Source organism: Natator depressus, chromosome 16 (genome assembly GCF_965152275.1).
Source record: "Natator depressus isolate rNatDep1 chromosome 16, rNatDep2.hap1, whole genome shotgun sequence".
NCBI lineage: Eukaryota > Metazoa > Chordata > Testudines > Cheloniidae > Natator > Natator depressus.
In genome coordinates, this window is record NC_134249.1 from 21,593,563 (window position 1) to 21,715,842 (window position 122,280).

The window sequence follows — 122,280 nt, forward strand, 5'->3', positions numbered from 1 at the left end:
GTGGGTTTGCTTTCCTCTGCAGCATGGGTCACTTGCAGGTTTAAACTAGTGTAAATGGTGGATTCTCTGTAACATGAAGTCTTTAAATCATGATTTGAGGACTTCAGTAATTCAGCAGAGGCATGGGCGGTGGGTATAATAGGGCAGATGAGGCTCTGCTGCGGCACCCCCGGTTGCAGGGTTTGGCGGTGAAGTTTTTGCTTTATTATGCCCCATGCAGGTTCCGGGGCGGCAGAGGAGGCACATGCCGCCTCCTCAGTCACCCTGGAATCTACATGGGGCACATCAAAAAGCGTCTTCTACAGACTTTTCCCCTGGGTAGTGGGGGGGTTGGGTCTGGGGAGGAGAGGTATGGCACCGCTGCAGCCAGCCCCAGGCTCCTCCAGGCGGGGGGAGGCTTGGCCCGGGGCTTTGGCCAGCTTGGCTGGGCTCCTCCAGGGTGGGGAGGAGGATCTCGTGGCTCTGCCTCTGGGGAGGGCGTGGGCAGAAGGGGCAGAGCTGGTGGCTAGCCTCCCCAGAGTGGGGCTCCACACACCAGCCATGGCCAGAGGTTATGGGTCTAAGAGTGGGTGTGCAGGGTTCTGTGGCCTGCAATGTGCAAGAGGTCAGACTAGACAATCGTGATGGTCCCTTCTGGCCTTAAAGTCTATAAGTCTAAGTTCTAAAGGTGACATACATCTAAAGTTTCTAAACTAAGCATGGAGGGAGAAAAATACTTTTTCTAAATGGCTGTGGTGAAGACAGAAGCTTTACTTGCCAGTCCATCTGTGTGCAATACTTGAGCAAACAAGTCTATAAAACAGTCAAACTAGATAAAAGTTGTGCAAGATTTTGCAAGTTTAAACAAATATTGTAGCCAGTATTTACGGGAAAAGATGTTTACAATAGGTATCTCTGATCAGAATAACATGAAATTATAAAAAGTATAACATGCTACAATTACATTTGCCACAACAAGAGAAACTCTAATAATGCTCTTGGGAGGTAACCATTAACTGGAGATAATATTTAGAAGTCATAATGTTTTCAATTATTATACAAAAATAAAGCTCATATTACTTATTATTAAGAACATCAAGCCATGATGTTCCATACAATAAACAATAAAAAACACTGATGAACAAATTTTTACAGGTCTGTCTTGTAAAACTTAAATCTTTCAAGTAACTGTTTTTAAATCTAAGGTAAAATCTAATGATACTCCTTTCCCCTAATTTTTTTCTGATTTTGTACCAATGCTTGCTGTAAACTGAATCAAACACAAGCCTAGCTGATTTTGAAACCAATGTAAAAAAAGTCATGTAGATTATTTTAAATACTGCTATAAACAAGGTAGCAATTTAGGGCCAGATACTGCAATTTGCTCTGCACAGGTAGAACCTTGCATGCACAGCCTCAGTGACTTCAGGACAGAGGTGCAGAACTCCATAAATTGCACAACATACACCCTGGGTTACTTACTTTTCTAAAGTAATTTTAAAAGTCATGGGAATAAAACATTTTTTTATCCAAGTAGCAGGAGATGACAGGGTACTGATGAAGTATAAACACTTATAAAATCTCACTCATCTGATGTACACTTCCCTCATTTTAGTTAACTTGGAGACTAAAGAAAGTGCTCCATTTTTCTCATGATGAATTATGTTGCATATTTCAAAGTGCTATTTCAAATCACCCACACTACAAAAAGCATCCACCTATAACTTTATAATGCTATACTCAAATGTAACATATTAAGTATGTAAAAATTACTTATTACAGAAAGCAACAATTTAAAATCACTTCACTTCAGAGTGATTATTGTCAGCTAGACAACTGTTGTGAATTATTCTGGTAAAACAATTCAAAAACATTTCCCTTTTTAAACACAAAACCTGCACTCACCCTACTCCCATAACTAATGCCACTGATTTACTTCAGTAAGAGTACTCATGCGAGTAAGGTGAGTAGGATTTGACCCTCAAGGCCTAATTTTCAAAGGTGCTGAGCACTTGCATTTCCCATTGACTTCAGCTGGAGCTGCAGATGCTTATCACCTCTAAAAGCCAGGCCCAAGCATTAGGAAAAAAGTTTCTTGCCTCCATTGTTGCAGAGAAAATCTTGAAAACATGAACTGAGTGCACCCTAGAGTCTCAGAAACTAGAAGGCAAAGAATATAAGATTACTCCTGAGGGCATTCTGCGCCAAAAAAGTCAAAATTGTGTACACAATATTTTAAAATTCTGCAATATTCTGCAAATTTCGTCAAATAAATATGGATGCTCCAGCATGGCATTGGGGAGCAAAGGCCACTGGCTGCCCAAAGGTGGGAGATCACTGTGCAGCTCCCCCCAGCCAGGACATGGACTCAGTGGTGAGGCTGCACCCAACCCTGACATAGCGTAAGGACCAGGCCTGCCCCAGAAACAACCTAGGGCCCTGCCCCTCTGTGCCAGGTGCACCAGCTGTGGGCAGGAAGGCTCAGTCAACAGGATCCAAGTGTGGAGAGGCTCATTGTGCGGGGATCCAGGTGTGGGTTGAGAAGGTTCTTTGTGGGGCAATCTGGGTGTGGGCAGCTCAGTGTGGGATATAGGTTTTGGGGGGATATGGATGCACAGGAGCTTGTTGGGGGCATTTCTGGGTGCAACAGTAATGGGACTCTGCAGGGTGTCCAGGTGAAGGTGGTTGGGGCTAAGTGGGGTCTGGGGGGGGGTATAGATCTCAGCAGGGAGGTCTGTGGGGGGGGCATCAGTGGGGCCATCCAGATGCTGGGAGAGTGGGGCTCACTGGGGTGGGAAACCACATGCAGCTGGTTGGGGCTCAGTGGGGTGGGGATCCGTGAGTGAGTGTCTCACCAGGGTGGTCCAGGTACAGGGGGAATGGGGCTCATGGGGAGGGGGTCCTGACTGTCAGGGAGTGAGGCATGACAGGGTCTGGATGCATGGGGGTTGGGTGGATGGAGGAGCCACTCCCTGTACAGGTATCCCTTCCCCTGCAGCTGAGGAGCAATGGGTGCAGGAAGCAAGTGTCAGCAGAGGGAGTTTGCAGAGCTTCCTGCAGCTGGGGGAGAAATGTGGGGTGGGTCTGACCCAGTCCCAGATACCATGCAGGGGAAGAGGAAGTCCCATCCTCCCTTGTTGAGCCAGGACTAGCAGCTTATCCTGGCACAGGGTAGGAACCACCAGCCAAGTCTTCTCCAGTCCCACCCCTTGCCCCAGTGATTTACCTCTCTGCTGGCTGCCCTGGGCACCCAAGAAATACTGCTGTGGAGGATTGCATGACTGCCTTTGTGGCTTCCCTTTTCTCCCCCTTCAGAAAGTCATTTTTCTATGGGGAAGCAAAGAAATCTGCCAGGAGACATAAATTCTTCACACGCGCCGTGCGCCCATAAATTCTTCACATGCGCTGTGGTGCAAAATTCCCCCAGGAGTACCAGGTGTATTATGTTTGAAAGATCTCATGGTCATAGCCTGGTTTTTGAATGATGGGGGCTAGCAATTCCTGCAGTCATGGCCCGCACGCATCCACCTCTGGGGAGGGCCTCAACAACACTGCTCAGGACACGGCTGAGAGGGGAAAGGTTGGCCAAAGCTTGAGTGACACCTGCCATTTCAAAAGGCAACGTGGGAATAACTCAGCCTAAACTGGGGCCCACCGCCGCAGAGAGGCACTGGAGCCACATCGCTGCGTCTGCCCTCAGCTGGCGGGAGACGGTTCCTCACGCCCAGGCCCTGATCTGTGACCCTCGCTCCGCACTCGCGGCTCCCAGCAGCCAAAGCCCCGCGTCTGACACGCCGCCCCCGCCTGAGATCAAACCTCCAGCAACTCCACCACGTTAACGCGGCCGGGCGGCTCCCCTGATCCCCCCCCGCGCCCCGCCACACTCGCCAGCCCGAGCCACGGGCCAAGCGGTGACCCACCCCCGGCCCGGCTCCTCCACAGCGCGCCCGGGCGCCGGAGCGGACAGGGCCTTGGGATCTGCGGCCTCCCTGAGAGATCCAGGCGGGGACCGCTCAGTTCGCCCGCGTCAGGCCAGGCAGGGTGACAGGCCGGGCCGGACACCGGGGTCCGGGCCGGACACCGGGGTCCGACACGGAGCCCTGCGGGGAGCCGCCTCAGTCAGAGCCCCGGAGGGGGGGGGGGGGGGAATAAGCACCGCCCCCTCCCTGAAGAGCCCGCCCCCCTGAGGCAGGGCCCGGGCCCGGCTCCGGCTCCGGCTCCCCCTGCGCCGGGAGGGGCCCGTGATGGCAGGGGAAGGCTGTGGCCGTTAGGAAGGGGCGCGGCCACGACGGGCACCGCCCCTTTCCCGTCAGCACCAAACCGAAATGGCGATGGCTCGGCTGCCAGCGCCGGGCTCTTAAAGGAGCCGCTGCGCCGTGAGTCTCGCGCCAGCGGGGCGGTAGCCGTCGTAGCGCCCGGCTGGAAGCCGGTTTGGCCACAAGAGGGCTCCAGGCTTGCCCAGGCCCAGAACGCCGGGGAAATAGGCGGCGGCGGCGAGGCGTTACCATGTCAACCCAGGTAATCAACGCGGAGCCGTGGGGAACTCCTTGGGGCGGGGACCAGGATCCCCAATCTCCGAGACGAGACCGACCCCCTCGCGCCTCCGTCGAGAGGGGCCCGACCCCCATCCCTCCCCCCCCACCAGCGCCTCAGGTGAGAGGGGCCCGACCCCCATCCCTCCCCCCCCCACCAGCGCCTCAGGTGAGAGGGGCCCGACCCCCCATCCTCATGTCCCCAGCGCCTCAGGTAATTGGGGACTGCCCCCCCCCATGTCCTGGCTGGGTCTCAGAGCCACAGGAAGGGGTGCTGGTGCATGAAGTGCATCAGTCAGAGGGTAGCAGAATTGATGTGCAGTTGTCATGTCAAAGTGCCCTGTGAAGTGCCACTTCTGGGAATTGTTGTTTACTGTGAAGTTGTCTTGTATAGAACTGATGGCTGCCAGGGTGCAGCAGTGTGCTGATTATGAAGTCCTGGTGATGGGGTGTGGAGTTACATTGATGTTGTTTTAGTGTGGCGACATGTGGATGTGCAGTGTAAAATCACATGTGCATGTTGTGTTAGTTCATAAAATAAAACAAATAAACCTCTTAATTCCTATCGTCTATGAAGAACAAGCTTCTGGCTGTTTTGGAGCCTTGAGGTGGACCAGAAGAGTGACTGTTATACAATCATGGCAGTTATCATCCCCTTTTGAATGAAGAAGTCTCCAAAGCTTTGTGCCACATGAGTGATTACATTGTGTCTAGCAAGAAAACCCCACGATAAAGACCATTAATCTTCAAAAGGCAGATGCTCTCATCTTGGCTTTATAAAGAGTGGACCAAAATGTGCTTTTGCCTCCTGGTTTGATTTTGTAAAAATCATTCCACAGTGAGGATGTGGGTTTATGGGCTTCCACAAACAGAAAGAATACATTGAACCTCTAGTTGATGAGTAGAATTAACCTAGAGTAAGTATATTTTATTATGTAAGGCATTTTATTTAGGTACCAGCTAACAAATGCCCTCAGACTATCATGAATATTAACTGCATTGGCTTGCAATCTACTTCCAGATGAATTAAAGTCAGTGGAAGTAGAAGTATCATAAAATATCAGGATTGGAAGGGACCTCAGGAGGTCGTCTAGTCCAACCCCCTGCTCAAAGCAGGACCAATCCCCAATTTTTGCCCCAAATCCCTAAATGACCCCCTCAAGGATTGAACTCAGAACCCTGGGTTTTGCAGGCCAATGCTCAAACCACTGAGATATCCCTCCCCCCAACGGAAGTAGTGTGTGTTTAGTGGAGGGTCTCCATTTGAGGAATTTCCTCTTCCTGCATTGTGGTTCATCAGGACACAACTTTACTAACTATTAGAGAATGGGGTAAGATACATCTTTTTGTCAAGGATTGTTGCTGAAGAGCTTTTTCTTAGGGTAGGATGGCAGAGAGGGGATTTGATTTTTTTTTTTTACTCTTTATTGTGTGCCATCTAAATATGGCATTTTGGGAATTTATATCAAACACAGATACCAAGACAATGTGTGCATAAACATCATTAAATAAAACAAATATACAGTATTTCAGTTTACATCTAAACAGTTTCAGTAAGATTTATATACATGTACAGTCTATGACAATCTTGAATATATATATATATATATATATATATATATTTTTAGTTTTACAGATTTTTGCCAGATGACTGACTGCGTTCTGTGCAATGAAGAAAGGGTCATTACAAAGAACATCACCCAGAAAAAGACAGATATCACCCTCTCGTACGCCTAGTCCAATGTCGACTGTCACTTCAAGTAGCAGGTCACCATCTCCTCTTAGCAGGCAGGGCACACCTGCAACTTCCAAAAAAAGGGGACAGAGGTATCAACAGCTTGATGTTACAGTAGAAAGTGATGTAGGAGCTTCTTTTGAATATCAGATTGACAAAGGTATTGTGTAAATAATAAGAATCAACCCTGAATGCATTTAATATTGGCAGAATAAAATTAGCTACATGTCCATCTATTATAAGGTGTATTAAAGGGTCATTGTCACATATTTTAGACCCCATATTTAGCCTACCCTATAATAAATTGTCTTAAATTGCTTAGGCATCATCCAGATTCCAAATATCGACATTATATATTTCTGATTTTAAACCCCTAAGAACTGTTTTATACAGAGCATACCCCCTCAGGCAGCAGAGGGGGCATAAATTAACCAATTGCCCCTAATCCTAGACCTGTAAATTATCATCAGTGAAAGGTGATGTACAAATATAACCGTAAACAAGACATCTTTGTTTCAAGTTCAATTGGAAATCAAACAGCTGGAGAAAGTCAGTATTTACTACATAGACAAGATTAAATTAAAGGGACACTGATATATTAAAAATACATATGTAATAAGTCAGTGAAAACATTTTCACATATTATATGTAATATTAATATTTCAGCTGAAAGACTAGATGAAAAAAGATTTGGATTAATATTTATTTTGCTCCATAAATTTGCATGGTGCTTTATTATGATTTGTATTAAAGTAGCAAGGGCTACCAATATATAACAAAGAGACAATCCTTGCCCTGAAGAGCTACAGGAATAAAAGTCACATGATCCATGCCCCCAGATTTTATAATCCAAACAGGAATTGATGATGATGGGAAAGGTGAGGGAAGCTAGAAATCTCACTTAATCAAGCTCTTGGCACACAAGGACCAGGGCACTCTGATAGCAATAGTGGCACTAGAAACTGTACAGGGGTAGCAAAATGAGGCCCTGACTCCTTTCATCCTCCTGCACTAGACAGTGGAGGTGGACTGGCACAGGGATAATGCACACTGCATCTTGTTAAAGGATTTACCAGATGCCCCTCCTCAACACTCCCAGAGGCATTGTATTTTCCTCAGGCACAACGCTTCTTGGAGCTGCTGTCAATGTGTATCTCCTTCTCAGCCTCTATGCAGGTTTCCCTTGTTTTGTTGTACTAACTAAGCAAAAGTATTACACTTTTTTTCTTTCAGTGCTAGTTGAATCACACTTTTTCTATAATTTGCAGATGAAGACTGTATTAGTCCAGGAGTTAAATACATTACAGAATCTCTTATTAAAAACCTGTCCAAACAGGAAAATTTGACATACGTAAAATCACTGAATCTTTCTCTTGCTAAGGATGGGGGCAAGAAATTTAAGGTGGGTTACTGCATGCAATTTCTTATTAACTATAATTCACAATAGTATTAAAGTTCAATAATATTTTAAAACATTGGAAATAATGATTAGGAAAACACTTTAAGTAGATGAGACGAGCCAGTCTACCTCTCTGGGCCCAATTCTGCAACCGCTACTTATGAAAGTAGGAATTACAGAATCAAGCCTCATCATTGTACAAATTACCATTGATACCAATGAGAGTTTCATATGTGGAACAAAGCTAAAATATGGCTACATGTTTGTGTAATTTCTCAACTTCTGGGTAGTGGTGCCACTTATGGATTTTTTTTATTTTATTTTAATTTTTTTTGTGGAAAGTAGTCCTTTCTGTAGATGAGGTTGGTCTACTGCAGAGCTAGTAGCATCTGTAGTTTTCTACTCTTTTGCAGTATGGAAAGCTGCAGGTGTGTTCAGCTGCAGGTGTGTCCCGATGCAAAATTTCAGAGCTCAGATTTGCAATTCTATGGTAAAGGGGATAATAATGATTTGTAGTGGCTTTTATGAAGACGTGATTCTTAAAAACATAAACCTGCTGTTCTGAATGCAAATATAGGTACCATCTTGTATTAACAAACTACTACATATAATTTGTTTTTTAGTACATAGAAAAATTGGAAAAGTGCTCTAAACTAGAGGTATTAAATCTCAGTAATAATCAAATAGAGAAGATTGAGAAGTTGGATAAACAGTTAAACCTACACGAACTCAATTTGTCCTACAATAAAATCAGGTAAGCCGACACTCTGTTTTTGGTGTGGGTGGAGAATGTTACTTATTTTTAAAAATTTAAGTTGTTCAGATTCTATGGTCAGGAGTGTGGTATAAAAGTTAGATATATTTAAAATATTTCATGCATTAATATTACAAACTGTTCTTGCTGTTTGTTATATGAGAATGGAAAAGATTCACCTTCAGAAAAGAGAACTGAAAGATTAAACTGAAAGGGCCTGCTCATGCAGTCAGTGCACTCATTAAACTCTTATTTTATTTGCCACAAAAGGGCAGCTTTTAGTGTTTTGGGAGGAAGTTACTTGATTTAAAAAATGCTGAGGGGACAGTGGATGGGATGAAAGAGCAACTTCTCCGTGCTCCCCTTAGTTTTACCACTGATAAAGTAGGCTTATTAATTCTTTCTATAGGAGGTTTTCTTTGCAAGTGCAGTAACCACAATAGCAGTAAAGAGGTTAATAAAGGAAGTGTGCAGAAGACTGACTAAATAATATTTCTACATGCTGCAGTGATGCAACTTCCTCTTTCAAGAGGGTTAGAAAACAAAATGAAATAATACCATACTAGTAAAGTGATATATACCTATAAGATTACTTTCCATTTTTGCTTGATTATAATATACATAGCTTAAATGACACCTTGGTTATGACTTGTTTTGTACTGTTACTGTGTATTTGAAACATATATTGCAGAATTAAGGTTAATTACAAAAATGATTGTTTGGGCTATTGAGGCACTTCTCTATTGGTGGCCATTCCTAACATATGGTAGCCAAAAGAATAGGCACTGCAATAGTAACCAGTGTAAGTAGTCAACAGCAGTGATGTGACGGCATACATTTTTCTTTTATGTCTATGACACTATAAAAAACAAAATCTCTTGTATGGTCTCCCTATTTGAAGTTGTTCAGTAGCTTCATAAAAATGTGTTCTTCACACCATAATGTCTTCAGGTAGTGCAGACAGCCAACTTGCTGTGTTCTAAAATACGTATGGAAGATATTTGTATTTACACTATTAAAAACCAGGTGAAAGGTACATTAGTGTCAACTCATCTCACACATTTCTTTGCTTTCAATGGTTTGACAAACTACTGTGCTCACTGACAGACCTTTGAGTATGCCATATGATCACTTAAACACCAAATATTACACAAATTATACAAAGAGTCTAAATATAAAATTTACCAGAAATGAATGTGTATTACAAACCATTCCACCCCTTGTGCAGCATGATTGGTTAATGTAAAGGGATAATAGCATTGTCTGTAAAGCTCCACTATGTATGGGAGGTACTGTTGGGCCTCTTCTTACTCTCTTACTTTTGTTGATAAGAAAAGCCTTTTTTAGTGTCTTTTTACATCACATACATACTTGGATTTGCAAAATATAGAAATGCTTTCTGACCACGATTCTGACAAGAAAGTGAAACTCCACTGTGGAAAAAATGGCAGTTATGTGTATTGAGGTCAATTGAAAAGTACTTGCAAACAAAGGTCATTTAGTAATATATTTTCTGAAGCTGATTTCTTTCCAAAAGAGAAACATTCTATTGATTTTTTTTCTTTATACTGTACATATTCCACATTTGAGAGGCTACAGACTAGCCACACCTTTATAATCAAAATTATGGTGTCTGGTTTTTTGCCTCTGCTTGATTCATGTTTCCTAGGGCTGATTCTAAAATGTGAGAGAGGGGAAAGTGAATTTATTAAAATGAAACTCTGAAGGTATTTTCGTCATTTTAATTATCGTGTTAAAATAAGGAGATGTAAGATACTTAATGCATATTACAGAGAAATCTGCAATAAAGTCCAGCTACAATAGGCAACGTCTGTCTTATCTAACCACTTTAAAATATCTCCAGGTTTTCAGTATAGTTTTGTTTGATCACCTTCACTGTGCATCCATTTTTACTGTTTTTTTCGGTGACCAGTTAAGACAGGTTTCACTGTACAGTATCCCTGAGGCCATAGCTACACTGTATATATGATTTGCTTCATGATGTCTAAATTCTATTTCTCTTCTTGTTTCCAGTAAAATTGAAGGTCTAGAGCATATGCAGAATCTACAAAAGTTGAACCTTGCAGGAAATGAGATTGAGCACATTCCTGTGTGGGTAGGCAAGAAATTAAGGTCCCTGCGCATCCTTATTTTGAGGCAAAATAAAATATCATCAGTAAGTGACTTTAACTAGGAGAAATAATTGTTAGAAATATTTTATTTTTAAAAAACTTTCATATTTAACTTCTCAATTAATCAGCAACATGAAAATTACAGGCTCTCTGGGGAAAAGATATAATAATATAGATTTGCTCTCTACATAGCAAGGCTACTCACTGTTTATCAGGAAAACTCTCCCTCTGTCACAAAGCACTCACATCATACAAACTATTATTAGTCAGGGCAATGTAAGGCTTTGCAAGCTCAGGAAAGACTTCATGGAAGTTGACAAGCTTCTCCCAAATTGTGGGTTCCATTTCAATTCTTCATGCTGTGTGCCCAACTCTAATTAGCATAAGTTAGTTACATATGTGCTTTGTGCAAAGAATAGAAGTGATTGGCATTTCAAAAAAACTTCTTAACTGAGACATGATTAGATTAATGTTTGTGGTCCCCTTTGTGTACTCTGCAAGAATATGGCTGTGAGTAGGGCTCATTTTAGTGGTAGTAAAGCTCCTGAAGGAACCATGCTGTAGGAGCCAAGATGGTCCAGCCCTCTTTGAAGACAACTTCACAGGGTTGGTGTTCCATTTCCTCATGAACCCCAAGGGTGTCTGGGATTGGAAAGCTGGTATTTCTCCCCCTCCCCCAAAGTGCCCCTCCACCTGAGGTGACATCTACTTGGAATTTCCAAGGTCAAGATTCCATAACTTTCTGTCCACTTCCCATGGGTTTCTCCCACAGAGAACACTTTAACTCCATAAATTTAGTTCACAATTTGAGCTCTGATATTGCTATATAATTTTGGTGGGGGCATCAGTTTTAGAAATTACATTGTTATATAAACAATGAAATGTAGCCTTCACTTACATTAACAATGTATTTTATTTAAAAAGTAGAAAATGGATGTTAGGGGAGTGATTGTCTTTGGAAAGATGTCTAATCATTGTACCTTTCTCTTTGATTTAGCTCCATGACATAGCTAAGCTGAAGCCCTTAAAAGACTTGACTTCTTTGTTCCTGGCAGACAATCCAGTTGTAAATCTGCCTCATTACCGCCTATATACCATATTCCACCTACGCTCACTGGAAAACCTTGACGGACAGCCAGTGACAAATCATGACAGGAAGGAGGCTCTTGAGAGGTTTAATTTAGGTAATCATGATGATATGTTAGAGCTACTGTGAACTATACCAAATTTAGAAGGTTATATTTAAAAGCTTTGTAATTCCTGATGTCATGATTTGATATGGATTATTAAAATTAAGATTTAAGTACACTGTTAAAGTTTACTGCCAACTTATGATGTGACCAGCTATGTCCTCTTAAAAACCATTCAAAGGTCCTCCAAGAAAAAAAGGAGGATTTTAGCCTACTCAATGTCCAATTCTATTGTAGACACAAGAAGAATTATCTTTTATTTAAATTCATATTTAAGAAGGCTGACTTTATGTATCATAAGGTCACAAGCTATGTTTTACTTCTCATCTCACTTTAAATTATGTCACGTATGGAAAATCACAGCATAGTGGGCTTGATTCTTAGTAACTCCGTTCCTGTGCTTGGGACAGGGATTGGGTGGGCAAGACTGGTATAACTTAAGCTTTGCTTCCCTTAAAAACTGAAGTGCAGTGCACTCTAGCTACACCCCTGCCGTGCTCCTAACTTTGGAGGTTGTGAGAAGGCCAGCATATAGCCCTTATACCAGCTCTTCCCTGGCTAAAGATTCCCTGCATAAAGGATATTTTCAGGGCACCATTTCCAACCACATTGTGATCCTCTTACACTGCCAGAGTGGTATAAAGGAGCCTTAGTATAACTTCTCATTCTCTGTATGTGCACATAGAGATAGCTGACCAAAAAAAGAAGCTAGAAAGGTTTGAAATTTTGGTCTAATTGAAGATGCCTGTTTAAAAACAAAAGATTTCAAACGTTGTAGATCAGACATAATTCTGATTTACATCTAAAAACAAGACTTACATGTAAAGCACAATATAAGTAAAACAAGAATTATTTCAGGAAGTTCTCTTAAGTATTTATTTCAGTATAGATTTTAAAAAATTGTGTAAATATACTAATTGCCTTAAAGTGGAGAAGCACCATTGCTTCCAAGTTTCAGATTGAAGAAGCAAGTGGAAAAATGTTTGAGTGTTTGGATTATTTTGTTTTGCAGAAGAAATAGAAAAATTAGAAAAAGATTTAGAGAAAACAATAAAAGAGATGGAGGACCTTAAAATTAAACAGTTTGAAGTGCTTGAACAACTTCAGCATCAAGATGAGGTGAATAGATCATTAAAACAAAAAACCCTTCAAGAGAAACAAATCTACAAAGAACTTGAGAGGGACCTGGACACCAAAAATGAATTGGTAAATTAATCATTTGGGTTAAAAATAAATACTGAAGAAATATTTTTGAGAATCATTTTGTTTCACTAACAATAAATGCAATATAATATATGTTTAAATGCTTGGGGATTTATGTTTAAATTTGTATTTAGATGGCTCAGTGGATTGTAAGTGGGATATGAAGCTTTTCTGGTACCGGGCGATGCTTCAACTCCAGGCAGACTGGTAGTGACCAATCCACATTCAGCAGGTCTCTGGTATTTTGTGTGTAGTGAGTTAATGTTCTTGGACCAGTTCCTTGTGGGAAAGATCCACATTACCAGTTGTGAGAGTGGTGGCTTTGGTAATCTTGGGGTGGAGGCCAAAGATGGAGTGGGGCAGAGAGAATTAACTCACTGTAATTAATTTCACTCTACCTGGATGAGGCACAATGGTGAAGTTGCCAGGAAAAGTTTACACTTCCACTGCCTGTGCTATATCTATATTGTGGATAAAACCAGGACTTTAGTCTCCAGGGTTGTTAAATCTGGCACCTTTCACAAGCACTACATTCATAAAGTCAACCGTCTGCTCAGATTGCTTAAGACTTCTGCTAGACCGAGAACCTAGAGCAATTTACATATTTAGAGGTGGCTGACTAGGAGTTACTATAGTGGTTTCTCTGAGGAGAAATTGCCATCTAAATTTTAAAGCACCTCCAGCTGGGGAAGAAGCCGGAATAATAACTGAAACTGATGCAATCCAGCACAATATACTTGTGGCCTTCCGAGTCAAACAAGCCCTAGAAAAGCCTTATACTGCAGAAGGACAGTCAATGCAGCATAAACAAAACTTGTTTAAATGGCCAATAGTTACAGATGCCTGCAGATGAAAATTTGATGAGTTATAACTTGAATGCACCATGTGTATATCTTCCCTTGCTGACACAGCAGGGGGTTCTGCCTTTTCACCATTATCTATCTCTCCATTTCCCAGAAAATCCTCCCTGGGATTGAAGATTTTGTGGCTTGGGAGTGGGCAAGCAGAGTAATATATGCTGTATCCTTACCAACTTCACAAAGAATAAGAACAAAACTTAATACATCCTGTGGCTTTATTACACTTTTGTATGCATTCCTTCTGTGTTATAGAACCATTGGTAAGCACAGGATGGTTGTGGTTTGAGGATTTTGTCCATGGACAGCAGAAGTTTCTCTGGCGACATGACTATATTGGCATTGTAATGCTAGGAAGCTGGAGAAGAAACATGGCCTTTGCACAGACTGCTCTGGCCCCTGGCAGATCTCACCTCTGTAGGTTTTGGGCACTGAACTTTCACTGACTTCACTGGAAGCTGTGGGTGCTCATCTCATCTGAAAATTGGGCCCAAGGTATCTAATATTGGAAACACAAATTGAGGCATCCAAAATGAGTAGCCACTTTTGAAAATTTTAGCTCTAAATTCTCTAAAAATATTACCTCTGTAATTCTATCCAGCATCTGCATGGATTCCTCCCACATGCCCAAGTAAATTTGCTAAACAGCTTTAATTTGTACACCCACATTTCAAAATGTACAGATTTTTCATTAAAGAACCACATTCTATATCTCTTTCCCTCCTCACTTACATTCTTTGCCCCATTTTCTGCTCCTGTAACTTTTTATCCTGTGTGCAAGTTGAGTGGCCCATTGAATACCAAGAATCACATGGACATTTGCTTAGTTGTCTTTTCATTTAGTTTGCCTGGAAATAGGCAGTGTGTAATATACACATTTCTCCTGAATTAAGGCTTTCAAGTTATAAAATTGTATGTTTCCTATCACTTTAGTATTTTAAAAAAGCTAATGTCTGTTTGCCTCTAGTCACTTTTTGTTTAAAACTTTGTGTATTAGTAAGAGGTTAAGTTATTCATGGCTGCTAAATTTCTAGTGTACTGATGATTCTTCATTGTTTAATTTTTAAATTGCTGCTGTAGTGAAGAAAAATAATCCACACTTACCTTGTGATAGTAAAAGGTGTTTGCCACTGGGTTCTTCTTCATTACTGTTATTGTAGGTCATGTCCATTATTTGCTTCTATTTTGCTCATATCATCCTCAGAGCCTGTATTTGAAGATTATCTTATCTTTCATTGCTGGGTGTAAAATGTAAAATTATAAATAATTAAACTTATCATTTGATTTATATACTTTCATTAGGTATGTCTGTGAAATCTTATTATTTAATATTTCCTTTCAGCTAAGAGATGAGTAGAGCTATACATTTGTATAAGTATACCCAGTATATTTTCTACCAAACAGCAGCATATTTCTAAAATGTAGTTCTCAGTATAGTGAGAGTTTAGCAGCATATATTTTACAACTTAACCCACTGTTATCCTTTGGATGACAAACTTTGCTTGCTTCTTTCTTCCTTTAGCTGGTATCTTGGTTTGTCACAGTTCCCTTTCCACTGAGCCTTTATTCCTCACTAAAGGTAGTCCCCATGTACAGCTGGATTGCACAATTTTGTATTTTTGCATAGGATATGCTTGCATGATGTCATAGTGTCAAAACATCTTAAATAAAAAAGTTACGAGACTAGTCATTTGCTTAATCTGCTATAATTATTCTTCCTCAAATATTTTCTATTCTGAATGTGATTAAAGTTTTGCATGATACCAACTATTTAGATCTCTAAACCTTTCATTAAGCCTTTCCCTTATTCCAGTCTATTCTATATTTCTCTTCTTTTCCTCCATTAGTCCTACATTCTGCTGTCTATTGGAGCCTTGCTGCATGCTCTTCCTCAGGTATTCAGCATGAAAAGCTGACCAAAAAATAAATAAAAATCACATGATGGACCTTTGCTAAAAGTTTAAGTAACATCATAGCGTTGATACACAATGTATTACATTAAAGTTGGCTTTAACAATACTGTAAATATCTTCATAACTAAGTCAGTTTAACGTTAGGAAACTATGGGTGGTGTATTTCTTGCTAAATGTATCACCATTTGATAGCACAATTTAAGTTCCTCTCAGCACAAAAACATAAAAAGAAAAATGTCAGAAGAGTGGTGTATTGTATTAGTAGCCTTATCGTTGTTCACTAGTTAGCATTCTCTAAAACCTAAAGTAGTTTAACAAGATGCACCTGAAACAAAGTTTCTTATTCTGGCTTGTTAAACCGTTACTTACAGAAAATTTACATCGTTGATTGATTAGATGTTTGACTAAGTTAGTTATTGACATGCCTGTTTCTTGAGACCTTTAGTACATTGAGTAGCTATATTTGGGTTGTCTTTTTTGTGAGGAATATGAAATATAGATTCAAAGGACCTTCATGTGATCATTTGTGTTACAGCAGTTGTTTGTTTTTTGTCTGAGTCTTGTTTATAGTAATTTAACGTTATATCCTTTGTTACCAAACCTTCTCATAACTGTTTTCTTGTATAGAGGCTTTGGATCACTATACAGTTAATGCATACAGTGATAAGTGCTAATGTATGTAGTAATTCAATATGGTAATTTGCTGGTGAAAGTGACTCGTGTTTTATACTGGCATTAGCTAAAGCAGAAGACAATGGAGTTAACCCGAGCATGCCAGAAGCAATACGAATTGGAGCAGGAACTGGCTTTTTATAAGATTGATGCCAAATTTGAGCCATTAAGTTATTTTCCACCGGAGGTAATTATTTAAAAAATAATGATTTTTTTGTGTTTGTCCCCTCTATTGCTTTGCATTCTAATAAAACTAAAAATGAGGCAGGGCATGTTATTTACTGTAATTTTAAATAGATTTTGCTTTCTAAATAGTTACTGCTTGTCATTTGTGCAAATTAAACTTTGTTTGAAATTGGAAGTTATATACTTTTCTCTGCATGGTTTCTTGAAAGGCTTAAAGTCAATATTTTGTAATGTTACTATTAAGTGGCATTTAATATTTAAATATTAATGTTAATAGCTATAAATTTGTTTTGGCTGAGTAAAGCTAGTGAATAGATCATTCATTCTTACTGATAATTATGCAATGGATTTTCCCCACTTTGGGCCTGATTCTGTAGCCTGTACTCACTCTGGGTGAAAATCTGACCCTACTGAAGTCAATAGTAAAACTCCCATTGACTTCAATGGGAGCAGGATTTCTATTCACTATTTTACTTACAGGAATAACCCCTTTTTGGATTGTAGAGTTTGGACCTTCTCCTTTAGAGTGGAAGGAGACATCACAACAGAAGTATAAAAAGATCAATGAGAATGTTAAATACTCTTGGTGAACTACTAATATATAGTTTTTGAAATATTCGAAAGGGTACAGTATGAGTAAAGTTAAAGGGCACCATCAATTAAAATCACACTTCTGCCTGAATTTACATTTTTAGTGTTACAAGTATAATCTAAATTACTATAACTATAAAAGAGATTAGCAGTAAACAATTCCTTCAGTTCATTTGACAGAAGTTTTTATATGGTCAGTTTCACCAATGTGTCTGCAGGACTGTAGCCATAATCATTTTTTTTCCATGTTGTTTGTGTGGGTGTCAATGAAGAACTCTTCATATATTTTTAAACTGTCTGGATTTCAAGTTGGTGGCCCTTTACATGTAGGTTAAATTCAAGTTTAAATGTACAAAATCATGAATTACTTTTGAAGCCTCATAAAACATTTACTGTGTATGAAAATAATATAAGATATTTGTTCTTGTCATGTTTCAGGATGTTGAACTTGATGATGTACCTGGTGAAAGCCCTTACATTGGTAAAGCCAGGTACAAGAGAAATATGTATACCAAAAAAGGTTACATAGCTAATAAAGCTCAACAAATACAAGTTGGAAAAATTGAACTAGATGAAGATCTACAGAGGAACCAGCAGCTTAAATTGAAACTTCATCAAACTCTAGATGTTCAGCTAGAAGATAAAGAAAAAAAGATTCAAGCTGGTAAAGTTTTAAATTTTCTCAAGCAAAAATATGAAACCAGTTCCCTTTATCTGATGTCAGTGGAACATTTTGATTTATGCTGAACTTCCCAACAAACTGCTCAAACTTTAGAATTAATGTGATATCTACATTTAGCATTTGATTGTGTATTTTTAGTCAATGTAGCTACATTTCAAAATTACCATCAAATGACAAACAAAAAATGAGGACTGCAATAGATTGCTTTGAGAATTTAGCATGAAGGGACTTGATAATAAAATATTATTCTTTGATGTTTAACTTACAAAAATGTAGTGTTAAGGGCAAGATTCATATGCAGATTTCAAATGCACTAGAGAGCAGATTTCTCCCTCTCTTATCCCCCCATCTCAACTAAGTAATGTAAGGTGAGTAAAATTGAAGTTGGAAATAGGTTAATGCCTGTGTATTGCAGATAAAATGCTGGATTGTCTCCTTCCATGGGCAACCCATTGGCTGAGAGCAGGGGTGGGCAGAGAAGCTACAACACTTAGTGAGTTTCACATTTGTGAGTTACCTCACAACTGTTCAATCACAACAGGTTTTGGGGGATTAGTAGAAGTCCGCCCAACCACATGAAACCTCCAGATTTGCAGGGGCTACAAGAGTTTACATCTTTGCACTGTTGCTTTTCCTTTTACCAGTATCAGCATGGTTTCAGCAAGGGTGTTGCTGCCACTGCCTAAGCTCCTCACAGCTGTGCAGTAACAGCTGTGGGGACGGCAGAGAAACAGACACTGCTTGATGTAGCATTGGTTCCCAATGGTACAGCTGGAATACCAGCCAGGAATGATGCCAAGTTAAATAGGCAGTCCCGAGTTCAACTCCCATCCTTATCCTGAAAACACATTGGAGTCAAATTTTCCCCACAGGGCACTCTGAGTAGTTTCTCTAGGGTGAAGAGATAATGCCAGGAGGTGACTTTTTTTTTCTTTTTTTTTCTTTCCCACTTCCACGTCCTCGAGGAGTTCTGCCTGAGTTGGTTGAGCCAATCTGAGTCCGTTGTAGAGTTAATTAGGATAATCAAGTAAAGCAATATATTGTATATTTATCAAACATACTAGGGAGAAATCAAATTAAGAAAATTGTTACGATTAAGTATATGGCAAAAAGTAATTGTGAAAGATCTTATTTATGTGATGCTTTGTGATATAGCAACTTTGTTCATCAGGGTCTCACTTAGAGTATGTCTACCTAGCAGCTCGGAGAGGGCTTCCCACTACAGTAGACTGACATGCACTAGCTCTACTTGAGCTAGCACACTTAAAATAGCAGTGCGGCTGTGACAGCATGGGTGGTGGCTCAGGCTAGTCTCCCAAGCACTGTACATACCCATGGGGTCAGGCAGGATAGTACTCAGGGGGCATTCATATCCTCAGGGGGACATAGTCTAGAGAGGATATGGAGGAAACAGATAATATATTATCAATGTTATACAGAAATCATTAAAGTGTGTTTTGATTTTTTTAATTATTTATTAATTTTGCAGCTGAAGGAAGATTAGCAGAACTACAAAATGAAATAGTAAGTGCAGAGCAACACGTTTTTAAAGCAAAGGAGGAACTTAAACAACTGCAAGACACTGTGGCTCAGAAAAAAGTATGTAAAAGCTAACAACAATGTGAAGATAAAGAATAAAAATGTTTTGAAGCAATGTAGACATAGAAAATGTAGTAATATGCTCCTCCCAGTTTTGTCAAGAAGTCCGATTAAGACAAGATTTTTTTTTTCCCCTTTTTTTACTTTCCCTTGGAATTTTTAAAATACACTTAAATGAGGCTTTTAAAATTATTCAGACACCAGGTCTCGGTGGTTTCCTGGCTCATTGGGCCAACGTTACACAATTTTGAGATTCTAAACTGTTTGTTGTCAAAGAGCGAACAACATATTCCTATTTTCATAGCTAATTTGTGAGCACTTGTCACCTGAGCAAAATAACCAGAAACAAGATGTCAGCAAGCTGGAGTTCCTAGTTTGTATCTAATTTAGGTTAATGCAGACTATAATAACTCCATGTTTATCAACTATATCTTTCAAAAAGATTCTGAATCAGCTATATATTTCCAAGCTTAATGAGCTGTTTTTCCATGCCTCAACTCCAGATTTCAGAAGCAGAAAAGGAAAGTCTTCAACAGCAACTGAGTGGCAAGATACTTCTCCTAAATCAACTACGAGAGGAAGCTTTGGAACTAGAAAAACACATGGGAAAACAGAAGCGAGAAATAGGGAATAAGCAAAAGGAGATTGAAGACTTGCAGAGTTTTATAGATTCCGTAGATCCAAAAGATCCAAGATACGTAAGTAAAGTACTAAAAAGTAAATATGGAAACCTAGTTTTTCTATGTCAGGTTTTGGATTAAGGTATACTTTTTGTTAGTTAAAATTCTGAATAAATATTTAACTAGAATCTCGTTACACCTAATTTTATAAAACAATCTGCTTTTCATACTATTTTAGCAATATTTTTAGCTCATGAGCTACTTATAAGATAATTGTTTCCTTTAGTTGCTTGGTATTAAAGATGTGTTATTACCACAGAATTTAAAATTGGCTTCCACCTTTATCAAATATATTTATGGAAGTAGAGTCCAGATTCTGAAAGGTATTTAGGCACCTAACTCCCAGTGAAATTAATGGAAACTAGGCATCTTTTGAGGATCTAGGCCTAACTATTCAACTAAAAATGTTTACTTTGTTGAGATAAATCACATAAACATTAAGTTTATAAGATGTAACTGTTTGCATTTGTGAAAATTTAAGTATTCAAGACAAGTTACTAAAAAGTCATAGAAGTTATGGCATTGTGTTCATTTTTACTATGTGCTACATTGTATCTAGATCCTAAAGCCCCAGTTCGGCAAACAGATGTATTCAGGGAGACCCTTGAAGGCAAAGAGGTTCCATGCAGGTGTAAGGGTCTACCTGCGTGCATCTCTTTGCAGGATCAGGGCCCAAGTGGTTAAGCCACTGAACTAATATATGTTAAATAGGAGATAACTGTTGCAGCTCCATAGTTAAGGCCCGGACCCTGCAATGAGCTTTGCACATTGGCATGGTGGGGTCTGCCTTTGCGGAACATCTTGCAGGACTGGGGACCAAAGCTGGAACCAGGCTTCTGTTAAAAGCTGTAATTTTGACAAGAGTGAGATTTGTCCAATTCGTCTTCGGGAGGACTATATTTCTCTCCCCCCTTCTACCCTCCCTTAAATGAAAATATTCTCAACATGTTACCACAACGGTCAGGTGTTGTCATAAATATAAAGGGAAGGGTAACCACCTTTCTGTATACAGCTATAAAATCCCTCCTGGCCAGAGGCAACATCCTGTTACCTGTGAAGGGTTAAGAAGCTCAGCTAACCTGGCTGGCACCTGACCCAAAGGACCAATAAGGGAACAAGATACTTTCAAATCTTGGGGGGGAGGGAGGGAAAGGCTTTTGTTTGTGCTCTTTGTTTACGGGTTTGTTCTCTCTTGGGACTGAGAGAGGCCAGACAGAAATCCATCTTCTCCACCCCATCCTAATCCAAGTCTCCAATATTGTAACCAGTATAGGTAAGCCAGGCAAGGCGGATTAGTTTTATCTTTTGTTTTATGTGAATTTTCCCTGTGTTAAGAGGGAGATTTATTCCCGTTTTCTGTAACTTTAAGATTTTGCCCAGAGGGGGATCCTCTGTCTTTTGAATCTGATTACTCTGTAAAGTATTTTCCATCCTGATTTTACAGAGGTGATTCTTTTACCTTTTCTTTAATTAAAATTCTTCTAAGAACCTGATTGATTTTTCATTGTTCTTAAGATCCAAGGGTTTGGGTCTGTGTTCACCTGTACAAATTGGTGAGGATTATTATTAAGCCTTCCCCAGGAAAGGGGGTGTAGGGCTTGGGGGGGATATTTTGGGGAAAGACATCTCCAAGTGGTCTCTTTCCCTGTTCTTTGTTTAAAACGCTTGGTGGTGGCAGCATACTGTTCAAGGCCAAGGCAAAGTTTGTACCTTGGGGAAGTTTTTAACCTAAGGTGGTAAGAATAAGCTTAGGGGGTCTTTTATGTGGGTCCCCACATCTGTACCCTAGAGTTCAGAGTGGGGAAGGAACCCTGACAGGTGTCATTAAGGGTTTTGTGATAAGGGAGGGAGACAGACTAAAAATAAAAAACAGTGCAACTAACTATCAGACACTTGTATTCGATTATTGTTCTGAAATATTTGAAGAACTTTAGGCCTGAATATTTTTAAACTAAGAGCGTATTCCTTCACTAGCATGGTCAGAAAAAACAACCATTGACTTCAGTGGGCACTGGATCAGACCCTTACAGTTGGGACAGACTCCAGACCTGTCTAAGGCTCCTTTAATGCTGTTCCAGAAGGGCAGAATCAGGACCTTTTCCCCCATTTGCAGGGATAGTACAACTGACAAATGTCCTTTGCTACAGCTGGCTGGAGAGGGAAACAAGATGAGTAGAAACAAAGTGTCTTGACTTTTTTCCTCTCTGCCCTTTATTTATGCATGCTTCTGCTTTCCTACAGCAATGCTTGTGGTGGCTGTACAATAGGAACATTATGCAACAGAGAGGTTAATGCACAATTGCCTTTCCATTTCCTATACCCCTGCGTGGACCATGTCTGTGCAAGATTGCTGTTCTTTAGCTTCCGTCCTTCAGCAAGGAGAGCATAGGGATCTGCATTATTGTAAAAGAAATTTCAGTTCCTGAATGCCTAGGATGCAAACACTGACATTCCAAGGAAACTATGTGAATGGGCCTGTTTCTTTTATCTATACAAGCAGTATTTAAAAGTTGATCTTTAACATACTTGTGGTGTATAACTTACGTGAATATTATGTACAGCAGGTTTAAATTAGACTACAGTGAGTTTTTTAAAATGTGTCCTAAAATCAAATCTATTATAAAATAAAAGCTTTTCAGATGTGCATTCCATATCTATTGTCCATTTATATGAATACACAGGAAAAGTATTCCCATGCCTGGCCTCTGCTTTCATCTGAGACCCAGACTCCTTTTTATTTTTTTAAAATAGATTTCAAATCTGCAGTTAAGAAAATAAAATAGGAGGATTGTAACAGTCTGTGTGTTTCAGGGAGGAAACTGCTTTCTCAAGAGGACAAGCCCAGCCTCTTGGGGAGTAGACTGACTGTTACTAACTCCGTAGTCGATTGGCTACATACACAGCTTCCTGTGTTGTGATTTAAAGCAAACAGGGCAGAGTACAGCTTGTGGAGACAAGTAGAGATCGGAGAGCATGACATGTCAAAAGCTCTCAGCCTCTGCAACTTCCCATAGTTTCAAACCACATGCTTACCAAAGTGTAATCGTCAAATAGAAAAGTTTGGAGGAAAGAGAAGACAGAAGAGAAACCATGTTTCATTTTAAGCTGCTGCTTTCCATCATTTAGACTTCAGTTCATCATTTAAAATGGATTCTAAATTAGGGGTGGAGCTGTTTGCACATGACTTCAAAGGAAGAAAAGACAAAGCTGTAAGTGTTTATTTTTAACAATCCTCTTGTGACATTCAACAGTTGTAGCAAAATGATCATTCAAGAACAGCAGCTGTGCTTAATCTTATTAATTGGAACTGTACTTTGGAAGTTAGAAATTAACTTAGACTGGATTTTTTAAATGGGTGACAATGTTTAGTTTCAGTAATATGAATACTGAGAATCGTAACTTTTTATTTGCATACTTTTAAAAATATATTGAGTGACATATTCCTTACAGACTGCAATTTTGTTTAAAAGTAAAACAGATATGTGTTAAATCTTATATTGCTTTAATTATAAATTAAAATGACTTGCAGTAAAACAGCTTTCAAAAAATTATTCTGAAATGTTAGCAAAATTTTAAGACTTTCATACAATAGCTAGATAAAAGTGAAATGTGTATGTTTGGGGCAACGGCATAAGAGAAATTTTTTTTAATAATAAAACAAACTATGTATTATTGGAGGCTTTTGACATTGTAAGAATTGTGTTTTGTAAATGTTTCAGTACCAATGAACAGTGTAGCATTGGTATTGAAACATAAGAATTGTTATGGTCTTTTGTTTGTCACTATGCTGCCAAGAAGTGTTTCATTAGTACATTATGACCAAATTCTAAGAGATACTGAACAGATGAAACTTTGGTTGAAGTCAATGGAGACTGCAGGTGCTGAATACTCCTCAGGATTTGGCCCTATGTTTGTAAATCAGACTGTCAGATATAAACTTACTATTTGAACAGAGGCCAGCATTCGAACAACTACAGTAAAGTATCCTATTGTAACTGACTGCATTCAACTCTGCAAATAGTTTACACTGCTCAAGTTAGAGAGAGACTTCTGTCAGTGTTCTTAGTTGATATTGGGCCACAACAACTTAAGTGAACGTATCGTGTAGATTTAGAAAAAATATTAAGAGCTCTATTGAGCTTGAAAGCTTGTCTCTTTTAATTAACAGAAGTTTGTCTAATAAAAGATATTACCTCACCCACCTTATCTCTTAAAAAAAAAAAAATAAAGCTATTCAGGGGTGAAGCCAAAATTATTAGACTATGTAAAGCTTGGCTGGCTTGCTCGTTGTTTTCTGCACTGTTATGTAGAATATCTTGGTGCATTAGCTGATTTCTTCCCAGGCCATAGACAGATAGGGCTGTGTGGGTAGCTGCTCAGCCCTAGGGGAGATAGAGAATGTATGAATGAATGAATTCCTTGTGTTCCTCAATTACTGAAGAGCAGTGTTCATAGGTTTTGAAGGGGGTCTTGTTTGTACTTTCTTGGCTGAAAGGGGTAATGAAGTGTTGAGAGTTAAAGTTGGGAAAAGGGCAGTTTTTGGAGCTGTAAGGGATACATAGGACCTTCCCACTCAGGGCAGGAATGTGGTGTTTGAGGGTAGTTTGGGTTTTTTGTTTTTTTTTTTTTGTTTTTTTTTTAAACTGTTTGCTATAGAGACTTCATCTATCTGAGACGAGTGTCCAAAGACTGTGCCTTTTGGGGCAATAAACAGGAAATAATAAAAGTAGGTAAATAATAAATGGAAGGTACAAATTGTTGGTGCAGCTCATTTCCAGTAATGGGATATTTCAGGAGCAATGAGCCAGATATATTGTTAAACTAAAGAAGTTATTTTTTAAATTCTTACTGATAAATATGCAAAATGTATCCATTTATCTGTAATCCACAGGCTCACATGACGGCTCAGAAAGCAAGTAAAGAACAGCAGCTTGTCATGATGAACAAACATTACGAACAACTTGAAAGTCGCCTGGATGAGATGCTTTCTAGGATTGCTAGGGAAACAGAGGAAATTAAGGATCTGGAGCAACAGCTTACAGATGGTAAAGAGCACTGTTGTTGTTGTTGTTAAAAACTTTGTTTCCTTGGAGCATTGAATCTGTATTTTAACATAACTGAGACACAAGAGATGTAGGAAAAAATAGGGCTGTCAAGCGATTAAAAAAAAAAATTAATCGCGATTAATCGCACTGTTAAACAATAATAGAATACCATGTATTTAAATATTTGGATGTTTTCTACATTTTCAAATATATTGATTTCAATTACAACACAGAATACAAAGTGTACAGTGCTCACTATATATTTATTTTTATTACAAATATTTGCACTGTGAAAAACAAAAGAAATAGTATATTTCAATTCACCTAATATAAGTACTGTAGTGCAATCTCTTTATCATGAAAGCTGAACTTACAAATGTAGAATTATATACAAAAAAAACTTCATTCAAAAACAAAACGTAAAACTTTAGAGCCTACAAGTCCACTCAGTCCTACTTCAGCCAGTCGCTCAGACAAACAAGTTCGGTTACATTTGCAGGAGATAATGCTGCCTGCTTCTTGTTTACGTCACCTGAAAGTGAGAACAGGCGTTCGCATGGCACTGTGGTAACCGGCATCACAAGATATTTACGTGCCAGATGCACTAAAGATTCATATGTCCCTTCATGCTTCAGCCACCATTCCAGAGGACATGCATCCATGCTGATGATGGGTTCTGCTCGATAACGATCCAAAGCAGAGCAGACCGATGCATGTTCATTTTCATCTGAGTCAGATGCCACCAGCAGAAGGATGATTTTCTTTTTTGGTGGTTCAGGTTCTGTAGTTTCTGCATCGAAATGTCGCTCTTTTAAGACTTCTGAAAGCATGCTACACACCTCGTCCCTCTCAGATTTTGGAAGGCACTTCAGATTCTTAAACCTTGGATTGAGTACTGTAGCTATTTTTTAGAAATCTCACATTGGTACCTTCTTCGCGTTTTGTCAAATCTGCAGTGACAGTGTTCGTAAATCAAACAACATGTGCTGGGTTATCATCCGAGACTGCTATAACATGAAATATATGGCAGAATGCAGGTAAAACAGAACAGGAGACATACAATTCTCCACCAAGGAGTTCAGTCACAAATTTAATTAACACACTTTTTTTTTTTAAACGAACATCACCAGCATGGAAGCATGTCCTCTGGACTGGTGGCTGAAGCATGAAGGGGCATATGATTGTTTAACATATCTGTACGTAAATACTTGCAATGCCAGCTACAGAAGTGCCATGTAAAATGCCTATTCTCACTTTCAGGTGACCTTGTAAATAAGAAGCAGGCAGCAGTATCTCCTGTAAATGTAAATAAATTTGTTTGTCTTTAGTGATTGGCTGAACAAGAAGTAGGACTGAGTAGACTTGTAAGCTGTAAAGTTTTACATTGTTTTGTTTTTGAGTTCAGTTATGTAACAACAAAAAAATCTACGTTTGTAAGTTACACTTTCACAATAAAGAGATTGCACTAGAGTACTTGTATGAGGTGAATTGAAAAATACTATTATTTTTACAGGCAAATATTTATAATAAAAACTAACAAAGTGAGTACTGCACACTTAGTATTTGGTGTTGTAATAGAAATCAATATATTTGAAACTATAGAAAACATCCAAAAATATTTAATAAATTTCAATTGGTAGTCTATTGTTTAACTCAAAAAACGTAACGGTGATTAACAGTGTGATTAATCGCGATTAAATTTTTAATCAGATGAATTAACTGCGATTAATCAACAGCTCTAGTAGGAAAGGATTGAAAATTATTCCTAACTGATCTGAAAGGAACAAATGGGATAATTCTCAAGTGTGTCCACCTTAGAGGAAAAGAGCTGGAAAACACAGGTCACCAAAACATTATGTATTTCCCACCAAGGCTTTCATTGGTAAAGGAATATTGCATTGATAAGGAGGTGTTGCAGACACAATATGTAAGACCTCAATGATCAGATCTTGATGGGGAGAGCCAGAAGCAACATTCTTCCGTGTTGCATGGAAGATTCAGATCTCTTGCTTAACAAGGTGAGTGTATTTTATCACTTGACAGCATCTTTTGCAGCCAATAAAGGAGCATCATGGATATGCCATAAATTAGTGGCCTTCAGCCGTAAAAATGAGGTGATCCGTCTTCTCCTTATATGAATAAGTGACATCTTGATAGTCCAAGTGGTATTATGCAGTCTTCTAGTTACTGTTACTACATGTTGATTGAAACTGTTGTCGGAGTCAGAACTTCTAGAAAACTATTACATGGTAGAAAAGCTACAGTCTCTGCTGACTTTTAAGGGATCCTCTAATATCACCATCTGCGTGGAAAGGCTCTATCGTATGCATTGATTTGATCACTTCAGTTTTGAAAACAGATTTAAGAAATCCCATTCTTTGGTATTCCTATGCACAAGATACTATAAATCACTGTTGTGTGAAAGCAAATGCCTCGCTCTAAATATTTTCAAATCCTTAATAAATCTTATAATCATCATTACGGTTTAAGTGAATTGAAAGGTGAGGTTGTGCAGCCACATAATGCATAGTGAGCTAAAGTACTTATCCTCTGGAGTTGTACACGCATAATATCTTGAAGGCAATGTCCTTTGTCCCTGGAGAATATTGCATCCTAAACATCTCTCAGAATTCCTTGTTGGCTATTACTGAACAGCAGTAGTAATTCATTCTAGTGGGATGTTTTCTTCCCTAAAAGAAAAAGGGAAAATCTAACTCCAATAAAAGGAAAAAGGAGAGCTTCAATAAAGGTGGGAAATATTATATGAAATAGTGTTTAGTTTTACTTATGTGTTGGACAGTTAAAATATAGTAAATACTATGTACAGGAGCCTCATATAACTGGGGGCTTTTTGCTTTTAGACAGTGTGATTTCAAGCTGCTAGAACAAAAAGAAACATTGCATACTAACATGATATTAATTTTGCAGAAAGACTTATACTCCGTGAATATAAACATGACCTTTCCATTTTGTCTTTATAAATTAAAATATTTAAAAAATTAAATAGTTTAATCCTTGTTGCAGTAAACTAGAAAGTGTACACTTCCTATTTTAAGCTGTTCCAAATCAGGAAAATATTTAGTGCACAAAGTTGAAGGAGGTCAAAGAGGGAACAATATAGAACAGAAGTATGTGTCTTAAATGGCTGCATATTAACCTAGTATAATGTCACATCTAAAAGGACACATTTTAGAGAAGAAATTTTTTGAAACCTTAATTGTTGTTTCTCTAGAATTAGCTCTATTTCAAGTGCATGAGAAGTTACTCTAAACTAGGTAACACACACAAGTTGGTTCAAGTAGTAAGTACAATTGAGTCACTAAGTAATAATGGCTTGAGTTGTACCAAAAATCTAACACTGTAAAATGTGGGTGACTTTTTTTTGAGAGAGAGAAAACTAGTTTAAAAAAAATAAAGTGGAAAAAACTTAGATTCAGCTAAATTAACTATGTTCCGATCTTCAAAACTTGACAGTTTGTGATTGAACATCTCCTTTGTGACATTTTTGATGTCTTGTATTCAGAAGAGTAACAATATTGAGAAACTGCATTGGAAGATTAGGAATGTCTATTTTGTTCATCTTGTATTCCTGGCCCGATATATTTGAAATAAAGAGTTCTCTTGCATACTCTAATTCCATTTTGTATCTTTGTGCAGGTCAAATAGCAGCAAATGAAGCACTGAAGAGGGATTTAGAAGGTATTATCATTGGATTACAGGAATACCTTGAGAGTGTTAAGGATCAGGCCAAGCAGGCCAATGATGAATGTAGGGAGTTGCGGAAGGATAAGGAGGCTTTGCTGCAAAGATTGGCTGAACTGGAGGAGGAAAGAAATCAGCTGGAAATAGTTGCCATGGATGCCGAAAACATGAGAAAAGTAAGATTTAGGAATACCTATGTCTTCCCAAAGCCAGATCCCTGGGAATAAAAATAGAAACTGAATTCTGAACTGCAAAACAAAATTTCCCTGGGACAAATTCTGCTCTCTTTTATGGTAACTTCAGTGGGAGTTGAAACTGTAAACTGAGAACAGAATTTGGCCTGTAATTATTAAAACATAAATAGCATACAGCAAATGGAGATTTTAAGGGGAAGTCAATGTATATTTTTCTTATGGTGGAACTCTCCCAGAAATCCAGACTTAGACTTTTTTGCTCCTTGGACCAAAGGCTGATTTATACTACACTAGCACAAGTTGCTCCAACACCAGTGTGGCACATCTACACTAGGGTTTGCATCTATGTGGCTACACTGTTGCAAAACAAACAAAGAAGTGTAGACAAAGTCTTAGATTGAGAATACTCTACTGATTTATTCTAGCAACCACCTTTCCTGCTCGTGCTCTCTCTCTTTCCACCTAAGGAACCCTCCCCTTTTTAAATTGCACTTTGCACTACTCTCTCTCTCTCCCAGTGGAGTGTGCAATTAAGTACCTCTGAGGCAGGTATCAAAGCTCCTCAGTGAAACCACCCCACAGGAGTTGCTCTTGGAACAATAAGTGCTAAACCATCATTCTCAAAACCAAAGATAAATGACCACCACAGCTGAGCTTCCTCAGCCCAGAACCTGAACTAACTGATAATTCCCATACTCAGGTTTTCCACACCAAATAGTTACCACCAAGCTAATGGGTATGTCATACAGTTGTTAAAGACCAATGTTATTGTCCTGCTAGGAGTAAAGTTAAACTTAAGAGAAACAAATGGCTGTGGCTCTAACCTGGAAGCTCCCTTATTTGTATTGTGTGGGCTTTGTACAGTGCTTAGCACAACAGCACCCTAGACTCTACTCTTATATATTTGTATCTATAGTTATATTTGAATGTCAGCTACAACTAGCTTTAACTGTCCCTGACTATAGTGGTCATGAATGGTACCCTTAATCTGCTCTTCTAGATGTGGTAATAATTGTTAATCCCTGGAAGCCAGGAGAAAGTTTACTGGAGCACATTGCCTGTCTGACAGTTGAATATTCTGCATTTGCTAGCATCAAGAAATTAACTAGAAATATGAACAGAATCATAAATAATATGTATATTTCTAAGTTGAATGTGCAATTTCAGGAAATTGCAGAGCTTGAATGTGCACTCCAAGAGCAACGAGAAGTAAATGAATCTCTTAGAGAGGCACAAGGGGATCTCAGTGCATATGAGGCTGAACTGGAGGCCCAACTTAAAGTCAAAGACGTTGAAGCCGATCAACAGAAGGAAGAATTGGAGAGACTAAAACAACTTAGTCAGGTGAGAATAGAATTACTGTGACATCAAATGAAAATAGTTCTCCTTTTTAAAAAAAAAAAGGGGTAATCTACCTTGAAAAACATAAATGGACTTCACTTAGTTTATGTTTTGTTTTTAGATCTAGAAATACTTTTTTCCCTTCTGAGTCTGGGAAGAATGAAAGTTCCAGGAAAGCTGTTCTTATCAGGTGTTTTTTTAAAGGCCTGTGAGTTCATGATGAAAATTCTAATATCCATATTTTTGATGAAGACATTTTTGGCTATTTATAAACACACATTTCAAAATCCAGTTAATCCTGCTTTCAGATATCCATTTTAAGAGTTCTGTTAGTATATTACACAAATTAGAAAACTTTTCCATCTCCTTCTTTGTTACTATGATGGAAGTTTCCTTTGTAATAGTCAGAAATCCCTTTCTTTTAAGGAGATCCCCTTTTAATGGTTTAAAGTAATGTATGTAGCAAGGAACTTAAACAAATATGAATAATTCCTTTGTTAATGATGGGTCTTATTTTTGCATTCAGTAACTTCAGGTTTAGTAAGGAAATGTTCCTTATGCTAAAGTAGCAATTATGTTTCATAAGGCAATGTAACCAGTATGGTTGGTAGTTGCCATTTTGATATGATTTATACTTTATCCGGAAAGCAAGATACAGAATATTTTTGGGCTCTCCATGGAGAATATACTCTGAATAAAAACAGACTAGCAATTGTGGCTTTCCAGAAATACAGTTGGAAGAATATTGGTTACCCAAATATAAAAAAAAAAAAAAAAAGTGTCATTACCACAGTCTTCTGAAGTTTAGCATAGGGCTTGTCTGAAAATTGGCTTTTCAAAAATTTCCCTAGCTGGGCATCCTGGCCCATAGAGAATGGGGACACAAGAAGCCAAATACAGTTCCTATTTTTAGACAAAAATTTTGAGTTTTTGCTAAAAACTGTAAAACTCCCTTGGAAAATGTTGATTTATTTTTAAAATTTCATTAGAAATTTCAACAAGGAGGCGGAGTGGGATTTTGGACCAGATCTAGTTTAGCACCTTTTTATAATTCAGTTAATTTTATTGTTTCGAAAAGTACAATTTTTCTGGGTTTTAAATCTGAAAACTTTGTTATTATAGATGGAACACTCAGCCCTGCAAGCTGAACTTGAAAAAGAAAGGCAGGCATTAGAAAATGCTCTTACCAAAGCACAAATATCAGAAGAGAAGGAACAGGAAAACAATAAGCTACTCTCCCAGCTCAAACAATTGCAGGTTAAATACTTATTCATTTTTTGTCTCAGAATTCACCTGATATCTGGGATGGGTCGTCCCCCCCAAAGGAAAATTAATATGGATTTTCCTCCTCTATGTACTCTGTATCTGTTTGGGAATCTTAAGTAGCATCTCTGACTCTTCTTTTCTCCCTAATGCTAATACTCCTAACCCAAAAGCACCATGTTGCAGTCATCATCCTTCTGTTGCTGAGGTCTGAATTGGGCCATCAAGACTGCTCCATGATATTCCAGAGGGATTGGTTATTGTTTTATGTTAACATGTCCTTCCTTACAGTTCAGTGCATGTGAATGAGAAAGAGGCTTAGTTATTCCAGGTTTCAGAACTGCTGAGCACACTTGGTTCCCATTAAAGTTGAAGAGAAATATCCTGCAAGAGAGAAACTGAATATCAAGAGTCTGTTGGAGTAGGTTCTAGTCAAAGCAGAAATTAAATTAAATTGGAAGTTGTCTTACTACCTTACACTTCTTGTTTCCTGCCTTAGGGATAATGTGGATATGTGTATTTGTCCTTCTGTTGTCTGAACAGGTATTCCTTAGGGGCAGCACCACAGATACAAAAAGAAGTCTCTGCTCTCCAAAGTAAATAGTCAGCAACTCAGAGCTTCAGACAGACAACAGGGATACAAAAGGAAAGGTCCGGTTTTGTAAAGTGCAGACTGCTCCTGAGTCTTGCTGAAAATTAGTTATGTTGGCTTAACTGAGTAATTTTGCTCTGTGTATTATCTTTGTACAGTTCTAATTGTTGAAATTTGTGGCTGTTTGTTTTTTCTGAGAAGTTTCTCAATGTTAAGTCCTTGAATGAAATGAGAATTCTATAGTTTGCTTGTGTTATCAGCTCCTTTATGGCGATAGGGTTAACTTACACAAAGATGTGTTTATTACTTCATTAGACTGCTAAGAAGGAGATGCAATACAAACAAGCCCATTCTTGAACTGGCATCAGAATATTTTCAACATTTAGGAGTAATTGCAAGGAAAGATGCATTTTATATTGGGGAAATATTTGTCAGATTCTAAAGTACTGGAATTTGACCCTTACATTTGGTTTTACAGGGAGACCATAACCTTTTGAAACAACAGCTTAAAGATCTTCAAAATCAGTTAAACCATGCAGTTGACAACACAATTGATCCTGAAGAAGTCACAGCTCGTGTAAGTGAGCTCAAGAGAAAACTGCAGACGGGAATTGGAGAAATTAGGTGGGTAAAATAAACTCAATAGTAACGTCATTAAGTGAGTTAGTATGCACAGATCTAAGTATATAAGAGTAACAAGATAAGCACTCTTTCTCCACCTTTGCTTCAGAGTGCAGCTCTGACACTGGCCCATACATAACCCTGTTGCCATGTCCTGCATTCCATCCTCAAGTTACATACCCTACATCAGTTCTGTTAAATATAATAGGTGGGGTATCCTGCCACAGAGCAGGAAGTGAGAGAGCAATCCTTTGCTCCACATCTGCTTAAATATCCTGTGTTGGCTCAGGAACCATGGGACCAATCAAAAAGGCACCACCAGTTGAGTGCGCCAGTTGGACCACTTGCCCCTAGATCTAGTGAGACCCAGCTGGGTGGAGTGTAGGTGAGCAAGACCTGCTGCTTTGCCTCTAGCCACACAGAATGGGAAGGGGAGAGATGGAGATAGGGGGACACCTCTCCATACCATCTCAGCCATAGGGCAGGGCGCTATTGAACTGTACCCACTTGTGTCAGTCACCTTAAAGTCTTGCACTAGCATATTAGGTTGGAAAAATCCCAGCATCTAACACCAAGAACTAAAATGATTGCTTGCTTTCTTATGATTTGCATTGTCTTTCTTTCAGATGCCATAATTCAACTGATATTGTAGGGAAAAGCCTTGCAGACCTGCAGAAACAATTTAATGAAATCCTTGCTCATTCACAGCAAGAAAAAGAGGAGGCATGGGCTAGACAGAGACAGTTACAAGAAGAGATGGCATCTCAACAAGAGAAACTGGGAGATGCACAGGAAAAATATAGACAGGCCTGTAACAAAGCTGCAGAAGCAAGAGTAAGAGAATTACAAGTTAGAAAATGGAGAAAATTGAACTGTCAGCACAAGGATCAAATTTCACTCCCTACATAGCACTATAGCACTTTTTAAAAGTTCTTGGTTATATAGGTGAAATATTAGTTTGTCTGGAGCAGGTTTGGGACAACTGAAATGTAGAGCGAGACATTACTATTCCATTTCAGATCTGATCAGATGGATTTGTTTTTTTCCTTTTTAATGTGTAGAATGGTTCTGGTTTTCACCTGGTTGCAGCAGTGCATATTTCTCTTAAGTGGTAACTATCCATTAAAGGGAAATGACAAAAACAGTTGAGAATAAAAAATTTTCAGAAGTAATTTGACAGTTTCACACTCTTTAAATAGATTCTGGCTACTGTAGGGAAAAATGGATGCATATGAACACTCCTTTTGTTCTCATGTCTTACAGTAGACTTACCTTACTCACAGACTCCTTATTAATTTTGTTTGCATCAAAAATGTGATGCAAATGTATGGAGATGCTGTATCTAGAGACAATGGCTTAATATAGGCATCTGCACTGATATGCTGTGTGCCCCATTGTACTCTTCTGAGATCCTTTATTGCATAGAGTGTGCAGAAGGTTTTCATTTTTGCATAAATGTCTCAGAAGAATTTTTTCATGCTTCCAAAAATTAATAGGGATAGCCATCTTCTGGTGTGTGCGTGCAACAGCTGTGGAGTCGGTTGTGTGCTGTCTTTATGAAGTGTACTTGATTATATGCCTAGCCAATGTTCAGACTATAGAATATATGGGGAACAAAGAAAAATAAATATAGGTAGAAAAAGTAAAGATTATGGGTAAGAATTTCAAAAGCTCTGAAGTCCCATTTTCAAAAGTCACTTAAGTTCTTTTAAAATTTTACTCTATTGAAACTATGATATGTTAGTTGTCAATCTCTCTCTTTGAGAAATAGCATTCTACTAATTGCATGTTTTGCAAAACAGATATTTTTAAACTTCAGCAAGATTATGAATCAAAACATGCACTGTATATGCTTCTCTTTCATGTTGTTTATTATAATTTTATTTAAACTGCAGATTAAATCTGAGAAGAGGCAGAATGAGACTAGAGTTCATCAGCTAGAGAATGAAATCCAGCACTTGCATGCAAAAATAAAGAGTATGGAAGAAATACAGGGCCTTGCAGATCAACAACTTCAAGAAGCTGATGAGGAGAAGGAGAAAATTCTTGCCCAACTGGAAGATTTAGAGAATAAGGTGGGAGGTAGATAAGCAAGAATAAGCACACACACACTGAACTCAGTTGCCTGAAGAAGAAAAAAAAAAACTTTAATTGTTTTGGCAGTTTTGATTTCTAGGACTTACAGTATGTTACCTGGGACCTCAAGTGTAGATGTTGATTGTTACCAGTGATGTTAGTTTGATTCTGGCTTTAATTAAAAAATATTATATATATATATATATATATATATATATATATATATATATATATATATATATATATATATATATATATATATATATATCAATTGATGCAAAGCATCTCAAAAATACTTTTAAATGAAAAATAATATGAGAACACTATACAAAATGTGGCATAGTGACTCCTAAAGGCTGTAAGATAAAATGTCCTAAAGCGACACCAGAAGAAAGCTATAAAATATTAACAATGTAAAAACCGTACAAGATAAAAACTCTTATAACAATATACGTATATTTCCCCTATTTCAGAAAAACTTAGACGATGCCAGGGCACAAAAGCAAATTCTTGGCCTAGATAAAGAACTGAAGGAATTAAAAAGAGCAATAGCCACTTCGGATAAACTGGCAACCACAGAGCTCTCCATCGCCAAAGACCAGCTAAAGTCTCTCCATGGAACTGTTCTCAAAATTAACCAAGAGCGAGCCGAGGTGATTCAACATAGAAATAATACATTTATGTAATGTTTACTAATGCTGTTATAATTGGAGGATTCTTGGTGTTTCCTTTAGCATGTGGAGTTTAAGGCTCAACCACAAATCCTCACACTGGACTGAAACTTGGCACATAAGGTCTCAGTCTGGGGGCAAGTCTTATTTATTGTAAAATATATAAATAGTTGATGTAGCCTGGGAAGGCAGTGTAGGTAATTTCCGGGTTGGACAACTTGTCTCATTATATTCTGAAAGCTTTTGCATACGTAATTTTTACAAAGATTTGAATAATAACCACTTAACAAATGAAAAACAGATTGCAGTAATACTATTGTGACTTAAGGTCAAAATAAATTAACAGGAACAGATACAATGTAAGTAAATTCTTAAGACTTCAAGTTATTCAGGTCAGGAACCTTGTCTCCATATTTATAAAGTACCTACAGGTGTGGGTATTTATATAATGTGTAAAAAAAAAAACCAACCTGTTTTTTCATGCAGATATTAGGAATGAAGAAAAAGGTGAAAAAGGAAATACAGAAAGCAGACCAGCATGATTGTTTATTACTATACTTTTCTCAATGCTGTATGAGGCATCAGCTGCTCTGTAAAATAAGGTTTTAAAATTAAAGGTTTACTCTGTTTATTGTTGTAGGAATTTCAGGAAGCAGAGAAGTTCTGTATGCAGGCAGCTCGTGCAGCTCAGGATCTTGCCCAAGCAGAAGCAGAAATAGAATTGTTGCAGAGACTTTTAAAAGAAAAAGAAGGACAGGTAAATTGTAGTAGGTTTTGCTGTACATCAAGATATGAATGCTAAAGGGGAAAGAGTGAAATATGCAGAGATCAATTTGAACATAGGCGCATGGTTAAATGAGTACCTGAAACAGCCTAACATAATTAATTAGTCCTGCCACGTCTGCAGGGGACTGAACTGGATGACCTTTCGAGATCCCTTCCAGTTCTATGATTAAATGGTAACTTTTTAAATTACTGACTTCCTAATTACAGTTTTAGGTTTTTAGGGCTGGGTTTTTTTTTTTAAAAAATTTAGTACTGGACTTTTCCCACATACTCATTTCTGTTAGTCCAGCTGATTTTCTCTTATGACTATCATTTGGTAAAATGTCTTTATGTAGGTAATTGCATAGTCACAATCATTTGGGAGGAGAAGGGGAAATCTTTCTTACAGCAAATTCACAGGCTGAGTTTGTGAATTTTTTATTTAATGAGGTTTTTAGAATAGGCTTTATAAATTAGACAGTTTTGATTTTAAACTTTTTTTTTTTATATAAATAGTTTCAGTATGAAATGGAAAAACCTGATGCCGGAGCTGTTGCATCAAGTTTTCAGAAGTTTGAGATTGATAAATTAAACCAGACTCTGAAACATCAGAGAGCAGAAATTGACCGACTGAAAAGCTTATTAGACATTGCCAGAGCAGGTAATACTTTCTTCTTTTGTCTCTGCACCTTGCATTCCAGCACAGGCTTAGAGGAAATAAATTTCTACCCCATGTTTCTCACCACCTGCTTGCTTCATATACCTGGGGGTGTATTCAAAACTCTAATAGTCCATTCTGTGAGGCTTCTGAACACAGGTTTCTAAGATGCACACTTTGTTCCTAGATAGGTTTTTGTTTGTTTGTTTTTTACTTCCGAGGGGTGGGGGCAAAGGGTATGGGTGTATGGAAATGAAGTGAGCAGGATGTAGTAAGTTTACACTTCCATAATGTGCTTATCATGCATATAATGCAGTTATGTAGCTTCTTTCATCCAGGATGAAGGATCTTGGTTCTTACGGTATTTTGCAAATATTATTGAATTAAACCACACACGCTGCGTGTGATATAGGTGCATATTATCACACCCACAGATGAGGAAGCGTTACTTAACCTCTCCAACCTTGACTAAGGTCTCACAGCACATAAGTGGCAGACCTAAAAAACAGTCTAGGAATACTGGTGCCCAACTTTAATGACCAAACCACATTATCGGTGTTACACATTCAGTAGATATTTCAGAAACCTACCTTGTAGCTGGGTGGGGGAGGGGGGAGCGTGGAAAACTCATTTCACAACTGATTTCAGAGGTCTATTCATGACCAAGTTTAATAAAAAAGAATGAATGAATTTAGAAGCATTTTAAGTAATTTCAGAAGTCTTAAAGTTTCCTCTGTACTTAAGTACTAAATTTCCTTCATCTAAAGATGAATTTATTGTGTCTGGTGTTTATCTGAAGTGCTGGGTAATAACTTCAGTATATTGTGCTATTGGTACGAAAAAATGCAGAAAGAAAATGTATTGGGGTGTGGCGGACTTTAAATTAGCATTTTAATTATCTTAAATATATAGACCTCTGGGTACCTCCATAACTATAATAGAGCATTCAGCTTTACTGAAGTACATTCTATGGTTATGTAACCATGTTATTCTTTTACAGGTAACAAGGATGAAATAGACAATTTACTGGATGAAATTGCAGCACTCAGACATGCCCTTTCTTACCAGAATGATTACATCACCGGTATAGCAGATCCATTCAAAAGAAGGGGATATTGGTATTATATGCCATCATTATCACAAGTATGAAAACTAACATGGGATTTTGTGGAAAGTAGTTTGATATGGAAAAATTCTATTATGAACCTCATTAATATTTGGAGGAGGAACTAGAGGGAAAGTTGATGAGTGTAAAATAGACAAATGTTGGAATACCAACATTAACTTTTCATACCTCATATTCTGTACAAAATATATGTTCCATAATACAGCTTCTTAGAACTTTAATTTGGATTTTTAGCTTTTCAGCACGATAGTCGATGTTTGCATATTTATGTTGGCATGTTCTCTCCACACCACACATGTGGACTAGTCCTTACACTACACTGAAGTATGTACAGTCATGCACAGTCTTGTCTCTTAAAAGTCAGCTCTTTGCAAAATTTAGTACTTTGCAAAGGGCTTCCCACTTAGTCATACAAATTAGCAGCATTCCAGTGCATGTTATAGTGTTTCAGGGTTTAATTTAAGCCACACCTGAGACAACAAGGAACATGTAACTTTAAAGGTCAACTGTCAAGATTTTATTTGAAACAAAATTTTGAAGAATCTCAGATTAGCACAGAATCTAAACTATACACTTATTTAAAGCTAGGACAGTTCTCAAAATAGCTTGTCTACTGACTGCGTCCTTTTCAATTATTTAACTAACTGTTTTGAAAGCTACTGAACATTCCAAGCAGAGCACACCTCCTTTATTGCTAACCTGATAGCCCATTTAAATCCCCATCTACTCAATGTCAACTTCACTAACTGGAGTAGTGGAGAAACATCAACAAAAAGCTTAAAACACAAAAATAAGTTGTGTGGGGATTTATTTTTTAAAAAAAATTGCAGACCTCCAAATCTAGTTTTTAAATTACTGTTCCTGCCCTAACTATTGATGATAGGAATGCTATTGTAATAGTCCAAAAGGAGCCATATCTAATAAGTTCTCAGACTTTTTCATAGTGCAGATAATTTTTGTACAAAGATTGTCTTGTTTGTCATCTGCCTTCTAACTTGTGATCTCATAACAACCCTATGGCAGCCACACCAGTTGCTTACATGGACATAACAACTAAATATGCCTTAAATATGTTCCTATCTTTTACTGCAGTGTAGCAGCTGGAACCAGTAAAAAGCACCATGTGATCAACCAGTTCTCTGAAGACCAGTTTGCAAACATTTGTAATCAGATGTTTATTTTTCCATATTTGTTACTTCTAGAATTTAAACTTGCATTGCTTTTTGGGTTTTTAGGTCTCAACTCCTGGTTCTCCCAGCACAAAAGACTCTGGAGTTGGCTTACAGTATCCTGTCTCATCCTGGCATTGCCAGGGCAGGCAAATCAGGAAGGAAGACTGTGTCTCACCCACTGCAAGAGGATGCTGGGTTTATTCCCCAGTCAGGAGTGGGTTGTCCAAATCACATTCCAATAAAGGTATGTTGGTTTGATCATACTAAGATGTTTAGGGAAATACAAACTGCTTATTTATTTAAAGTTCAGAGTGAATTTTCTGAGCATCAGTGACTGAATTTTTCAAAAATATTTTATTAGTGTTGAGCTTTTAAGTATTCAGACTGAACAAACATAACTGCTCATTTAGGGCCTTTCTTTTGGAGATGCATAATAAATAATATTGTTAACTAAAAAAGAAATTACAATTTTGATTTTTTTCTCTCTAAAGATGGTGAACATGGAGAAGGTAATGGAGGCGATGGTGAAATGAATGCTCCCAGTGACTCTCCCTTTATAGCACCTCCTGGTTCAGTTATTTATACTGTCCTTCCAGATGGTGCCCCTGTACCTCAGGGGACTGTAGTTTATGGACCTCCTCCTATACCAACCAATGGTAGACCAGTTGCTCCTGGAACAGTTATCTTTGGACCACCTCCTACTGGAGCTCAGATTGTTTATGGCCCTGTACCTGCTAACTTTTCTGTCCCTCTCATTCCTATTGGAGTGCTTCACTGCAATGTGCCTGAACATCATGACTTGGTACGTGTATAGCGCAGGCCCAGCTGTATACACTTGACTCAATATAGGTGGTGGTATTTTTTTAGTATCATCTCCTGTTTGGTTTGAAAATAAATTTGTAAAACTAAAAACTACACAAATATTACTGACTCTACTTATAAACATCTCTAACTTTCCCCCTCAATGTTTTTTCTCTAGCTAACGTAGTATTCATTATTCCATCTAATCATTTCATGGATTACAGATTTGATGAACATAAAAAGGCTTCACTAAATCCATATACTCCTGCAGAGTATCATCTGACTTTAAGAGTTTACTGGAAGACAGTTCCTAGGGATATGTTTTTCAAAGGGATATGTTGTCTGGTGTCTGTTGAACAGAAGATATACAGTTGGAGTTATACAGGTGGAGACTATATGGCGCCGCAGATAAAGGCACAGGCCTGGAAGTAATAAGATGTGACTTTTATTCATAACCCTGCAGCTAGATCACTGTTATATCTTGGGTAAATCTCTTGATCCTCAGTGCCTCCATTTTTCCATGTGTTCTGAGATCTTCAGATTAAAAGTTTTATATAGTCCCACAGCATAGGAATACAGCAGATCCTCTAGTTTCAAATAACATTAGCTTTGCCTTGGAACATATTTGTTATGGAGGATTGTTGTGGAGAGTCAGTCTTGTCTTAACTTTGTATTTGCATGCATTAGGAAAAGGAAATCTCAAGACTAGAAGATACTGTGTATCGTTTAAGGTCTCAGAGATGTGAATATAAGTGGACAGGAGTATCTGAGCATAAACATAATAAAGAGATGGGAAAATTGCATCAAAACATTGAAGATCTCTTGCATGAAAGAGAAGAGCTGGAGCATGAAGTAGCAGAGCTACGTAAGACAGCCCAGAAACGGAGTAAACGCAAGTAAGAGTAGTATGTTATATGGATTTAAAAGTATGCCTGTTAAAAGATTAATAGACTTTTCAAAATCTATTAGTGAAGATGGTTCCACTGTATTACTATGCACAACTTCTGTTTCTGTAGTCTTTCTGTAAGAGAGTATACCTTTTGAAAGATTGGTCAGATCTTTTGCATTTGACTTTTGAATTAATTGGTTGGTTTGTTTGTTTCCTCCCTCCCTTTCTTTTAGGGACTTCATTGAAGGACATGTTGACAGTCTTATTATGGAGCTAGAATTGGAAAAATCTCTCAAACATCACGAAGACATTGTAGATGAAATTGAATGTATAGAAAAGACTCTTCGAAAACGACGGGCAGAGCTCCGGGAGGCAGATCGACTTCTTGCGGAAGCTGAAACTGAACTTGAAAGTACCCGGGGAAAAGTAAATTGTTCTGTATTTTATCTGTTTGGTTTAAGGAAGATATTTGTGTTAAAGTGGGTAGAATATTCATTTTCATGGTGCAAGGCAGATGCAGCTAAGGATGGTTAGATCTGAATCTAAATTTGTTCATTTGCTTTGATGAGAGGGAGATGTGAAGGCAAGTTCTTATTCATTATTTTAAGTATAAATGGCAGCTGTCTGGGTTTCTGTGACTAACTTTAAAAAGCCAGGGGAAATTTTTCATTTTATGACTTCATTTTTGCATATCAATCAATCACCCCTCCCTCCTCATTACTAATAAACTTCCTTCAAACCAAGTGTGCCAATTTGCCATACTCAGATAATAAGCCTTTTTATTTAAGTAGGGTGGGCATATGTCCTGATTTTATAGGGACAGTCCTGATATTCAAGGCTTTGTCTTATATAGGCGTCTATTCCCCACCCCCGGCCGCCCGCCGCCCCAATCCTGATTTTTTCACACTTGCTATCTGGTCACCCTATATTTAAGTGACACCACCAAATGGAATTGCTGTGAATCTCGTTTCAGTAACTTAAAAAAAAAAAATCCATTTCTTTTCTAGACCAAAGAAACTATTCAGAAGTACAATCATGCCAAGCAACACTTGTCTCGTACCGAGACTGATGCGGAGGAGCTAGAGCGAAGAGCTCAGGAGATGGCTGTTAAGCTTGTGAAAGCAGATCAGCAGTTAAGGTACATTTGGTTTATGTTTCATATTTTTGGTGCTATGTAATGTAGATTCATGAAATGGAAGGAACAAAAGAAGGTGTGTTTCATGTTGCTTTCGGAGACCTAATGCTGTGATATTATGAGAAATAATGAATGTATTTCAGGTTACTTCAGGCAGATACGAGGGATTTAGAACAGCACAAGACTAAACAAGAAGGTATCTTGAAAGAAATCAATAAAGTTGTATCAGCAAGAGATTCTGAGTTCCAGTCCTTAAGCCAGAAGATAGAAATATTGACTGAAAGGTAAGTATTTAATTTAATTTAATTTATTTTAAACATATGTTTAGTTCATCTAATGGCAAAGTGAAGGGACTACTTAAGTGTTCTTCTTGAACATATTAACCCTCAATTTAATCATTAGTCTTCAGAAGCTGCAGGAAGATATTCAGGTTGCAGAAGGTAATGAAGATCATCATCTTCAAATTCTTAAAGAAGCAGAAAATATTCTTCAAGGCAAAAAAACTGAGCTGGAAAGATTGAAAGATCAGGTAACTTTAAAGAAAAAAAAATATACCCACTCCATGCACTGGAAGTAGAATCCATTATGTTCTGATTTTTTTGCGGTCAGAATCACCTAATTTTGTAGGTTTATTTTAGTGTCAGTATCTTCTCAACATGAAGTTTATACTATTTTTAAATAGCTAGTCCATACATATTACAAATTAAATACTATATACACCAGTGCATTGATAAATGCATTTTCACACCAGTCAAAACCTTCTTGACGTGTAGATGACATGCCCATTTATTCTGCACTCTTTGTTGTCACTTGTTGTCAAGTACTTGTCAAGAAATCAGGGCTGAACAGTATATAAAACTTACCAGTAGAAATAATGTTATAGTCCAAGTTTCCTTTAATCTCAAATTTGAATACATTAAAATTGAAGAGCTGTTCCATTTTTGTACCAAAAAATCCACAAAGATGTGGTGTTACTGTAATACTTAGTAGGTAGGCCTTCCACATTACTGTATGGAGTTTTTGCAGAAATTATGCTGTAAAGACAACAAGTTTAATTTGATAGTTGAATATATTACTACTTCCTTCTCTTCCACCTGTTGCTTCTAGTAATAACTAAGGCCCATCCCACAAACACTTGTGCACATAAGTAATCTTGGTGAACTCCATGGGACAACTCATATGCATAAAAGTTACTCATGGGCATAAACATTTGCTGGATTGGGGCTGTAGATTGTAAGCTTCTTGGGTCAGAGACTTTTTTTTTTTTAAACTGTGTGTCTATACGGTGCCTAGCACAATGAGGATCAGGGCTTCAACAGGTTCTGCTAGATCATAGAATATCAGGGTTGGAAGGGACCGCAGGAGGTCATCTAGTCCAACCCCCTGCTCAAAGCAGGACCAATCCCCAACTAAATCATCCCAGCCAGGGCTTTGTCAAGCCTGACCTTAAAAACTTCTAAGGAAGGAGATTCCACCACCTCTCTAAGTAACCCATTCCAGTGTTTCACCACCCTCCTAGTGAAAAAGTTTTTCCTAATATCCAACCTAAACCTCCCCCACTGCAACTTGAGACCATTACTCCTCGTTCTGTCATCTGCTACCACTGAGGACAGTCTAGATCCATCCTTTTTGGAACCCCCCTTTCAGGTAGTTGAAAGCAGCTATCAAATCCCCCCGTCATTCTTCTCTTCCGCAGACTAAACAATCCCAGTTCCCTCAGCCTCTCCTCATAAGTCATGTGTTCCAGTCCCCTAATCATTTTTGTTGCCCTCCGCTGGACGTTTTCCAATTTTTCCACATCCTTCTTGTAGTGTGGGGCCCAAAACTGGACACAGTACTCCAGATGAGGCCTCACCAATGTCAAATAGAGGGGAACGATCACGTCCCTCGATCTGCTGGCAATGCCCCTACTTATACACCCCAAAATGCCATTGGCCTTCTTGGCAACAAGGGCACATTGTTGACTCATATCCAGCTTCTCGTCCACTGTAACCCCAGGTCCTTTTCTGCAGAACTGCTGCCTAGCCATTCGGTCCCTAGTCTGTAGCGGTGCATGGGATTCTTCCGTCCTAAGTGCAGGACTCTGCACTTATCCTTGTTGAACCTCATCAGATTTCTTTTGGCCCAATCCTCTAATTTGTCTAGGGCCCTCTGTATCCTATCCCTACCCTCCAGCGTATCTTCCTCTCCTCCCAGTTTAGTGTCATCTGCAAACTTGCCGAGAGTGCAATCCACACCATCCTCCAGATCATTAATGAAGATATTGAACAAAACCAGCCCGAGGACCGACCCTTGGGGCACTCCACTTGATACCGGCTGCCAACTAGACGTGGAGCCATTGATCACTACCCGTTGAGCCCGACAGTCTAGCAAGCTTTCTAGCCACCTTATAGTCCATTCATCCAGCCCATACTTCTTTAACTTGCTGGCAAGTATACTGTGGGAGACTGTGTCAAAAGCTTTGCTAAAGTCAAGGAACAACGTCTACTGCTTTCCCCTCATCCACAGAGCCAGTTATCTCATTATAGAAAGCAATTAGATTAGTCAGGCATGACTTGCCCTTGGTGAATCCATGCTGACTGTTCCTGATCACTTTCCTCTCCTCTAAGTGCTTCAGAATTGATTCCTTGAGGACCTGCTCCATGATTTTTCCAGGGACGGAGGTGAGCCTGACTGGCCTGTAGTTCCCAGGATCCTCCTCCTTCCCTTTTTTAAAGATGGGCACTACATTAGCCCTTTTCCAGTCGTCCGGGACCTCTCCCAATCGCCATGAGTTTTCAAAGATAATGGCCAATGGCTCTGCAATCACATCCGCCTACTCCTTTAGCACTCTCGGATGCAGCACATGCGGCCCCATGGACTTGTGCTCGTCCAGCTTTTCTAAATAGTCCCAAACCACTTCTTTCTCCACAGAGGACTGGTCACCTCCTCCCCATGCTGTGCTGCCCAGTGCTGTCACAAAAATATTTTGAAAACTTTCCAAGGAAGACACTTTCTTTAGCAATAATTTGACACCCTGACATATTTTAATGTAGATATGAAAGTGGTTTAGGCAGAAGATTGTTAATTTATTTTTGTACTGTAGATAGCCACTAACCAGCAAGAGCTGCTGCTCTTGGACCGACTATTGGGTCAAAAAAAAGAAGAGCTGCACCTCCTTCAAGACGACATTGCTCAGAAGAAAGCAAACCTCAAAGAAGCTCTTCGAGAAGGAGAGATTGAAGTTACTGATAAACGACGACAAATAAAAGTAAATTTTCAAACTTCTTAAACAGTTAAGAACTGTTAATCTGTGTAGTTTAGTTCAGTGAAAGGAAAAAAGTTAAAATATTTCGTGAAGTTTTCAAAAAATTTCCCCACCCCCTAAAAAAAAAAAATTTGCAGTTTTGATAATACTAATGCATAAAGGGCCTGATCCGGATCAGTTAAAGTACAGAATCAGTCCCTTGGTTACTTTTTGGTAGTGGGTGTGTTTGTTATCAAACAGAAATGTCAGGATCAGTGGTTCTCAATCTATTTACCATTGTGGGCTGCATCCACACAATATATACACTACCAGTATGGCCCTGAGGATATCACATGGGCTGCAGCTGTGTGCTGATTGGGCTGCACGTGGCCCACAGCCACTGGTTGAGAACCATTGGTTTGGATAAATGTAGCTAGAATTTCTGTTAGGACAAATGGTTGGTGAAGAAAAACGAATCTGGCCAGTCTGTGTAATATATCCCGTACACAACAACAACAACCAAATCAGTCTTCTGTCCTCAGTTTTCTGGAAGAAAATTGGTGATACTGGATATATACATTTCTGGTAGAAAGAAAGAAATCTTAGTGGCCCAGGCTGTCAGTTCTGCCCTGGTATTGTGAAATTAAAATTCAGCACCAAGACTGATATTGTAAAGCTTTTTCTTTAAGTTTATTTAAGAGATATTGTTAGATTCATGTAGGTCTGTGAAATCAAAAGTTTACAGACTTCAAGAGCAATAGAAATGTTTTCAGTTAAAATATTTCTTCAAAAAAGATCTGCAATTACAACGTTCTTTCGTGTTTGCAACCCAAACACTGCAGCATTGTGCTAAAACATGTGCTAAAGTGAAACTGACTAGTCTATTTTTATTATCCAAACTAAATTAAATGCAAAAAGTAAACACAGCAAGAATGGTGATTTTAAAAAAATAATTCAAAGTGAATTAATCTCTTGTTAGCAATACAGCTAAGGATTTTTTTAAAACATGATTTTAACCCTGGCATATTGATATAGGAAATAAGGTCATTTCTGGAACAGCTGAATGCTCAGAGAGGAGAGCTGAATGCCCAGACAAATGAAAAAAGAACACACCTTTCCCTCATAAAGCAGGACATTGGAAAAGAAGAAGAAAATCTGCAGGGAGTACTAGGGCAAATAACTAAACATAAGACAGGTATGTCTCTGATGCCATGATACATTATTTGTACAGGCTTGGAATGTACATAGATTTTTTTTAAGAACACTTAAAGTTCTGCTTTTTTCTTTGGCAGCTCCTAATGATTTTTAAACTGTTTCAAGTTATTAGCATTATCAGACACTTGTCAAAGAAGTTGCTTAAAACATACTGCTTTACATTTCTTTTCTGGAATGAAGTCAAAATTTGAATGAAAGTTTTATTGAAAACCTGTCATGGGTTAAATATCTTTAGAAGTTTCAGAAGTGAAAGTCCTTCTTTTCCCCCCTTCAATTAAGAATGGGTTTTCACTAAACATGTGTGTGATGGGGCACTGCCCTCAAGCACACCTCCTCCCCTTGTGGCCCTACACTTACACAGCCCACAGCACCCTCTTAGCAGTTGGAATCATTTACTCAGACATGGGTTCTGAGACCAAGATTCACCATGTTCAGGGTCTCATTAACTCCTTTTATAGTGCACAAAACCCCCTCCTCAAGTCCAACACTTCTTTTGACCCTGGTGCTAATAATGACAAGCATACTCTCCCAAGTTCAAAAGTCCCCAGCTCTCCTCCCAGAGCTGGCTTATCATTCAAAGAGTCTCACTGGCCCAGATCCACAAAGGGACTTAGGCGTTAGAGCACTGAGCGTTGCAGCACCTAGAAAAATCACAGGAACCACACTGATCCACAAAGCGTGAGTAAGGCACTTAGGCTCAGTGTACAGTGATTGGGGAGAAATAGGCACCTTAGAACACAATCCACAAAAACCAACATGCTAGGCTTGGAGCTGCCTTAAGCTAGCCAATGGAAGATGCCAACAAGAGGGATGTATCATAGGCCTCACCCTTCTCACAGAAGGGCCTAAGTCTGGGCTTCAGAGAGGTGCCTTTCTCTGCTTAGTGATCCCTGAACTGGAACCTCAGGCAGCTTAGGCACCTAAATAGTTCCTTGCAGGAATGAGTTAAGTACCTGCCTCATGCCACACAAAATGGAGGAGGGGCAGTGAGATGAAGTGGTGGTGGTGCCTAGTTCATAACTATTAGCCCTGTGGTCAGAGCACTTGATTAGAATATGGGAGACTCATGTTCAATTCCCCCTTCTCTGTCAGAGGGGGAGAAAGTATTTGAACAGGGGTCTCCCACCTCTCAGGTCTGTGCTCTAACCACTCAGCTATGAAATATTTTGATGTGGGGCTCCTTCAGTGTCTCCTGTTGAAGCTGTGCCACTGTGGATAAATAATGAAAGACTGACTGGAGCAGGGAGACTTGAACCCTGGGTCTCCCATCTCCCTAACCACCAGGCTACAGACTTATTCCCTCCCCCTCCCACTGTCTGGCCCTTTGACTAGTCTATGAGTACACCTGCTGGATCAGACCCTGCACACAAGGTTCATCCACCTATCTTCTCCAGTTTGTAAGCCACTGTGCAGCTTAGGTGGGAGACAGACATCCAGACACCAGCCTGAGGCACAAATATAGGCTCCAAGGGCACGTCTACTCCAAAAACTTACATGCCAAGTCAGTTTAGGCACCTACAGAGTTTGCAAGAGTTTTTTGGTTCACAGCAGAACCTAAACATGTATTTAGGCACTTAAGTACCTTTTGCGGATTAGGGCTTCTCTCCTTAAATCAGGAGTCCTCAGCTCTCCTGAAGCTGAGTTATACTTCAGACCAGTTGTAGCCCTCAGTCAGCTTTTCCGCAGGTATTCTCTTTTTACTCATTCCTTTCACCTGGCAGCTTGGAGAGATTAAGAAGGAAGTCATCATCGTACGTCATCATCCCACTAGCATCTCTAAAACCTTGTCTCCTTTGGAGACCCTTATTCAACTGACTCTGATAGCCTTTTATCAGGCTTGGGTGCTCATTAGTCAGCTAGCTGGCAGTCAGCCAGGTGGACCAAGATGGGCTCGTTCTCCATAATGTATTCCATCATAGGTAGACTAGGCCCTGACTCCCCTTAAAGGGCCAGCCACTGTTACAATGAGGATGTGGTACAATATATTTGAAATTACATATAAAAATCTCCATTTAAAGAACACTAATTGCAAAATTAAGCACTCAAAAATTAGAAAACTCTTGTGCATATACATTGTAATACAGTCTTTCATTACATTGTCAAATATTGTATTTTCTCTACTTCACTCAGTGCAGAGGAAGTGTGGCCATTGATGTTTTTAGAAGTCATTAACACTGTGAATTTTTAAGAATTCTAAAGTGGATCCTTTAGTGAATGGGACACTCTTGGCAACAAAGTTCATTTTGGTGAATCCTGTTTTTAATGCATTTTTGCAACCATCATGTTTTGGTTTTCCTATAACTGACTTGATTTTATTTCTTTCAATTAGAACTGAAGCACATTCTAGAAATGTTACAACTTGAAAATAATGAACTACAAGGTCTAAAACTACAACATAGCCAAAAAGTTAATGAATTAGAAAAGACTCAAGTTGCAGTATTAAAGGTAGGTGTGTGGTGGAGTAGGTAACTAAACTCTAGTCTCCCAAGTCCCAGGTTCATGCCCTAACCACTGCACTATTCTTCCTCTCAAAGAACCTCAATTAAATCTGACACAATGCAGGAGAAGATTCCAGTGTGCAGTTTATATTTCATGATAACTTGTAAAATCACAGGCTGTTTGCCTTTGTGTATAGTTTAGTGAAAGGAGTAGTAAGTGCTGTATATGCAGGCTGCAATGAACTCTGGGAACTTTGTGGATAAAAGGTCCTGTGCAGATGTACAGAAAGGTGGTGTTAGCTTGGTTTTATTTTCTTTAATATCTGCATCTGTTACACACATACTATATTTGTGTCGTATTTCACAGGAGAAACTAGAGTTAGAGAATCTCCAGCAACTGTCCCAGCGTCAGAGAGGGGAAATGGAGTGGCAGAGACAGCTCCTTGAGAAAGACCAGCAAGAAAAGGAGATGCTGGCTTCTCAAATGCGCACTCTGCAAAACAACACTGAATCTTTGAGAAAAGAAAAGCAACAACTTGAAGAAAACTGTCAGAGTTTGGAGAGAAAATTGTCACACACTAAAAAGTGGGTGAAATAAACTTTTTTTCAAAGATCAGTGATTGGAAAGCTTTTGTTCTCTAGAATTACTTTTTGCATTTATTGTCATGAACAATTTGTTCCTTTAAAAAAAAAAGGATAAATGACTCTACTATCCATTACTGTGGAGCTGTCTTTTAATCATTCCTACTTTGGCTTGTGTCTGTGTTTAAAACTGCAGTTGAACACTTGCTACATCTGCGATACTGTGGCAGTGTAGTAAGAGACCATTTGAAAGCAACATGTTCAGTCTTGAAATGGGACAGGAGATGTTACTTCCCATAAAACTGCCTGTAGTAGTATAGCTGTTTGTTTTTTTTTAAATCCTTGCCAAATATTTTAAACAGACCAAGAATGTGTTGTTTTTTCTTCACATTTTACAGAAATTTAACTGCTACTGAAGATAGTAGCAAAGCTGCACTGTCTAATGTAGAGAAAATGGACTTAAATGTCAGAAAACTGAAACAGGAAATTGACCAACTAAACAGACACAAAAAATCACTAAATGGAGACATTGCAGTAATACAGCAGCATCTTCAAGGTAAAGAAAAGTTGTGAATTTTAAGTGACAATGTATAGCTTCGTATTTTTACTTAAAGCCACAGTGTATGTCCATCAGTTATACAATGTAGCATGCTGAGCGATGTATCATGGGTTAAATTACAGTTTTCTATTAGACTCATTCTTCAAATATTATAGAAAGTTCCTTCTGTGTGTGCATCACACACACACACACACACACACACACACACACACACACACACACACACAGTTAATTCATGGATTGTCAGTTCAGATTATTTTCTTTTCTTTTACCAAACATATTTTGTTTTCTGTAGAGAAAAAGGAAGAGCTAGATACATTGACGGGTGAACTGAGTGACTCCAGGCAACAACTTCAGCTGGTAGAACAGGTTAGCTTTGCTTAAAGATTAAATATATGCTTAATCAAAAACTAAAAACTATGTTACAACAATGCAAACACCAAAGCATAAACCAAAGGATGATTTTTCGTTATCCCCCCAGGTTCATATTTTTTCATGTATGTATTGTAATACAGCCATTTTCTGGATCTGTGCATATTAGCTCAAGGGTGTGGGCCTTACAGATTGTTTAGATATTTTAGACTTCCATCAAGAGGAAAAAATCCTAAATGAGCTCGAGTCACTTGGAGCACAATACCATTTTAACTAGGATCCAAGATGTTGTGGTGGTGTTGTTAAAACATGGAAGGAAGGTTGATCTGTGACAATGTTCATGTCCAAAGTATAAGTTTCACAGTTTAAGATATGTCCTCTTGCAACTCTGTAGTAATTTTCCCAATCCTGCAATCCTCAATAGCTAAGTTTGGACATCAGCAATAAGGTAACATAAGGTTGGCAGAATATGGCCCAATGAGAGGATTGTTTTGTGTAGGATGCTTAGAGAATTTATTTTGAGCCACTATTCACTTGATTTTGTATTTGATCTATAATGCAGGATCTGAAAAATACCACAAGGCATCAGGATGAGTTGCTTAGAGAGCAGGCAACCCTAAAAGAAGACATCAGTGAATGTTTAAACAAGTATAAGGATTGCCAGGAGAGACAGAAAAGGAAGGAGAACCAACTGCAGCAGCTTCAGAGAGAAATCGAAGAGAGGAAACTAGAACTAGCCAAACAAGAAATGGTAATGAGACTCAGATTATCTCTTTCTTGTCTTTGCATAACTGGTGGAGACACAGCTTCTGTGCTTCTAAAATTATTTTGGCAAAAAGGGTATAGGTGTGAGTTTGCAATTTAATATAATATTTCTATCTAATTTTTTTTAATTTCATTTGGAGAGAAATAGCAATAAAGCATGAGATTTCACATTCTGGAACAGAAACTTTAACACTACAAAACAATGGCAATCCATTATTAATAACAAAGAGCCAGATTCTCCCCTGTGGTGTGACCACTTTGTGCTGAAATGCAGCACAAAGCTTTCTTAAAACAATGGGAAGATCATCCCAGTGTAAGGAGATCTTTTTGCAGAAGAAAGTTGGCACATGATATCTATTCCACCTACCCTTCTGGCTGCAGGTGTAGATGGTATCTCAAGGGAAAATGGATCATTGATGAAGTTTCTCTGCACCCTTTTATCCTCGGCTGTTGAGAGCTAGCATAAAGCAGCTCTTAAGCTGTTCTGACCTTCACCAGGGAATTGAGCAAGCATATTGCTGATTTAGGATCGTGGGAGCATAAAGGTGGGATAAATTGAGACATGATCAGAATTTTGAGTTTTAACATAAATTTAAAAATTTTAAAAATAAACCAGGACAAATGTTAATGAAATTGAAGGAAAAAAAAAAAAGCTAATGCGGTCTTGGGATGCATCAGGTGAGGTATTTCCAGTAGAGATAAGGAGGTGTTAGTACCGTTATACAAGGCACTGGTGAGACCTCATCTGGAATATTGTGTGCAGTTCTGGTCTTCCATGTTTAAGAAGGATGAATTCAAACTGGAACAGGTACAGAAAAGGGCTACTATGATGACCCGAGGAATGGAAAACCTGTCTTATGAAAGGAGACTCAAAGAGCTTGGCTTGTTTAGCCTAACCAAAAGAAGGCTGAGAGGAGATATGATTGCTATCTATAAATATATCAGAGGGATAAATACCACGGTGAGAGAAGAATTATTTGAGCTCAGTACCAATGTGGATACAAGAACAAAAGGATATAAACTGGCCATCAGGAAGTTTAGACTTGAAATTAGACAAAGGTTTCTAACCATCAGAGGAGTGAAGTTCTGGAACAGCCTTCCAAGGGAAGCAGTGGGGGCAAAAGACCTATCTGGCTTCATAGAATCATAGACTATCAGGATTGGAAGGGACCTCAGGAGGTCATCTCGTCCAACCCCCTGCTCAAAGCAGGACCAATCCCCAATTTTTGCCCCAGATCCCTAAGTGGCCCCTTCAAGGATTGAACTCACAACCCTGGGTTTAGCAGGCCAATGCTCAAACCACTGAGCTATAGTTTATGGAGACGATGATATGATGGGATAGCCTAATTTTGGCAATTAATTGATCTTCGACTATTAGAGGTAGATATGCCCAATGGCCTGTGATGGGATGTTAGGTGGGCTGGGATCTGAGTTACTACAGAGAATTATTTCCTGGGTGTCTGGCTGGTGAGTCTTGCCCACATTCTCAGGGTTTAGCTGATTGCCATATTTGGGGTCGGGAAGGAATTTTCCCCCAGGGCAGATTGGCAGAGGCCCTGGGGGGTTTTCGCCTTCCTCTGCAGCGTGGGGCATGGGTCACTTGCTGGAAGATTCTCTGCACCTTGAAGTCTTTAAACCACGATTTGAGGACTTCAGTAGCACAGACATAGGTGAGAGGTTTGTTACAGGAGTTGGTGGGTGAGATTCCGTTGCCTGCGTTGTGCAGGAGGTCAGACTAGACGATCATAATGGTCCCTTCTGACCTTAAAGTCTGTGATTCCCTTTCATGTTTTGACTGGCTATAAAGCTACTTGGAATTTGATACATGTTGAAAAATCAGTTTTTTTTAATTGTGAATTTTTCTTTTGACATCAGTTCTATTCAATGCCATATTTTACACCCCTCTCCCACACCACAGTGTTGTGTGTGCTCATCAGCTGCAGATGAAGATCTGGGCCTCTGTGTGTTACAATAATAGTAGATAACTAAAACCAATTTCTCATATTAGTTATTTTTTTCCATGTGTAGGAGCCACAATCTTACTGAAATAAACCATCATACTTATAACAGTTTTGTGTTTCATGGACAGCAGTTTTGTATCTGGGAGAATGCTATTAGTGTTGGTCTGATGAGTCAACAGCTTATTGCAGTGCTATGTCACACATTGATAATGGGAGTGGCCGGATGCATCTGAGAGACTCAACAACTGTAGAAGAGAACTCTGAACACTAGTATCATGTACAAACATCCAGCTTTGTAATATCTAGCCTAATGAACAGTAGTACAGTTTGGGGGGAAACTGAACTCTTGTTGAAGATTTTATGTAAAGAGAAAACTAAAACAAACCATTTCTTGGGAAATTTTAAAATAAAAAAAATAGAAAAAAGGGGATTACCCATTTTCTTAATAATTAGAAGTTACTTTTGCACCATAATTAAAAGCAGGATTAAAGGATGGAGAAATGTGTTTGTCTAAATATCCTTTAAATGTTAGGAACAAGAAAAAGAAAAGCTAAGACACTAGCTCATATTCATAAAGAAAATCATTTTCTGTGTTTCTCATGTTGATTGCTAGTGTGAAGATAATGGAATTGAATTGACATCAGTTCTGACTTTGCCCCCCTGTATTATTTTTCTAATATAATCTGTGGTGATGGTATTTGCTATTATTGAGCTGATACTACCCAACTGTCTCAACAAAAGTTAACACTTGACATCCTCTCTTTGTAGATTCTTCAGCACCTCAAGGCAGACACTGAATGTGAAGAAAAAAAATTAGAGTATACAGCTAAATTGAAAGATCAGAAACAACTCTTGGAACAGGAGCTGACAGACCAACAAAGTAAATTTGAGCAGGCAATTGCTAAAGTAAGATTGGCAGAAGAAAGGGTTGAGAAACTGGAAAAGGAGGAGACCTGGTATACAGCACTGGAAGAAACAGTGAGAAAAACCAGTAAGATACTACTTATGTTCATAAAACTATGATATATGAGGGCTGATCCAAACCCTGTTGAAGTCAATGGGAGTCTTTCTATTGACTTTGCTAGGCTTTGGATCGGGCCACTGAAGCAGATTCTTAATAAATATTGATTGAGCTTCCCTACTTGGGGATGGAGAGTTCCCAGGTTGATTTCGCTAGACCCAGTTGTTTTACTATTTGTTTAGAAGACCAGTGTTCATGAAAATGAGAAAAATTGCATGGTAGTAATTTTCATAGGATTTGATCTTGACAGCATGACTATAACAGAAGGAAAAAGCAATTCCTGCTCTACTCTGTTAACCAGCAAGACAAGTGTGAAGAACTGTAAAATTAAATAGGATTGAAAAAGGAATTTCATGATCTCGTAAAGGGACTTGGTGATAACTGGAGAATAATCTATCTGAATACGATTTCAACCATAAAGACCAATGGAATTTCATTTCAGTGCCCTCTTGCAGTTTTTTATTGGCAAGTGTGTAATATGAGGGTTTGTTGTTTTTGTTTTTTGTTTTTTTTTAAGATAAAACAGAAGTTAGTATCATCCGTTTCAGTCTTGCTCGTTTCTCTACCATAAAAGAACCAGTTAGCACAGCAGTATGGAGAAGTTGTGGGTCCCTGAAAACTGAAGAAACTATGGGTTTTGTGTATAGAAACTTTTAATTAAGGGCTTCTAGAGCTTTTGTTGCATGTTCCCCCCCCCACACACACACACACACACTATGATTTTGCAATGAGTGCCATACACCCAATGTGAGTGGATACATTGACTTTCTGCTGATTAAAGTGTTTTTTTAAATTTAATTCCAGGACATCAGCTCTCAGAAAAAGAAACACAGTTACAAGAAAAAAACCAAGAGTTTTTATCCCTCCAGAAAGAACTGGAACTCTCAAAGGCTGAGTTAAACCACCTCCAAGATCAGATCCTGTTAGAGAGGAAGAAAGCAGAAAAGCAAATCACAAGTCTGAAGGAAGCAATCAAAACCCAAAGGACCCAGCTTGAGAGAGCACTTAATGTATGTTTTCATTATGTTGCTGTAAAAAGATCAATTTTAATTACTTTGCATTTTTCTTTAGAGAGAAAAATCCTGTATGTCCTTTTGAGCCTACAGGATACAATTCAGGCAATCAGCTCACAAGTCACCCACCCACACTCTGCTGTTCCTATGATGCCTTGCAAACACTCTCTCTTACTTGATCCTATTTAGAGTGTACTAACTGTTCACAACAATACTATTTTAAGTCAGAGAAATGGTTTTATATTTACATGTATGTATGTTTGTTTGTTTTATTCTGAAATGAGTTTGTCCATAGGGGAAACAAGTAAAGTTTCAGCAATTTTCACATTTATATCTTAGGAAAAAGAGCATGAAAATAGTTTTTTGCAGAAAGAAATGGCATCAGTAGAACGAGTGGCACACGATAATCATGAACGAGCAAAACGCCTGATTAAGGAGCTGGGCGAGATCCAACAGGATTATTTGGATCTCAAGTCACAGGTATGGTCTAGTACCTAACCATAATTCCATTTTTTCAATGGGAAGTTTTTGCCTGGAAATTTATGTATTTTCTAAACAAATTCATTTTCATTTTTAATCTGCCTGTGTTCACTTCTGTTATTAGCATAAATAAATGCATTTAAAACTTCCAAACAACACACAATCTATTGAGGGCCTAATACTGCAGTCCTTACTTATGCAAAACTTGCACTGAAATCATGGCCTACAGGATTAGGCACTAATTGCCCTCAAGAATAATCAGTGTTTTTGGAAATTAAATTGATGGGATTTGTGAACCTGCTTTTATTTATTACGTACACATTAGTGCAAATCCTAGTATCTCTGTCTTTCAGTCAAGCAAGCACTAGTAACATTATCAAGCACACTTTTTGACTGGTTTGGTTAAAAACTCTAACACATTAAAGATTAAATAGAGCCATCTGTTGAAAGTAAACTATTCAGTGAAATGCTTATAGCATACCTGAAATGGAGTGTGCTCTTGATGCCCAGCTTCAATTACTGATGCATGGCTAGGTTTTAGAGTATATTTTGAGTATAACCATGAAATTACTTTACAACTCTGGAAAAACTGAAGCCTCATTAACTGTCAGTCACGTCACATATTTTAGTAATTCCCATTAAATACATGCATGTGACTTTTTATTTTTAGATATAATTTTCACAATCTCTATAGAACTTTTTGTCAGTTTCTAAAGAACGATTGCAGTTTTCAGGTCATAGATATACTGTCTTTTTTGTACTTCACAGATTTGAAGTGTGCAGTAATCCCACAAAAATGCAGTCTCCCTCTTAGTTTAGATTAAACTGTAATGTTCAGCCAATAAAATTGCTGTATTGGTTGAACTGTCCTAGTCCACTAATTTTGACTTGAGAGTGCCTGAGAGAGGAATGCTATCAGTACCTATACAGCAATCCAGGAGGACTGAGAGAAGATAGGAAATGGAATGTTCCTGTTTTAATATTGCCAGTCTGACCTCAAGGGACCTTCAAAATTAGTTTACAGCTATGACAGAAGTTCCCTTCTGTTTGAATTACAGACGCCTCATACATACATCAGGATAAAACTTCTTAGCTTGGTTTTGCGGGCCAAATTCTGAAATGTTTAGAAAGCTACTACTGTTCATTTTTAACAGCAGTAATGAGAGCAGTCTACAACCATGCATAACTGTTCAATTAGAATGTTTGTTTGTTTTTAGAAGTAGGCGTGGGTTGTAAATGCAAAAAGACCATAGGTTGATGCTTTAACTTTTAACAATAATTTGATGGCAACATTGAGTTGTCATCCCTCTTTAGGGCATAAATCTGTCTTTGTACTGCTATTTAGATTAAAACTCAGGAAGATTTGGAAAAGAGACAAAAGGAGATAAAAGATGCAGTGAAGATGCTAAAATTGGAGGTGAAAGATGAAATTAGAACTGGCCTTAAAGACGTAAGCCAGTCTCCTCCAGAGCTGTTGGATGATCTGGAAGCTGTTTTTGAAGCAAAAGAATGTCTGGAGTGTGAACTAGAAAACTTAAAAGAGAACTTTCCATTTGCAGCTAATGAGGAAAGACCACTGTCATTTGAAGAGAAGAGGGATTTGTCCAAAGTCCACTTAATGGTAAAATTACTTTAAAAAACACTTTATATATACAATCAAAACACTGCATCTGTCTACACGAGGGTTAAATTTGGCCCTATTTGTCTAAATTGGCTACTTGATTGTGTATTCTGTGTACTTCATTTCACCATTCTCAATCTCCCATACATAACTGGATACTCCTAGTAACCTCTCTCTCTCATTAAAACTGGATTACTTAGTTGAGCTAAACTACATTTTTCTGGTAGATCTTTTTGGTTACTAATAATCAACTCAATCCCTCATTCCTTTTACACACACACACACACACCCCCCTTCCCCAAACTCCACTGATTTTAATGGAAGATGTGTATGTGAAAGGAATGGAAGATTGGTCCCAGTACATATTTAAGTTTGTGGTTTATATGGCAGGGTAAAGATTTGATTTTTTTTTTAAACCAATTTAAAACCTTGGATTTTGGCCATTGAATAGGATTCTCTTTTTCTAAAGGATGAACAGTGGCGTGGAGAAGCACTCAGAGAAAAGCTGCGTCACCATGAAGATCGGCTCAAGGTTCAATCTCACACACTATATAACGCATTTATTTATTTATTTGCCTAGCAGGGCGCCGTTGAAGAATTCTTTTTTCCTTTGGTTCTTGAACCATAACTTTATACATTTGAAATAAACATACAATATGTCTTGCAACATCGTAGCTCTTTCCATTGGGATGAAAAGGAAGGAGAGGAAGGCACTGTATATTTTCAATGTAAATTAATAATTTATTGCTCAAAGTTCATGTTGTTTAAACATGCTTCCCTTAACACTACTTTTCCAGAAAGGCTTTTATGTGTGAATGTTGTCATAATTCTTTGGTAATGCAGTGCATTGTGTAAGTTAACAATGTGATAGCCTCTAATACAAGTCTAGCCACAATCACAAATGGAACCAGGCTTTGGTTAGCGCACATCTGCTGCTGCTCTTTAAGTAATGTTTTATGATGTTAGAAGATACCATACAAATATTGCTTTTCTGAATGGTCAGAACAGGCAGATTATTAGAACTGATAGGCAAAACAACTTCCATCATATTGTGTTAATTTGTTTTTTTTTTTAAATAGTCTGACCTTCACTTTCAATTAAAAAACACCTGGAACTGAAGCAGAAATTGGATATAAGGAAATAATTTAGTTCTGTTTTATTAAGGCTCAACTTCGACAATGCATGTCCCAGCAAGTGGAAGTATTGATTAGAGGGAAACGGCAAACAGAGGGCACCCTGCACAGCTTGAAGAGACAAGTCGACGCACTAGATGAACTGGTTAGCAGCACCACTGCAGATTCACTCCTTCTGTCCCAGAGCTCATCCAGGCTAATGTCCTCCCTTCATGATGATCTTAATGTTACGCAGAACCAGGTAACACTTCAGAGCATTTTGCAATACCACATTTTCAAATCATTGTGGTCTGTTAATTCTGATGGCCACCCTGCTGTAGCCAAACATACACTAATGCACTTTGTTTTCATAATCTTATGCTGCTGTAGAATTCTCCTGGAAAGTTTAATACAAATATGACAGTGTTTTGAAACACATGCATACAAAAATGGTAGTCTCTCCAGGTACTCTCTCAACTCCTTTTGATTTTATCCCAACTCTGAAATGGCTGGTCCTGAAACTGAATTAGTTTTAAATCACTTTACTGTTTCTTGGACTTAATATTAAAAGCAATTTGTGTAGAACAGGAACTAGGGAGTTCTTAAAGGAATACCATCTTAAAAGTTTCTGCCTGAACATTTCCTACCTAAATTGGTTACAAGTAAACTCTTAAGATAATTGTAGCCAAAACACTAGAGAGGGAGGGGTCCGTTTTTTTCCATTTGTGCACTTTGTGCATTATCAGTTTTTCCCTTTTCCCTGTATAGTAGAAAACAGGAAAGTGACTCTAAATCCACAAATTGGCAATAGTAACTGAATAGCTTTAACTTTTTTTAAAAAGTTACTAGATAAAGGGACATGGTTAGCTTAAACTGTGTATACCAGTTTTACAGAGTTCAGGAAGTTTGTACTATTGCAATACAAGATTCCAAAGCTACATGGCAAACAATGACTTAACCAACTGTACCCCCTGTAAAATAGGTAAATATCCAGGCTTCCATTTTACAGATGAGGAAGCAAAGAGACAGTTTACATTATCTACTCAAGGTCAAATTAAGTCCTGTCTGAATCAGTAGTAAAAACTACATCTCCCCCATTTCTCTCTTTTACCTAAGTCTACTACATCAGAGTACCCCATCAGGAAAGTTACATCCATTTCTTCTGTAAATAGGGGCTACCTACCTTTTATATACTCACTTCCTGGTTCTTAGCCTTAATGCAAAGATGGCCCTCTAAACTGACAAATGAGAATAGCAACATAAGATGAATAGTCTGTGGGAAAGAATTTGCCTGTCAAGAGATGTGGATCTATTTTCTGACTATTGACTGAATCAGTGTGCTATTATGAGGAGGATGTGGGGGGTGGCAGCTTAAACTTTATGTATTTATAAACTTCATGCTAAATTCTGCAATAACAAACCGATTTGTATGTATGGGACTCTTTTGTGTAAGTGTTTTTCCACAAGTAAGTCTGACATTTCATTTAAAACAAACCAACCTTTGGAGGTGGAAGGTTACCATAATCTTGAAGTTTAAATCCCAGAGTAAATGAGTTTCGGAGATTAATTTGAATTTGCTCATTACGTGCATTAGCTGTCACACTATTTCTCAAACCGTTTTACTCTTTCTAGGTTGCTCTGACAGGAGGCCAGCAGGCATTTCATCTCGCTCTCAACGATTCCACCAATATCATACACAAGAAATAATCCCACTAAACCATGGAGGTAAGAGATTTGAGCCAGCTGTTACATTAAATCACATAGATCCATACAGACAAGGTTAAGCAGAACTTCTCCTTGAAGACTTGTGTGTAGTAGGGCACAGCATATACTGCATCTTCTCAGAAACATAGTAGGTAGCTAATAGAGCTTTCTTCTGTACTGAGACATGCTACCTCTTCTTGGTTCCACATAATAGGTGCTTTATGGACCTAAAACAGGCTCCCCAAGGAAATCTCCACCGTTGTTTTAAATTCATCTCCAATTTAAAATAGTTTTGGGTCATATGTTTGGTGAAAATACTCTTGCCTTCTGTGTGGGAGTACCCCTTAACCCTCCAGTTTAACAGGTTGTACATTTTTATAGGAAGCAGAGGGGGTTGTACTTTGCACAGGGGCATTTTATCTTTAAGCTTGCCAACAGTTCAATCTGGCAGGGGCTAAGGTCTAGCTGTAAACCTGTGTGCTATGTTTTTCAAGACAACTTCAGTGGTAGGTTCTACGCTGTCAAAAATTCTGGCTTATATTGAATGCAGATCCTTCATCACGTTAATGGTGCTATTTTAATGAGGTACTTTGATTTGAGCCAACCATTCTTACTCAGGTAGGAGCTATCACTTCATGCAGTAGTCTCTAATAGACTGCTGTAAAGGAGTTCTTTGTATATCTCCACTGGAACAAATTCATGCTGGCCAGTTTTCATCTGCCAAGAGGTAGCCAGTTTTTCTATACAGTGAAGCTGGAAATATGCACATCAAGAAGAACAACACACAAGGGCATTTTAAAAAAGAACTGGCAGGATGTGATCCTATGGCTGCCCTGGCTTTCTTCACTCTTAGAGCAAAAGAGAACATCATCTTGCATCCAGAACAAAATAGCTTGCTGGTGTTCTAACAGAATCACTAACTTTCTCCAAAAACTTTTTTTTTTTGTAGTAGAAGAATGCTGACATTTAACAACGCTAACAGCTGTATGGCTAGGAATGACACTTTCTAGCCTGGTCCAAATATACAACCTGAAGAGTGCTACCTCATTAGCTTGGAAGTCTGGATAACCAGACACACCATATAGGCACCTGTCAAGGCAGCATGGTCTACCATTCCTGAATATTTTTTCCATGTAAATACTGGCTGTAAGCCTCTGTCAGTACTGTAAAGTTTTGTATGGCACTGTAACTTAAGTTACTTAAGCAAGAGATAATGGTAATATTTATGTTAAAGCCTGGTGTTAATGTAAGAGGAACTTTTATTCTGGGGCACAAAGGTTGCAACAATTATCTCAAGTCTTTAACAAATTTAATTTAAAGAAACACCACCACAAATTTGAACTTCTGTGGTATTGACACACATCTGGTAATAGTTCCTTCATCTGCTGTCAAACAAATGCCATTATTCCTCTGCCTTGATGCACATTACTTTGAATGGAATATTTCTTACACAAAATAAAATTTGTACTGATTCTAAGATGTTACATGTATCATTACATGAAAATTACCATTTTCCATGAATTTGGTATTTAACTTTTCATAGATATATCAAAGCTGTACTAAGAGTTCCTAGCGCCACGTTTGTCACACTTAAATGCCAGCAGTGTGAGAGGTTGCTATTAAGGCAGTGTCTAGAGCTACAGGCCCCAAACTCCTTTCACCTCAGATTTGGTACAGAAAGAAAAGCACAAAACACTCTGGTTGTGCAGCTCTCTGGTCTATTTAAAATTCCCAGGGTACCGTGCAATACACTGACACAAACAGAATATGGATACTGGCCATTAAATAGGCTATGCTAGCGGGGTGGTCTGGGCCCCCCACTGATGCGGGGGCAGGTAGCAGCACATGGCCCAGGACTCCCTGCTAGGCTGGGGGAGAGCCTGGGACCCCTGCTGGTGCTGGGGGAGGACGGGGGGATGCGGTGTGCAGTGGGACCCCTAGTGGGGGGAGGGTGGGTTGGAGTTGGCAAGCTTCCTATGCAGCTTCCTGGAAGCAGCTGGCATGTCCCTGCAGCTCCTAGGGGGAGGGCCCGCAGCCAATGGGTGGTGCCTGCAGGCAGGGAAACTGCGCAGAGCACCCTGGGCCCTCAGTCTAGGAGCTGCAGGCACCTCAAAACTGCTGCTGGCCCAGTGACTGCCTGGCTTGGGCAGCCCATGAGCCAGCCACACCGGCTGCTGCAAAAGTCATGGAGTCCATGACTTACCTCTAGTTACATTCAAAAATGTCTGCCACTGTTCCATCTAGAAAGTATGCCAGAATATGTCTGACCAATTCACATCACCCAAATTGACTGAAATCCAAACTTTTATTTATGCAGTTCAGTAAGCGTGCAACAAGTATTCAACAGGTAGCTGCAGGTCATACAGGCCTCGAGTGAATTCAGAGGTGGTATGGAGACCACATCTCTCTAAAGGTTGGGTTTTCTACTTAAAACTGGCTTTCAGGATTTTCTCTCCAACAAAAGCACTTGATAATGTGCATTCTCAATTCTGTACTCACTAATTAGATGAGCTAGGATTTAACATGGAGTTCTTTAAAAAACAAAAACCACACACCACCACACATCACTTGTGGTCAGTCCTGAATGATTAGATGCCAAAACAGTTTAAGTTAATCTTGCATACAGGCTACATTTGAAGAAATTAAATTGCAATTGAATTGCATCTTGTTTAGTCTAACTAGGATTGGGTCAATAGTTTAAGTAACTCAGGCAGTCGCAACCCTTCCTTTACAGGGAATTTGCATGTTCAAGCTCTGTTGGTTGTAAATAGTAGGAAGAGAGACCAGACAGATGTTAAGTTTAATGGGAAGAGAAGTCTTGAGAAGTGCACTGAGATAGCACTGCTAGGAGAGTCTTTAAAACAGAAACATTGGGAGTGATCTCTAACACAGCCCTTCTTTCAGGCCCCCCACCCAAATCCTTGACCTCTCTGGAAAGGTCTTCCCTGTTATCCCTTCATGATACCTGCACAACCCTGTTCTCATACCTCATAGCTTTGAGATATATTTATGTCAGCTGGAAGATTCCACTTTCAGATGCTGGAAGTTTAATTTGTAACTTATATTTATTCATACACAATGGTCAGATTCACCACTGCACAGCAGCTGCTTTGCATTGCTCAGGCAATGATTAGAAGTGACACACAGTATCCTTTAAGTTTTTTCTATGACAAGGAGATTCCTAGATTAATTATGTAAACCAGCATTACAGGGGCAGGAAATGCAGATGTAATAAATCCAAATGTGTTATGGAAATAATTGGGCACCCAGGCAACCTCAAGTCTGCTCTATAGAGATAAGAAATAATAAAAAAATAAATATTTAATGAGAGGATCCAAACATTAAAGTATCTTGATCTTAACTCAGTTTCCTGAGTTTGTAATGCTCATTTCTGTATTCAGATGGAGAGGAAACCCTGACAAAGTATAGTACAATAGCAAGGGGCCTACCCTACAGCTGTCTTAGATTATAACTCAATATACACAAAGTTTTCTAGGAATCTCTTCCTCATATTAAATGAATATAGAAGTATACACCTAACTTTCCCCAAGCAAGATTCTAGAGGCTTTGTGCACTAGTTAATCTTCACCTACTTGCATGGTCCAGGCTGTTAAACTTGTGATAAGTGGAAGTGCCACTTGAGTAATTCAGCCAAGTCTCCTTTCGGGTCATTGTACAATTTTAAATCCACACTATGACTCTTAAGTCCTCAGACAGTAGGTGTCCCACTTAGCAAGGCAAGTGCTGGCAAATGTATTTATGTACAGGTTGTGTAAGCGAGGTAGATGAACATTTCTAGCACATATATACACACAATGTTTTAGACTGAATGTGGCTTGAAGCATAAAAATTAAGACAAGATATTTATCTGTTGAAAGCATTTCATGAAAGCCATGTTGCATTTGAACTCTGCTTAGACTAATACTGCTTTTGTGAAATTAAAGGCTTGGGGGTCAACCCTTCCATTTCCAGTTGACTAGCTAACGAATGGTCATTAACCTAAAGGCCCTTTCTGCAACCTTAACACTAAGTAGTTAAAGAATCTTCACCCAGGTTACATCACTTTCCAAAACAAAGTATTATATCTGATTAGAAGTACATACATAACAGCAAAATTCTGCTTATTTGGCCATACAATGATGTTTTTGAAGGCAGAGGGACACTTTAGTACTCTTATCAGAGCTTTAAGAGTTGTGGGAGATTCCAGTAATAACTGGAGGAGTGCACACATGGATAAGACATACCTTGTTCTAACTAAGCAGCAAGGGAAGTGGAAGCAGCAAGTACTACTTTAAAAAAACAAAACATTGTATTATATAGAAAGCTTTCCACCAACACAATTGCTTTTATAGGAACTGTTTTAGGAGCATAACCTAGAACTAGTTTATAGAGCAAGTCACCAACATGACTAAATCCACTAGGTGTTCAAGACCTGCTTTCAAGCTTTATAGTGCAGCTGGACAGTATATGTAGTTGACATAAATCCCACTCAATGCACTAGAGTTAGGACTTTTTTTTTTTTTAACACAGCTGTACAATCAGCAGCTGTTAAGTGTTACTGCCCAGATTCATTTCACCTTCAAGCACATTTTGTCACTTCAATGACTTATTACAGAGGTGAGTGTTCTCTACTCCCAGTATTTGGATCTAGTTAGAGGTTGGAAGATTGTTTGCCTTCATGTTTAACTTAAAGGGAACCATCAATCAAGTGGTTTAAGGCTTCAAGAGGTTCTTGCACTTCCAAGCAGTTGAAAATTAGCTGGTGCCCAGCAATAACCTGTGGCATACCCCACCATTGCACAACAGCTAAAGGCAGAGGGCCCTTCTTTGCTAGCAGAGTTATAGGTACTGAGAAATTCAAGTTTTGGTAATTCTGAACAAATCAAGTTCTGAGATGAGATCCATGTGTAATCAGTTTCTGTCTGGCTACTGAGATAAGAGTGCGAAGCAAGAAATGGAGTGAAGCATTACTTACATAAACCAAGTCTTGTCAGAAGCAGCAAGACAGATAGGCAGAGTATTTTAGATTCTAAAAGTCCATGGGATGACTAAACCAAACTCATGAAAGTCTCAAATAAGGCAACCCACTATAATTTATCTAGATACAGGTACTTTATTTACAAATATTTAGATTAATAGCATTGTTACACCAAATGAAGAGTACAGCAGTCCAAACAAGTCCTTTCTGTCACAGAAACAAGACCTACTGTAACTTACTTTGAGAATAAGGGCATTGCACCTCAACTAGCTGTAGTCATTAGAATGCTGTTTACTTCACCCACATTTTGTTTCATCAGCAGGTCATGGTCCCTGGGCAACCCCTATGCGGTGCAACTTTGTTTTAGCAAAATGCATCAGCCATAAATTTTTAACATTATACCAATCTACTTTAATAATCTTAGGTTTAAAAAAGACTAACCAGACAAAAAACAAGGGACAGTGCACAAGTTACCCAAATCCTATTGTCTGCACATTTCAGTTTTGGCTTTTATTTAACATTGACTGTACAATACTCCGGTACCACTCTTTGCTTAGAAGTCTGAACATTGGATAGTTTCTCTTAGTGTCTGTAGAGAGGGATTTTAAGACTACTTTGTATTTTAAATACTGCAGTTTGACTGGTGTCAATGAATGAATAGTAGGTATAACAAAAGCATGTTCTCTCTTTCTTAGCCACTTATTCTTTCCCCCGCCACCTCTAAATCAAATTTGAAGTTTCAGAAATGAAAATTCGATTTTATGTGAAGCATGGTACTGTGTATAGAGATTTAAATACACCGGTCTAACCAAACAGAAAATACCACATGTACTTTAACAAAGTCTGCATATGCCCGGATAGTATTTGAACTCTCCCATTTTACAAAGAGTACTTTCAACATGTGTAATTTTATGAAGGCAGTGTTCTAAATGCTTTTAGTAAGAGGGGACCCTAATTGTTTAAAAAAAGTTTCACTGTAGTGTAAATAAAAATGCAAAAGTAGTTAAAAATCCCTAGAGAGTTCTGACTGTCCAGTTCAGAATCTGACCACTCCCAAAAAGGTATAAAAGCATAAAATGTGTAATAGAACCATTCTATACAATGCAAGGCAGGAAATTAAGCCCAATGCAAAATGCTTACAAAAAGAGAGAAGCAGGTTAGCACACTGTTGATTGCACACAAACAGGGTTAATAAAGAGGCCTAGATATACCACAGTGCAAAGATGGAACAAAGACAGATATTCCACTAGTGTTAATATTGTTGCATTGGGAGTAGAGTTCCCCAGCACAATGCCCACTGTTGACACCAAGGGGTTAAGCCTATGTTAGTGAACTGCAGTTACATCTATCTTTGTACTAAATGGGGAAACGTGGTCACATAGATCATACTGTACAAACTGATATTTTCTTATATACTGTTCTAATGCCAGTAATCAATTTATTTTCTTCATTAAAATCATATACACAGAATGTATTTAACTGTTAGCTCAGTTCCTTCAAATTTTATACATATTTACGCTCTGTTAACAAATGTAAAGGATAAAATGGCAAAAAATGATGTAAAGCTACTGAGCACAAGAAGAAAGAGTGGACTGTTTTCCCTGTGCTAGGCTAAGACAGAAGTAAGTTGTATACTCCTGCAACAAGCTAGCCCACCAACACACACACCCGCCACAGGGAATTCCTCCAACAAAAGCACATTGTTATAGAGCCCCTTTTCTACCATCAAGTCATTTCACAGCAAATAAACATCAGTTACTATGGACAGATTTAGAACAGTTATAGATGGGGAAGGAAGGCTGAAGAACCATAAAATTAAACCGTACAAGAAAAGGCCCTGCAAAAGTGTAAAATCATGAGTCCAGCATCAGTGCTCAATTTAAACCATGTATTGGTGACACTATCACACAGACAACTGGAAAAAAACTTCTAGATTTACCATGCAGGAGAGGTTATTACTCTACTTGCCTTTGATAACCTGATTACATCTAAAGTTGTTTAGCAGTTTAGTATTGTGTTAAACTGTTGTCTCGGAGTTTAATTAAACCCAGTAAGATGTACAGAAGACAGTGAAGCAGTCAAAAGTACTGCTTCCAACAGAGGTGAAAGGTCAAAAATGGAGCCATGGAATAGAGATCACTAGCAACCACAGCCTTCTCTCTGAGGCTGGGGTTCACTGGTTAGTCGACCCCCCTGCGGAGCTGAAGGTTTGTGTTGTACACCTGACTCTGCAGCATTCAGATCCAGGCTTCCATCTTGGATATTCTGATAGATTTTCTTGGCAGCCTCCAGGAATGCATCTTCAACATTCTCTCCTCTTAAAAAGAAGCAGCAAAAATTAATTTGAGTTGTGCACTACATTACGTTCTAGATTGAAGGAGAAGTCATGAATGTGCTTTGCCTACCATCCACCTCTTTCATTCACTAGCTGAGATTTTCTAATAGTAGCAATTATGCATTGATTTTATGTTCTGTAAGAACAGCTAAGACAACAGAAAAAGCTGGGTACAGTGCAATGTTCCCAACCTGAAGCAGCTATCCCCTCAGAAGATTCTGAAAAAGTAAACTGTCTAATGAAGTCTTTTACAGATTACCAGGCAATGGGGACAGTTTTCAGATGCTATCTCCAGCTTTAGGGGGAAAGAATCAAATCTGTCAGTTCACCCTTGAAGTACATTAGCCATTAGTACTGTTGGACTCCAAAATACATCAGTTTTAAAATAGGCTGCACAACAGAGATGGGCTTTTTCACCCCTGCCCTCCCAAGCATTTTCATATAATGATTTTGACAGTTATAATAAAAGGTACAATCTGTGGTGGTGACTTGCATCAACTGTTCTATTAATTTCTGTAAATCTTTTTAAGTTAGGGTTTACTTGCTTTTAGAGTTTGCATCATCTACCATAGCACCTGTTGCATAGCACTGATCAGCTGTGATATCCTCTCCAAGGGATCACTACTAGCTCAGTACTAGCAGCTACACATGGGCAAAGAACTGTAGTTCTGGTTTGGAGGATTTTGAGATTTCAGAATTTGGTTTCATTCTAATTTGAAAGAAAAAAGTTTTAAAATTCTCAGCAAAAAAGAGAATTATTGTTCTCTGCCCAGTTCTACCAGCAGACCTGGCACTGGAGCAGCATGCCTGATGGCCTACACTGGAGCGGGGCACCCTGGTAGCCCAGGTTGCCAAGCTGTGAGCCTGAAGCTGTTCTCCCCAGCAGGCAGGATTCCCAGCTGAATTCTGTCAAAACAGACAAGATCCACAAAACGTTACAGTTCTGACAAATCAGCAAGTTGCAATGAATTTTTTTTAAGTTTTCCAACCAGCTCCATTAGCAACTGCTAGAGAAGTTTTACCAGTGTGAACACAGTATAGCATGAAGCCCTTATAATCTGTACAGTGACGTGCTATTAGTGAAGCCCCTGAATTAAAAAAAAACAAAACAAAACAAAAAAAAAACACAAAAACAAAACACTGTACTTGTTAGTTCTGCAAGGTGCTATGGTAGGCCTGGTTTCTATTAAGAGTGTTGCTAGACTTGCCAAGCCATATAGGCTTACCGCACTGTGAGAACACAAATATATAGGTCAACTGGATCTCATAATGCCTATAAAAATAAATTATAGAAATCCCAGATATGTAGAACTGGACCTGGCTAAGTTATCTAGTTCAGTCCCCTGCACTGAGGCAAGGTTAAGTGTTATCTTCTAGACCATCTCTGACAGGTGTTTGACTAACCTTTTCTTAAAAGCCTTCAATAAGGGAGATTCCACAACCTCTCTAGGTAATTTGTTCCAGAGCTTAACTACCCTGACAGGAAGTTTTTCCTAACATTTAACCTAAATCTCCCTGGCTGTAATTTAAGCCCATTGCTTCTTGTCCTGTCCTCGGTGGTTAAGGGGAACAATTTGTCACCCTCTTCTTTTGGGGAGGTCAAAAGGAAACTCCCTATAGCAGCTTCTGGCATCGCATCACCCTAATCCAGCAATAGCACGTCATGCAGCTGCATAGCCTTGTACAGATGCAAGTGCACTGCACACTCCATACAGGAGAAGTTTCACACTTCAAGTCTGAACTCTGACCACTACAGAACTGGCAGGGTCATTAAAATGAGGAAGCTGCACAATTAGACCAGTGTAATTTAATCAGTTAAAGTCAGCTTGCAGCTTAAAGCACACACAATAAAGTGCACCATTTTATCAGTGCAACTCTGATGGAGGAAGGTTGCGTGAGGTCTTAAGTGAAATTAGTTTAGTAGTTTCAGTTTCCAATTGGACATTGTTTTTTGTTTTTTAAATGCCAGCCCATCACAATTCAGCAACTGTTTGCTTGGAAGATGGCCCAAAAGCAGAGTAACAAGATGGTTATTGCAAGTTAAGGTTAAGATGAAGCTAGGCATGCTCTATTCCCCCATCTCCTGATGATATTTTTACTGCAATCTAACCTGAGAAATCAAGTTCACTTTCACCCACAAAACCACAGTCTAAGTCCCTCTATGAAAATGTATACTAAACTTAAGAATGTCTCTCTGGGAAGTGTGGTCTTTTTGCTCAAAGAGATGAAGTCCAGGGAACCTAAACATTTTAGTATCAGATAGTAGGGCTATCACTTACGTTTTTGCACTTGCTTCAAGGAACAACAACCCTATTTAGAAACAAAATTGAAATTGTTAGGGTACATGAAATACCTCAAGAGAGCCATACTGTCGTCACTGAAGTTTGAATCCTGAGATAAACACGAGGGCCCACTGAAGTTTCATGCTAAATAATACTTTAAGTACAACATCAATACGCAAACTGCATTCCTAGTACTAAGCTAAGCCAAGTTAGCAGACTATTTGAGGCAAAGTAGAAGTTCTATATACAACTAAGTTACTTTGAAAAGTGTGCTTTAAACAGCTTCCAGTTACGAATGCAGAAGGTTCACTTTAAAACCTCTAACCTCATTGAAACGTAACAGCACAAAAGAACAAACAAACACACCATTTTCTTCTGCAAATTGTTTGGCTTCTTCATATGTAACGTCTCTCTGTGCTTCCAGATCCGCTTTATTCCCTATGAGGATTATCACCTGGTTCAGAACAGAAAAATATTAGCCTGGAAAACAGTTCAATTGCCTTTTAACCCCACAAGGCACGACATTAGAATAATGGCAGCTCTCTCATGCACCCCCTGTCCATGATAAATGGGAGAGGTGCTATGGCACTCACAGGGTCTCTCCCAGCGCTCTAAAAAAACCCACCCCCATGAGGGGAATAGCGCTCAGTGCTAGGAGTGCGGCTCCCAGTGCTGGTGCTCAGTCTACACTGGCACTTTGCAGTGCTGAAACTTGCAGCACTTGGGGGGTGTTTCACACCCCTGAGCGAGAAAGCTGCAGCACTGTAAAGTGCCAGCGTAGACAAGCCCTAAGATAGCCAGCTAAGCAGTAGGAAGTGCACCTCCTCCCCCGCCCAGGAAGAGGAAGTTGATACAAACTGTCCCAGATCAGAGGGTCTGCAGATGTCCAGGACCTCGGCAAGCTTTCATACAGCATTGCTACCGCTGTCTGTCCCTAAACTATGAGCATTCCCTCCCCCCAAAAACAGGCAGACCCATTTATTTGATTAGGGTGACTAGACAGCAAATGTGAAAAATCGGGACGGGGGTTGGGGGAGAGGGTTAATAGGCGCCTATATACAAGAAAAAGACCCAAAAATTGGGACTGTCCCTATAAAAATCAGGACATCTGGTCACCCTACGTTTGATAGGCAAGATTCAGTAAAACTGAAGACACTGCCCAAAAGTTTAAATGACAGGTCACCCACGCACAGTCCCTTACTCTAGCAAGTAGGGCAGACTAGTGATAGTATCTTGTTTCTCTAGCGACATCTCCACCATAAAGACAGGAATGATAGGAACTCCAGATGCCACATTCAACCCTTCTCCACTATAGGATTCCCATGGCCTGAGGGCTTGTGAAAAATACAGTTTTATTCTAAAACATGACTATGTTGAAGCAGTCCTATCTCATAACTACCTCGTGTGTATTCAGAGTCATCTGCTGATTTGATCTGAATGCACATTAAAAACAAAACAACCCACAAATATTGCAGAGGCAACACAAGAGTAGGAAAGGGATAGTTCTGCAATCAGAAATGCACTAACTGAAAGAATACGGCTTGACTTTCAGAGTCAAACAAATATGAAGTCTTAGGTCTTGTCTACACTACCAGCTGGATCGACGGGCAGCGATCGATCCAGCGGGGGTCGATTTATCATGTCTAGTATAAACATGATAATCAACCGCCGATCGCTCTAGCATCGACTCCAGTAGTCCACCTCAATGAGAAGCGCAAGATGCTCTCCCGTTGACACACCGTAGTGAAGACACCACGTTAAGTAGATCTAAGTACGTCTACTTCAGCTACGTTATTCACGCAGCTGAAGTTGCGTAACTTAGATCGATTCCCCTCCCCGTAGTGTAGGCCAACCCTTACAAAGCATTTTAATTAGAGAGACATAAGATTAGAACCACACTACAGGAGCTGGAAAGTCTTTTGGCCTCCAAGAGGGGAAAAGAGAACCCTGGAAGAAAGATACTGGGTAGTTCCTCTGGATAAGATTTAAACCCACAATCAAATTGAGAAGAACAAAATAAGTTATTACTAAGTAAAGGACAAGTTAAACTTTCAGTTTAAAAGCAACAAGTTGTGGAGAGAAGAGGGGCAGAAGAAAGTCAAATGTATGTTCAACATTAAGATCTAAAGCTAGGAGTAGAAAACCTGGAATAAACTCAGCCTACCATATATCAAGGACAGCACACTGTAAGCTTATTTAAAAGATTACCACCATGTATCAAGGAAATCCAAGGTTGAAACAAACGTATTTCTTGCTTTGGGATAACAAGTTTTTAAAAAACATAAAAAGCAGTCCAACTTACAGTATTTGGATTGGTGAGGTTCCTTGCATCTGTCAACCAGCTGCTTAAATGGTTATATGTGCTTCTTCTGTGAAGAGCCAAGTGAGGAGAATTTAACTATAGTATGTAGTTACTCCCAATAGTACACTTTTCAGAATTTTAGTGTTTAAGATAGGTTTGTCCCAGAGATGAAGTGATAAGTTCTGTTCTGAATTCAGAACAGAACTTAAGCAACTCATGAAGCAGCACGAACTCTGGAGCATAGGCCAGCTACATCAGATGCAGTATTACTGCTTTCCATGAGGGCAACATGTTAAGACACAGTGTTGTATTAAACTCATTAAAGGATTTCCTATCTAATACTCAAAGAATACTGCACTGTAGAATACTGCTTAGGTAACACTGCATAAGATTGTGTTCTTTAAGTAAGACCTAATTCACTGGAAATAAGATGCATGAAATGGAGAGAAAGTATAAGGCGGCAGAAAAACTGGACATGAAACCACGCACTTAAGGACAAGGATGTGCCTTCAACTGTGCCCCAAAACGTATGAGGATTTATCTTGTGCAATGCCCATTAAGTTTGTTCTTTGCTTAGAAGACAGGCAATACCTTCAGGTTGCTTTTTTCCCTAAACCATTAAGTCTCATTGATCATTCTGTATTAACTATTCCTTTAAAAACTGATAATTAAAATATTTACTCTTATCTGACTGTATATTCTTCAGCAGATCAATAGCTGAGCTTCCTCAAATGAAGGGAATTTGGACTGACAAGATGGGTGAGGGAATCTCTTTAATTGGACCAACTTCTGTTGGTGAGAGAGAAGCTTTAAACTTTAAGGCCACAGAGAGCTCTTCTTCAGGTCTGGCAAAGGTACTCCCAGGAGCACCACTAAACCCAAGGTGCAACAGATTGTTTAGCATAAGTAGTTAGCACATATTCTATTTCCCCATGTTTATCCCCCACCCCCCACTGTTCTTCACACGTTCTTGTCAACTGCTGGAAATGGCCCACCTTGATAATCACTACAAAAAGCTTCTCCCTCCCCCTCCTCCCCCACTCTCCTGCTGATAATAGCTCACCCTAAGCGATCACTCTCTTTACAGTGTGTATGGTAACACCCATTGTTTCATGGTCTGTGTATATAAATCTCCCCACTGTATTTTCCACCGAATGCATCCAATGAAGTGAGCTGTAGCTCACGAAAGCTTATGCTCAAATACATTTGTTAGTCTCTAAGGTGCCACAAGTCTTCCTTTTCTTTTTGCAGATACAGACTAACACGGCTGCTACTCTGAAACATATTCTAAGCGGCCGTTCAAGGTGAAGTGGCTTGTTAACACCTCTGCATAGGACAAGGGGGGCGGCATGCTAAATGGGTTACAGATTGTTGTAGTAAGCCATAAATTCAGTGTCTGAGACACTAAAAATCATGGACTGAACAGTTATGAATTTAAGCTCCCAGGCTCATCTTTTGAAAGTGTTGTGCAGGCTTCCTTTGAGGATGAGGACTGATAGGTCAGAGTGACTGCTTTGTGAACAAAGTGTTCGTCCACAGGTGATATGGTGTTTTTGTGTTCTTTTCCTGTGAGAGTTAATTCAAGAGCATAGTGATTGTCTATTTTCACCCACATAGTTATTGGGGCATTTAGTGCACTGAATGTAGTACACCACATGTTGTGATAGGCAGGCATAGGATCTATGGATCTTGAAAAGTGTGGGGGGGGGGGGCGGGGGGTGATCATTGCAGCAGTAGAGATATGTCTGCAAGTTTTGCATCTTTTCTGGCAGGGTCTGGTGCTGCTTTGAGTTGGTATGCCCTGGTCTGTGAGGCATTTGGATTGCACGTGGAATCAAAGCCATGAAACGACAATGACCACCTCTGAGGGAGCCTAATTGGTGTATGCCTGCATCCCTGCAGGGAATAAGATTTGTGTATGCTTTGCTCCTTATTTTGGAAAGAACTCACAACGTTCTTACCCTGCGAACAGCCTATTAACCATTTCCTAAAAGAAACACCTTGCATTCCCAGCCTCTAAACGGAGCTATATCAGACACGTGGCGAGTACCCTCTAATCATTTCTACATGGCAATGCAACTTAAGTTTCAAAACACAGCTTCTCCACGCATTGCATCATTTTATTCATTGTTCTAAATTTTTAACCCACCATTCATTTCTTCATGGATAACAAAAAAATTTTAGTTCTCTAAATACACACAAATAAGGGATGTGTAACAAGGTATTAAATAGGTGACTCTAAAACCACCACCACTTAGAGAAGCATGTAGAGTACAAGACATTCATTCATCTGCAACCTGACCATGAATATTCAGTAGTTTTTCCTTTTACTGAATATAACATGCTGATAAAATGTATATCGTTGGTATACCTACATGCAAGTCAATTACAGATTATACACCAAAAAGAAAGGTAGTTGCAGCTGGGAATGTAATTTATGACTATTAGTTAAGACCCTGAAGATATTTAGTTTTACTCTGAAACTGTTTCAGTGACAGGGAAGTTACTACATCTTCAAAATACCAAGTCTTTGCTATAAAAAAAATGACTACACTGAGTTTGAGTGTGTACAAGCAGCTAGCTACTCACTATTTATTGTATTCCTTCCCATTTAGGGAAAGCTAGGCCACCTCTGTTTGAAAGACTACAGATAAATGGGAGAGTTCAAGAACAGGCCAGAACAGGGGTGGGCAAACTACGGCCCGGATCCAGCCCTCGGGACTTTGGATCCGGCCCGCGGGGATTACCCCCTGTGGTGCCGCAGGCCCTGCGCCACTCTCAGAAGCAGCTGGCACCATGCGGGGGGGGAGGGAGGTGGGGAGACGACTATGGCAGAGGGCTCCATGCATAGCCCTTGCCTCCAGGGACCGCCCCCCTGCAGCTCCCATTGGCCCGGGAACCTGGAGGCATGGCAAGGGCAGTGCAGTCATGGTGCTGGCTGCTTCCCAGAGCGGAGTGGCGCGGCATGGGGCCAGAGCAGGCACGCAGGGAGCCTGCCTTGTCCCCAGGGCGCACCGCTGCCACCCCAAAGCCGCTTTAAGTAAGCGGCACCGGGCAGGAGCCCAAACCCCTCCTATACCCTGCACCCCAACCCCCTGCCCTGAGCCACATCCTGCACCCCAACCCTGAGCCCCCAGCTGCACCCTACCTCCCTGCCCACTGCACCCCTCCTGGACCCCAACCCCCTTCCCTAAGCCCCCTCATATATTCCGCATCCCTCCTCTGCCCCAATCCCTTGCCCTGAGCCTGTTCCTGCACACTGCAGCCCCTCCTGCACCCCAAACCCCTGCCCCGCATACAATTTCCCCACCCTGATGTGGCCCTCGGCCCAAAAAGTTTGCACACCCCTGGGCCAGAAGCTTTTTAATAGATCTGTGTAACAGAATGCCATATCCCAAAATTCCACTACATACTATCTCCAGGGTAGACAACTTGAGTCTGGGAATATTCCCATATCCCCATCATGAAAAATAAAATAAAAACTAACTTCCATACCCTGAAATCTTGAGACACAGAACCACCTTTCAGGTAAGATAGTTTAAATAAGTTGGCAGAATGCAGTAACACCACAATGCCTGAAGGGGGAGAGTCAATAACAGACATTTCCAAGGAGAAGCTTGTTTATGCAGAACTTTGAGATTCTGAAGTCTCACATTTATTAACCAAAGTCAATTTGAAAGTAAACTACCAGTGCTTTACTTTTTAAACAGCCGTTTGTAGAAGGGAGGGAAATAAAGGAGAGGCTGCATAAGAAAGGGTGAAAATCCACTATCCAGATACCTGACTAGTTTAGAAAACCGAGAGGACTGAGACCCAGAGAAAGTAGTCATATACAATGTAGTGACATTGTAAAGCAGTGTCCCAAATAGGCTTGGAAATAAATTGGTAGTCATACCACATGTTCTATTTTAGCTATAACTAGAATTGACAAAACTCAGACAATCTTACCTAGTAATATCATAGACCATGAGCGCTCCTGCTGCTCCTCTGTAGTAGCTTCGTGTTACAGCCCTAAATCGCTCTTGTCCTGCTGTGTCCCAGATCTGCAGTTTAATTTTTTGGCCACTAACTTCAATTATTCTTGTACCAAATTCGACCCCAATTGTGTGGGGACAGTCAGCCATAACTGTTACAGAAAGATAAATCAGAGGTTCACATCTTTCTACTAGAAGTCTTCTCCCTCTTACAGAGAAAGATTTAGTAACGCCATCTTTCATACTGGGGTGGGGGGGGGGAGAAGAGGAGAGAACACTAATCTAAATCAACCCACTTTACAACAGTAAATTGTTTTTAATTTAAACAGCATTGAACGATTGTGTTCAGGAAATAACCAATGATCGTTTTAATGCACTGCCAAACATTTAAGAATGGTCAATTCATAAATCAGAAAATTCCTAATGGAAGTTGCAAAAGTATGCAACATTTAGGTGTTTGGCACTACAAGTTGAGTAACTGAGTCAGTTTAGACGGCTGCAGAACCAACCCTTGTGGAAACAACTTTAACTTGAAGGCTGAGAGAGACTAGCCATGACTTGAAATAATTCAATGAAGTTTATAAATTTCCAACAGATGGTTAAAAACTCTGCACATGACTATAGGAGTGATCATGCTGGATCACACCAGAGATCCATCCAGTTTAGTGTCACATTTTGAAGACTTGCCTGTAACTGTTGTTTGAGGAAGGTTTAAGAAACATGTCAGAAGACAGTTCTAGGATAACCTGTCAAAAGGAAAATCATCTTCCTAATCCCCGCTAGAGATCAGTTTATGCCCTGTCTTTGTGCTCAAAATTTAAGTTCTATTGCTTCAAGTTTATAGAACTTTTGAGGAATTAAAAATACTTAGAGCATTCTCTCAGAAATCTGATGTCTCTTCAAAAGTCAGGCCACGTGCAAGAGATTGCTTGGTATCACCTTTGATTAACCTATTCACACTGGAAAGTCACTTTCAGAGCCCTAGTTCTCACCACACAAGCACACTTTAAAGCTGTGTAACTACTTTGCAAGCCCAAGGACATGAAAACTAAGCTACATTATCCACGATAAGAAAACTGCATGGAAAGGATAAGACAGTATTAAGAGCCACAACAAAAACTTTCACCACCACTGAAGAAACAAAACTAGCAAAACTTCAGAACTGGGAAGCAACACTTGAGTCAATGCTTATGTACCACATCTCTAACACAAGAGAAAAAGGACATTGCAGTTATAAAACAGATATATATACACTCCTTAAGGAGCATGTATCATGCAGATGCAGCAGCTGTGACTCATGACAATCAAGCTATAAAATTAACTCCAGTGTTACTTAAACCTGTAAGAGGCTGCCTTTGATTTTTAGCAGTTATATCCCACTTTGAATGCCAAAAGTATAACTGCCCTCAAAGTGAGCTTTTGCATTCCAACAGAGGCTCTACTCTCACCAAATACCAATGCAAAGAAGTGTAGGAATATTTTTCAAGTGGAGTTTGTGATTGAAGTTTAGTAGCACACTTTCAGAAGCCATCATATAGCACAACCTTTCCCATCACCACGCCTGTTACAGATACCAGTCTATGTTTTGGGAATGCTATAGCCTTTACTTCACAGAAGTCACCCTCCAGACATGTGGACAGACAAATGACCTGACAGGCAGCAGACTATGCTAAATAACTATTTGCTTCTATCTTCATCATTCTGACTATGATTAGTCTACCTATTTGTAATGGGTGAAGCACCTGAAGGAACTCATGCATCCTGGAAAATAGCTTTCAGAACTAGGGAAGCAGGAAAAAGAGGGAGGAAGCATACTATCAGTTCAAACAGAGGCTCCAAATGAAGATACTCACATTTCTTTTCTGTGAATTGGTGAAGTAAGCAGGACTTTCCTACACCCATGTCCCCTGTTACAGAAAACACAGTTACTGTACTGGTAACAATGGCTTCAATTTAAAAACATCTGACAAACTTTACATTGAACATGCAAGTGCCTTGCTGGACCATGCTTTGCTATGCCTGTATGCACAAGATGATTCACAGTGCACCTGGTAACAGTACTTTTCCCTATAGCTTTGTTCACAGGCATAGGGTAGTAGAGGCGTCCAAGGAATAAACAAAAGGAAAGGAATTCAGGTTACAGCCTCATGCGATATCACTATTTGAGGTTTGCAAAGTCATACAGAAAGCTGACCCGTTAGACACCAAGTGGGAGAGATACCAAGGTTATTTGCAACTTTCAGAAGGGCAACAGAAATTTTAAATTCCATACTGACAGACAGAGCAGAGACCTTTAATTATAAACATTTTACACCAGAAGTTAGGCATCTTCCAGTAGCTGAGCAAGTGTGAGGCAGCTGCTGCACTGTCATGTTAGTCCTGTATTAGGCTTCAGCCCAATCATGGCAGTGTGCTTCACATACAGAACTAAATGATCAATTGTTTTAAAGAGAACAAAGAAACAAACAATCAAGGATCTCATAGCAACCTTGATTTGCACACCTTTAAGGCAAAACTGCCCCCAGAGTCATCTACACAAAACCCTTTAGAGTTGTATAAGCAACACAGCGAGCCCAATCCTACTGTGATAATCATAAAAAGACAAAACAGGTCAGGAAGAAGCATCAGGAGATCTAGTCCAGTGGTTCTCAAACTTTTGTATTGGTGACCCATTTCACACAGCTAGCCTCTGAGTGAGGCCGCCCCCCTTATGAATTTTTTTTTTTAAAAAAAAAACCTCTCTAATATTTAAAAGTATTATAAATGCTGGAGCGAAGCATGTTTTGGGTGGAGGCTGACAGCTCATGACCATCCTCTGTAAACCTCGTGACCCTCTGAGAGGTCACGACCCCCAGTTTGAGAACCCCTGATCTCATCCATTCTCCTGCACTGAGGCAGGATTAAGTAAACCTCGCCATCCCCAATAAGCGTTTGTCTCTAACCTGTTTTTAAACACCTCTAATAATGGATTCCACAGCCTCCCTTGATAACCTGTTCCAGCATTTACCTATCCTCACAGTTAGAAAGTTTTTTCTAATATCCAACCTAAATCTCCCTTGCTGCAAATTGAGAGGATTACCTCTTGTTCCCCACGTCTACCGAGGGTAGAACAATGGATAACTTAAAAGTTGCTAGAGGACAGTTATTTGAAGAATTCAGTCCCTGCTCAGCCTTTTCTCTTCTAGACTAAACATACACAACTCTTTCAACTTTTCTCTGAAGGTCATCTTTTCCAAGCCTCGTATTTTCATTGCTCTCTTCTAGACTATCTTTCTTAAAAGTGTGATGCCCAAAAACTGGACACAGTATGCAAGCTGAGGCCTCACAGTCCAGAGTAAAGCAGAACAATTACATTCTGTGTCTCACAACACTCCTATTAACAAGCTCCAGCATGAGATTTGCCTTTTTCACAACTACGTCATGTTGCTGATTCATATTTATGTTCCACTGTAATTCCCAGATCCTCTTATACAGTACTGCTGCCTACAATGGGGAAAACTGGTTGTTTGTGTGTGTTTGACTTTTTTCTTCCTAAGTGTAGTGCTTTGCAATTGTCATTACTGAATTTCATCTCTAGTTCAGACCAAATTCTCCAATTTATCAAGATCATTCTGAATTCTAATTCTGTCCTCCAAGGTGCTTGCAACCCCTCCCAGTGTGGTGTTGTCTACAACTTTTATAAGCCTACTCTCCATCATCCAAGTTGTTAATGAAACTGAATAGTACTGGATCAGAGACACCCTTGCAGGACCCCATGGATGTGTCCTTCCAGTCTGGCAGTAAACCATTGGTAACTATTCTGAATATGGTCTTTCATCCAGCTGTGCACCTGCCTCATTGTCATTTCATTTAGCTATTTCCCTAGTTTGCTTATAATTTTAAATGCAACAATATAGATAACCCACAATACTCCACACATCTCTTGTGGTCAAGATAAGGTGCTCGTAGTAAACTTAATTTTGTCACTCTGCAGTCAAAAGACACCCTAGGAGTGTACGGGCCTAGTACCTGCAATCATATGTCCTCAAGCAGCTGGCCCCAGTGACTATGCAGCTTAATCTCTCAGTTACGTTTTTTTATAAATGAAAAGAAACAAAATTTGTTTTTTGATGCTGTGGGTTCCAAGTTCAACTGGAAAACATGAAGGATTTTCCTCCCCACCATACCCCACACATACACCCTAACTGTGCCCCTTTTATGCTGCTGCAGCAGCATAAAGTATTGGAAGAGCCACTTAGCCAAGGGAGGATTTCCCCAGCATAGGCAGAATGTTGCAGGTTTTGGCATAAGGGGTATAATTAGGGTGAGCAGAACCTCCAGAGCTGCCCGAATTGCACCAAGGACTAAACCAGGTCACTAGCATTTGAGAGAATGAAGGAGACTTAAAGCCACTGTAGCCTCTCCCCCATAAGTTGCACTGCAGGCATTGGTACCCAGGGTAATCTGTTCACATTGTATTTAAAAAAAAAAAAAAAAAAAAAAAAAGCTAAGTTGCAGTTTTAAGACAGGGACATTTAAGAGAGGGTTATAGAAATCATTACTCTGATTTAACCATGCACTTGCATAAGTTTGCCTGTGCAATCCTGGAACTATGCCACTCCGTGAAACTCAGCAGTACAACGTACCTCACATGTATTTGTTACAAAAAAAGTTTCATAGGTCGTATTGTACATGTGAACAGGAAGTCTCCCACTGCAGGTACATACGGGTTTACTTCAGTTATTTCTTAGTCAGACTGTGACTGTGGACTAGTTTTTAGTTTTGTTTTTTAATTGAAACTCAAAGTACAGAGTACACAAAAGCTTTCTCCCAGGCTGAGATGAACACCAATTTCCCAATAAAGACAAGCTACATCAGAATAAAAGACAATGGCCCAAATTCTGAAATTTTCATCTAAAAGTGGAGATACACCTTTGTGCCTCCCAAATTCTGGGCTGTCTGTAGATTTGTTGTCTGCAGTACAAGTTAGAGCAGTTGTGGGAGCTGATTTCCAGCATCTTTCCGCATCCACCCAGGATGGCTTTTAAAAAAAAAAAAGTATTTTTCAGAAGACCCAACATTTTAATTTTATTTAAATTAAACACTTTTAAAAATGGGGGGGGGATTTTTAAATGACAACCTAGATTAAGTCCTAAGCTTACTATGATCTATTAAAATCATTTAAATAAAAACCAATGTTAAAGCAGTACCCAATTGCTACAAAGCTTTAAAGAAAGTCAAACCACTGAACTGGTAGAAGTCACTGGCCAAGAATCTGGAGCCAGAATTTGCTGAAGTGCTAAACCAACTTTTGACAGCATTAGCCTCTTCTGCAGGTGCAGAGAGAATGTTTTCTTCGTTTCTGTCTATTCAACTAGTTCAGTTTTACGTTGAGAAACCAATTGTAGTTGAGAAAGCAGGAAAGCTTGTTTTCTCTCTTCCCATCTATGAATAAAAATGAGGTGTGAGGATAAGATTTACTAGTTATAAAATCTTGAAGGCCATAGTTACCAGAAACATTCAATTCACTATTTTTGTTTAATAAAAGCAGCTTTAAAATGTAAAATGCGTTGACAAGAAAAAAAAGTTAGGTAACCAGCATATGTAAGGTAATTTAATAAAAACAGTTTTAAAATGTCTGTATTTAATTGAATTCCAATTTTCACCAAATGCAGCAACACTAGATTAAAAATTAAAAAAATTTATCTACTGAATAAAAATGTATCATTCAAGTTTCTAAAATAGTAAACTAAGCATCTGAGAAGCATGTTATACTACATCTGTATACTTATCACACGATTATAGTTTATCCTTCTGGTCAACAAGAGTACCACCAAATTATGCCAACCAATGAGAATCAACCTCTCTCTAGGAAAACTGACAGTAGAGATGCAAAACAAGATTAAAATCAATTTAAATCAACAAGGAAGAAACACTGATTTAATTCATGATTAAAATTGGTGATTTAAGTCATTCTACCCTTCAGCCACCTACACATGATGAGAGGGGGAAAAAAAAGCAAAGAATCTGGCTACCTTCAAGCCCTTTACACTGTGAAAGTGTATACTGGAGACCAAGAATAGCCAAAAATGGGGGCTACAGTCACTAACCCTTTGGGATTGACAAACATTTCTGTATTGTAAGATTGCACCAGAATACAGCCCCACCCTGCTAAGGGAACGAATACTGAACTTGCACTCACTACCAGCTCATAAACGGGTCTTCGCTGGGAAGAGTGTGTCTTCAGTGTAGTGCTTTCTGCTGAGACAACTACACTCTACCGAGTATGCTTTTGTTTCAATGGCCTTGTTTGGACTGTTCTCTTTTCTAGCCTTAGAAAGCAACCACTGTGCATATCAACAAACAGTAGCAGGATAATCCAGCTACAAAAAATAAAGCAGATAACTACAATACTACTACAGTACTGGTATAATTATCTTCATTAATTTTAAAGCAGAGCAAGCAGCAGACTGGCTGAATGTTCTCTATAGAAATGAGTTTGCATTTTTCCCAGATTCCCCCCCTCCATCCCATAAGTAGTTAAACTTCATGTGATTTGCAGCACAACTTTTAACAAGCACCAGAAAACCAGGTATACACAGAGCTAAGTGTTGTGGCCTTAGAAATAAGAATTTTGGGGGGAGGTACAATGAAATCCAATTAGAACTACGCCTGGTAAGCGGTGCTCAGAAAGCAAAGGAAGGTGGATTTCAGTAAATAGCGCATATTTACCACTTTAACTTTAAAACACAATATTCCACAGATGAAGTTTTGTGCGGCTGGAGAAAGAGTAGAAACAATAGGAGATGCAAGGTGAAGTGTACATAATGAAAAACATTGCTCTAGATGCACACTTAACAGAAAGATTTCCTTTCAGTAGGAACTCACCCAAAGTTCAGATACACTTTAGAATGTCTGTAAGCAAGTATTTATCCCAACATGTGTTTTTAAAGTAAAAACATTTTCAATTTCATACTTACCAATAATGATGTACTTAAATATGTAAGAGTAGTTGTAAGGTGCAGTTGCCATTGTGGCACTATAAAAAAAAAAAAAAAGAAATAGATCAGTGGTTTTAAATGGTTAATCTGTATTGCTGATTTAGATACATCCCTTCTCCCTGAAGAGTATAAAATGAGTGCATGTTTTTTCTTGAGCTATCCTTTTATTCCAATCTCAGACTTCTACTGCATTTCCATGCAGCCAATGGATGAAGATATGCAAATACTCAGAACACAAGACATCCAGTAACAGGCCCTTCCATGTCATGTATTATGAAGCACTGTCTGCACCAGGGACTTCCATGAACAAATTCTAACTAGTGCAAGTACTAGTCTAGCCGCTCCATAGAGAAAGCTCAAGCAGCTTCCGGCACTAGTGGGAGTGTATAATATACACCTCTACCCCAATATAACGCTGTCCTTGGGAGCCAAAAAAAAAAAAAAAAATCTTACTGTGTTATAGCGAACTTGCTTTGATCCACCAGCATGCGCAGCCCCCCTCCCCCGCAGCACTGCTTTACCACGTTATATCCAAATTCATGTTATATCAGGTTGCATTATATCGGGGTAGAGGTGTAATCAGATTCTTTAGTGCAGATGGTTTGACAGAAAATAGGACATTCCAACTTCCACATTTGTGGAGAAGTCTCAGTTTGACAATACAGTGCTAGTTACAATTTAGAACACCTCTTTTGAAGTCCCAAAAGCTCTTCTAAAAAAAGTGCACTTTAAGATTTGAACCAAAGCCATAACCACCATTTTGCCATTACAAATAACTTAAAATATGCAAATCTGTAGTGTTTATCTTTGGAAAACATTCTGTGGTATACTGTAATTTAAGTCAGCTAACCTGCTCACTCTAGTTTATAGAGAAGGCTACTTCAGGCCCCATGCTCTGTTGAGTAAGAAGTCTAGATTTCCTACACCCAGGCATTGAGAGAGCTTAAGCCACAGGTCAGATGTTCAGGAAATCGGACAATAATTGTTGCTTTGTCAGCCAGACAGCAGTGAACAAGCCTCAGTAATTTGACTACTTTTACATGAACTGATCATTTTATATCATATCAACCTATTAACTTTTACTTAAACGTTACTATAACTGGTATACTAAGTAAGATAAGGTGAATTATTCTGGGAAGTTTAAATACATAGGAATAAGGAATGCTTAGTTCTGTCTAGATTGACAAACCAAGTCATTGCCATTATTTACCTTTAATATATGCAATTTTTGGATCTAAACGATTTCAGATACCTGCTTAAAAACTGGAACTATAGTTCTTGTGAGTTTAACATTTATGAATGACTCCTCTGCCTTACTGAAGGCTCGTTTTACTACTTCAAAGTACAGCTATGTCGGAGTTCTAGTCCTGCTCAGATGTTTCCTTAGCAGCCTTGTCCCTTCATTAATTCCCTTAGTGGCACTTCTCATGCATCTTATTTCCTCATTTTAAACAGGTGGCTGGGGTGGGTAGGATAGTGCTGCTCACCCATATGACTAAATGTTAAGTATTCATTGGTTCAACATCTTCTGTACTCACTCATTCTTTTCCTACCCCCTGCATGTCAGATATCCCTCTATGTAACTGGTGGTTTTGGATCTCTAGCCCACTTAAGTCATATTACAATTAGTGCAACTTCAACTCGTGAGATAGGACAAGTGTGTTTATATATTAAAAGAATCAGTCAAGTAAAATCAGTGGGGAACACTATAGAAATGCTGACAGTTCAACGGCATTTTGATATATACCATAGTAAACACTTCTTCTTACTCACCTAAAAAGGAAACTAATCCAAACCAATGACGACACAAGGTAAGGAAAAAGCCTGAGTTGACTGACTAACAGGAACTGCATACAGCGTGAATCCAAAAAGATGGTGTGGACAATAGTTTAGAGCACAGCAGGAAGGACAGAAGGAAGAGACTCCAGCAGGGACTTTTGGGGGGAAGGGGTGGGGTAAGAATAGCTTAAAGATCTTAATGTGTGCCAGGCAAGATATGGCAGTACCAGTGACTTTCCCCTTCCCCAGCTGTTTTATTCAGAGGAAGTTCCCCTTTCCCCTCTGTCCAACCAGACAGCACTTCTCTACCTTTCTCAGGTCTCTTGAATTAGGCAACTTCCACTCCATGTACCCCAAGCAGCTAAGTAAACCACCTAAAACATCATAAGTTAAATTCTATTAGGCCTAAACTAAGCCTAGATAGCCCAAAGGAGTTTTTGCACAAAGTTATTCTGGTAATGTAATAGCAAGGCAAGTTTCCATCATGAGATGCTCTGCAGTAGCTCAGAGCACCTTTGGCACTATTTTGGTTGGAGAGGGAAAAAGGGGAGAGAAGAGAGAGAGAGAGAGAGAACTGGAGAGGACAATAGTTTTCTTCCCCTTCCACCCCAGACTATAGTTCTCAGAACAAGACTTTAGTTCCCCCTCCAGAGACTGTCTGAAAGCAGTGCAAGGCAGTAGTTTTGCAAGGACAGTACTTCTTGCTGTTGTACTCGGTAGAAGAGCAATTGTGGGAGTCAAACAACCCACTGATATAGGGCTATAACTTCAGCACCAAGCTTTGTCGTTTCACATAAAAGGCTCAAGTTCTTTCAAGCTTACACCACCAGTTGCTGGATGTGCAGTGGTATTTGCTATATTCCTGAAGATCATCATATTTAGAAAAAGATTACTTCAGTGTCAGATGAATGTTAATGCTCCAAGTACATAAAGAGTTCAATGTCAGTGCAGCTTTTCCAGTGTGGACACACCCTGATGCTGCAGAGATTTTCTGACTGCATCTTCCAGGTTTTATATGCTGGAAAGGAAGCAGAATGAGTCCCAAGAGCAATACCATTCAGTGTCAGAAAAATCTTAACAAGATCAGAATAAACTTAAGTTTGGCTACTGTTTTTTCTCCCAGTATAATATATAGGGACAATATAAAGAATTCTCTATCAACCTAGACGTGTCTATATTGGGTGTTAGGGCACGAAATTTTACAGCTCTGAGCAACTTCACTAGGTTGATCTAATTTAAGTGTAGATCAGGCATCAGGCTTTTGCCAGCATAGTGATATCAATTTGGGGTGCAATTCTCCCCCACACTTCTAACCATGCCACCAAAACCATTAAATGTAGACTAGACCAGAGATAAAGTTTAACTCCTTCTAATTTTTAAATCTTTAAATATTTGGAGCATTCATCAAGAATGAATATTTCAGAAACAAAGCCTAAAGTCAAATATTTCTTGATCAAAATATACCTTAAGATTTAAAACGCACATAAAAGCATTTCTCAATTTACATTTGTGCTATAAGATCACTTCAAAAAAGTCTATCACAGAATATCAGGGTTGGAAGGGACCTCAGGAGGTCATCTAGTCCAACCCCCTGCTCAAAGCAGGACCAATTCCCAAATACATCAATGGATAAATTATGAAGCCACAAAACTTTCAGATGCATACTGGGAATCACCATGTTACACATCAGTAACACTACAAGTGTCTAATCAATACTGAAATAGTACACTACATAAAGTAACTAAAGCATTGCCATTCCAATTAATACTTCTGAATGTACAATTGAGATACTAAGTTAAAGATCTTAATGACCACTCAAGAGCTATCAGATCAAATTTAAGATCAAGCCAGGTTCAGTTAACCATTTCCAGATGCCTGAAAGTGTTTTGGTCCAATACAGGTAACTCCAATTTGAAATTAGCATCTAATTTGTTGATGAGTTATATAGTCACTTTTATACAACTAAAAGTTAGATCACTACTTAGAACACAAAAGAGTGCCCTACTAGGCCACTATCTTATCTCCAACAGTGGACTATCAGATACTTCAAAAGCTGTAAAAATCCCTATAATGAATGTGGATAAAACATGGGCGAGGGGAAATCTTAACCCCAAGCAATTAAGCTATTTTAAGTATACCTAAAGATTTGTCAGGCCATAAGTTTTTTATCCTAAGATTAACTACTAATATCGATCATAATGTCTAATCCTTTATGTTGGTTGGCAAAGAGTGTAGTAGGAATGAAGACAGCATTCCATAGATTAGTTTTCTTTTATCAGCTTTATCATGTGTTATGCCTCATGTCCACTGTTTAGTTAGTATTAGTCTTTTTAATGCCATTCAAAAAGATTTTCATTGCCATTCCCAGGACCTTTTCTATTTCTACTATGTTCTTTGGGAAGGTGTAAACTAGACTTCAGACTACCAAAGGACTAAGCGTACCAGCAGTTTTATAGAATAGCAGCATGATTTCAATATTCTCTTCCAGCTTAGAAAACAACCCACTGGAGGCTAAGGGGAGGAGGGCAGATATTCATGATTTTATAAACCTCTGTCATGGTATGGAGAAAGTGAGTAAGGAATTGTTATTTACCCCTAAACATAACAAGAACGGGGGGGGGGGGGGTCTCAATTAAATTAATAGGCAACAGATTTAAAACTAACATAAGTACTTCTTAACAACATACAGTTAACTTGTGGAACTCATTTCCATGGGATGATACAAAGGCAGAAGTGCAACTGTGTTCAAAAAGAATTAGATAAGTTCAGAGAGGATATGTCCATCAATGGCTATTAGCCAAGATGCTCAGGAATGTGGCCCTAAAGTTCTGACTGCCAGAAGCTGGGAGGGAAAGGCGGTGGGGGGGGGGAATGAATTTTTCCAACTGCCCTGTTTTGTATGATCCCCCTGAAGCGCTAGTAATGACCACTGTACAAGACAGGATATTGGGATAGAGAGACCAATGGTCTGACCCAGTATGGCAGTTCTTGACATTTCCAAACAAAATTGCTTCAGTGTTAACAATGAAAAGTTGTTCAACACAAAATTGATGCAACAGCCAGGATATCAGTAAGGCCCTAAACTTTCTTCAGCATAGATGAGAATTTTATGTGAAACTTGTTTTCGTAAAGAATCTATTAAATCTGAAACTTTACTAACAATTAAGGAATTAAACAAACAAGTACAAAACATCCATTTTACTTCCTTCCCATTTTATTGTCTTAAATCTCTAAAGAATGAGCAACATGCAAGTCAGACTCTACATTTAATTGGGTATCTCTTTAAAGTTTGCATTGTGTAAGGCAGTGGTTTTTAACCTGGGGGTTCAAAGACTATGTCTGAAGAACCTGTGAAAGTTGACTATGAAAATGAAGTTTCAGATCCCAAAAGAGGCACTCTGTTTTTCTGATCAAGAGTATGTGAATACCCCCACTTAGAGGTCAAAACACGGAATTGTCGTCATCACCATAGAAGTCCACAGTTCAGCACCCTTTTCCACGCTACACCAAATGCCATGCCAAGCACATGCAACATTTATAGCTGAATTCTGTTCAGTCAGTTTTCTGTCTAAGATTCTTGTGTTAGGGGTCCGCACACCACAGGTTGAATTTCCAAAGAGGTCTGCACCTCCATTTGAAATTTTAGGGGTCTGCAAATGAAAAAAGGTTGAAAACCACTAGTTTAAGGCAGAATTTTTTTTTTTTTTTTTAAAGGAACAAATTTATATAATTAGGTTGCCTCATCAAGACTAGCTGATTGTCATACTTGACTGCACTGTAAGTAGTCTGAAGATATCACAGTGTACACTGGAAAGAACAGTGTGAACTAATTATACACAGAGACCTAGATGTCATTTGCCATTATTATGCACAAAGAGCAAGATATTAAGGGGAACATAAAAACAGATATATTGGGTTAGACCAATTGACTATCCAGCCCAGCATCCTTTCTTTTGACTTTGGCCAGTGCCAGATGCTTCAGAGGTAATGAACAGAACAGGGCAATTTTGAGTGATCCATGTACTGTCATCCAGTCCCACCCTCTTGCAGCTGGAGGTTTAGGGATACTCTGAGCATAGTGTAGTGTCCTTGACAATAGCCACTAATGGACCTATTCTCCATGAACTTTTCTGGCCATCACAACTTCCAATGGCAATATATTCCACAAGTTAACTGTGGATTGTGTGAAAGTAGCTCCTCTTGTATTAAACCTGATGTACATTAGGGTCACCAGGTGACCCCTGGATTTTGTATTGTGGGAATATCTGTTAACCAATTCAGGCATCTCTCTTTCCATTTCAGGCAGGATCCTTGTTCCTAGGATGCTGCATCTCCTCTCCCTCATTGCCCCAGATAGATGGGGAAGAGCAGCTGAGCTCGGGGGGCGGGTGACACAACAGGCCTAGCCAGGAGAGCCTGGGGCAGTTGAGAGGGTCCAGTACCCCCTTTGCATCCTCAGTACCCAGGAAAAGGGAGAGGGGCCCCAGGTACCTAGTTTGTTACAGTGCAGCCTCCACAAACACTCCATGCCACCCCAGCAGCAGCTTCCCTTCCCTGACCAGCAAGCTGTCCGCCTCCACAGCCGAACCCCTTTCAGTGGCATGGAGGAGGCTGGAGATGACTTTACCCCCTGACGGGGCCCCGCAGCTCCTGTCCACCCCACAGATCTAAACACACTCCCCCGGCCTGGTTAGCTGCCCCCCGCAGCTGGGCTAGAGCATTATCATTGACCTGGCCCCTGTAAGAAGAGGCAGGGCTCCCAGTGACCTCTCATGATGCCCGCTCCTTCCTGGTTGCCAGTCACCTCTTACCAGCATCCCAAAATAGCCTCTCTGCTGCAGGAGAACCTGTTCGAGACCCATGAGCAGGGAGTTAACTGTTAGAGTGGGTTAATGGTAAGAGTAATACTTACCAGTTAACTGCTTAATATTTTACATTCCTAGATATAACTTCTCTATTCACTTTTTCCACATCATGATTTTATAGACCTCTATCATATTCCCCGAGTTGTCTTTTCTAAGCTGAGCAACCCTAATCTTTTTAGTCTCTCCTCAGATCAAAGCCATTCCGTACCCTTGATCATCTTTGTTGTACTCCTCTGAACCTTTTCCAGTTCTACTATATCCTTTTTGAGATGGGGTGATCAGAACTTGACAGTATTCAAGGTGTGACTGCACCATGGATTTATATAGAGGCATTATAATACTTTCTATCCCTTTCCCAATTGTTCCTGAAAGCCCAATTCAGTTGACATGGGCCAGCTGCAGGTGTACTTACTCCATTTGTACTTATTAAAAAAAACCACATTAAGAATTTTTCTTTAGCAAGTTGCTTCTCAAGTTCTTGTGCACCTTCCAATTAACCTCACTAGGATCTGACTTTCAATTTTTAAAGGATGCCTTTTTGCCTATAATGGTCTCCATTACTCTGTTGTTTAGCCATGGTGGTACTCTTGATCCTTTTACTGTACTTTCTGATTTGGGGTATCCATTTAGTCTGAGCCTCTGTTATGGTGTTTTTAAGTTGTCCCCATGCTGCCTGCAGGCATTTAACCCTTCTGATAGCTCCTTTTACTTTCCACGTAACAAACATCCTCATTTTTATGTAGTTCCCCTTTTTAAAAGCTAAATATTTCCGTGGTGGATTTTTTTTTGTATTATTTTGGATGCTAAGATTAATTATATTATAGTCACTGTTACCAAGGGGTTCAGCTATAGTTATGCCCTAAGACAAAAAAAAAAAAAAAAAACCCCAATTTTAGCCTTGATCCTGCAATCACTTATGCATGTGCTGATCTATAAACACAAGATTAGTTCCACTGAAGTCAAGTTATGTACCTGCTTAAATGTTTACTGGATCAGTGCCTTAATTTCAGTATTTTGTTTTTTGCATATAGCAGTACTGTATGATTCAAATAAGATAGCCCACTAAGTAATGGCATTTAAAAATGTTTATAATTCATAATTGAAAAAGCATAATCAATATTTTTAAAAGGTGACATGATTTAGATCTTTGGCCCTTATCTAAAAAAGATTTAGTTTATTTAACCTACATTTTGTTAGTAGCAGTGTTCCATCACCATATACACGGCATTAGTAACTACAGGCCATAAGCAGGTCAGGACTTCACTGTACAGATATAGGGCTTAGCTACATTTACATTTTATAGCGCTCTAGCTTGCTGGCTCAGGGGTGTGAAAAATCACCCCCCTGAGCGCAGCAAGTCAGAGCACTTTAGAGTGCTAGTGTAAACAGGCTCTCAGCGCACCAGGAGCTGGGAGCCCTCCAATTACCAGGAGCACTGGGAGAGCTCTCTCCCAGAGCTCACACGTGACCGCACTCGTACTTCAAAGCACTGCTGCAGGAGCAGTAACATGGTTAAAAAAAAAAATTAAAAATCCAAGACTAAGTACCCATAAAGGCTTTTTCTTACAATCCTGTTGAGAAGTTTAATTTGAGAGTTGTAAAGTGTTTACTAAGTCTTAAGATAGAAGTGAACAGTAATGTATTTAATGACTTATCTGAGTACTGTCTTCTATATTAAATCCTCAAAGAAAAAGTGGTCTACAGGTGATTTACACTCTCCACCACCTCAATCTATCAACAGTAGTTTTACATGGACACAGTTCAGCGTAAAGTCTGTTTCTCCTGCTCCCACAAAACTACTCTAAAGCAACATCAAATATGCCTTCCTGTCTTCGTGCAACTTAGTGCTACTCCAACCCCTTTTACCTACATAAGTGTAGCAACATGTAGTTACTACTTACATCTCCTACACTCTGAAAGTGGCCTAGTCGTTACTCATGTTAGGACTTGTCTACACTGGCACCTTACAGTGCTACAACTTTCTCGCTTAGGGGTGTGAAAAAACACACCCCTGAGTGCAGCAAATTTCAGCGCTGTAAAGCACCAGTGTAGACAGTGCACCAGCGCTTGGAACCGGGCTCCCAGCACTGGTAGCTATGCCCCTTGTGAAAATGAGTTTAAGAGCGCTGAGAGAGCCCTCCCGCAGCACTGTGCCATGCCTACACAAGCCATGTTAAAGCACTGCTGCAGCAGCGCTTTAGCATTGCCAGTGTAGAGTAGAACTTAGATAAAATCAGGTTATGGCAAGCTATAATTGAAGCAGTATATCTGAATACTAGTTATAACTGATGTGCTTTAGACAATGTCGTCTCAGTAATTATGTGCCTACTAGTGATACAGGTTCCCCATCAGAGTCACACAAACACACCTGCTTCAAACACCCATATAAGCTCCAGAAAGAAACTATACCCTCCAACTATGACCATAGCACAATAATGCACTTCTACTCTGAAAAGTGACATAAAATGGCATCATGGGTTTCCATGCGTGTTTCTTGATCTCCAAGCAGAGTCTGCTCTGTTTAAAACAAAACAAGAAACTAAACTGGCAGTCATGGAAACTCATCCTGAGCTCAAAGTGTCAAGATTATTTTCCCACTGTGTGTACTACCATTAGTAATACTTTCTGCAGGCCAAACTAGGCCCTTATTTATAACTGCACAACTCCACTGTCCTGAATGGGTTTGCATGGGAGTAACTGGTACATTGTGAACAATTCTGCCTATGTGCATGATTGAACAAAAGAACACTTGCTCTCAGTATTGAAAGCCAAAACAGCCAACAAGAGTAAAATGCAAGCAGTAACTTTGTCACTGGAGTCAGCAAGTGTGAGACTACAAGAGGAACATATATGATGAACAAGGTACCAATTTTTAACCTAGTCCCTGGGTAGAGTCAGTGCGAGTAGTAGTCCGAGGTTTCTAAAGCACTTTTTATTCTCGTCCCCCTCATCCTTACAGGAGGTGGTACTGGAACAGCCAGGTGCAAAAAGATAACAGCTTTAAATACATTGCCTCTGCAATCTTACTAGTCCTACTCAGAGCAAAGAGGAAGTATCAAGGTCACACCACATTATTACACAGTGGCATATGAATAGTGCCTAGAGCCATCAGAATCAACTCCCAAGTTCTTCATTTTATCAGAAAACATCTCATTGCCCTTAATTTTCCAGCAACATCACTGTTGGTTTTTCTATTGACGGGAATGTCTCACTACTACTAAGGATTTTATATTTCTGCTGTCAGACATTCCTCCATAAAGAGAAAGCGAGTCTTATACTTAAACAGCAGAAAGTATGTCAGATCACCTGATCTGCATTCATCAAATCCCCATTAAATAGTCAGCAGGATGCGCTAAAGCAGGAGTGACTGTTTAAAGCAAAAATTAAAAAAAAAAAAAAAAAAAAAATACAGAATGACAGCTTAGTCTACATTACTAATGATCAGGTGCCATTTATGGTTGGAGTAGCACTAAGTTGCCCAAAGACAGGAAGGCATATTTGAGGTTGCTTTAGAGTAGTTTTGTGGGAGCAGGAGAAACAGACTTTACATAAATGGCGCCTGATCATTACTAAACAAAAACTAAGTTTTGTTTCATGCTAGTTTTCTTTAAATTCTTAACTAGAAGAGGAAATGTACTTATGAGACTATTCTTTAAGGTTGTTCCCCCACCAGCCAACTAGTTATATACGTGCCTCCACCCACCATCCCCCTCCTACTCCATCTAATGATAGTGGGACTCGAACTGCAAGCACTTATGAACTATTTGATATAGCAGTAGTTTAAGGTTTGTTCTCTCTTCCCAGTGACAAACTGGTTTCATCTGGTAGAATTGTACATGAGTACTGAACTGATGGCACTTATGTGTTCCTTAATAAAGAAAGTTTGAGGCTTTTTGGGAAAGCAGCATATAAAGAAATAAGTCTGGTAGGCACGTAACTTGACCTACCACAAGAAGCTGCTTTTTGGTAAGATTTAAGCAGTGTCTAAGTTTCACAGTTAACCCTGTTGATTAAGAGTGCAGTTCTTCTGTGACCATACGATAGCACTCTTGAAACAGCAGTTTTTCCTTTTCTGATTTCAATCTGTTTATTTTATTGACAAATAATTCAATTATGTTTACCCCTTTAACACTGCAGAGCCATAGCAACTAATGTTCTTCCTTCCTGGTATCAGTTATACCTTTGCAACTAACCCAAAGACTATGACTTGCATACACAGGTGTCACTGAAGACAATGTATGGATATGCATTATATAGCAAGAACCCAGGCCGAGACTGTAGAGTTAGGAAAAATGTTTCTAACATTTACATTGTATCAAAATTGTTCAGATTCACCAACAATTAATAAACTCTGCAATCCCTTTAACTAAAAGCTGTGTTGGACACAACAACCAAGCCTTTATTGCCCATTGTGCTGAAATAATGGAACAGAATATTACTCTACAGATGCGGAGGGGGTTGGGGGTGGCTGGGGGAAGAGGAAAGAGAGAAGGTGCACTGGATGTCCTCTCTGTGTACAGAAGTCTCAATAGCTAGGAGAATTAATCTTGTGCTTATGAGTATGACCACTCAATCAAAACCAGAGATAATGCCCAAGGTAAAACACAAGTCACTTAAAAACACTCCATACCACCTTCAGAAAGCTACATTTTTAGCAACTACCTTGAAGCAAAAGAAAATTTTATATTCATTCAACTGTATATGAGGCGTTTCCTTTCAATGCTTGTTTAGCAGCAAAGCCACATTCTCCCACAGATATCTACTGCAAGGTAAGCCTGAACAGGCAAATTACATACTACACCAAAAGTTTTGGTAACAACTAGACAGATAACAGAAAACTACCTAGGATTCTCTAGCAATTAGTTACTGGGCTGTTTAAGTCACCAGCTTGATACACTCTTTATCAGTAGGGAAAGTGCCTATTTCATTGGTTCAGAAAGATGGGGGGGGGGGGGACATCTTGAGAGCCCACTGGATATACTGACATATGGAAATAAAAAAAAACTTATAACTAGGTTTCTAAACAATTTCAAAACTTCTAATTTTAATATGTTAAACAATTCCATCTTTTTTCCTTTAATGATGGCTTCATTCAGGACAAACGTATCCAATACACTTGTAAATACCATGTTTCCCCAATCTCAAGATCACCAACAAGTCATAAAAACATGAGATTGGAGTTTCTTACCACAGCTCTGGTTTAAGTGGTTTCCCCAATCCTTCACAGGAGTTAGTAACTTTCCTTTTAAGTCATATGCAGTTAGTTACACTTTTAGATGTTAACTCCCCCACGCAGAAACTCTCTCACTTATGTTTGTAAATTGCTCAGCATAACATAGACCAAATCCCAACCCAGGACTTTAAGTAATACTATAATTTAAATGTTTACTTTTTTTTGTGGCTAGAAAGTCTCTAGCAGTTTTATGCAAGATATTTCAGTTAACATTTATAATAATACACAAAAGACACATCCACTACAGAATCAGTTTCTAGTTCAAAACCCAATACTAAGAGAATTTTTTAGATTACCTGTCAATTTTTAGTGTAGACAAATGCCATTTTCATGTTGTCAGCATAGTCACAATTAAAAATCTTTCTAAGATCTTGTATCTATATTTGTGTGTCCTCCACCCCTCATGTGGGCACTCAATTTAAGACTATTAGAAAGAAACTGAGTAGCAAGAAAGGCCATACAGTATGGACGTGAAAGCAAAATAACTGTAGACAGAGCCTAACACACACCTTTCCTTGCTTCACAGAATTGATGAAGCCAGTGTTTTTGTTGTCACAAACTTGTTCCCAAAATAAGCCATCCACCCACTCCAGAATATCATCGTTAAAAGACAATTCAGAAATGTGATGGAGACAGAAAACAACGATGAGTCTTTTAATCCATTTTCCTGTGCAGCATCTAGAATAGTTTTGCCTAAAAGAGTGAACTACAGAATGTTTTGGGGGACTCTCAGACAAAGATTTGGAGGATTTGTTATTATTTCTACATGAAAGATTCTTTATCATAGTTTCATGCAACATAAATTTTAAATATTGAAGTTAGGGACAGCAGAAACAAACAGCCTACATCGCAAACACATACCCTACTGTATACAAACCCTGAGTGCACATAACGATACACACACACGTGCAGTCACACGTACTATGCAGGGGCACATACTGCACGCATACATAAGGGGAATGCGAGTGTGCAGCAGCGCAGAGGAGGCGGAGGCCAGAGAACCAGCGCAGCAGAGGCCTAGCTCCTGCCCAGCCAGCCTCACCCTACCTGGCAGGCCCAGCCCCCAGGGCTCTGGCTCTGTCCCCTTCCATTGTGCCTCATCGTTACAGATGGGCAGGCGGCTGGTGGCAGGGCAGCAGGCGGGGTCAGGGGGCTTCGGGCCCACTGATGCGGGGTGCAGGCTGCATCCGCCTCGGACCTCCCAGCAAGGGGAGCGGCGCAAGGGAAGGCCGAGGAGCCGGAGCAGACGTCCCAGCGAGGCCTGGGCCCGGAGTGATCACCAGGCTAGGCCGCGGGTGGCTGTGGGGCGGGGAAGGAGGGCACCGCTGCGGGGGCTGAAAGGCTCCCAGGGCAAGGGGGCCAGGAGATGGGTTCCGAGTGCAGTCCTGGGATGACTCGCCAGGCAAGGAGGGGTTCCGGCCGGGTTCACGAGGAGGCCGGCCGGGCTGAGACCGGGCGGGGGCTGGCTCTCTGGGCCCGGCGTTGTGGAGGAGGTGCCGCCGCTTCCTTATTACCTGGGCTCGGGGAGCTGGTGGCTGTGCAGCTTGGCTCTCTCGGTGGCGGCGGCGGCGGCAGCCCGGTCCCCTCTGGGCGCTGTACGGCTCTGCTTCGGGCTGGGCAGCGGCGGCCGGGCTGGGTCTCCGGGGCTCCCACAAGCTCAGCTCTGACGGCTCTACTGCGCCCCCATCCCTCCCTTATCCAAGATGGCGGTGTCTTGTGCACGGGGTTTCCCCGCCCACTCTCAACGGGGCCCGGCCGCACAAAGCGGCGCGCGGGATTCAGAGCTCGGGCCAATCACGGGGCACTCCTAACCGCACGCGGCGGGCCGTGCCCAAAGCAGGCGACGGCGCGCGCGCGCTCGTGCTGGGCAGGGGTGCGCGCGGCGGGTCACGCGCTCCCTCTTGCCCCCGGGCGCGTCCTGAGTCGCGCGCGCCGCCTGGGGCGCGCGCCGAGTGGGCGGGCGGGAAAAGTCTCAGCCTGGGTCAGTGAGCCGCCAATCATCCCCGCCCGCCCCACAGGCGCGGCTGCTCCTCCTTCGTGCCACACCCCCCATCCCGGTGCCCCTCCTCAGCCAGTGGCCACCGGCCCCTAGCGGGGACCCATCTAAACACCAACGGAGGGTGTCCCTGACGCAGCTGCTCGTCACCCAAACAGAGGTGGCGGTGCAGCCTCAAGCAGCGCAGTGCCGGTTCCCTGTCTACTGTGGAGACCCTGAGGTACCCGGGCAAGAAATGGCTGAGGGCACATACGTGGCACACACAGACACAATGCCCTCACACTAGGGTGATCAGATGTCCCGATTTTATAGGGACAGTCCAGATTTTGGGGTCTTTTTCTTATATAGGCTCCTATTACCCCCCACCCCCTCCCGATTTTTCATATTTGCTGTCTGGTCACCCTACCTGGCACCATAGCGAGGGGATCTGGTATAAACCACCTCAGCCTGCCCCGACCCAGCCTCACAATGTCATGGCAATTTGTTGACTGCCTCAGGGGTGTGACACAAAGTGACCCTGACAAATTAACAAGGGGTCAGGAGGCAAACACTAGCACAGACACAAGGGGCCACATGGCAATGAGGACAGGTGCTGTGTTTTATGACCATTTGTTGGCACCTGCACAATAATGAAAGGACACAAGGAAACCCACACTAACAGCTCATGGAAAGACACCAGCCTCTCACAATAGGAGGTAGCAACAATACAGCCTGCCAGATGGCAGTGGGCCATAATGCTACAATGATAGTTTGCTGATGGCTTCCAGGGTCTTAAAGTGTGAACTTCTCACCCTTCTCCCCCTGCCCCTCCCCTACACACACAAATTAATCAGAGGACACAAGAAAAACACACAAATACATTGTTTCATAGAGACACTAGTACATCCGATGAAGTGAGCTGTAGCTCATGAAAGCTCATGCTCAAATAAACTGGTTAGTCTCTAAGGTGCCACAAGTACTCCTTTTCTTTTTTCTTTTTACGAATACAGACTAACACGGCTGTTACTCTGAAACTAGTACATCAAGAAGTTTCACAAAGGGACTATGATTTGCTGTTGTGCCCTAAAAGTGACCCATGAGTAACACTCATAAACATGGTGTCCCATAAAGATGCCAGCAATATGATGAGACTAAATTATGATACTATGTCTAAAAAAATCAGCATGTCATAATGCAGCATCACAACATAGCATTTTGCTGGTCCCAATGGGTGACACTCAGACCTCAGCTTTTGCGGCAGATTTCTCAGGCCATCAGTGCTGGCTGGAAAATCTCTGGAATTTTGGCAGCACCAAGGATGTGGGTGCTACACGGAGTAAAAAGAAACTGAATAAAATAGAGACTGAGTGGAGAGATAGACTATCCATGCAGACTACAATAAAAATAATGGTCAAGTTCAAATAGTACAGAGGGGATGAGTGAGGAGGTGTTAGCCAAGAGGAAAATCTTAGACTTTTCATTTTTCCATTGTAGGCAGGTATGGTGATGCTGCTGGAATCCCCCAGTGAAAAGGGAACTATATTTGCATTCACAGTGCCCTCCTGGTTACAGAAATTATGGGATTTTCCCCTTCAGAAAACAATTACTGCAACCAGACGTTAAATTAAAATTATTCTTCTGAGTGAGCCTACAAAGATAAACCAAGTGGACTTTCTCCCTAAGAAAACAGGCTGTGCACATAGCTTGAAGATTTCCAAATCCACTATATCTGTAACCTCCAGTCCTTCAATCACACAGGACCAAGAACAGCATTTGTTATGTGCCTAGAAATAAAGCAAAGAGAAAGTGTTTGTAATATGCACACACCCAAAATCCAGCTGATAGTTGAAATTTTGAGTCTAATAAACCTTAATGGTGTCATTTTATTGTAACAATAATGTAAAGCATAAACAAACAAAACTGTAAAGAAAATTACCTATGGCATTCAAAATAGCCATGACCTAGAAGGCCATTAATGAGTTAGAAACACATCATGTTTCCCACCTTCCTTCAGAATTCCAATAGTGCTGTTATATGAATGCAACACATTATCGGTATTATTACTTCAGTAAAAAGTATAATTTGAATCAGAGTAATGTTTACCATCATCAGGCATTCATCCGTCCTAAGTAGAGTTAGTATATGAGTTCTGAAAGATGAGGGAGATGTTTCCACATGCACTGGGTTGTCTTCTGATTGCTTTGTTACCCACCACACTCTATGCCTGTTGTAGGGTGGGGGAAATGGAAGTTTTCTAATTTATTAATATTTTTGCTGCTATTCCCAAGCTTTTTTGTCTTTTAAGAGGAAATTGTACATATATTTAGTCCTTAGTAAGGGTTTTGGTTATTTAAAGCTTTTTTAAATGGCTGAATAATACATTTTTAAAACTTATTACAAATATGTGCACACTGAAAAAGTACTTAAGAATTTGAGAACTTAAGAATGGACATACTGAGTCAGACCAATGGTCCATCTAGCCCAGTATCCTGTCTTTCAACAGTAGCCAGTGCCAGATGCTTCAGAATGAATACACAGAACAGGGAAATGTATTGTGTGATTCATCCCCTGTTGTCCAGTCCCAGCTTCTGGCAATCAGAGGTTTAGGGACATTAGGAGTGTGGTGTTGTGTCCCTGATCATCTTGGCTATTAGCCATTGATGGACCTATCCTCCATGAATTTAATATTTTTTTGAACACTGTTATACTTTTGGCCTTCACAATAACCCCTGGCAATGAGTTCCACAGGTTGACTGTGCATTGTGTGAAGAAGTACTTTCTCTTGTTTGTTTTAAACCTGTTGCCTATTAATTTAATTGGGTGACCCCTGGTCCTTGTATTATGGGAAGGGGTAAAATATGTGTATTCACACCTCAAGAGTTAATAATATGATTTCAGATTGCTCTAAATGCTATGGATACACAAGTTAGACTAGTGTGTTGGGTCTATATGTTGGGTCAATAATACCCCCTATAGTTTAACGGTCTGAGTGCAGATTATACAATATAAAAGATTCTACATGCAGATTTACACAATGTAACATTTACATCTACGTTAATATAATGAGCTGTCATTTTCCTAACCAATTGTGCCAACTGTAACAGGTATGGCAACACTCAGTTTTTCATGTTCTCTGTGTATATATATCTTCCTACTGTATTTTCCACTGCATGCATCCGATTAAGCGGGTTTTAGCCCACGAAAGCTTATGCTCAAATAATTTTGTTAGTCTCTAAGGTGCCACAAGTACTCCTTGGTTTTTTGTTGTTTTTTTTTTTGCTGATACAGACTAACACGGCTGCCACTCTGAAACCTGTTAAGAATAGTGACATCTCTACTGAGAGAGAGAGAGATTCTTACAATAAAAAGAAAAAAGAAAAGGAGTACTTGTGGCACCTTAGAGACTAACCAGTTTATTTGAGCATGAGCTTTCGTGAGCTACAGCTCACTTCATCGGATGCATAGCATATCGTGGAAACTGCAGAAGACATTATATACACACAGAGACCATGAAACAAAACTTCCTCCCACCCCACTGTCCTGCTGGTAACAGCTTATCTAAAGTGATCATCAAGGAGGGCCATTTCCAGCACAAATCCAGGTTTTCTCACCCTTCCCCCCCCCGCCCCACAGACACACATACAAACTCACTCTCCTGCTGGTAATAGCCCATCCCTCTTTGAAACCTCTCTTTATAATGTGCATGATAATCAAGGTGGGTCATTTCCAGCACTAATCCAGGTTTTCTCACCACCACCCCCCACACACACACACACACCCCTCCAAAAACCACACACACAAACTCACTCTCCTGCTGGCAATAGCTCATCTTACAATGTGCACAGCAATAATCCAAGTTTAACCAGAACGTCTTGGGGGGGGGGGGTTGTAGGAAAAAAACAAGGGGAGATAGGCTACCTTGCATAATGACTTAGCCACTCCCAGTCTCTATTCAAGCCCAAATTAATAGTATCCAATTTGCAAATGAATTCCAATTCAGCAGTTTCTTGTTGGAGTCTGGATTTGAAGTTTTTTTGCTTTAAGATAGCGACCCTCATGTCTGTGATTGCGTGACCAGAGAGATTGAAGTGTTCTCCGACTGGTTTATGAATGTTATAATTCTTAACATCTGATTTGTGTCCATTTATTCTTTTACGTAGAGACTGTCCAGTTTGACCAATGTACATGGCAGAGGGGCATTGCTGGCACATGATGGCATATATCACATTGGTGGATGTGCAGGTGAACGAGCCTCTGATAGTGTGGCTGATGTTGTTAGGCCCTGTGATGGTGTTCCCTGAATAGATATGTGGGCACAGTTGGCAACGGGCTTTGTTGCAAGGATAGGTTCCTGGGTTAGTGGTTCTGTTGTGTGGTATGCGGTTGTTGGTGAGTATTCGCTTCAGGTTGGGGGGCTGTCTGTAGGCAAGGACTGGCCTTTCTCCCAAGATTTGTGAGAGTGTTGGGTCATCCTTCAGGATAGGTTGTAGACCCTTAATAATGCGTTGGAGGGGTTTTAGTTGGGGGCTGAAGGTGACGGCTAGTGGCGTTCTGTTATTTTCTTTGTTAGGCCTGTCCTGTAGTAGGTGACTTCTGGGAACTCTTCTGGCTCTATCAATCTGTTTCTTCACTTCCGCAGGTGGGTATTGTAGTTGTAAGAATGCTTGATAGAGATCTTGTAGGTGTTTGTCTCTGTCTGAGGGGTTGGAGCAAATGCGGTTGTATCGCAGAGCTTGGCTGTAGACGATGGATCGTGTGGTGTGGTCAGGGTGAAAGCTGGAGGCATGTAGGTAGGAATAGCGGTCAGTAGGTTTCCGGTATAGGGTGGTGTTGATGTGACCATCGTTTATTAGCACTGTAGTGTCCAGGAAGTGGATCTCATGTGTGGACTGGACCAGGCTGAGGTTGATGGTGGGATGGAAATTGTTGAAATCATGGTGAAATTCCTCAAGGGCTTCTTTTCCATGGGTCCAGATGATGAAGATGTCATCAATATAGCGCAAGTAAAGTAGGGGCGTTAGGGGACGAGAGCTGAGGAAGCGTTGTTCTAAATCAGCCATAAAAATGTTGGCATACTGTGGGGCCATGCAGGTACCCATAGCAGTGCCGCTGATCTGAAGGTATACATTGTCCCCAAATGTAAAATAGTTATGGGTAAGGACAAAGTCACAAAGTTCAGCCACCAGGTGTCTCTACGTAAAAGAATAAATGGACACAAATCAGATGTTAAGAATTATAACATTCATAAACCAGTCGGAGAACACTTCAATCTCTCTGGTCACGCAATCACAGACATGAGGGTCGCTATCTTAAAGCAAAAAAACTTCAAATCCAGACTCCAGCGAGAAACTGCTGAATTGGAATTCATTTGCAAATTGGATACTATTAATTTGGGCTTGAATAGAGACTGGGAGTGGCTAAGTCATTATGCAAGGTAGCCTATCTCCCCTTGTTTTTTTCCTACAAACCCCCCCCCAAGACGTTCTGGTTAAACTTGGATTATTGCTGTGCACATTGTAAGATGAGCTATTGCCAGCAGGAGAGTGAGTTTGTGTGTGTGGTTTTTGGAGGGGGGTGTGGGGGGGTGGTGGTGAGAAAACCTGGATTAGTGCTGGAAATGACCCACCTTGATTATCATGCACATTATAAAGAGAGGTTTCAAAGAGGGATGGGCTATTACCAGCAGGAGAGTGAGTTTGTATGTGTGTCTGGGGGGGGGGGGAAGGGTGAGAAAACCTGGATTTGTGCTGGAAATGGCCCTTCCTGATGATCACTTTAGATAAGCTGTTACCAGCAGGACAGTGGGGTGGGAGGAAGTTTTGTTTCATGGTCTCTGTGTGTATATAATGTCTTCTGCAGTTTCCACGATATGCTATGCATCCGATGAAGTGAGCTGTAGCTCACGAAAGCTCATGCTCAAATAAACTGGTTAGTCTCTAAGGTGCCACAAATACTCCTTTTCTTTTTTCTTTTTACGAATACAGACTAACACGGCTGTTACTCTGAAACCTATTCTTACAATAGCTGCTAGAGGGCAGCCATGTGGCAAGGTTTCAGTGCATGATTTATGATTCTAAGAATGAACAGACTGCTTTGTCAGCTTCATTGCAACAAAAGCAAAAGCCTCAATTAAGGCAGGCGAAGAGATTTCATTTACTAGTTTTAGGATTAAAAGTTCACTAGGTTTTAAGTGAGTTTGGAAAGAGCTAATGGTTCTGCATGTTAGTACATATATTTGATACTAAATCTAGATTCTGTAATTTTTATTCCTACCAAATTATTGAAGCATAATAAGGGCTTAATTCTGATCTCAGACATACAGAACCACACCAACGTGTATTCTTATAAATCAACACACTGTGATGATGGTTCCTGTACAGTAGCATATTTTTAAGATATGATGGTGCACACCATAAATAAGATACAAATCCAGCTTTCCCATAAAACATTAATTTGAGATCCTGGCTGCCCATCCAGATTAATAGTAAAGATCCCATGGCAATATCTTATCCTTCCAGGAGATCTATTGAGTATTTTCCATTTTTAACTACTTTGACCCTATGAATTCCTTTTCCTCAGTGTACAGCTGTGTAGAAAATCCTCCCCAAAATGAACTGACCTCTATCAGCTGTGAAACAGTGAGTCCCTGCTCCCAATTCAGCCTCTCATTGTGCAGGCACTGGAATTCCACTGCCAAGAATATGTGGGCAGAGGTTATGGCATGAGTCTGAAAATAACTACATGAGAAATAATAAGTTTATTTGTTTTTTACATCTATAGCAAAAATAAATACAAAATATGTATGAACAATAAAAACCAGATACCACTGTGATAAGCACATTAGAAAAGGATAGATAGGTAGTCTATTAAATTTGTATTACTGACGTCCATCAGTTTGTTTTCTTCACAGCTGTTACAGTCAAAGCCCTAACTATGGTACTTCAAATACTATGGTGATGAGTACAGTATAAAAACATACATAAAGAATAACTTTAAACAGATAACACAGATGCAATAGAAAAAAATTCCAATGTTGCAGTACTGTATATGGAATCAGTTTTACTAGAAATATAATTGAAAACAAAACACGAGGAAGAATTTCCACAAGAGGGAGTTTCTCAGAGAAAATGACTCAAAGCTCTTAAAGAGATACAGTGGATGAGGTAATATATTTTATTAGAACAACTTCTGTTGGTGAGAGAGACAAGCTTTCAAATTTAGGGCTTGTCTTCACCTATAGTGCTGCAGCTGCACCAGTGCAACTGTGCCATTGTAGCGCTTTAGTGAAGATGCTGCTACGCCAACGGGAGAGCATCTCCCGTCGGCGTAGTTAATCCACCTGTGCGAGAGGCCGTAGCTATGTCAATGGGAGAAGCTCTCCTGCCAACATAGCACTGTCTACACCACAGGTTAGGTCATTATAGCTACATCGCTTGGGAGTGTGGATTTTTCACAGGTTGGCTTAAAAGGGGTAGCACTGGAAAGCCCATGCTTATTTGGGGCACCCTGGGAACATGAAAACGAGGGACCGCACGTTCTTGTCAACATCATTAATAATGATTTGAAAAATCAGTATTAATCATCAAACAAATCATTAATGAAAAATTACAACTAGGCCACAGAACCAGCTGCGGCCCATTGGTATTCTGGGGTTGAAAAAGCAATTGTTATTGCAAACACTGACAGTAATGTCTTGGTAAAAAATGCATTTTCAAGTAACTGGGTACGCAGTAAAGCTACCGGACTTCAAACATGATTTTATTTGCTCGTGTACATATTAACATATCAGCCTGTGAGTCAGGGTTGCCAAGAATATATTTTCTTTTTAAACTGAAAAAAATAGTTTCCACTTTTATGAATTAATTGAGATGAAAGGCAAGTTTCAGTTGTATGTCATCCTGATAAGAGAATAAGACCTGCTTTGTCTAAGAGATTGAAGTGTGGGTAACAAATATTGTTCCTGTTTGCATCAGGAATTTGCTCCTATCTAGTCTTTGTCCTTCTGTTTCATTTTTACAATGCACAAAGATATATATGTTTTTTCTTTTTAAAATGAATCACCGGTGGTATAAGTAAAGACAGGTTTCAGAGTAACAGCCGTGTTAGTCTGTATTCGCAAAAAGAAAAGGAGTACTTGTGGCACCTTAGAGACTAACCAATTTATTTGAGCATGAGCTTTCGTGAGCTACAGCTCACTTCATCGGATGCATACTGTGGAAACTGCAGAAGACATTATATACACAGAGACCATGAAACAATACCTCCTTCCACCCCACTCTCCTGCTGGTAATAGCTTATCTAAAGTGATCATCAAGTTGGGCCATTTCCAGCACAAATCCAGGTTTTCTTTGTGCTGGAAATGGCCCAATTTGATGATCACTTTAGATAAGCTATTACCAGCAGGAGAGTGGGGTGGGAGGAGGTATTGTTTCATGGTCTCTGTGTATATAATGTCTTCTGCAGTTTCCACAGTATGCATCAGATGAAGTGAGCTGTAGCTCACGAAAGCTCATGCTCAAATAAATTGGTTAGTCTCTAAGGTGCCACAAGTACTCCTTTTCTTTTTAAGTAAAGACAGTGCTTGAGCAGACAAGGCTAATTTAAAAGCAACATTAGGTCACTAAGAATCATAACTTCAAAAAATGACGAAGTCTTATGCTCCAACTGTTCACTCAGGCACAGAACAATAATACTTTGCACTTATATAGGACATTTAGATGTGTGTGTCTATGAGAGAGAGACCATACTGCTTGCTAGTGATTGGACCCACAGATATGTTAAAGGGCCTTTTACAAGTTTAATTAACCTCCTTTAGTTCAAGCAGTAGCAGACTGTGCTTTTAGATTTGAAGTTTCAAGGGTCTAATCCTAACTTCTGAGGCATATGTGTGTGATTTATTTAACAATTTTGTGTGTTGAATTCAGCACAAGTCTTGATTACACCTTCAACCATTACATCACAACTGAGGGGGGGGAACAAACAAACAAAAAACAGGACTGCCAGAATATTTCTATTTTATACAGTTTGGTTATCCTTCCCAGAACAGCTGATTCCTCCTGATCTTTGCTGGTCTTGGTCAGGAACATCAGCTAATGAAGAATAAAGGAAAAAACTTTCTAACTGACCCCACTCTGCCACATTGCTTGGTAGGGAAAGCAGGTATGTAGCATTATTAATTATTCATTCTTTGTTAAATATTCATTATTAAGTTTACACATAACATAAAAATGAAGGTTCAGGTGCATGACACTGGCTGAAAAGAATAAAGGAAAAAAACCCTCCCAGGAGAGCCTGAGATCTCTTAGGGCAGAGGGAACTGCCCTTGACTGATTCCTCCTAAACAGAGGCCAAATTCTTGAAGATGAAGGGGATATTGCTTGAATAAAGAGTAGAAGATTTGGTCTTAGGAAATTCAGAGAAGAAAGAAGTTCTGATGAAGACTAAAATCTCTAAATTGTGGGGTCCGGCTACTCAGTTGGCCTGACAGGCAAACTTTCAGTGACTCAAGCAAATACGATAAGGTCAGGCTCAGACTGTAAATATTTGAGCATAAAATTCTAGCTCTGAAGCAACATCCTTGTCTGTCTTCTGTGGAAAAAAGAGTTAATTATAATTTAAAACTAAATATGAGTTTTGCAAAGTGCATGAGCACTTTGTATTGTCATGCTCAGCAAGTTAGAAATAATAACCAAAGAATACGAATACAATGTTGCCTATATTTACAGATAAAGTGAATGAAAAGTTCAGCCTCTGACACAGAACTAAAAGACAGAAATCACAGTTAATAGTTCACAGCTGCTTGCTTTGTAAATTGTATTATGTTTTGTTGACTCTGTACTTTAAATGATTAATCATTCATTTAAGTAATACTACAGCACTTGAGATGCAAGATATAGGGCATCCAGATTTTTGCCCTTCTGAAGGCTGCAATGGCAATACATATACCTAAGGGCGACATGTGTTGTGTATAAAAGGGGCCTCACCGGTAGCTGTCCTCATTTTAGGCATAGCCTGTGAAGAGTCCAGATTCCATGGATATACTATGGGAGAAAGAAAAGGAGTATTTGTGGCACCTTAGAGACTAACCAATTTATTTGAGCATAAGCTTTCGTGAGCTACAGCTCACTTCATCGGATGCATAAGTGAGCTGTAGCTCACGAAAGCTTATGCTCAAATAAATTGGTTAGTCTCTAAGGTGCCACAAGTACTCCTTTTCTTTTTGCGAATACAGACTAACATGGCTGTTACTCTGAAACCTGATACTATGGGAGAGAGAATCTAAATAGTCTAGATGATTTGCCTTATCTTGTGCCGCAGTGCAGAGGCCAAACGCAACCCCAGTTCTTAATTCTGGCAGAACAAGGCCTGCTTGAGAATAGTGCACAGGGTGATACTGGCTGTCCAAAAGGAAGAAAACAAGGCCTTTGCATAGAGCAGAAGAGTTGGTGCACCACTGAGACAGCACATCTTTTCATCCATGCAATGGCTGTAGCAGTGACCTTGTTTCCCCTGCTCAGGCACATTAACTTCAGGAGCACTCACTAGGCCAATGTGTCTCCAACACCCGCTAACCCATGGGCTTGTGTCTGAAAGGCATATTCTAATCCTGAGTATGGAAACTATTTCTAGGATAAAATTATTAGTTACTCTTTTTCAGCAAAGGGGAAAATCAGAACCATTTCTTTCAGTGGGAGCAAGATCAGGTATTTTATTTGTAACTCAAATCTTTGTGACAGGTTTCAGAGTGGTAGCTGTGTTAGAGTACTCCTCAGTCTTCAAACCTTTGTGATTACTTCCCATCCAATCCCCACATGCACCTTAGGCTTGGTCTGCACTGCAAAGTTATGTTAACTGTTGATGTACATCACCTTGCATCAACCTATTTAGGCATGTGTCTACAGTCAAATTTGTCTCTGGCTGATGTAAGCACCCCATTACAGAGACACAGTAAAACAACTTCCCTGAACAGCATAGAACCACAGTCAACTACTTTGGTACACGGTGTGAGTATAAACACTGCATGACTTGTGTCGACACTAACAGTTCTCCAGCCACTGTCTCAGTCCCTGCAGCAGTAACTGCTTTGCTCACAATTTTTAAACTCCACTGCCAAGGGGCTTCAGAGACAGGAAGCTCCCCCTGCCTTTAAAAAACCCTGTGTGTTTTTTAAATGCCCTTTCCTGGTTCCCCACCTTGACGAGCACACCTAGCAGCTCACCTTTGTTGCTTGCTTTGAGCCAGCCATGGCTCCATGCACACAGAGGTACTAGACATGCTCCTGCCCAGAGCAGGCAAGAAGTATTGGATCTCCTGGGCCTGTGGGGAGAAGAGGCTTTACAAGCATAGCTATGGAACAGCCAAGAAATGTGGACATCTATGAGCAGACGGAGGCATGCAGGACACAGGCAAGGGGCATGACAGAGATCAGCAGCAGTGCAGCATGAAAGTGAAGGAACTTCTCCAGGGTTACTATCTGGTGAGGGAGGGCAACGAAACATCTGTTGTTACCCTGCAGACCAGCTTCTTTTACAATTAACTGCACGTTATACTTGCTGAGACTGAAAAGTGCTGCACAGTGTTGTGGGATATTTAAAAAACTGAAAATTATGGGTTGTGGAGGGTAGTATGGGATGGAAAAAATTGCATTCTGGGAACTTGATTCCTAGCTCCCAGAAATCCCTGGGTGAATCATTACTGTCCCATAAAACAAAGGACATTGTACTGGACCACGGCATGCAGCACACTGGGATAGCTACCCATGGTGCACCACGCTTTACATCGACTCAAGCACTCCTGGTGAGTACTGTCACAGTTTCAAAGCAACTGCACCTGTATTCCCTCTCTGTATTCCCAGTTAAGCTTCCAGCTCCAAGCCATTCTGTCTTTTGGACAGAGACCTGCATCTCACTCCCTTCTGATCGAGGATTTTAAGGCTATATAGCTTTCTGCCTTACACTGTGATATCCCCAGCAAACCAGACTGCCTAATAAGCCAGTGCCTGCACTTTGCTTTCTCTCTGAGGGCTATGACCCCTGTGTTGCTCACAGTTATAAGTTACCAGCCAGCTCCTTGTAAGCAAGCACATTTATTTGTAAGGTGAAAGTGTTACAGAGAAAACATTAAAACAAAAAGTACCTAGACTCATACTAAAAAGGTCACCAGAGGCCATCCGCAGCTCCAACCTAGAACTCTGGTAGATTTGAGTCCTTCAAAACCTACAAGTTGGTTTTTCCCTTGGTTACAAATTCATCTGTCTTAGATCCCAAACCAGCACCCAGACTGTGCATATCAGCTGTTTCTTTATACAGCTCAAGCCTTTGATCATATCAGCTGTTTCTTTATACAGCTCAAGCCTTTGATCTTGGCTTTCTGTAACAGGTAATAAGCAGACAATGACCCTTTCCCCTTTCCAGAGTTAGGAAATTTGCATTAACCTCTCCCTAGGGATTCCCCAGGAAATCCACTTAACACTTATTCTCCTAGAAGTCCATACTTGTCTGGCACATTTTTGATTAGTCTTTTGAACTCCCAGGTCTTACATCTGTCACAAGTACACACAGGGCCAATGCAAGCAACCAAGTCTGCATGCATCTGGGTGATATACACTACAGTACAAGCTTCAGCAGCTGTATGCTGACATGATGTGCGTCAGCTGAAGTTTATAGTAAAAAGAAAAGGAGTACTTGTGGCACCTTAGAAACTAACAAATTTATTTGAGCATAAGCTTTCATGAGCTAGAGCTCACTTCATCGAATGCATTCAGTGGAAAATACAGTGGGGAGATTTATATACATAGAGAACTTGAAATAATGGGTGTTACCATACACACTGTAATGAGAGTGATCACTTAAGGTGAGATATTACCAGCAGGAGAGCGGGGGGGAGAAAGGGGGCAGGAACCTTTTGTAGTGATAATCAAGGTGGGCCATTTCTAGCAGTTGACAAGAATGTCTGAGGAACAGTGGGGGGTGGAATAAACATGGGGAAATAGTTTTACTTTGTGTAATGACCCATCCACTCCCAGTCTCTATTCAAGCCTAAATTAATTGTATCCAGTTTGCAAATTAATTCCAATTCAGCAGTCTCTCGTTGGAGTCTGTTTTTGAAGTTTTTTTGTTGAAGAATTGCAACTTTTAGGTCTGTAATCGAGTGACCAAAGAGATTGAAGTGTTCTCCAACTGGTTTTTGAATGTTATAATTCTTGACGTCTGATTTGTGTCCATTTATTCTTTTATGTAGAGACTGTCCAGTTTGACCAATGTACATGGCAGAGGGGCATTGCTGGCACATGATGGCATATATCACATTGGTAGATATGCAGGTGAACGAGCCTCTGATAGTGTGGCTGATGTGATTAGGCCCTATGATGGTGTCCCCTGAATAGATATGTGGACACAGTTGGCAACGGGCTTTGTTGCGAGGATAGGTTCCTGGGTTAGTGGTTCTGTTGTGTGCTGTGTGGTTGCTGGTGAGTATTTGCTTCAGGCTGGGGGGCTGTCTGTAAACAAGGACTGGCCTGTCTCCAAAGATCTGTGAGAGTGATGGGTCGTCCTTCAGGATAGGTTGTAGATCCTTGATGATGCGTTGGAGAGGTTTTAGTTGGGGGCTGAAGGTGATGGCTAGTGGTGTTCTGTTATTTTCTTTGTTGGGCCTGTCCTGTAGTAGGTGACTTCTGGGTACTCTTCTGGCTCTGTCAATCTGTTTCTTTACTTCAGCAGGTGGGTACTGTAGTTGTAAGAATGCTTGATAGAGATCTTGTAGGTGTTTCTCTGTCTGAGGGGTTGGAGCAAATGTGGTTGTATCGTAGAGCTTGGCTGTAGCCAATGGGTCGTGTGGTGTGGTCTGGATGAAAGCTGGAGGCATGCAGGTAGGAATAGCGGTCAGTAGGTTTCCGGTATAGGGTGGTGTTTATGTGACCATCGCTTATTAGCACTGTAGTGTCCAGGAAGTGGAGCTCTTGTGTGGACTGGTCCAGGCTGAGGTTGATGGTGGGGTGGAAATTGTTGAAATCATGGTGGAATTCCTCAAGGGCTTCTTTTCCGTGGGTCCAGATGATGAAGATGTCATCAATGTAGCACAAGTAGAGTAGGGGCATTAGGGGACGAGAGCTGAGGAAGCGTTGTTCTAAGTCAGCCATAAAAATGTTGGCATACTGTGGGGCCATGCAGGTACCCATAGCAGTGCCGCTGATTTGAAGGTATACATTGTCCCCAAATGTGAAATGGCCCACCTTGATTATCACTACAAAAGGTTTTTCCTCACCATCCCCCCGCTCTCCTGCTGGTAATATCTCACTTTAAGTGATTACTGTCATTACAGTGTGTATGGTAACATCCATTGTTTCATGTTCTCTATGTATATAAATCTCCCCACTGTATTTTCCACTGAATGCATCCGATGAAGTGAGCTGTAACTCACGAAAGCTCATGCTCAAATAAATGTGTTAGTCTCTAAGGTGCCACAAGTACTCCTTTTCTTTTTGCGAATACAGACTAACATAGCTGCTCCTCTGAAACCTGAAGTTTATAGTGTAGACATGACCTTATTTACAACATATTGTCAAATGAGATGAGGAACAGTATAGATTAGCTTTACATTTCGCTTTCCTTGTGTTTGTGGATTTGAATTAGACATTATTTTTGTGAACTTTTATCCAGTATTTAAAGCACACAAAACACATTTAAAACACCCCAAAGATTGAAAAATGGTATGTATTATTTTTCTTTTGACCTGTTTATTCTAGTATATTCTTGAAAGCCTGTACAAGTCTTGTTAACTGAAGTTTTCAGAAAAGGCTGACTTCAGCCTACCCATTCTGGACATCTGGGACAAACCTAACAACAATAATTAAAACCCACCCACAGAGTATGTTGCTCTACCCTTCTCTGTGGATTGCATATTGCAACAGGAAACTTGTAATTTGACTATCCAGAAGGAAATGCTATATACTACAACAGAACAGCTAAAAGTGGAAATGTAACAAAGTCTTGTCTTAAGTGTTTCATCACTTTCAAGTTACAAAGAGGGCAAAAGGCAGAATTTAGTGGCTTGTATGGTGCAAACTATTTTAACAGGCAGTGCAAGGAATTCAACATATCAGAAACAGAGTTCACGGTAGCAAGTAGAGACTGTTAAATTATGTGTCCTGCTTTATGTAACTACTGCATTGTTTAAAAAATATATTGTCCTGTAAAGATAACAGAAATCCAAAAGTACAGACTACGCCAAATACTAGTTCTTTATCCATCGTACATATGTAGGCCAAGGGAAATGACGTCATTCTTTTGGACACTTTGTTTAGTTTATGTAAGTTTCTAGTTCATACCTTCAGAATACTTTGATAATAACTATGGAAAAGTTACTTTTAAATAATAGGTTTAATTTTACTTACAGAACTTACAGAATTTTTTTCTTGTGGTGGGAGGGAGAGGGAGACATATTTTGTAGTTCTACCACTGCATTTGCATGTTAATACAACAAAAATGCAGATACTCTTATATGACTCATATTTAATGTTTCACATTTTTCTTTTTAAGCATTATACACATTTTAATTTCCACAGCAATAATAATATAATAAACATAATTAACTCTAACAGTAAAGTCAATTTAACCAACTATCCAAGTATGGTTATTAATATAATTACTTGTAATATATTAAGCAAAACATTTTCAGGAATTAGTAACACTTTTCTGAGAAAAATACTTTAAATGCAAATGTCTAGTAACTTATAACCTATTGTCAAAAAATACTACAGTCAGCACCATATTTATGATATATTGTTGCAGAAGATGATGCCAGGATATGTCTAAACTAGGATACAAGATGGGGCTTTGTTTGTTTGTTTGTTGTTTTTAGAATATTTTAGCTACCACATTCTAACTAAAAGTTCTAAATGTCTAGTGTAAACAAGACAAGTTGTACTTTGGCATGTGCTAACTGGCTGAGTGTTAACTATTTGGGGCTATAGAGCCAATAGAGTCAAATCTGTGGCTCAAGCAAAAGGCTTCCTTTGCCAGAACCATTCTTGGGTGGGGGAGAAGGGGAGATGGGGGGCACCTGACTCACAGGGAATTCTGCTGTATGGGTGGGATTTTCAGTTAGGTCAACACTGAGTGCTTTTGAAAATCTTGTCCTGTGTGTCTATGTTTCTGACGTTGCTATAAAGAGAGAACCACATCTAAACTGTACATATACCAAAGCTCTATTTTAAACTCAGGGCTCTAGTTACATACGCATTGCTCTCTTTATTTTCTCACCACTAACCCCAAGAAAAATGCAGCCTTATATTTGTACAGTTGGTAGAGGGCTTTATTTCAAATATATGTATATTACTTGTTTCCCTGTTGTAAAATTCATGTTGACTGTATATTTTTTGAATGAATGACTATTTAAAGTACTGTATGTGCCAGTATTTGTGAAAGATGTGACATTGAAACTTGTGGAGACTGAAGATCTCTACCTATCCAAAGAACATTTACAACAAGGGAAGAGGCACGGGAAACCTTCCTCACACTGCCATGTTACTGTGCCTGAACCCCAAACAGAAGGACTACCCCACTGAAGAGAGAATAGTTTACTTTCTGTAGTTTATTCAATCCTTGCCAAATTCTGCTGTCAGTGATACCAATGCAACCCAGTGAAAGGCAAAAGGATTGCCTGGATGATACTGAGAGCAAAGTTCAATCCTTTGAGTCCATGCAGTTGACCCTAGTAGGTGCAGAAGTCCACCTTCTGTAGCTAGAGGAGATGCAATGCAGTGCATATTTCACACACTTACTCCTGATGAGATGTGAGAAGGGCCATGCCTTTTTTCAGTGCTATTCTTGAAGGCTAGCTCAGAGCATTCTTTCTGCTAAAGAATAAGGGAGCATGCAAATGGAAATTGTGAGAGATGGCCAGCATTCCACATTGGATTTAAATATAAATAGAATTTAAAACAATTGCACTGCCAAATAAACTGCTTGATCAACCATATCCCTTAGTTCTTCAGGAAATAAATGCTGCAGGCTTCCAAGACAGAAGAGAACCACAATGTCTGTTTTATACCAACCCCCAAGAGCAATATTTAATGACCCCTTGGAACAAAAGGCTTTCAAATAAGCCAAACAACTAAATCCTTTCTGCTGCGCTCTGCTGACTGTCACATTGCTAATGATACAACCAATCAACAATATTTAATTTTAATCCTGCAAGGCGTTCAGTTCCCTGAGTTCCTCTTTCACTTGCTGAGGCATCGTGCTTTGATCTCTCTGAAAATGTAACAGCAATTATTTTATTTACACCTTAGTTCAGAAAAAGGTGATTATATTTTTCTGCTTTACACCACAGTTAACGTAGCCCTCTGTAATTATAATATACGTTATAGCTAGACACATTCAAGGATCTCAAAGTGCTTTTAAAACATGATGTAATCCTTACAACATCCCTGTGAAACAAGGAAGCATTAATTAATCCCCTTCTGTAGAGAGCACAGAGAAATTAAGTGACACAAAGACACAAAGAAAACCAGTGACAGGTCAGGGAGTTGGACCCAGGATTCCTGACTCGTAGCTCCCTGTTCTAGCCACCAGCAATACTCTCCCCCCCTCCTGCATTGGTAAACAGGTCCTTCAAATAGATGTAGTCAAATCTCAGTCAGTGGTTGGTTTCCTTATTTAATTACATTTGCATAGAGAAAACAGCAAAAACAATCAGAATAATACTGTGAACTTCTATAACACTTTTCACCTAAGAAGTTCAAGGAGCTTTACACACAGTAACTAGTTAAGCCTCACAAAACCCCTGTGAAATAGGGAGGTAATTTTATATCTGTTATGAAGATGAACAGAGTAAAACGCAGAGGAGTCAAATGATTTGCCCAAGGTCATACAGCACATCAATGGAAGAGTCACAAATAAAACCTGGGAGTCCAAACTACACAGCCCCTTTGCTACCCAGTATGCTATTAGTAGAATAAAAGCAACAGTTGTTGGTTTTTGCTTTATAATATTAGGAAAATGTTCATAGGAGAGACACACACACAAAAGGAAATGTAACCCAAGCTCAGAATAGACCCAAAATTACAATGATTTCACAAGAGATTGAGAAATATATTCAGGCTGGCTAAAATACATGAAAGGATGATCTCAGCTTCTTGTAGTTTTTGCATATCCTCTTGAAGATTCAGTTTATTCATGTGAAAATGGGAATAACATCTACCTCACAAGAGTTTTGTAAGGATTAATTAGTTAATTTGAGGATATTTTTATTGTTTTATTAATTGTTGCTCTTGTACCCTGTCGTAGGAAATATGTAGGCAATAGGAACATTGATGTTCAGATGGTATTTCTTTTCCTTTAGCACCACTGTCCTTTACTATTTTAACAAAGTTATAGTGTGCATTGAGCTGAATTCAAGATGGCCACTCATCTATTTGATACATTACACTTCCTGAAAGAGACAAGCACTAAGCCACATAAAAAAGATTGTTCAGTTCATTGAAAATATTTTTTGGACTGAACCCAACAGGGATTAGCATTAATTTCTGAATGGGTAGCAAAGATTGGAGCAACTGCCAAGCTTTCAGATGCTAACATGACAGGTTGCTCCACGCATTTTTTCCAGTCATTCTGATGCCTATTATAGAGTATGCTGGATTACAACAAAAATAATAACAATAATATTATGCATTTTGACAATATTTTCTATCCAAAATGATCCCCAAGTGCTTTACAAAATTTACTAACCATACGTACAGAAATGATGTCACCCACTACTGAAGTGCAGACACCTCTATCATGAAAAGCAGCTACTGATTAAGGGTACACAACAGAATTACACATCAGCTTAGGGTCGGGAAGGAGGAAAGACTATCCTACAACACAAATAACGTGCACTTGGTTTTGAAATATGTTTGTCCTTTTGCCCTCCTGCCAATAGTTCTGTAGCGTACAAGGAAATGACACTTTGAATAGAGGCATAAATCTGAAAATCTGCCTCATTTGTGCTGTTGGTTATGTGTAGTCAAGGCTGCATGTGTTTCAGAGGTAGCAGCAGAGCTCCAGGAGGGCTGGTGTGCATCCTGGTTTCCATTGCAACTCAGGTTTCCATTTCTACCTTAGCTTAAAGGTTTCCATTCCTACCTTAGCCTAAAACCTCAACACTACAGTTTTCATAAACTTGCTACCATTCGAAAGCAACAAAACCAGACAACCAGGGGGGAAAATTAGGGGGACACTCCTTTTGACTACATGGAAACATGGAGTAGGAAGGCCATGAGAAACAGGTAAATAGGAACAATTTGCAGATTTTCACTCACCATTCTACTAAGACTTGTCCACATGCATATGAGTCCTCCCACCAGGGGTGACCTTATAGTTTGCAGGCCCCAAGTAAGAGACAGGTCGCAAGATGGCCAAAGGATTGGTCAGCAGAGATGCCTTCTCTTCCAGTTTCACTGGCCCAGGGACTGTTAGTGTATGCTGTGGCACCCAAAGCACAGGACCTTAAGCTGTTGTTTGTGCTTAAGGTTGATCCTGTCTCCCTCACCTCACCCTGTTCTTTTCACCCAATGCAGGTTACACTCAATCTGCTAGGAAAACCTGCACACAGAGACCTAGCGTCATGGATGACTTGTCTCTCCCACCAGGAGTAGCTGAAGTTACCACTTAAACAACAGCACCATCTACTGATTATAAAACATTACAGAACATTATTTAACTCATACATGTTATTTAGATTAGCTATCTTCTTGGCATGTCCTGACACTTCATGAAGGAGCTGTGATATTTGCCGGCAGTAGTTCTTTGACTCAGGAAGGAAATCTCTTGGCTGTAGAGGAGATGCTGTTTTCCTTTGGAAAACTGTATCAAAGCTTGTGAAAACAAGACAAAATTAGACATTGACATTTTAGGCACTTTAACCTTCAGGAGATGCCTGTTCTGCTTCTGTACAGATCTTGATGCTGTTAACTACTGAGCAGTGCATCTGCAATTTTTCAGTTTCACAGCTTTTTTCAATCATGGGAATAAGCTTTAAATTGTCTTTTGAGCTAACATTGTGATTATTAATTTCTCATAATTTCCTTACCATAATATCTATGGGCCCTCAAATTTAAGAGAAACCTCCTTCTATCCTAAATGAGACCACTATTCACCTCCCTCAGTTATAACAGTCCCTTATAATGACCATATCCTATCAGTTGACTTCCAGCAAAGCATTGTCAGGGACACTTACAACTTGATCAATGCCGAAAAATCTGTGTGAATAGGTGAGTCTTCCACCACACTCTTGAAGTTGTAAAATTAGGGCTTAGCCTGATCTGTAGCAGCAGTGAATTCCTTAGCCAGAGCTCCTCTACTGACAACACTCTGAACCTGAGGTGCCAAAAGCAGTCTTCCTCAGCTGAAGCATCCTATTTGCCGATGGGGGCCAGAAAGAGAAGTAGACCCTAAGATATCTGGGTCTCAAGATTTCTGAAGGCCTCTGTGATCTTCTGCACAATAGAGACTAATAAGCATGATGGATCTTCTTGCAAAAAGCAGCTTTTCCCCACCTCCCTTTTCTTTGGTTTTGTAGGATTTTTTAATGGTCTTTGATGATATGTCTGCGTTTTCTTACTCAAAGGGATCTGATTTGTTTGGACACAAATTTTATGTTGCTCAAAGTCCACACACCAGAACAGCAGTAGGAAGATAGCCCCACTGAGGTATAAGAAAAAATCACATTCACATCCAAATGCCCCTCCTGTTGGGAAACTGTTACTGGTGTGCTGCAAAAGTAGCACGTGAGCTTCCATTCCTCATGCACATGTAATTCCTACCAAAGTCAGTGGATGTTCCATATGAAAAATGATTGTAGGCTGTGGCCCTGGAAACAACAGAGGATCTGTTATAATTTTACCTAAGACTAAGTAATGCTGATACTAAATTATACTTTGCTCATGGTAGGGAAGAAAGATGGATTTGTGGTTAAAGTACAAAACTAGGATCAGATGAGCTGTTCTACCCCAGCTTAGCGACATACTTGCTGTATGTCAGTCATCTTAATTAATTAGCCTCTTACTCCACTTTTTCATGTTCTCTGTATGTATATATATATATATCTTCTTACTATATGTTCCATTCTATGCATCCGATGAAGTGGGCTGTAGCCTACGAAAGCTTATGCTCAAAAAAATTTGTTAGTCTCTAAGATGCCACAAGTACTGTTCTTTTTGCGGATACAGACTAACACGGCTGCTACTCTGAAACAAAAGTTACTTAAACTCTCTGCAGAACAGTTTACCCAATTATAAAACAAGGATAAAATATTTCTTTGATGAGGAAAAGAAACTTGATTGAGAAGCTTATTTAATATTTATAAAGTGCTTTGAGATCCTAGAATGAAAGATGATATAGAAGTGCGAAGTATTAGTATAGTTTGGAGAACTATGTTTCATTATTTAGTTAATTCCATTTGGAGTGAGGTTGTCTGAATATGTACTAACATCACTCAATGCCCCTGATGGCACCAGGTCTAATGCCAATAATAGCAGCTGTATGGCCACAACACAGATATCCAATATTAATAACACAGTATTGCTTATTCCACATTAAGCATACAGTTTCTAGGTGAAAGTGTTCGGGTGTAACCTGTTGTTAACATGGGATACTTATTCCTCCCTTTCCTTGTTATAATACAAGTGATCCAAAAGGACAGCTACAGAAAACTTGACCATTGTTGACATCTGTGGAGCAACATAGGATTCTCATTGCCATTAACACACTCATTATTAGTTAACATAAAAGGAAAATTAACCTAAATTAATAAAAGCTTGGAGATAGTTGTAGTTATTAACTTGCTGCTGTTAAAAATCATTCATGAAAAAAGTAAAAATATATTGAAATTTGATGTTTGTTGAAACTCTGTCTCTCGTCTTCTGTCCTTGTCTTTTTCTTTTTCTCCCTGTGATTTTGTGCGTATATGTACTGTATATATATACTGCTAAGCAACAAGGAAGAACCACATGATATTTCAGGAACTATTTAGAAATAGTAAACGTGGAAGTTACTTCTGCAAGAGTTAATCATTTATTTCTTTCACTCTTTTATAACTTTGAATTACTCTGAAATGACTAATTGTTTGGTATTTCCTTCTTTTCTATTTTAAGTTGCTGAGCTTTTCTGCCACTGTTTTGCCATTTCAGTTTTGTGGTTTCTGTAGGAATTTTCTTCTGTAGCTAGTTTTTATTTTGTTCCTCTTTATTGGTGTAATAGCTTATTCTCAATTCTATTTCTTTCATTGCTGTACAGTATGTGGGCCAAATTGGGTCCATATTTATGCCTATGCAATCAATAGACATTGATAGTAAATAATGGTATGAACAAATATGGACCAATTTTACTTCTGGGTAAGCAGATGCAAATCCACTGAATTCTCTCAGTTAATGGTGCAGCTCCACTGAAGTCTGTGAAGTAACTAAGAACAGATTTTGGCATTCTCTCTCTCTCAGCATTGGCTAGCTTTTTAACTCTACCCTAGGATACATACAGCAAATTGCTTTCAAATGGCAGGAGAAGTAGTATGAGCTCCCAGTATCTAGCTGTCTCCTCTATTCATTTCCCCCCATGTCTATGAATACCTCAATATATTCCTGTGTCTATTATTATTGTGTCCATTGCTTTTCTAGATCATTAGTTCAAATCAAATGTGCTTGGCCTATGGAGATTCAGGGTTATTCTGGGGAAAAGTGAGGAAGGTAGTATATACTTTCTCCACCCCTGCATGGCCAGCCATCCCCCCTGGCCAGTTCATAAGGGGATGGAACCATGGCTTTGCTTACTCTTTGCTCCTCTCCACCATCATGGTTTTGTTTCTGTAATGAAATTTGTTTCTCACATGGCAGAGCTTCTGGGTCAAATGAACCCTCATGAACCTCACAAAGCCCGACAGCGCTCATGTAATGACAGCTTTTAAGGCAACTCCAATTTTAATTTGGGTCTCCATATCATACTGGATTTGGATAAAACTGAATCTCAAAGCCAAACTCCAGGCATACAAAACCATACAACCCAAACTGACTCCAAATTCCCCATGAACCAAATCATTAAAAGTTTGTCTTTGAGACCAATGTATTCCTACATTAGCTTAAAACCTCAACACTACAGTTATGCTCTCATGCATCATTAAGGAAGTAGCACAGGTCTGTATGACTGTCACGTTATTGACTTGAACTGGGACCATATAGAACATGGTTGCAACCAAGGTTTTGTAGTGGCACCAAATCTTGTATAAAGGGGGTCAAATAAGGTGTCCAAGACAAGGTTATGGTTTGCTGGTTATGACTATGTTGTCTATATGCGTGTATCATTTTTGTAGTTGAAGTTATGAATACTGGCTCTATACTGTCTGTATTTCAAACTTATGCTCTGCTTCTGGGTGACATTGCAGACAAGCTGGTGTCAGCTCTGCCTAGCCTGCTTGATGGCCCATTAAGGACCATCAGATATTCAATTGACCCATTGAGAGAAGGCAGGCATGCCTTGTGACTCAGCAAGGTATGCAGGGACATGCCTATGGACAGAACTCTGAGGTTTTTCCAGGCCATGTGATGGAATGCTTGTCTTTGGAACAAAGAAAGAAAGACCACATGGCAAGAGACTATAAAAAGCTGCTGCAGCTCCTCCATCTTGTCTTCAATCCTGCTTCATACCTCTGGAGGGACTTTGCTACACTGAAGCTTTGAACCAAGGACTGAAAGACCCATCCCAGCTGTGGATGTACTCCAGAGACTTGATTTGAACCTGCAGTTTATTTTATCACTGCTGCAAGCCTGAACCAAGAACTTTGCCATTATCTTTTATCAGACCAACTTCTGTTGGTGAGAGAAAGAAGCTTTCAAGCTTACACAGAGCTCTTACAGAGCTTCATATTTTCAAAGCACTTTACAACTGTTAAATAATTAACATCACCATCTAACATCATCATCTATTCAGGGGACACCATCACAGGGCCTAATAACATCAGCCACACTATCAGAGGCTCGTTCACCTGCATATCTACCAATGTGATATATGCCATCATGTGCCAGCAATGCCCCTCTGCCATGTACATTGGTCAAACTGGACAGTCTCTACGTAAAAGAATAAATGGACACAAATCAGATGTCAAGAATTGTAACATTCATAAACCAGTTGGAGAACACTTCAATCTCTCTGGTCACGCGATTACAGACATGAAAGTTGCGATATTACAACAGAAAAACTTCAAATCCAGACTCCAGCGAGAGACTGCTGAATTGGAATTCATTGGCAAATTGGATACAATTAACTTAGGCTTGAATAGAGACTGGGAGTGGCTAAGTCATTATGCAAGGTAACCTATTTCCCCTTGTTTTTTCCTCCCCCCCCCCCCAGACATTCTTGTTAAACCCTGGATTTGTGCTGGAAATGGCCCACCTTGATTATCATACACATTGTAAGGAGAGTCAGCACTTTAGATAAGCTATTACCAACAGGAGAGTGTTTTTTTGGGGGGGGGAGGGGTGTTGGGGGGGAAAAAAACCTGGATTTGTGCTGGAAATGGCTCACCTTGATTATCATACACATTGTAAGGAGAGTGATCACTTTACATAAGCTATTACCAGCAGGAGAGTGGGGTGGGGGGAGAGAAAACCTTTTGTAGTGATAATCACCCATTTTTTCATGGTTTGTGTGTATAAAAACGTCTTCTGTACTTTCCACAGTATGCATCCGATGAAGTGAGCTGTAGCTCACGAAAGCTTATGCTCAAATAAATTGGTTAGTCTCTAAGGTGCCACAAGTACTCCTTTTCTTTTTGCAAATACAGACTAACACGGCTGTTACTCTGAAACCTAACATCACCAAGTTCCTTTCCTCTTTCATTTTGAATCCTTGCCCTCCTGACACTAGCTGCTGGATTCAATTCAATGCTTTTGTCAACACAACGCTTTGGGAAGGTTTCTTCCTGAAAAGTAAGTGACTCAGTTCCTTTAGTGTTCAAGGTGCAGTTGTGTGCCTCATCGGGAGTAGAGCTGGTTGAAAATTTTACAACAGAAGGTTTCTCTGTAGGAAAAGGCTGTTGCATCATGTAGAAGGGTTTGGCCAGAGCTCGTCCCTCTCCGGGGCGGAGGAGAACCACACCGTCTTGCTACGTCCATCTGGTTACGTCCGGGGAACTAGTCTGGCCGCGAGGTCTCATGCCCCGGCAGCGGTAGAGGCAAAACAACAGTTACTCACACCCAGTTGGCAGGCAGTAGCAAGTCCCACGCTCCAGTCCTTGGATAGGGAAGGGGCAAACCATTAAGCAATAAGCCCAGGCCCTGTGTTAGGGCGGGCGGCAAAGAGTCCGTGGCTCAGGCCCTCAGGCAGG

General features: G+C 39.8%; 2 protein-coding genes and 1 long non-coding RNA gene across 6 annotated transcripts; 1 reads left to right on the forward strand and 2 right to left on the reverse strand.

Moving 5' to 3' along the window:
* Positions 1-4,280: 4,280 nt before the first annotated feature.
* On the forward strand, positions 4,281-61,645 carry CNTRL (centriolin). Of its 4 annotated transcripts, none has more exons than XM_074973937.1 (45): positions 4,281-4,497; positions 6,140-6,406; positions 7,515-7,648; positions 8,269-8,399; positions 10,434-10,575; positions 11,529-11,715; positions 12,734-12,927; positions 15,304-15,360; positions 16,434-16,553; positions 17,582-17,807; positions 19,315-19,424; positions 19,928-20,122; positions 24,996-25,149; positions 28,807-29,027; positions 30,213-30,389; positions 31,509-31,643; positions 32,720-32,865; positions 33,489-33,696; positions 34,758-34,937; positions 35,412-35,591; positions 36,250-36,366; positions 36,891-37,035; positions 38,033-38,175; positions 39,394-39,574; positions 39,822-40,132; positions 40,819-41,027; positions 41,254-41,446; positions 42,028-42,158; positions 42,299-42,439; positions 42,558-42,684; positions 45,241-45,405; positions 46,417-46,576; positions 48,926-49,041; positions 49,402-49,619; positions 50,015-50,172; positions 50,471-50,544; positions 51,110-51,298; positions 54,042-54,264; positions 55,099-55,304; positions 55,647-55,787; positions 57,133-57,408; positions 57,878-57,940; positions 58,573-58,782; positions 60,153-60,245; positions 61,174-61,645. In XM_074973937.1, exons 2-44 carry the CDS (start codon positions 6,181-6,183, stop codon positions 60,225-60,227), a joined length of 7,095 nt encoding a protein of 2,364 aa, XP_074830038.1. In that variant the 5' UTR covers positions 4,281-4,497; positions 6,140-6,180; the 3' UTR covers positions 60,228-60,245; positions 61,174-61,645. The 4 variants fall into 4 exon arrangements, with proteins under 4 accessions (XP_074830038.1, XP_074830039.1, XP_074830040.1 ...); XM_074973938.1 differs by lacking the exon at positions 15,304-15,360 and adding an exon at positions 15,629-15,676; XM_074973939.1 differs by lacking the exon at positions 15,304-15,360.
* LOC141999983 (uncharacterized) lies at positions 6,183-16,136 on the reverse strand. Its single transcript, XR_012642145.1, has 3 exons — positions 14,886-16,136; positions 14,195-14,280; positions 6,183-6,316 (listed from the first exon to the last, which is right to left on the reverse strand). It is a non-coding gene; the product is annotated as an uncharacterized LOC141999983 (long non-coding RNA).
* Positions 61,646-65,343: 3,698 nt separating the features above from the next.
* Positions 65,344-96,678, reverse strand: RAB14 (RAB14, member RAS oncogene family). Its single transcript, XM_074974194.1, has 8 exons — positions 96,467-96,678; positions 83,055-83,113; positions 77,949-78,002; positions 76,070-76,247; positions 72,122-72,188; positions 70,186-70,273; positions 69,817-69,847; positions 65,344-67,519 (listed from the first exon to the last, which is right to left on the reverse strand). The coding sequence occupies exons 2-8, from the start codon at positions 83,104-83,106 to the stop codon at positions 67,342-67,344; spliced, it is 648 nt and encodes a 215-aa protein (XP_074830295.1). The 5' UTR covers positions 83,107-83,113; positions 96,467-96,678; the 3' UTR covers positions 65,344-67,341.
* Positions 96,679-122,280: the final 25,602 nt, after the last annotated feature.

Bases quoted from the DNA above. Each gene is read 5' to 3' on its own strand.
- CNTRL (XM_074973937.1), top strand. From the start codon at position 6,181: ATGAAGAAAGGGTCATTACAAAGAACATCACCCAGAAAAAGACAGATA. The intron at 32,866-33,488 runs GTGGGTAAAATA...TCTTTCTTTCAG, and splicing joins ACGGGAATTGGAGAAATTAG to ATGCCATAATTCAACTGATA. The intron at 49,620-50,014 runs GTGGGTGAAATA...CACATTTTACAG, and splicing joins AAATTGTCACACACTAAAAA to AAATTTAACTGCTACTGAAG.
- RAB14 (XM_074974194.1), bottom strand. From the start codon at position 83,106: ATGGCAACTGCACCTTACAACTACTCTTACATATTTAAGTACATCATT. The intron at 78,003-83,054 runs GTAAGTATGAAA...TTTCTGTAACAG, and splicing joins ATTTAAGTACATCATTATTG to GGGACATGGGTGTAGGAAAG. The intron at 69,848-70,185 runs GTGTGTTTGTTT...GTTTCTAAATAG, and splicing joins ACAATTTGCAGAAGAAAATG to GGTTGTTGTTCCTTGAAGCA.